The sequence below is a fragment of the Pseudopipra pipra genome, chromosome 2 (genome assembly GCF_036250125.1).
Source record: "Pseudopipra pipra isolate bDixPip1 chromosome 2, bDixPip1.hap1, whole genome shotgun sequence".
In the NCBI taxonomy this organism is placed as follows: Eukaryota; Metazoa; Chordata; class Aves; order Passeriformes; family Pipridae; genus Pseudopipra; species Pseudopipra pipra.
In genome coordinates this window covers 36,320,057-36,464,235 of record NC_087550.1, presented here as the reverse complement: position 1 = coordinate 36,464,235, position 144,179 = coordinate 36,320,057, and the positions used below count along the sequence as shown (strand labels likewise).

The window sequence follows — 144,179 nt, the reverse complement described above, 5'->3', positions numbered from 1 at the left end:
TTTTAGAGTGCAGGACAAATGTAAATATAGAAGGGGGTCTTTCTTAACTCTCCTTATTATCCAAAGTATGTGACAGATACACAGAAGACTAAAAGGATGTGTTCAGGGATACTGAACCCCAGCAGTGTGATCCAAAATGGAAATCTAGTAGCTTGCTTATGTATTCCAAACTTTAATTTGCCAAAACACATTTTATTTGTGAGTAATTTTTCAATTATTCTATTCTGTACCCAAATAATAGTTGCAAAAATATATTTGGACTTAAATGTATACAGATGTTTAAGGGGTTTGCTATATTAGGAGTTGCATAACTGACAGAAATATTTCATCTGATCCTGGTAATCCTTTGTGATATTCTTCATTTACAGAAGCTGTAACCTACACAGGGTTGCCTTAAAAGTGCTAAGGTAGCGAGCCAAACTAGCTTGGGACAATCTCAAAAATTTTATTTTCTGTCATCTTTGCTGTGGTTTTCTGATCTTACAGAGGAGTGCTGGTTTATATAAGGCATAAATAGACCCAGTTTTCCAAGAGATTTGCCAAATGTTTGACACATTGCAATTGTCATAAACCCACGCATTTGTTATTATTTTTATGACTAGGTCCCATAAAGGCAACAACTAAGTATGTTTCTACAAAGATCTGAATGTCAAGAAACGTGTGAGCCTTCGACACAGAAAGTCCTTGGGTGGCAAGGTGGGATAAATCCTTGAAGAACTGGACCTTCGAAATGGAGATGATCTTCTCTTTTTTACACACATTATATGCAGTGTATCTACATATACCTCTGCATCTTCCTTAAAATAAGAGCAATAAAAAGGAAGGATTCCAGCCTTTCCATTGAATCTGGTGAACTGCAGATCCATGACAAATATTTGTTTGGCATTAGATGTTGTGTAGTCCCTGCAGTTAATACAGCCACAAGAGCAGTGATGTAAACACAACACAAAATCATTGGCATGAAACATAAAAGAGACAAGTAATTTAAGAATATTACTTTTAAATCTATATTAATCACTCTCCACATCTACTGACCCTTACTTGCTTTGCACTTAAATTAAATTTAGGATAGGATAAAATGCTTCTTATCAATTGAATTCTCCTTTAGTCTTCACAGATTCAAAAGAAAAATAGGTATTAAATCCCAAAATAGAATCCTAAGTTTGCATAAACAACAGTACATGACAGCAAGACTCAACAGTGCAAGCAACAGGTTTGGACAAGGTCACCAGAAAGAGATTTATAGTGCAGAACAGTGCTGTCCCTTGTCCTGTCCCTGAAAGTGACAAACCAGGAGAAGCTGCTGGACGGCCTCTGAAATTAATGTCTTGAGTGCTTTGGGATTTCACAGCGCTGACACACATCTAAACCACAGTTAAAAACCAAAGAGCAAACTTCATTTTCAGATGTAGAACTCACATTCTACAGCTCATGCCACAGTGTTGTTCTGGAGGGTACTAAGCTGGATGCCTGCAGAAAGTTTATGCACCATGAAGGCAGACTCCTGTTTCTCCATGGGTCTGCTTTACTAGTGCTTGGCTGCTCAGAAGTGTTGAAAAGCAATAGTGAACATGGCATGCTGCTCTGAGTCTCCTTTCCTTTTGAATAATAATCCAAAACCCAGGAAAGCATATTCTGTTTTTCACTGATCAGCATATAACTTTGTTCAAAGTGGGTCAGACCATCACGCAAATATGAGAGGATCAGCCCATCACTGTGGAAAGAAAAGCCTGGGGAACAGAAACAGACTTAAGGATGACTTCATATTCCTTGAGGCTTTCATAGGGGCAAAGAAAAAGTAAAAAAGAAGCAGCGTTTGTAGTTTTGGGTCCTGCTTTGCATAGTGTCTGAGATCTCCATTCAACACCACTGATGTTCTAGAAATTAGGCCAGAAATCATGCTGTTCCTGCTGTGATGGGAGTGACAGGTGCCTACTTGGATGACAGCTGAAATGCTCTCTCTGTGCTGGCAGGGCAAAGCCCTCGGCTTTTCATCTTGAATATGTTCTTTACTGAAACAACAGATTTGGGTTTGGTTACATCTTTTATGAACACTTTTTCAATAAATTAATTAGAAGCTTCAGGGGATTTAAGGCTTTTAAAAGCAGATCAGGTCTTTTGCAATTCCCTTCTCAGAGCCTCAAAACTGGATTTCTTCCCATTCAAATTTTCATATTTCCATTTTGCAAAATTGAAGATTCCCAAGCCAATGCAAAGACAGCGTCTGTACTTTCCTTGATCGAAATTTGCCTCATAGCCACTGTCTGTGGCGTCCAGTGACTGCTCCATGCAACATTCCTGATTCAAAGAGCTGGGTCAAGGAATCACAGACATCATAATCACATATGTCTGAATCATCATTCCTCCAGCTCATGAAAAAGTTCTGAACACCATCATGTCTCTAATTGCCCCCTAAATTTGGACAAGGTGAATAATCAGCAGAGCTCAGTCAGTGCCTTCTGAGATACTCTCTGCACCTGGGGAGCTGCATACCTTTCTAAAGTCCTCTTTGGGCCAGTTTGGCTGCTCCCAATAGCTACAATAAATTGCGCCCGTTGTTTTGAAGCTTCTTGATATCGTTTGGTGAGCCAGTTCAGAGTTAGTAACTTCCTTATATTCAGAAAGAAAGAGCATTGAAATCACCAAATGAAATCCAAGCTTCTGCTATGGAGGACTTCAACAGACTGAATGTTGGATACAGAGAGTTCAGGTAGAGCCTGGAATTGCACTAGGAGTTTGCCCATTGTTATATTAAAATAAGAGTAATGGGTATATGCAGTTTGTTTCAAACACTTTCCTTGTTAGCCAATATGGTAGTACCCTTTCATAAAGAGAGACCCAAAGGGATGAACAAAAGTCCCTACAGCTCCACAAAAAACATCCCACACACCATATACTGCACCATTTTAAAGGATTCTCCATAAAACAGGTGCACAAAAGGCAGGTTATTTGTGGGCTTTTGCTGTTCACACAGTAAAAAATCAAGACAAAGGAGACATAAGGGCACAGTCATAGCTCATATAAGTTTTTACAACAAATACACAAACGTACCATTTCTAACCATATACTTTCAATCTCTCTCATCTTATTTCTGATTATTTCTATATATATATACTGCCATGTGCACCATTAGGGTCTCACAAGCACTTTGAAGTTCTCCTGAGGACATTACTGACATGGACACAAAAGAGATGTCAATATTTTTTCAGTGTGATCTTGATTCGAACAGATGTCTAGGCAGAGTCCTCACAGTAAGACATAGAGTTTAAAAACCTGAGAATCCCTGTTAATATTAATGAATGCACAAAAGACCTTGTAGAAATGTAGAAAACAATTGTAGTAGTAGAACAGTGTTTAGGCTGAAGAAAATAGGGTAAAGGAGAATTGAAAACTGAGCCTATTGGTTTGTCTGTTTCAAGTTTGCTTTCTCTTTTGACTTAAAAAAAAAAAAACCCAGGGGTTTTTTTTGGTTTAGGGGTTTTTTTTGTGGGTTTTTTGGGGTTTTTTGTGTGTGTGTGTGGTTTTTTGTTTGTTTGTTTGTTTGTTTCCTTTTCCAGCTAGCACAGACCTCCATAGTCTTTATTAGGAAATCTCTCAAGACTAAAAATCAAGAAAAGCTGAAAAGGGTAATCATGGCAGAGGCTTTTCTTTTGGAATCCCTTGGCCAGAGACAAACTTTGCATTTGTCAGGAATATATACTGTAAGTAAAAGCATGCATGTGCAGTAGGAAAAAGAGAAGGACAGTCCAACAGATGTGGACTGACAGCATATCTGTGGTTCTTCAGTCTGGCAGCCCACGGAAAATTTCTAAGGGATCTGTAAAGGATAACTAAGAAATAAAATGCTTTTGTTGGTAGGCTAGAATATGGTATATAGAGGTCTATACTTCCACAGAAAAAAATTGTAGGAGTTTGAAACTGAAAGAAGTTGAAAGCCACAGAATGGTTGATGATGTAAGTTATAAAATTGTTAATATCCAGAAGTCTTAGAGAAAAACTACTGTCTATACACACTTCCTGAAAGATGACTTCCAGCCTAAGAACCATAGAATCGTAGAAATATCCTGAGTTGGAAAGGACCCACAAGGATCATCAAGCTCGTAGACTAAGAAAAAAAAAAAAGGAGTAACAACTCATAGATTCACCTGAAACCTGTATTTTGCTGGCACTTCATGTCAAAACTTAATATAAACACAAAGTAAAATACAGACAGTCACCACACCTATATCTGCAAATATAGGATTATACTCAGAGGTGAAAAAATTTTGGAATTCATCTTGAAGGGAAAAGAAGTATTCCAGTGGGTTTTTGTGCTGCATACTGACAAAAAAAAATTGAATTAAGAATATTTTAATACATAACTTTTTTCTTTTGACATTGTCGTCTGGAATAAAATATTTTGATGAAATTCAGTTGAACAGCTTCACTGTCGACTACTGATACAATCTCACATGCTTTGGCTGGAATAGCTTAATAGACCCACAGGACTTTCTCATTATACCACCTCACCACACAGGCATTCTATCTCAGGAGAGTAATGACCATGTCCTTTTCACAAGTTGGATTGTTTTGTCATCTATTATGATACACTGGAGTCAGATGATTTCTACCTTGAAACATAGAGTATACTTGGAAAGAAATCCATTTTGCCTTGTGAAAGATGGAAACTATCCTTTGGAGGCCTCTAGACCATCAGAAGCAATAGCATTTCAAACTGACATCTCATGCACAAAGTGGAAATGCAGTATAAAAATTTACTAAACAGAGCAAGCTAAATCTTCTGAGGCTACTCAACAGAATAAAACACTTTTACCTGTGCTGAACCAACCCACATTAAAGTAATCCTACCAGACTCTAGCTAGGGAAAGAAAGTTTGTTTTCTAAAACGGATTTAAAAAAAAACCCATAATATTTTGATATTGTATAAACAGCATTTTTCATCTAAAAATACTTGCAATCTTCCTTACCTGCAAATTCTAATAGAAACAACATCAGTCTTGATTCACAGCTTCGTTTTCTTTTGCCGCCAATTTTAATGCATGTAATACTTTTGTGTGAGTGAGTGAGTGAGTGAGAGTGAATTTATACTATATTGCAGCTGCCATTTAACACAGCATTGCCTAAATATTGTTCTTTCAGCTACAGGGGAAGGAATTACATTATTTTATAGAAGAAGGTACCTGGTGGCTGCAGTAGCTGATGGTCAAGACAAGCTAGAGTGCACCTTGGCTGAACTGGTGTATGTAGGCTGAGTCTGTCTCCAAAGACAACAAGACAGTGTTTGCAAGGACAGAATCACAGAATCATGGAATCATAGAATGGGTAAGTGTGGAAGGGACCACTGGAGGTCATCTAGCTCAACCTCCCTGCTCAAGCAGGGTCCTTCAGAGCAGATTACTCAGAATTGCATCCAGGTGGCTTTTGAATGTCTCCAAGAAAGGAGACTCCACAGCCTCTCTGGGCAGCCTGTTCCAGTGCAAGGTCACCCACATAATGAAGAAGTTCTTCCTCTTGTTCAGGTGGAACAAGAAACACATCTTGATAATAGAGGAGCTAGACAAAAGAAGCTGGTGAACAAATGAAACGTTTTCATACTGGCAGCCCTGAAAAAGGGACAAAGTCAAAGGCACTTGTATTGGATTTTTAAACTGTGTTCAAAAGCTGCTTCTAGTGGTTTCTGCCAGGTTCAGGGAAGCATAACTTTGTGGATATTCATTGTAAATAAGCAGGATGACACAAAAAAACCCCTGTCTGATTTCTGTCATCAATTTCTTCTCTTAATGGAAACAACCTGGCCAGTCCCCAAATGCTAACGGTTGGGGTCAGGGGGACAACAGTATAAATGTTTGCAATAAAGGACTTCTGAGCTCAGAACAGATTTGTTTAATCAAAAAGATTTGTGTAGTGATCAAAGAAATTACTCTAGCAAAAGCCATATAGTTTGTAGAGATTAAGCAAGTGATCCAGGCCTTGCAGGAAAACCATCTTTAAAGTTCATTGCTGTAAATCCCACTGCTTTCAGCAGAAATTAGAAATGCACTTAACAGTCAAGTTCTACTGTAATTAATAGGATAGTCTTGCACAACGCTTTTTGACCTGAAAAAGCTGAAAATACATTTGTACAAAAAAGTCCTGAGAATTAGGGACAATTAACCATATTTTTAAAATCCAGATAACAGGCAACAAGCTAAAATATTAAAAGATGTGCAGTTCTCTGAATAAATAACTATTTTTTTTCAAATAATCAGTCTGCATCTGATTTACAGATAGATAAGTATGCAACATACAGTGATATCTAACAGATGGGAAGAGTGAATTCTTTATAGTGTGAATATTAATCACATCATTATTTTGCTTCTTTCTACCTCTCCTGCTTTTTGCTCATCTCTACTGGAGTGGTTAAGAGTAATTTCACTATTAAAAAACATCTTCCCAGGTTGAGATCCATGCTAGGGTTAATTGCAATGTGTTCTTTTTACCAGTAATAGTTTTCACTACAGGCATAACATACCTGTACACTCTAATGAGGCTGCTGGTGACCCAGATGGCCAGAACAGCCCTACAGAATTAGAGGTGCCGTACCATAAAGGAATGACATCTGAGTAAACAAAGCTCTGGCATGTCTACTTGAAATCCAATTATTTTTCTACTGTGTGTGAAAACCTACATAGCTTCATTTATTACAAAAGAATGACACAACAAAGCTAAATAAATGGAAAACTTCATACAAAGCTCTTTTTTCTCCTTTGCACACACACTTTCATGTTAGCTTTTACAGGTTCTCTGAGCAAACACAGCCCATTAAAAAAGCTCCCATTTCCAAGCAATACACTGTTTGGATAATCCTTGTAAAAGGACTTGAGGACTTGGAAACCAAACACTGAAGATGACAATGCCTGTCACTTCAGAAAGATTCCAACTAAATTTTCAGAACTGCAAAGTCTCAGAGCCACTCGAATGGTGTTGGCTATGAATAGAATCATTTAGGTTGGAAAAGACCTTTAATATCGAGTCCAACTGTTAACTCACCACTGCCAAGCTACCACTAAAGCATTTGCCCAGGTGTACACCTACACGTCTCTTAGATACTTCTAGGGATGGTGAGTCAACCATTTCCCTGGGCAGCCTGTTCCAATGCTTGACAACCCTTTCCATGAAAAAATATTTCCTAATATCCAGTCTAATAATGGAAAGCATCTCAGTGAGCACTTCTGCCAGCTCCCTCAGTTTGCAAATCTTGAGTTTCATGTACATTCACAAAGCAGAGAGTCTTTTCACCACATTAGAGAGAATACAAGAGAAGTGGAGGAGGAAATCAAACCCAAATCCAAATTTTTGGCATTGTAGATATTTTTTTTAATTTATAATGCTTAATAATAGTTAATAATGGGGATTAATAATAAAAGTGCTGCAAATAATGGACTTGCCATCCTATTTTCCTTCCCTTTGTGGATAAGGTCCTGTTCTTTTCATTCTCTTTGCTATTTCCCAAAGAAATGCCATACAGGGAGAGCTGAAAGAATCATCAAGTGGAATGATTAATGTTGCAACTTTTGGTCTGCATATGATGCAAAGGGACAGCTTTATCATGAGGAATATTAATAAAATCCTATGTCTGGTGATATTCAGGATATCTAATACAAACTGTATCCACTGCGGAAATATTAATGACTTAACTGATGTTCTGCATTTTGAATGTCTTTCAAAACTGTCTTTTCAGAACTGGAAAGTACTCAGTGTGATTTCCTAATTTACATGGCAAAGAGACTTTATTCATCTATGGTGTCAAAGGTAATTGTTGGGCTAATGAGATTTTATATCAGACATTTATCCAGTTAAATAAACAGACCAGACTCAGCTTTTGAGAATGGCAAAAAGATTAATTTGAAATATGCAAATGAAGGAGTGGAATTTGAGGAAAGTATTTCTTGCTGCAACATGTAGAGAAACTGCACAATCAAAAAAGTCAGAAGCTTTTCTGACATATGGTGTCAGTCACAGAGCTTCAGCCAGGCTGGATCCCTAAGTATACAAAAATAGCTTTCAACTAATTCAAACTAATGAAGTAATTGATAGCAAGCACTGATTGCCATCTTTTATATGTATCTGCATGGAGAGGGAGAATATGTTTCTCTCATAGGGGAGATGGAAGACTTCACGTGTGCAGATAACAAGGAAACATGGTATGGAAACCTCAACCTGTGCTCCTGCCTGGTGCGGGAAGGCAAGCAGTGAGTGAATGTGAAGTATCTGGCCTTCCCTTCACCTGCCCCAGCTTGACTCACTCAAACATTACCCTGCTCTCCATCCTACTCCGTATGGTTCATCCTCATTGCTTCTCCTCATCCTTGCCACAACAGTTTCCATTCAAGCTTCTCACCCCAACCCCAGCCATCAGTCATCAAACACAGCGAATTCTCAACTCCCTGCTTCTTCTCCTGCACCAGACTTCTTGGTTAGTCAGTCCCAGGTCCCTCTCAACTCGGATGCTTGGCCAAGACATCCCCAACTAACCTCCAGTGCACCAGTGACCTGCTGTTTGCCCTCTTATTCCAATTCATATCCTTTGGGTCATGTTTTCACTCATTCTCTGTAGTTTCCCTGCCCAGGATCAGTAATTCTGCTACCTCTTTGTTCACTCTCCTTATCACAGTGCAGATTTGCTGGAAGCTGCTGACCTGAGGGCTGCTAAGGTACAAGGTCATCAGAAAGAGTTCAGGAAGGACTCACAATTTTCATGCCTGGTACCCTGTGCACCCTGCCCCCAAGCAGACAGGCAAAGTCTTATTACAGAAGTATCAGATATTCTTAGTAAAGTAAAAACACGAAATAACAATAAATTGTGTATCCCATCTCCATTACTGAAATATTTGCACACTTGCTGGATGCTTTAGAGTCCCGATGCTTAGGCAGAAGAGGTTCACACAAATAAGGCCCTTTTGCTAAATTATTTAGACATAAAATGTCTTCTAAGTTTACTCACTGGAGCCTGGGGATAGAGCTATTAATGCAAGAGGCAGTCTTTTTGAGAAAAACAGACAAAGTAGACTGGGAAAACCCTCCAGAGATTCTCTGAAAGTAACAAAGGTTTTCCTGAAGAGAAACAGAAGTTGATTTCAAGGCTGAAGAGGAAGAATGTACTATACTGAATCATGAAAACACTAGGGAAAATGAAGGGACACTCACTGTATCCAAACCCTCAATAAATTTTAATCTACTGTTGACAGAAGAGATATCAGGAAGGAAGTTGGGAATAGCATTGAAGGGATAGTATGAAAGAAAAGGTGCTTGGTCTTGGCATGACAGAATGATTTTTTCTTTCTCAGAAGCCATTTTTCCAGCTCCCTTGCAATGATTCCTTTCTCCTTTCCTTGATTTGTATAATCTCTTTTTAGGGATTGCAATGGAGCCTGTATGCCCTTCTGGTTCTTAAGGAATAATTACTTTACTTCTTCTTTATAGAGTTTTCTTCCTTAAGGGGACTTTTTCCCTAAGCCAAACAATACAATAAACCCAGAAAAATCAATGCCAAGGCAACATGTTAAAGACATCACAATATACTATGTTATGGAAACCTATATTTAGGGAATGTGCAGAAACTTAGCTTTGCCTAGGGAGTGTGCAGAAACTTAGCTTTGCCTAGAGAAACGCTACAGAAAAAATGCTGTGGCATTTTAATGTTGGTGGTCTCAGCTTTGACTAAAGATAGAATTAATATGACTGTCTATCACTTCCCATATACAGATCTTTGGCTAAACAGAAATGTTTCAATAGGAGTTATGATTCAGAATAACTCCAGTTTCTACTTGTGGGGCCAAACATGGCCCCATTACCCCTGTCAATGGAAGACGTAGCTTTCATTTGGTAGTCAGTCCAATATGATACAAGGATTCTTCCAATTTCTTCATTATGGGAAAAGTTGTGCTTGTGTGAAAGTATGTACTTATTTAGGGAACGAACCAACATAATCCCTGTGAGTTTCCTGGTTTCTTGCACTATACCAGAGGACATTTAAACAAATATGACAACCAATGGAACAGTTGGCTTAAGACAGAAACTGCATGCTGCGTTTCTCAGTTCACCAAAGGTCATATCCTTTGTCAGGGATAAATCTCCTGATGCTTTTCCTCAAGAGCTCAGATTGCCAAACAATAGAAAATTAAAAAGGTAACTTTCCCCAGATGACAGGTGAATTTACATTCCTTAAGGCAGTTTCTGCTTTTCAAACTCATACATTAAATGTGCAAGCATGCTACGAAATAAACAGGATATGCAGTGTGGCTGAGAGAACATCCACACAGCAGTAAAATCAATGTTACATGAACTGATATTTTCTGCATTTGTTATAAAAATTGCTTGTATTTAGTCTTTTTGCCCTTGTTTGATAGAATTGCTCAGAAAGTATGCAGAACCAAAATAACAGACAAGCCAAAGGCCTGCAGTGACACAGAACAGAGCACGTGGATGTTAGCAATGCACCCTGGGTTTTCCTAACCTGTGATTAAAAGTCAGAGCCTGACATTCTATATTAGTCTCCCTGACAGTCTCCCAGAAAGTCCACATACCTCTCACAACTAGGGTTCAGCAAATCCCCACCAGGAAGAGCAAACTCCACCCTAAAGAAAGATAGGAGCTGCTGAGGGAAACTGAGGCACAGAAGGTAAAGTGACCTATAAAGGTGCACCAGATTAACAGTCTAACTTTAAAGATGAGTCTTGTAACTTTTAGCTTGGTGCTGCACGCAGGGCCCCATCTCTCTGCTGTGCTTATGCTACCAGATCCTGCTCAGTTCACTAAAAATTAATAAAAAAAACAACTATTGACTTAGTGGTCTTTGGACTTTGCTCTCTAGCTCCAGGAATAAGCAGCCCAGTTTATTCAAAAACACCTACTAAAGACAGCAAAAAAACCCCATCAACTTTATAGCCATTAACTGCTCATAACATGCTTGATTAATTTCTGTGTATCTGGAGAATGCTACCATTAATAAAGCCAACACCCTTTCCCTAGGATCAGAGTGATATGGATCTACTGGGGAACCAGCCAAGGCCTCACGGAGACCTGTGCCTTGTTAATATTTATTAACTGTGTTAGCAAATGTGTTTCTGAGAGCAGGAAAATATTGCTAGTGTGTTTTCCTTTTTTTCCTATTCCTTCCTTATGTTTACTTCCCTCTCCATATTTTTTTTTTGAGGTCATATAACACTCATAGATTCTGACGCTGTTCATTGCAGAGATGACAAAATCCCCTGTATCAGCAATTAAACTGCAGTGACAAAAACAAGCATAGATATTTCTCCTCCATTCTTTCAGGCAAGAGAAATTTCATGCCCACAGGTTTGCTGCAGAGAAGCTCAGCAAACTCATTAATACTCCAGAAGCAGGTAATCAATCCCTTCAGGTCAAAGAGGGGAGGTAATGGTGTCAAGGCTTAAACAGCAACCCTTCAGCAGTTCATCTGGTGTTGGCTTCGGATTATGGAGATTCACCCCTGAGGCTGAAGGCCAGGTTTTGTGTGTTCTCTCCCCCTTCGCATAATCCTAGACTGTGGTTGGGGCACTTTTTTTTTTTTAAGGGAAAAGCTTCATAAAATGCAAAGAGGCAGAATAATACTCCTTCAAGAAGTAATAGGATGTCCCACTACAAAAATACCTACCCTATGAAGCGCACAAAATACATAAAATGCCTACATAAAATGAGAGCATATGTTCAGGGCAGAAATCTCATGAAAGGTAAGAATGGTGCAAGACACTTTATGCCCTTTTCTGTACCTGTCAGCCCATGGCGATCTGATTTTCTGGAAGCAAAACATGTTATACTTGGAAACCTGAAAAAAGGGTAAACAGTGAAGGAAACTTCATTTTCTTTCAGCTTGCTGTTCTACCTGCCCTATTTCTGCCCTTCGCCTCCACAATAACCTCTCCAGCCTCAGCTTTATTCATCAGCTACGAGCATCCCCCAAAACCAAATACTTGCAGCTTAAATGAGAGAACTATTCTTTGTATACAAGGTACTATTTTTGGTAAAAGGGAAGATCACTTAAGAAATCTCTGGTTTCATAATGTGCATTGCTAGTAGATGTAATTTATTTTCAGCACTACCTGCATTCTTTAGTTAACAATGCCCCTAGATTAAGGCATTGCAATTACCGACTTGCAGTATTCTGGTTTTTGGTGGAAGAAATGACAGAATAAATTACTAGATGCCAAGAATTCAGGAAAAAATGTGTGGTGTAGAAGCCCATGATTTTTTCCAAATAGTGTGGGGCTTTCAGATGGTGCCAGAAAAATGAGAGCCCCCCCCCCATATTCAGAAAGGCAGAGCCTGGTGCAAACACTGCAGGAAGGAAGCAGGTCATGTACTGCCACGGGAGGACAGGAGAAGGGCTGTGGGTGAAGCAGAGGGCGGTGAGGGAAGAGCTCCTGGCAGATGCCCAGCGTGGCAGCCTTTCGTGCAGCAGTGTGGAGTGGGCACTGAGCGCTGCTGCAGCCCCAGGCCCTTGTGGTTCACTGTGGCAGGGCTGGATGGCTCCCCGTGATGGGCCTCTGCTTTTCCAGGGATGACCCTGCCTGCTGGAGTCCATGTAGCTCTGTCCCAGCTATCAGGCCAGAGGGTGCAACTGCTACCCCTGTTTAGTTGCTTTCCGCATAATGTCTTATCGTTTGTGCAGGGCAGCAAGAGGAACACCTAGATTGAAAAGACAATGCAGCTGAAATAAATATGATTTTTCAAATGAACTGAACTTGCTGGCCCCAGCCTGCTCCCGGGTGCAGAGAACTGCACGGCCAGGGCAGTGGCATCAATTTTGCTTTATTTTTGTCTTTTTAACCAAATCAGCAGCAAATAAATTAGTTTTTGTAGGAAATATCAACTCAAAAAAATCTCATATGCCCGTGGGCTCTGCGGCTGTAGTGGTAGTATCTGAGTAAATAAAGGGAGTAAAAAGGTTAAATTAATTCAACAATCAGATGCTCTAAGCAAAACTGAGGCCATCTGCTGTTATTGCTGAATTACACTGCTGTAGCACAAAGCACAGTCAGACTGGAAGATCAAGTATCTTCCAAATGACTTCAGATTATTTTTTTTTCTTTTTTTTTCTAAATATCTTTTTGATATCTATTGAAGATTTCACAACATAGAACTCAGGCAATAAACTGAATCTTAGATTAAAATATGCAATGGTATCAAGAACAGTGTTAATCTCAGTTTACTAGCTCACATGGAAACTAAATCCCATATCATCTCTTCCAAAAATGATTCAGGCAGATTAAATCTGACAGGACAGCATGGGGTAATTTGTGCTGTGGTAGCATGCAGTGTACTAGTTTTCACATAATTTCTCATTTCCAGGGCATTTGAACATTTAGCTTTGAAACTCTGACACTTAAAAGGGACAAAAGCATTTGAGAAAAACTGTTTTCTCCCTTTCCTTCTCTCTTTTTAATTTGCTTTTGAAGAAGCAACAGGATGTGAAGATGGATTGCCATCTATTGGTGTGATCCAGAAATTTCTGGCTGAATTCAACTCAAGTACCTGATTTCTAAAAATCTAGAGGCATACACTTCCTATATGTAGCACACACTTAAACATATTAGATGCTGTCTACCATATACCTACAACCTAATTTAATTAAAAGACTTATCTAGACGAAACCAGATTTCCATTTTTATCTCCTTTTTTCCCCCCAAGCACTATACCTGAACAGTCTGGTCAGATTTGAATGAAGTCAATAGGTATCAGGGACTGTCTTTGTATTCTGCTATTATTTATAGAGGCCTTACAAGCTATACCCTAGTTCTGAAAAACAAATTAGAAAGAATTAAAAAACAAATGTCTTGCCTATAGTAGTCAGAGGAGGTTTAGGTTGGATATTAGGAAAAGGTTCTTCACCCAGAGGGTGGTTGGGCACTGGAACAGGCTCCCCAGGGAAGTGGTCACAGCACCAAGCCTGACAGAGATCAAGAAGCATTTGGATGATACTCTGAGGCACATGGTGTGACTCTTGGTCTTGTGCAGGGCTAAGAGTTGGACTTGATGATCCTTGTAGGTCCCTTTCAAGTCAGCATATTCCATGATTCTTTGATTCTGTGATTTTGGCAGAGGAAGTTTAGGTATCTTGGGAAGACACAAGAGATTACCTTCTTTGCAGAAAAACTCAAAGAAAGGAAGAAGTGAAAAAAGAAAATTAATTTAAGGATTTCAAGGCATAAAGACATTTCTTGATAAGCAGGAAGAGGAGGGGCTATATCAGAGAGAGGGACCAGGAAAGAAGCACACAGAGAACATGGGAGAAGAGACAGGAGATCAAACAACATGAATATTTCACAGTTTTAGCCAGCTCTCCCCTCTACCAGCCTTTCCACACCGTAGTAATATTTCCTAGCTGATCTCTAAATTTCATTTACTCTCAAAGCCAAGAGCAGACAAGCTGCCTCACGGATGATGCTACCTCAGGTGCACATTGCCACACACCAGCTGAATGTTATTCTCTCCATCCACCACTCGGGAGGTTTACACAGTATTTTTCAATTTCATTCACAGTAGCACTGAGTATAGATATTACACTATTTATTATAATCCAGATACTTCTGCTTAAAGGCAATTATTTTCCTAAAGCAAAACTGCAGGAACAACAGCCATCAGCAAGGGGAATGATAGTGATCTCGCATCACAGATAGGTCATGAACAGGACACGTGCTCTAGTACTAAGGCTCTTTCCATCTGTGCCCCCACAGAAATAGTTCTTAGCACAGACTGGAATTTTAGTTCATGTTTCACTGAGGTCATGATTCTCCTTTTTTCTTGCTCCAAACATTCATTTTACAACATCTCAAAGAGGTTTTTTTCCTTTCTTCCCTCATAAAAGGGATGTGTCTGCATTGGTGTAGTCATCCAGCCTTATACTGATGATTTCTGTCCTTCTATCCATAAGCCTCCATCTGCCTTTAGATTAGGTTTCTGTCCTCCTCCTAACCACCCATGACACCTTGGCATAGTGTTCCCTTCTTCCCATGACGCAGAGCATTTTTCCACTCAACACTGCTAATGTGTGGGAGCTGGAGGCCTTCAGTTCCCTAATACCTTGGGAAATTCACTCTGGAACAAGGATTCACTCTGCAAACCCTATTATTCAAAGTAAGGCCTGAAAACCCTCTTTTTTTTCTCTGTGTGATCTTAGTAAGGAGAACATGAAATGAGAAGACCAGAGGTAGCTGTTTTCCTGAGAGTTACTGCCACCAGCACTGAGCTGAACACACAGGGGAAGGTGGGAGTGCTACAACTCAGCAGCACGTACCTGCTCCCTGAACTCTGGGCTATCACATTGTCTGCATACAAGCCAGGATAGCTCCTTTGCATCTGTTAGAGTTGCCACAGGTCAGACCTATTCAAGGGCCTTAGCTTCCAACATGACCAACTCTTCTGGGCATCAAACTACTCTCCAAAAGAAACTAAATGAAAACAGCATGTCCCTGTTGGAGAAAAGATAGTTTCCATGACTTATTCTCACTGTCAGTAGAAAGTTAAAAGTGGCTAGTGTTAGTACATAAGTAGACTACCAGGGAGCTGTGCAATAAAGCAACTCGGACCTATTTACCAAGCAGGTTGGTTGATGTTAATGCCTGTGAGATCAGCGTGGAAACAGCCTTTGGGATATATAATGAACAATATTGTCAGAGCTGGAGTGCAAGGAACACCAGATTGCACTGCTGACTGACAAAGAGAGAGACTGGCTTATCTACTATTAAGAAACAAATTTATAGTGTTATGAGGTTGCTATGTCTCTGTTTACCAGGAAATAATATATAGCTCATTTGTTGTGTAAACATTTCTTAGTCACTTGATCCTCCCCAAAAAAGCAGTTGGTGGTACTGCTATTGTATGTGAAGGCTTAGTTGCACAACAGTATTTGCTCGCTTTGGTACTGTGAAATGAAATGTTGAGCTAAACCACATTATGAGGAAAAGGAATAATAATTACTAACTAAACCATCAAATCGGTTTTCTAAAGTAAGGGAGTTTAATATTAAGAGGAAGAAACCTCCACCTCAGGGTTTTGTTACTGTCGATTGATTTTCAAGTGAAAAGGCACTCAGACCACTTTCAAACAACCTAATAGAGGTGCTGAACTTTGTCATCATAATTACTGAGGTGCCAAAGCTAAAAAAAAAAATCATGTAGCAGCCTAACAGGGGGTTAACCTATATTATTGTCTATAACTTCCAGAGCCTGGCTCCATATACAGTGAAGACAGAAAAATATTCACAGTGTCTTTGAGGCAAAGCACCCAATCCAAGACTTACCCTGTAACAGATCGCTTAGGCAACCTGGCAAGAGGCAAAGTACAACACCGAAACACTTTGTTAATATTTGGAGATAAGAAACTGTAATCACTACTGAGAAAATCCCTGTGAAAAGTGAAGTATGTGGTAAACACAGGCCCTGGTCCTTCCTATTACCACCAAGTTGTAAGAGGTACAAAATCACTGATTTGAATGAATGAGAACCACATCCATGCATTGGAGTTAGAGTGCCTCCTTCTTCTATCACCTAATGCCTTTGTGTAAATCACTCTAGTGTCAATTCACATATGGAAATTCCTTTTCTTTGGAGTGTCTACTTTCTTGAGCATTCAGAAGTCTTGACAATAACTTCAAATCATATCACATCTATCAGGAGTGAAAGTCTCCTCATTAACACTATGGAATAACTGTATTCAAGCACCCAAAAAAAATGCTTAAAAACCTCTTAAAGGGTGTGATAATAAGGTACTGGAAATATGTTGAGCAGGAGGTTGTAAACAGGTGACTTCTGAAACTTTGGAATCCTGGCAGCTAGTTTATAAGTATCTGTGCTAGCATGAGATGAATCACACCCTCACTATAGAAGGAGCCTGCAATTATTCATTCAGATTTGGTCTTCAAATTCATAGCTGCTTGAGTTAGGGCAAGGAAATTACCCCATTTCCAACCCTACCATTCAATTACTTCCATAGATTCAGGGTTTGGTGAAATGTTGCAGAGTAAGAGTTCCACTGCCATATTTTAAACGCCTGTTCATACTTTTAAACACTCATTTTAATGATGCTGGTAAAATTTGTTGTTCTATGAATACAACCAGGAGAGCACCTTCAGTTATTTAAGTCATGCTGGCAATATGTACGCAGCTTATATTGGCTTTTTGCAGAAAGAAGAAGTCCCCCTCCTCCATTCCTGCATATTTTCCCAGCATTTCTGACAGGAAATCTGCAGCACAACAGCATCTAGGCATTTTCTATCTACATAATGGATTGTGACAACACAAGAATGCGATGAAGGAACAGATCCAGAGAGGTCCTGATAAAGCACCACCATGTGGATATTTATTCTGTTCTCTATCAATATTCACTGCAATCTGATTAGGAATGATAGGTGTTTGGAAGGGAAACTGTAATACAACTTCTACAAGAGATGTCTTGAAGTCAAGGAAGGTTTGTCTTTAGCATCAATTACATGTTCTGCTTGAGACTACTGGATATTTTCTGCCATATTCATTCTGGGGCAGTATCCATCACATATAAAATTCATATTTCATTAAGTATTGCACTATTCCAAATGTGCACTTCAGAGTTCTGATAATAGATGGGAGGTACTATAGGTTTAATAACATTGATTTCATAGACTACAGATTTGGCAAAGGTTATTTCAAAATTCAGGGCTTGATCTCACAACCAGTTGCTGTTGAGCCATTGGCTCTATTGCATCATGCACATATGGAGAGCTAGGCTTCTCTCTCAAATACACTGTTCACACTGTCACCAGCATAGGTCATTGCACTTGAACACTGCTACTGCTGTCCATTGTCACTTCATATATGTTCATCCTGCAACAGAGTTCTGGGACTGAGCCTGCTTCCAGGAACTTTGTCTTATGAATAAGCTTAACTCTTCTTACACATTTTCTTTCCATTTCAAATGGCACATGGTACAATTGCTCCTTTTGCTGTCAACTCCTATTTTGAAGGAGTTTCTGATCCTCTTTCTTCTTTATCTGCTTTGAAAGAACCTATTATGAACAGAGGAAAGTCTCAAGGACTAATTGCAGTTCTGTGCAATGTTCTGATTTTTGTGTTGCTGTGCAACCAATTATTATTTAGCATCTGCAGTTTTAAGCTAGTAAATATTAACCACTGTGCCTGATCCTACACGCTTTTTCAAAGAATTCAAGCCTTTCCTGTAGGCAAGCTCTTTGAATATCACAAGTGCATGACTTGTTAAGGTCTTTTGTACAATTTAACATTAAAAAATAGAAAACAAAAAAAAGAAAGAATCAGGCTTAGTTTGTTAATGTGTTCTACAGCCAGAAATTGAATGATGCTTCAGCACTTGCAGTGCAGCATTGGATAGTATACATTTGTGACCATCTTCACTGCATTGTGCTGAAATGTTTCCACTGAGCTTTTAATAATAATTGCTATTTCTTAACATCTGGATCAGATGTAACAGTAAATACACAGGTTGAAAAGTCCCTGAGGTTTGTGACTTTAAGGGAGCGGGAAAGGTGGCTTTCAGTAGAGGAATGAGACTTGAGTCATTCAGAGGGAATCCCATTCAGGACAAATAATTTACTTTTACCTTACTGAAACAGGGCTCAAAAAACCCCTGTTCAATATTTCAGTCCAATAATTTCAAAACCAGATGGAGCAGGATTCAAATACCTAAACTTAAGCATAGAGCACTATTTTGGATCCACTGTGATATTGAAACATCAGTACTGAGCTGTCAGCCATGTCATCAGGAAGTCCCATGCCACTCTGGCTGAATGTGAGTATTCCAGAGTGAGCACTTAAATTTAGTAGTCACATTTGCAATCCTTTGCCATAATGATTAAACAGGAATTGCACAGAAATTACAGCTTATCAGCTGTGGTGACAGGTAGGAATTGGTCATCTGGAAAAGCTGAAATCTGAGACTTTAAACTAGCAAGAGCAGCAGTAGATCAAAACTACAGTAGTCACCACTGAAAACCAAAATACTCAAGATACAGCAGCTACAACACAATTGCCACTGATAGTTGCAGTGGGTACTGATCTCTACCTGCTGAAGGAGCTAAACAGTTATCAATTCAGTAATCAGTAAGAAGCAAATCAAATACAAAATGCTGTCATGTGAAGGAGACATTTGATTGACTTCTAGCATGTGCCAGGTGAAAAACATGGATCAAATTCTCCCCTTGTATAAAAATGGATTTTTTCTCCACTCACTAAATGGAAATACATTTACTTAGATCCCAAAGGAAGTCACTCCCTCAATCCCACACATATGGAAAGGACACTTCAATTCAAATTCCTTATATTCCAGAAATATTTCCATCACTGATGTGATTCTTCTAGGGGAGCAGGAAAATTTTATTTTGTTCACACTTGGTCACAATAATAGTTGTGGGGCCATTATTACACAACATAGACATTTGGGGTGATATTTACTAACTAAATGTAGATATATATATTTGAACTACTCTCTATAGCCTTTCTTTATAATCAGAGAGGAAAAATAAACATTTTTAGTTGTTGTTTTTCTTATGCTAGAGTAGGCATCTAAAATAGGCCAAAAAACCTGCACCTTCAAAGTGCTCATTTCTCTTCATCTGTAACATAGAACTTTGGGCAGCTCAGAAATAAATGTCAGCACTACAGATATTTAGTTAGATGAGATTAATTTGGTCCCAAGAATAAGAAGATATGCAGACAATGTTAACACTTCTTAACAGCAATTACCCATATTATAAGGTATACTCAGCTCTGGATTAAGCTTAATGTGCCTTTGTCCTCAAGTCCATAATTGTCCTGCTATTGCAACATTCCTTCTAATGGGAAGTAATACACCAGTGACGATAATACTGATACTTTAAATGATGATTTATGACAGGAGTTGGATATCAATTCTGTAATGCCCCTATTTTTCAGCATCATAGTTCATCATGAATGTCTACATTAAATATTAGAAGAACAGTATCTGTCTTGTGTTGAGAATTGTAGTAGAGGTGTTTAAATTGGTATAAATAAAAATATACGTGTGGAAGCAACACAACGAATCATGCAGCAGAAGGAAGGCAAGAAGAATGATGCTTTGATGTCACTTAGATCAGGAGCTCATCAAGATTCCAGGACATCTCTATGTTTCTTCTCAGGATACCCAGACTGGGAAAGAAAAGACAGTGAGTAACTCCCAGTTTATATGGGGAACAAAAAAAGTATATCCAAAATCACCAACCTAAGCTTAACTCAGAAGACACAAAGAGAAACTGGCCTGTTTCTCTCGTCCTCTGTGCTATAGAATTATAGAATCACGAAGGTTGGAAAAGACCTCTAAGATCATTGAGTCCGTCCATTAATCCAGCACTGCCAAGTCCACCACTAAACCACGTCTCTAATCACCACATCAACGCATTTTTTGAGCACTTCCAGAAACGGTGACTCTAGCGCTTCCCTGGGCAGCCTGTTCCTATGCTTGACCACTCTTTCAGTGAAGAAATTTTTCTAATATCGAATCTAAACCTCCCTTGTCACAATTCAGGCCATTTTCTCTTGTCCTATTGCTGGTTACCTGGAAGAGGAGAATAACACCACAGGAAATTTTGGTCTGCCTGCCTGAACATCAGCATCTTGGTGCTACAAGGGAAGACAGGCTATTTGAACATACACATTTTGGTATTTTATGCGCTTGTGGGAATGTGTGGATTACTGAATGCAATCAGCTCTGTTTTAAAATATAATCACCCTCCCCTTCCGAAAGTCTCCCACTGAGATCTATGCTGTAGCTACAATGCTGTGGCATTGTTTCTGACATCGTACTTCTCCGTCTTTGTCAAAAAACAGTTCCTTATTAGCCTAGATCCACTGTTTTCTTTCATGTCAGTAACTATATGAGGGCAGGAATTATTTGACAGTACAGGAACACTCAAGACTTCTTGAGTGTTACATCAGATTTTTGGAGGAATAGATAAGAAAATATTCCAGTCCTGTTTAACTTTGAATTTCAGACTAGCAGCATGACTAAACTCACAATTACATTATTTCACCTGGGTGCCACCCAAGAGAAAAATGGACGATGACAAAACCTATCCTAGAAAGCACTGAGTTATGGGAGACAGGGTGTTTTACAACTGATTATGTCCCACAGCTTTGTGAATGAACAGGTTGAAATCTGGCACTTATTATAAGAAAGAAAAATTAATGCTTGGGTATATTACTTATTCAAAAGAAAAAGAGCCGAGCCCTTTGCTGGCATAAATTGCCACAGCTCTATTGATCTCAAACAAGAGCTTATTTGCATCAGATGAACATCCAAGCCATATTTTACAACATGCTCAATTTTGATTAATTGTTATTGCAGTCCTAAAAAGGATTTTTCATTCCCCAATTATTTTCTACACTATACATGAAAAGAAAACAAAAAGACCTGACACTGGATATACCAATAAATATTCTTTAGCCACAAGACAGTTAATAATTCTTTCCATAATTTAAAGAACATTAGACTTGATGTTCGCAGTTGACTTATCTTGAACAGTGAGCAACTACATCTCCTACACTGATTTAGGTGGACTCAACAATGTTGTCTGCATTCAATTTTCTGTTGTTCCTTTCACTACTGTGTTAGGTTGCCAGGAATGCTTCCTGAACAGAAAACCCCAAATGGACACTCTAAATGTCTGGACAAAACTGGACACGGTTTTCCATATAACTGGTGTAGAGGTGGCTGTACAAGCCATCTGAAAAACCCTTACCTTCTTTGTTCAGAAGTACAGAAGTATTATTCATGCAGTAGTCTGGGTTTCCATTCTTCTGCCTTTAATTTACATATCATTACCACTCTTCCTTAGAAATAAAACCCTCCACATTATTCTGAGTACTGTGTTCCCATGTGATACATACCAGTTTTTTTCTTGATCTGCCAATGATTTTACAATTCATTCTCTTTCCTTCTGTATTAATATAGTAGTAACCTACTGGATGTTTGGGAAAGTCATGTCTGTAGGTCGTTAGTCTAGATGTGTGAGACAGGAAAAGGAAGGGGAAGGGAGAGAAAAAAGCAGGAAGGAAGTAAAAGAAAATTGAGAGGGAGAAGGGGGCAAGGGAGAGAGGAAAGAAAGGAAAATGGGCAGCTACCCTATGGCTAAAGGAATCAACATATCTGATAGTAGTGGGGAATTTTGTTGAGCAAATTGTAGGTCAAAGCACAAGTTAAGAGGTGTTTTCTTCACTCAGATGTCCTCTATGGAAGCAGTTGTGCATAACAAGCATGTTTACATCTAAAATTTATTCTGTGATAAATCTCCCTTATTTGCTTATACTTAAGTTAGTTTTTTTTCAGTGGCTTCATACTGAATACACTAACATCCTTAATCCCATTCAAACATGGTGTAATACACTTGAAATCCTCCTTCTTGATTTAAAGCGTGGCTAGGCTTCCATCAGTTAAAGCACATTTAAAATTATGTCATATGAGTGTGTTCTTGCTGTCTAGAGTCAAGATCTCTTCTGAATTCATAGGCCAAGCAGCCTTGGACTTAGATCTTCTGAAAAACATATCTATATAAAAAAAAAACACAGTAGTTTTGGTAGTTCAGAATGTAAGGTTCCGTGAGTAGGTAATCTGAACCTTTACTGAAAGGTGCTATAGAATTTGCTATAGGATTATAAAATGCTATACAATTTTAAAGTAGACTGGAAGATTCTTTATTAAGGAGTCTATACCATTTTACATTTTATGGCCATGACCCCTTTACAGTGATAAATCATGATTTGCTTCAGCAAGCTACTTATAAAATGTGCTGTGGCTCCACAATAAGACTCTATTGTCAACCACAAACATCTATGGATGTTTGTAAATTTGGTTCTGCCACCTTGAAAATATGACCAGTAAAATAGTCTATAGTGTGTATTATGGGAGCAATTGGTTGATCCCAGCTGTTAAAGAAATGAAAATTTGTTCTTTCTTGAGGTTGTTCAAACCTAGCAACTATGGAAGAAAGATCAGTAAACAGATTTACTCCTGTGGGTTATTAATATTTTCCCACACATCACCATGTCAATAGCCATTATTTTTCATAGGATCATTGGGAAATTCAGGTTGGAAGGAACCTCAGGAGGTCTCTAGTTCAACCTTCTGCCAAAAGCAGGGCCAGGTCTGAGGTCACACCAAGTTGTGTGGGGCTTTACCCAGTCCAATCCTGGAAACGTCCAGACACAGAAACTGCTCAACCTCTCCGTGCAGCCTGTGAATCTCTTGCTTCCACATATTCCCACTGTCCCTCATTCTCCAACCATGCATCATTTCCTTAGCTAAGGCTTTTCTTTTGGTTTGTGTGTTGTCATAGGTATGTCTTAATCCCTAAACTGGATTTATATTTGTGCACCTTGTAGAAAGTCCTGGTGATACTAATGAGATTATGCCCAAATGCAAAGACATCCATACCTGGGGCAGGACTGCAGACTCTGCAGACTTTGTAAGCAAAGGAGAAAAAGTATCAAGTTAAAAAAAAAAAATATTTCAGAGAATTTCAACTTGCCATTTAAATAAACACATTTTCTGTAGATCTCACTTGCTGAGCAAAACCAAACCAACCAACCAAACAAAACCCAACCAACAAACCATTAAATCTCCCTTCCTTAGATATATATAATTTAACTAAGCTGGGTATGTAAAAGAAACCGGAACAGTAGACATACTTAAAACAGTTCAAGTCAAATCCTGAGGAGTTTTATATGATGCAGTAATGATCTACCCAGAATTATAAGAAATTTTCTACTCAGCATGTCAACTTTTCCCACATATTTAAAGGCAGAAATAGGCAAATAAATGAAGGCAAGATTGGAGACTGTGACACAAAAAATAGAGAAAACAGGACTCCAATATACTGTCAGATAAAAGGACCCTGAAGGGAGACGATAACACAGTTCAAATACCCTGAAGGAAGCAATATCAAGAAATGAAGAGAATTATTTGCAATATGCAGGAGAGCTAAACCAACTTGTGTTTAACAGGACCTGTAAATTAAAAAAAAAAAAAAAACCCAACAAAAAAACCTATTTCAGCAAGACAATATGAAACTTTTAGGAAAACCCTTATGTATAACTGGGACTCCATCAGGGAGACTGCTACACTCTTCAAGTTTCTTAAGACCTTTGCTCCCTTGCTGGTCAGCCAGTTGGGCCCTGGCCCTGCAGTTGTCCCCTCTCTCAACGCAGTGCCCATCCACTACAGTCCCCTGCCACCCACGCTGATCACCTTGGTTGGCTGGAGCTCAGGTCAGCACAATGCTCTTCTTTCCCTGGCAATGACAGGGTCAGTTAGTGCCCACCCAGGTCTTGCCTGTAACAGAAACACTCGTGAGAACCTGCTTTGAAAGCATGAAGACTGTAAAGCACTTCCACATGAAGACTGGCCCAGAGACTCACCATGATGGAACCCCATTGCACACTACCTGCTATGCTGCACTGGCCTTAGCAGGTAGCAGTGACCACCAGGAGTGGATCAGCAGACCAAAAGCCCTGTCATCAAAGGCTTTCATATGATCATCATCATAGGATGCCTGCCCCACACAATTTCAAGGGAGCTCTTTCAGATGACATCTAGTCTAGTCCTGTCTCCTGCATGCTCACTACAAAGTAAAATGGACCAGGTGTGCTCCTGGAGTACCTCTTCCATTCCGCTTTCATTTGAAATATTTTTATTTTAGGTACTCTCAGACCACTTTGAACCAAAGCAGAGAAAATGTGGATGGTGGGAGTTTACTTCAAAAGTCCACTCTTGATCCAAATTAAAATTCTAATGGTGATTAATCCAATCGCTCAGAGTTTCCAGGCAATTGTCTGCTTAGCCCTCTTCAGCTGGGTCAGAAAAATCTGGGCTTTGTTCCCAGCATGAAGCTCTTCTGTTTCTGCATTTTTACTTTTGCATTCCTCACCCTCACACTTCCAGTTTCTCCAGGGAACATCATTTAGATCAATGATTTCAAAGTTTCTTACTTTGTAGAACCCTGATATATTTATTTTTTCATTGGAAATGGTAGTCCCTCTATATCACATTTAAATAATATGTTGCCTTTTTCTGATACCTTCTCCAAGACCAAGGACCCAAACAAAGTGGCCCAAATATCTCCAGAGATTCAGAGACCCCAGGAAGGCAACCATTGCTTTAGATTACACACAGAACAAAGGACCAGCCTACGACAGTAACACAGTACTTATGGTGCATGCCCTACTTCTGGAGAGGCAACGACTCTTCAAAAGCTCTACTGTTCCATTCCACTGCATCTCTCCCTTATGGTTCATGATTAAATCAGAGTAACCATACAAGGAAAAGAAAACTCCACATATGTTACAACTAGATGAAAAAAAATGCCCTTTTCAGAACTCCGCATCACAGATCATCTTTGATTTTAAAGACATTTTATTAGTCATGATGACTCCATGTAGGCCAGAATCTGTTGCAATAATATGGAAGATGACAGCATAACCAAAAAATAAAAGAAAATGAAGGCAGGCATTGTCTTCATTATTCTTTTATACTGCAATACCTTCTGCAGGATAAATCAAGTGGATTTTACAAGCTGTGTGTTACAGCACAGATTCATTTTTCATAGCTTTCATGCACATTTTTCTGCATTAAGCAAACAACTGCCAAATAAAGGCTAAACTGTGCTTTTGGAGTCAAGCCATCCCTCAAGCAGTTCTGCATGAATCACATTGTGTTTATTAGTAGTCTCAGACAAACAAGCAGTAGCCCTGACTAATGACAACAAACGTAATAAAATAGCTATGCCTCATTGCTTCTGGAAAAGAGGACAGAGGCAGCATAACCGCATTCCTGCTTGTTCTGATGTTACAAGTGATGTTTCCATCACTGCCAGACAGGACAGACATCCTTTCCCAAATTATTTCTTAAGGAAGGAGGACCTGACCAAGAGCAAGTAAATTAGGTATGACAGGTTACCTGGATTTAATTCCTTGCCTTGATAAAGACTTTCCACATGACTCAGACAAGTCATTCTTAATGTCTCTCTGTTCCCTAGTATTACGTATGAAAATAATTAGTTACTTCAGCGTGTATTAAGAGCACGTTCATTGCATACTACTAGAGACTATGGCAAGAAGAGTCAGATAGTCCACGATCTTTCTCATGTGGGATCAGTTTTGAGAGATGTTATATACAAGCACAATAATATTGTTATAATAAAAGATCCTGATTCATTATTGCAACTATCTTCCCAGAAATACATGGGAAAGATTATACCCCAGTAAAATTTCATAGTATTTTTCTCTAGAGGCCGAGAAATCACTGGAATTTTGAAATACAAGTGCCAGCATTTCGTTCTCAAATCAAGACTGAACACAGAAGATTTAGAGCGGCAGCACCACCTGTCGGTGAATTCATCAACAGATTACCTAAAAAGCAAACAGAAAATTATCAAAGCAGACCATGAAATGAAATGCAAGACATAACCTGCAAACCATATCCTCCACTGTATCATCCTACTGCCAAGACCCAAGTGAAACTAGGGCATCCATATTATTAGCACCACAGAACTATTCCACACAAACCGTTCTTTTACTATAGGCAATGTTTTCTTGAAGCAAGATTTCACATTTTTTTACCCTTGGTAATTTTGCAGCAGCAAAGGCTGCCTAATTTGTGCAGAAGACTCAGATTAAAATCAGGGTGGTTCTTCAAAATGAGTTTACACAGGAAAGAATGTTCCTGGAAGAGGCAAAGCCATAGTTAGTGGCAAACAGTTTATCAAGCTGTCAGCAATGTCAGTTCTGGCTGTGAAATCTGAAAGAGCAGCAAATGTAAGGTTAACAAGTGATTATTACTTCAGGAAGGATGGCATTCACATAACTGTGAAAACAGGGAAATCTCACAGTTCTTACTGATGAGATTGTTTTTCCAAGGTGAAATAGTAACACAAATTACTAGAAGATTGTAAGGAAAATACACATCTCATCACCTTAGGCTCAGAAACAGGCTGTAGCATGCAGATAAATATTTTGCTTGCTGCTATAGTTTTCTATGGGCATGTTAAGCAGGGATTATGGCACACTGTAATAAAGGCAAATGACATGAAAAGGAAACTGCCATCAACTGTAGATATCTGAGCAACAGTCTGGGGGAAAAGAAAACCAAAACAGACAATTTCAACAAATAAAATTAGGAAAATCTTTTGTCAATCTAGTATCACGTAATGTCACACTTTTTACATTAAGTGTGTCAGCCTTTCTAGACCAACAACCTTAAGGCAGACCTGGCAACCATATCACTTGTCGTCCAGCTGAGCATCCAATCATAAGACCTGTTCCAAAGCTTCTGTGGTCTGTTACGGACAGTATAAGTTCAGTCTGCAATGCACTTGCACCCACCGGGATCTGTTCTGCAATCACAAAAGTCTGAAGACAAGGATCTCCAGCTTCGCTTGCACAAAAATAATTGATTTTTTTTTTTTAGGCCTCTAATAACTAATTGCCTCCTCACATACTTTGTGAAATAATTCATTATTTTTATTATGGATTTAGGCTTAAACAGCTGGTCACAAGAATATTTGTATCCTGCTTTGGAGAATTCTGAGACCAGCCTGGCAGCTGGAATTACAAGTACCCTGGTTTTGCTGGTCCTACTTCTAATTACTCATACCTGACAACAAGATCAGTGTCAGCAGTTTCAGTGCTTAAGTTTCTCATACTGGTTACCTATGATCAATTGCAGAGTTTTCCTCTTTTTTAAAATTTCTCACTGACTGACACATGCATTTATTCAGAGTTTAATAGACACAGGCTGTGGATTTCAATTCCATCAGTGTGACAGGATAAAGGGAAATACAAGCAGCGTGGAGGACAAGTGCCAGTTGGATCTCCTCATTCTTTACTTGGTCTCTCATTGCCAGCTATGGAAAATTTCAAAGCGGTCAACACATGGCACTTTACAGAATGTGATCTTTTCTGCTTTTTACTACAATAAGGTTTTCACTTCAGTTCTAGGAGAGTAACTCTCCAGAAGGTTTGTGCAATCCAGACTCTTTGCAAATATGGCAGTGGTCATTGCTCTCTCGATGGAAGCATTACCTGCAAATAACTGCACTGACATTTTCTTCTTTGCCCTCTTCCTCTCCTGCCACAACCATATTAATAAGTCAGTAAGAGCAGGAAATAGAGACCAAGCTGTTTCAGATGACTAATAGAGTTCAGATAACCCAATTAATTTGGTGTCCAGCACAAGGTACCTTAAAAGAACCTAAATTTTTCAGCAGTCATTCGACATTACATGAAGATAAAATAATCTCAAAGGAGTTGTCAAGTACAAATTTAAAGTAAATTGGAAGATCTTTGGGTTTCATTAGGACTTCTCACAGGCTTGGAGATAAAGAAATCATATATTATTTCTAAAAGATTTGCTTGTGCTTATCTAGAATTACACTTTTGTACCCCGCACATTTGAAATTGCAGTCACTGTTCACGTCAGAACTGTGCTGAACTGAACTCCATATCTGAAAAGCATTTTTTAATAATGTGGTCCTTTCCCCCCCATTTTGCAACAAAACAGAAGGATAATGTATTTCTTTAACAGTACTGAAAAAATATCAGAGCACTCCACTAAGAGCACCTTTTCCTTCATCAGGTCTCTGATTTCATATAATTGTTTTGATTCCCCAAAATAAACATTTGTCTCCTTCTTTTCAGAAAAAACAGTTAAATACACATAGAGAACCGATAAGCATTATGGCAATGATCTCTAAATAGAATCTCAGAACATTTATTATTTATTACATAAGTATTTTTATTTTCACTGAATAAGCCCACTTTGGGTTAACCCTCTCCTAGCTTCTGTCTCAACAGAAAACAGGGCTGTTGGCAAAACTACTATGGGGCTTTTCAAATGCCCAGGTGTTGTAATATGATTTACAATGTTACCTCTGGCATCTTTGCAACACCTACATAAAAGAAACCTTTCCTGTGAATATGCTTTCCCTGTGTACGTGCAAAATGGATGTCTGAACGTTGTGATTATCTCAATATTTTGGCATGTTTTTCACATAGAACATATACATTGGATCTTTACCATATTTTGTATATCGGTATTTCTACATCTATATTATATATATATATATCAATATTGATATTTATATCTACTCCTAATTTATATTTCCTGCCATCTTTTGGTGTGTTCTAAATGAGCTTATTCAGTATCTTCATCACTGTGATTGTTGTGGCTCCACTAGAAATTCCATACATACTGCCCTATACACCCAAACAATTTTATATTTATACTGTAAAGAACCAAAAATGGTGAGAGGATCACATATGAAATAATAGTATGTTGCCGTAATCTTGGGTAAATGCTTTTCTCTGTCAGAACTTCAACAAGAGCAGACTGAAAACTGCAGTCACTGTAAAAAGGTAATTTAAAAAAGACTGTCAGGTGCAAAATTGTAAGAGAGGCAGAGCTTGCTCTGTGCCTTTTCTCTTCTTTTTTTGCTTTCCTACGTAGCTCCAGCAGCTCCAGTCTGCTTGCTTCTAAGTCAGGCAAGACTGATGCTCTCTTGAACTGCTGTTTCAGTTTACTGGTAGATAGATCAAGCACAGAATGCTTTATTTTTCAAGCTTATTTTATTGTAGTGACTCTTCCTAATATCATTCCAAAACCCTGCTCTCTCTGTTTCCAAACTATCTGCTAAGTTAAAAAAAAAAACAACAAACAAACAACAAAAACCGCAAAACAAAAATCACAATCATAGTTACCATAGAAACTATCTCTAAGATACAGAACAATTTCTTAAAGAAGTCTGCAGAGGAGTACTGAATATCATGAGAGCTGTGACATAATGGTTAAGAAAAAATGAAGGACAGACTGTGCTCCGGAGACCGAATTTCTCACAAGTTTCTTGCAGTGATGAAGAGTGTCTCTGCTGAAATAGGAATGGCTATGTGCACAGAGGGTCACACAAGTATCACAATTCCATCACAAAATAATAAAACAGAGTAATAAAACTTATCCCTTTTCATCTTCAAGTTGTTACACTTGTTAAAAGTATGACTGGGGTGCTGCATCAGTCCCAGCTGATGGATATCACTATATGCATTTGTGTTCATATCCGTGAAAGAGTGACAGAGTTCCTCTGGATGGAAATAATGTGTTATCTGGGCTTCTCATGGTACTGACATCTTCCAGTCTTGCGATACTATGAGAAAAATAAATCTCTTGTCATTTCAGCCCATAAATGACTTCCTTTGGCATTAAAAAGTCTGTAAAAAACATAATTACAATTGCAAAAAAACCAGAGACAAAACGCAAGTAACAGATCCCACATGCATTCCCAATGCATGACATCTCAGGCATAAGTGCAGACACTTTTCTACTCAAAGATGCTGCCAAATGAAAAAATGTCAATGCTATTTGTTCCTGCTACTAAAAAAAATATGTTTTCTGAACTGCATTCCCAAATCACTTTGTATTGAGAATGCCTTCTGGAACATAATTCAGAGCTGTTACAGGAGAATTCTGCTACCACCTTCTGGCTGACAGAAATTCTTAGCACTTATTCAACCAGCACACACAGAGTTCATAATGTGTTTGCTGTTTTTCAGTCTGCACTCTTCACATGTTATTGCTCCATTTTCTTTGGATTCTGTAATTCTTCTAAATTACGCACAAAAAATTACATCTTCATTTTGTAAACCTTTCTGATAAAAAGAAAAAAAAATTGCAAAGGCTAAATCTTTAATTTTATTTTTTTAAGGATTTGAAATTCATTGTTTTGCAATTAAGAAGATTTAAATTTATCATAATCAAAATTAAACTTTTTGACATAAAACTAAGTGGGCTTTTTCTACTTCATATTGCTCCCCAAAAAAGTGTTGTGATTCAATTCAATTTATTTCATTATCAACGAACAGAGAAATCCATTGTTTACATCACTATAACAATACTTCACAAAAGGTGCAGTCTTGTATATCCTTTTGCACATATCTCCCGTTGCACATGTAATTTAGTCCCAGTAACTTCACAGTATCAGAAACAAATATGACAGTATGCTGGATGGCTGCTTTTACTTGAAAACAGTTGCTTGAAGAAAACTGAATGACGAAAAGGGCATAACCGTATCATACTCTTGTTAGCCGTGTTATGACCTTTTCTACCGTTACCACAATTTATTCTTAAAACTTCTATAGTTACCTAACAAAATCAGCACTTTCTTTTTTTGCTCTTAAGTAAGTAGCCAGATGACAGCTCCAGAAAAGCCCGAAGCTGTTAGATTCAAGTTTCAGAACCATTATGAAAACAAATGCGTATTTGTACATTTCAAATGCCCTTATTTTAAAAACAAATGAGAGATACAAAAGCACCTTGAATAAATTTGGCAATACGGACCAAGTGAGAGTAATCACATGGGCAAAGTGTAGAGGAGGAAAGTAAAGATCATCATTATTTCCCCGAAATAATAACTAGGCCACTTCTAATGTAAGCCCTTTTTGTTGCTGAAACAGGTGCTCAGAACTTCCCCTCACCATGCACAAAACCAGATTTAGTTGTGTTAGTCACCTCCAAGAGAAAAGAGGGAAAATAGACAAAAGGCTGGAGATAGAAGCTCAAACACTCCATGAAAACATCCACTAAGTTAAAGTGAACATGCTACTATACTGTAACTTTTAAGTATCTGATCTATATTTACAGATTCATAGAACCATTTAGGTTGGAAGGGACCTTAAAGATCACCTCATTCCAACTCCCCTGCCACAGGCAAGGATGCTATCCACTAGAGGTTGCTCAAACCCCCATCCAACCTGGACTTGAACACTTCCAGGAACGGGGCATCCACCCCTTCTCTGAGCAATCTGTTACAATGCCTCAGCACCCTCATAGTAAAGAATTTCTTCCTAATTTCTAATCTCAACCTGCCCTCTTTCAGTTTAAAGCCATTATTTCTTATCCTATCGCTACATGCTCTTGAGAAAAGTCCTTTTCCAGCTCTCTTGTAGCCTGCTCTAAGGTCTCCCTGGAACCTTCTCCCGGCTGAACAACCCCAGCTCCCTCAGCCTGTCTTCATAGGAGAGGTGTTCCAGCCCTCCGATTGTCTCCATGGCCTCCTCTGGACTTGCTCTAACAGGTCCACGTCTTTTCTGTGTTGGGGACCCCAGACCAGGGGGACAACTGGACACAGTGCTCCAGGTGGGGTCTCATGAGAGCAGAGGGGCAGAATCACCTCCCTTGACCTGCTGGCCATGCTGCTTTGGATGCAGTCCGGGACATGGTTGGCCTTCTGGGCTGCAAGCGCACATTGACAGGTCATGTTGAGCTTCTCATCCATCAACACCCCCGAGTTCTTCTCCTCAGGACTGCTCTCAATCAATTCTTTATCCAGCATGTACTTGTGCTTGGGATTGCCCTGATCCATGTGCAGGACCTTGCACTTGGTCTTGCTGAATTTCATGAGGTCCACACAGGTCTACCTCTCAAGGCTGTCAAGGTCCCTCTGGATGGCATATTTAGTTTTTGTTCTTCTCCAACTATTATTCCTGTAATCCCTCGACTTTGCTTGCAAATTGCTCTGGGTCGCAGCATTACTGTACTATATGTAGCCACATGAATTATCTGAGTGGTTTTTGTCATCTAAGGAGCTGTTTAAATTTTTTGAAATGTCTTAGATTTCATCATAGCATTTATGTTTAATTATTCACAGATTGTGTTGTATTTCAATCCTGTCTCAGCTGAAGGAAGGATGAAAAAGGTCATAATAATACATGCATCACTGCAAGTTATGACAAAGCAGCACTCTACAGAATGGCTTACAGATTGCATGAAAGAAGTTTTACTCTCTGCAGCTAGGTGAAAGGCATAGAAGAATTTAAATGGGGAAGCATCAATGTATTATTTGGATTTAACCTGTATCTTATTGAGCTCAGTAACAAAATTTCCAGTCTCCTTAGCAGGATCTGAAAGCAGACTTTTGACAACTGCTTAAAAAATTTGTAACATTTTCTAGATATTGCAGGCACCTAGGTTACTTATAAAACCACACTTAAAAATTCTGCCTTAAATGAATTCCAACAATCATACAGTAAGCCTATACTAAAGCCTGATATCAAAGGAGGTGGTGAGCCTTAATGAAGCATCTACTCAAATTCAGGCTGTGCTTTAGCAGCAAGCACTCAGGTGGATTATTAGAAGCGGGTGCTGTTTAATCTCTCTTACGTCCTGGGAAAACCCAGCATTCAAAAAATGTTAGCAACAGCAGTCACAGATGGGGAGAAAAGTGTTCTCTCTCAAAAAGCCAGTTGTTCTGCTGCTCCCTGAGATGGGACATTTTAAGATGTTCTGCCCATCAAATCTGAGCATATTCAGTTGAACAGGACAGTTTCTCGCAAACTCTGCAGGCTTTCAACTCTTAGCTTTACAGGGATTTACATTTGTATTTTAAACCTCTGCTAAGCCTCCTAAAGAAAGGATTTGCTTAATTATTTCACATTTTGATATTTCCAGATCTGAAACAGAGCGACCTGCCTTAACTCTCAGTGAGTCCTCAGAATTCATTTAAATTTCAAGGACTCCCTGCCTATTCCAACAAAGTTGAGTGAGCCCAAAATACCATTTACCTCTGACAAGAAGCCAAAACATTCTGGTGCAACAGGTGCCACCCACACAACAGCCCTAGCCTGGAGCTTGAGTTTTGAAAATCTTCTCCCCAGTCTCCATCAGATTTATTAAGAACTGGTTTAGTTTGGGGCTTTTTTGCAACCCTGCATTTAGCAATTCTGCATGAACAGTGTCCTGATTTGCAGAGAGACGAATGAAAAGCTCCTCACCAAACAAATTGGCAAACAAATCAGCAGATTCTGCATTTTGAGAAGTGAATTGAAACATGCTTTTTTTTGCAGTTTCCAGTTTTAGAAGGAAACTCTTCCATTTCAAATGCTTGGAGATATGCGTAAGTCCAGTTAACCCTGAGAGAGATAAGGCGACTTTTACTGGTTGAAACTCAGAGTGGCTTTTGGCAGAGGAAATCTTTGCACAGAATCTAGCTCCATGCAAAAAAAAAGAAAGAAAAAACCAACCAAACAAGAAAAGAAAAAGATAATATAAATCCCTCTGCTATCAACCAAAAAATACATCCATCATGTCAGAACACATGTACATATAAAGTCCACAGCAGCAGTACACTCTCCTGTATGTCCGTTCACTGTAGAACACTGCTTCCAAAATTGTTTGTGTAGAATCTCTGATGTGAGAAAAATAGAGCACATGTAAACAAAATAAAAGGTGTATGCTCACAAATCATTCACTATTTCTCAGATAAGATGTCTGAGAATACCTAATACAAGATCCAGTTGCTAAAGACACCGTAAGAGCTTCTCTAACACTCCGGAAGACTAACAACTGAAAATAAAGGACAAAACAAATGAAAAATTATCTAAGTATTTTTGATGTTTTAAGTTCTAGGGAACCAAAATTCAGTGATCAACTATTAGACAATTATTCCTTATCACTCTGAATCTCAAATGAGAGGTTTCTGCAACACAATATACAGGAAAAAATGAGACAAGTCTATTATGCCCACAAGATGATTATCTAAATCTTATTTTAACAAGTTACTTTCCACATTTCCGAGACTGAGTTGAAAATCTTATGCCTTCCTATCAAGCACAGAAACTGCCGTTTTGAAGCTATGCAGACCTCTGCGAGGTGACTATTATGTACTGTCAATTTGTAGTGTTTTGTGCATATATGGGATTTCAAAAGAGTTTTCAACTCAAAAGAGTTGATTACAAACCACTATCTTCTTGTATACTGTTCTGAGAAACAAAAAACTGATTTTATTTAACATTACACACAAAGACAACAGATACAGTCAGTAGCTTTCAGAGGTCTGATTATGTGTGTCTTAGATTAATAACAAACTGAGTTGTCAGATTAGTTTTAAATTTTCTTTAATCCAATATGCTGTAGAATTTTGAACTATGAAGCAAATACATTCTTGATGGATTTGAGTCTGCATGATCTAAAAGCATGTCTCCATATCAGTGAGATAGTAATTAGGTGTGGAATAGCACCATATCATACTTTTGGAAACTACTTTTGGATTTTATTTTTCTTCCCACAAGTCTTCTCCGAGTGTTTGAATCAAACTAAGATCATAGGAATGCTACTGTTTAATCCAGTAAATACCATCCTGCCAAAATAATACTTTCTGAATTTTTCACAAATACTCTCAGAACAGAAATTAATGCTGCCTCTGCAGAAGCGTTACGTTTTTGCATTGCACAAAGACAAAAAATGTTGGCTCCTTCTGAAACAGATGTAGGCTTGCTCAGTAGGGATGAAATGCAACCACAGTCAGAGAAACAGCACAAAACTTATTTTATGGATATAGATCACACTTTTATTCTCATGTGGTACTTTCACTTTTGGGGAACCAAAGAAAGTTCATGTTTTAAGAACATTTCCTGACCTTATGGTAATGATGCACACACACCTGCTTCAATTATGGAACATTTCATCAATCTTCTACTTATAATGTAAGGTATCTAACAAACAGAAATAACTTAAATGCTTTTTACATAGAAAGGGAAGCATTCTTACGTCTCCTCGTTCTTTCCAAACTCATATTACCACTTGAATTTATACACTAAAATGCTTCTGCTAACTAGCAAGAGAGGTGTGGGTTGTTTTTTTTCTGCTTGAAACTAAGCAGTTTATCCTCCCAGTCTTACAACAGACCTCAGTGGGAGCTGCAGATCAGAAGTGAACACTTGGTATTGAATGGCTCAAATGAATGTATATCTTCTGTGAGACATTGATAAAGAAGCACGTGGAGGGTATCACACAAAAACAAGTTTCCAGAAGTTCATGGCTACATTGGAAGCAGTCTCCTGATTACCCTTTTTGCATCCTTAAACGCCAAATAAAAAAGCACTTTCTTGGAATCAATTCGCTCATTTTTTGAGCATGTGCTTCAGGATTTGTTGTATGTACAGCTACACAATTCTATTTTAAAAGCTGTGCAGTTGACATCTAATTAGGAAAAATCAATTGTATTTGCATGTAGAAATGTAGCTAGCTACAATTATTCTATGCACAAGAGCATGTAGTGACAGGACAAGGGGGAAGGGCTTCAAACTGAAAGGTTTAGATTCCATATTAGGAAAAAAAAAATTTACTGTAAGGGTGGTGAGGCAATGGAACAGGTTGTCCAGAGAAGCTGTGGATGTTCCATCCCTGGAAGTGTTTAAGGCCAGGCTGGATGGTGCTCTGAGCAACCCGGTCGAGGGGCAGGTGTCCCTCCCCATAGCAGGGCATTGGAACTGGATGATCTTTAAGCTCCCTTCCAGCCCAAAGCATTCACTGTTTTTATAAACAACCTATGTTAATACTCCAGGTAAGCTGGCACACTATAGAGAATACATAAATTCGTCAGCAGCACCCAGGAAGACCTAGGCTAACTTTCAGGGAACGAAGAGAACATAACATAGTATTTTTCATAGTAGTTTCTGACTATTCTGTGCTTCTGTGCCAATGAGGCAATCATTCAATACACACACACACACACACAAGTACGTATTTTAAATCAATCTCACACGCATCACAGGCATTTAAGAAGTAAGCATTCGTCATTTCCTAAAGAAAAAGAAAAAGCCCGAGGCCGAGCACCCCCGCACCAACCCAGCCCAGCCCCGGTCCCAGGCTCAGGTGCTCGGCCGGCGGGCCCGGGGGTTCCGGCAGCAGCGCCTGCGCAGCCGAGCCCGCCCGCCCCCTGCTTCCCCCGAAGCTTCGTGAAGATTCCGGAAGGCTCCGGCCGGCTCTTTCCTCCGAGGGAGCCGCCCCGCCCCCGGCACTGCTCCTTCCTTCCTTCCGTCCGGCGCCCCACCGCGCTCCGCGCTCCCGAGCCGCGGGGCAGCGCTGCCGCCATGTCGCTGCTCTGCTACAACCGGGGCTGCGGGCAGCGCTTCGACCCCGAGAGCAACACGGAGGGTGAGAGCGGGGGGCGCGGGGCGCCTCCCTCGCTGACACTCGCTCAGCGCGGGGGTGCGAGGGGCGGCCTCTCGGAGGGGTCTGCGGGCGGGTCCGAGCGGTGCCCGCCCGCTCGGTGTCCTGGCCGGCGGCGGGAGCGCCGTGGCGGTGCGGGGCTGTCACCGCGCCCGCGGGGCAGGGCAGGGCAGGGCAGGGCAGGGAGAGCCGCGGCCGGCGGGGTGCGCGTCCCTCCTCCCCGCCCGCCTGGGCACGCTCGTGTTGTCATATGGGGCTTGCTGCCGCTTCAGGGGTCGGGGCTGGCCCGGCTCTGTACATCGCTGTCATATGGTCTAAAGGGAAAAGCTGGAGGCCCTGAGCAACAGAGGCTTTTCTGCTGAGGACCTCTGTGGGTGTTGTATGCATAGCAGCTACCAGCGGCTTTTTTTTTTTTTTTTTTTTATTATTATTATTATTTTTAGTTCTAATGTGTGGACTTGCATCAGGTAATTAAATGTATCTTAATATGTATCTTAATGACACATGTGTCTGCTTTGCCAAGTGCCCTGAGCGCCTGAGGTGCTTCCCTTGTGTATATTGGGAATGCAGTACCTGGTGAAACATCTTTAAAGCTCAGTCGTTTGACGTTTCGTAATTCCGCAGAGGCAGCAAAAGGGTGATCTGAATTTTCAGTAGGCTTGCCCTAACCTGATTTGTAGAGTAACTCTGTTGACTGAATTTCTAGAATGCCCTCTTTGCATTAGTTTAATTTTTAGTGATCAACAGGATTAGAAGTAGGCTAACGTGTTCTAGACTGTGCATTTTCTATGATTTAGAACCCTCAATAAAGTGTGTTTATTTTTCTGAGCTAAGTATTTCCAAAGAGTAGGGCAGCATACTGAGCAGGACTTGCTAATGTTAGTAACAACAAAAGCAGGCACAGTTATGGAATGCTTCCATTTAGTGATCTCTTCCACCACCATCCCTACACCCTTTGCCCTAAAAGACAAAGCAGATAGGGGTATTTATAATAAAAAATCTTTTTGGGGTTTCATCACATGTACTCGTTGTAAAAAGAACAGTTTTTTATGACGTATTCTTGTGTTTGTGATCAAGTGCTAACTGTGGTGCTTGGATTGGGGGAAACAGTTTCTTGAGATGAAGTTTGTTTTGATAAGTGACTAGAACAGTTACTGTGTCCTAGACTAAGCAATTCTAAAGGTAAACATAGTTATTCTCAGATCACTTCAGAAAACCAAGCTTTATGTTTTCTGTAGCAGTAGAGTGATTATAACTTCTGTCATCCCTAAACTGCACCAAGGTCAATGGGATGATAGCTACTTAGACATCTAAATCCACATTTAACTGTGTAATGCAGTCAAGTTCAAATGTTTGGTTTTATTTCAGAACTGTGCTTGGCTTTACCTTTAAAGTTTTGTGGGGTTCAAAGTTAGTACATGTGTTAAACTAAAATACAGATCCCTTTAATGAGTTTTGCATTGACGTGTTTAGGAAAAAAAAATATATTATTAGGAAGTTTTCTTAAGTGAATAGGTAGAAACTGTGGGTCCAGAAGACTCCAAAGGTGTTTTGGATCTTTCAGGGGGTTATGTCAATATTTGGCCTGTAGTACAGACATTCCCTTAGTGATGATTGATGTAAGAGGCCATTAATCTTCTCTTCAGAATCTGATGGCTGAAATAATACATTGATGTATTCTCTGTAGAAACTCTCATTGTTACCAAAAAGTGAGCAAGTGGCAACGGGCTGGCATGAAGGACTGTATGCCTCTTAAAGAGAGGCAGAAAAAACAGCCTGAGGGAAAGGATTGAAGGTATGTCTGTGCAGTTGTGACTGAGCACATAATTATGAATTTGTCTGTGATGTGCCTAGCAAGGTACAAATTTCATGTGTTTTAGATACATTAACAGTATGGATTAACTAGTAGTAAAAGACTTGCACAGTATCTGACATAGAAGTTATGTTCTAACTTCAAAAGAGATAGTAGTTTTTTGATTTATTTTTTTTTAACCTATGAATGACCATATGAACATTTTTAATCTGTTTCAAGGGCAGATCATATTTTGTCATTAAAACAGTGGTATGAGGTAATACATGCACACTTTAACATAGGTTTGAAAGCAATGCTACTTTATGACAGTTGAAGATGGTATGCAAAACCAGACTGAAATAGTATATGTCACATGTGCTTGACTCGATTTCTTCACTGCAGTGTAACTTTTTTTGGTATAGGCTGTAATTTTGATTTTTCTTAATGCAGTTTAATTTGGTCCATTGCCAGACCAGAAGCACATGCTCCTTGCAAACTGTGTGTAGATAGATACATCATTTCATCCTCAAGAATTCAACAGCCTTTTATTGTAAATACCTCTTAAGTTTGGATGACCCATACAAATTTCTACTTTGACATTTAATAAAAGGACTAATAAAGTGCTTAAAGAAATAAGCAAGGTTGTAGTGGTAAGATGATTGCAGTGCTTGCACAGTGGGATCAGTTTGGGTATGAAATAAGCATTAAAAAAGCCTCAAACAGGCAACAACAAAAACCTGAAAAGCTGTGGTACTTAGGTGTCCAAAAATTATCTGAAGGTGAGAGAAAATGGCTTGCTTTGAAATAGTTTTGTTTTTCCTAGTTAAGGAAAGTTATTAATAACAGTGGAGAGGCAACTTGATTTATTTTTTAGGTTTTTTTCAGTGAAAAATGTAAAATAGAACATGCTTTTAACTGTGTGGGTGACCATCGATGTATATCCTAATTTTCCAGTTTTCGCCACAGTCTGAGATGGGATCCTTCTATGAATGTACACTTCACTCAGATAAGAGTTGTTGGACTCGCTGTGAGAGAAAATTAGTTGATGTTTTACTGTTATTCAATTACTGTATTGCTCCCTCTAGGACGGAAAATGGTCAGAATGCTTAGCGGAAAAATCCCAGTGCCTTTGTGTGAGGCATTGCAGAGCTCCTCGTCTTGGCATCTTCTGTTGTGGAGCATGCCTGGCCCTCATGAAATAGCAGCCAAGGGGGCTTTCATTTACTCCATGATGTACCTCCTGCAGAGCAGGCTCCAGGGAGCAAGGAAGAAGGATTGGCGTTGGTCATATGGACAAACAGACACTTGTCTGCATCTGACTTGTGAGCTGAAGAAGAGCTGTCTCTGAGTTAATCGACCATAAAATGGTTTTAGTCTCTAAAACGGTTACAAGTGATTAACAGCAGCTCCGTCATTGAAACCCACATGCTTGTGAGGAGTTGGAAATAGTCATTTAAGTCTTCTAAATCAGAAATAATCTTTGCTACAAACATAGCTCATTTTTACTCTCATGATGTTTCTGATGACATACTGTCATACTCTTGGAAAAGAATAGCGCTCTTTATACAAAACAACCACATTTTTTTTAAATTTTCATGTGAGGTTAACCAGCATTAGCTTTTCACCCTGAAGCTGAAGGAATTGATAAAAGTTCATGGATGTATTTGTAAGTCTGACTGAAGGACTGATGTCCAAAGTATGTGTCTTTTGAGTTAAGGTGGGAACTGCTATCTGTCAGACAGTATTACTGCCTTAGACTTAGGCACTGAATATAAAATCAAAGAAAATTATACTAAACAAGATTTCTTTAAAATCTACATATTTATAAAAAAGATGAAAACAATGAAGTTTGGGTTTTGTTTTTTTTTCCTTTTTAATATCTGCAGGCTGGTAATTAATAATTTATAATAATTATAATTTAATAATAATTATTTATCACTTTTCTCTTTTACTTCCTACTAAGTGCAATTGCGATATTTTTCACTCTGGTACTTTATGGAGGCTTATCATAAAATTGTTTGTTTCACTTTTAATTTTAGCTGTTTCTAACAAATACAAAAAATTTTGGTTTAAGGGCTAGAAAACAGCTAGTGTTTCCCATTGCTTTTAGAGTCAGGTCAATAAAATACTATGCATGCAATAAATGTCAAAGAGAAGTTACATGATCAGAGCAATTATATTACACCTAAAAGAAATACATAAGTAAAAAGGAACAGCTGTGTAATGTTGATAAACATCTACGAAGATCAACACTTTCATTAATGACGGTTGTGTTTCAGTGTAGTGTTTGTACAGAATCCATTAATAATTAATAGTATTGATGTGTCAAAATTGTGTACGTGGAAGGCTAGCCTTTGGGTTTAAGTCCTTAGGTGACCTAGGATACTAAAAACATTGAAAAAAGAACAAGCTAATCATCATGGATAAAATCATGAACTTAAGATTTGTGTTAAAAGAGAATTTTTGACAGAGTGCTTCTACATAGAAAGCTCCGATCGGGTGCAAGTAGATGTATTCGATGCTGTAAATCAGTATTTTCTGTCTGTTGGGTGGCCATAAGGTCACCTTTTTACTTCTGCTGAATTACCCGTAAAGACTGATTATTGGTGAAGGCCAGGGGTGGTCCACAGAAGGTTTTCTTGTTCCATAGGGAACTAAAAGTTTGTCTTAGATGCCTGCTTTCTAGTTGGTGATGTATAATACAGAAGAAACAAAGTCCTGATTATTTAAGTTTGCTTCATGCACTCAGAAAACTTGTTCTCTGGAGTCTGCATTTTCCTTAGTAATTACGTGCACTTGGGGAAGTTGGGCAGCTGATAGCATACACGAATTACAAGTGTGAAATTTTTGCTGGGTTTGTAATCAGATGAATAGAGATTCTTAGTATGCCTGAATATTAATAATAGTCTTTTTCTTGTAGATTCATGCACCTACCATCCAGGTGTGCCAGTCTTTCATGATGCTCTCAAAGTAAGTATGTAACTGTCCTTTTAAGTGTTACATTTATTTCTGTACCTCTAAAACAGTGTGCTGCTTTTCCTTTTTAACTCCAGATCTTTCTGTGTTGAGAAACTGATGTTCAGCCTATCATGTTTGAGCAACCCCATGAAATTGGGAAAGCACACTTAAACCTGAAGAAGAAATTAAAAACTCTACTCGTGGTCTAAATGTCATGCAAGTCTGTATGACATGTTTCCTGTTGATTAAGTTTAGGTCTCTCAACAGTTTAATTAGGTCCTCTGAATAGGTCTGTGGAGCCATTGAGAGGTGTCATACTCTCAGTTAATTAACCTGCTTGGAATTCAGACCAGCTGCTTGTGGTCTAATGTGGCTAAAGCTCTAATGTGTGCATGACATTTGTCTACCTTAAAAAACCATCGTGTTCATTTAATCAGCCAGATGAGAATGTTGGTTGAGAATGGTTACCCATGCCTCTGATGCAGCTGTCTAGGGTTCTTGGGCTACCTCTTCAATGCTGAAGGTACCTGTTACTGGTGTCCAGCGCTTAGGCCAGCTGGACAGCCCATATTTGGTTTTGTGCTAAACTGTTTTCCTACTTCAGGATCTACTGATTGCATCCAAAGTGAGACACAACTTCCAAAACAGTACCGGAAATCATTCTAAGAATTTAATTGTGTATAGTCAGAAATCTGGTGTCCAGAAATGGATCCTGGCACTTTTTACTGTGTTAATACAGAGGTAGCCTAAGTGACCTTTCTTAGAACACTGAACTGCTGTTTAACTGAGCTTTGGAGCAAGGTTTTTTTTTCTTGGTATTTAGGAACTGCTTCTACTGGCAGTGCATCTCAGACCACAATGTGATGTGTTTTGGCCTCATGAAAGCTTCTGCATATATGCTGGGCAGCGTGTTTTCTGCGAGCTATTGCTTATATTGCAGTACACGACTGCGGAATTGGCCACTGTGTGTCACTGGCAAATTGGGACAAATGCTTTGAGATTAAATATGATCCAATTACTTAGACTATGGCAATTTCTTTTTATAAAATTATAGTTGTGCTCATAGCACAGTACATAAATGTTCTACATAATTATAAAGACAGAAATTATACAGTTGCCTCAAAAGCTTATGTTTAGTCCCTCTTTCTCTTACAGATGCACTGTTTATAAAACACTTTCCCCCTTCTCCTTATCCTATTTCTTGTCCTAATTAAAAATTTATCATAATTTCACGTGAGCATTTTTCCTCCTGCTATGAATTCTAGATAATCTAAGAGGGCAAGGTGAACCTTTTGTCTCCTCGGCTGTGGAAATGGTTAATATTTTGAGGATATTTTAGAACCACCTACCTGAAACCCATCATGCCATACCACTTAAGCTTTCAAACTGCTGCCTTTAATAAGGTTTTTTGAGTTCTAAGATACATTATACACAGTGGCAAGACAATTTTCTCTAAAATTGGATTTCTGGTTTATGTAATAAAAAGTGCTCTTGATTGATGTAGTTAGATGACAGTGCAATGCACATATCCAGCTTTGTTGGAAAATAAGCAATTGAAAGATTTGACTAGGGCTCAAGGAAAGAAAAAAATCCCTGTCATTTTAGGAAGAGGGCCTTTACTTGTGCCACAGGTGAGCTTAGTCTCAGGTATAGTATTTCTTTGCTTACATGTTACTTTATGAGATAAGTAACGTTTCTGTTTTCTGTTGTACAGGGTTAACACCTAACTTGTCATGGAAGTGTTGCCTCATGTTTACTGAACTTGATTAAGGCAACACAAGTGAACTAGAAGTTCCAGCTGTAACAGACTTTTCTGGCTTTTAAAAATGCAGATAATATTGTCCATTGAAGGGAAAAAAATAATCTCTGGTCGTGATGTGCCATATCTTGTAAAGTAATATAATTAATATTTTTCTTTTTATAAGCTGTTATCAAGTATGGTAGTCATGCTTGTTTTGTTTTTATTCCAAAATGTTTGTAGGGTTGGTCATGTTGTAAGAGAAGAACAACAGACTTTTCTGACTTCTTAAGCATTGTGGTATGTACTCATGATTATTTACAGTTTGTATATGTGAAATGACAGTGATTAATATTAAATGGTACGTGTGCTTACATGTTTTAACTTTGCTTACTTTTGTTAAAGCTGTCTTAGCTCTTACATGCACTATTTTTTTTTTCATGTAATGCTGAAGTCGTCTCATTTTCAAGCTTTAGTGGTTATAATTATCTAAATAGGTTTTAATAGAACTACTTGCCAATAATGAAGGAGGGTCAGTATTGTTGGTTGCTTTGCTTGATTACAGAAAGTATGCATTTTTCTTTTAACTTATGTCCAAATGAGGATATTTTCCACTTTGGCTCCAAGGGAAATCCCACAGCTAATGTTTGGAGTGGGCTAGAGGAGAAGATGGAGCTGAAGAAATAAGTCAAGAAAACTTGTTGCAGTTTTCATTAATTTTTAATTGTGCACACTACATCTATATAATCATATACTTTCCACAATAGGGCTGTACAAAGGGTCTCCATAACAGTGAGAAACCTCCTGAACCTGTTAAACCAGAAGTCAAAACTACCTCTGAACGGAAGGAGCTATCTGAACTGAAACCCAGATTTCAAGAACACATAATTCAGGCACCAAAACCATTGGAAACAATTAAAAGGCCAAGGTACAGTGTATGAAACTAAGTTTTTCAAATTTGTGGTTAGTTGGGCAAGTTAAAACTCGCTTGGTTATAGAGTGTTGCACGTTTCGTGTAGTGTAAAAATCCCCAAATTAACCTTAAAAGAGCTTGTGTGGTAGCAGTGATGATGTTATCTCAGACTTCAAAATGAGATAAAAGAATTCTGGTTATGACAAGGATCTCTCAGTGCTTATCTCCACAGGAATCAAAAACTGAAGTCTATAGCCTCATAGCTTAGAAAGTCATTGGTAGTTGTGTTTAGTGTTTTTAATAGTCATAAAAATAATTTTAGGGTGCTTGTATATAGATTCCTTAATATCTCTGATTTATTTCTATTATTGTAGAGTATTTAGGATTTCCTGATGAAAGCCAAGACTGCCTTCTAAATTTCTAGTCTGTTTTTCCATAAACAGTAAGGATGGTATTTACAAATTATGTTTGTTTGTTGTTGTAAGGGAGGTATGAAAGGAAGAGCCTTGTAGTGAGATTAAAAGTTACTACTTTGTCTTTTGTAAATTCTTTTTTCATGAAGCTGACATAAATACATGGCCTTTTTTTTTTTAGCCCAGATGAACCAATGACAAATTTGCAGCTGAAAGTGTCAGCTTCCTTGAAGCAAGCTCTTGATAAACTGAAACTGTCATCAGAAAATGAAGGGAAAAAAGGTAAGGATAGAGGGAGGTTAAGGAGGTACATGATGCTAATTGTCACACAAATAAAGGAAATGCTGTTTTATGTTGTTTCTGAAGTGATAGTTTCATGTAATTATATTCTAGTTCTTAATAATGTGGAAAATAGCTTCCAGTCCAGGAAATGATGATCAAAATTTAAATATGAATGATGTGAGAGTTAGATGTCAGGAGCAGTATGTTGTCCTTAACGTTATTTAAACTGTGTGTTTTCTGAGATTTCCTGGTTAAAATAGACATACTGGGAACATCCATTTCTGAATAGATGACTGCCAGAGTTTCCAAAAAGTGAACTTTACTCCTACTATTGCAAACACAGTGTCGTATAAAGTCTTTCATAAACTGGTGAAATTTGTCTGAAGACTAGTTGGTTCTCCCTTGTCTCTTTTTCCTCCTTTCTCTGCCCACAGTTTGTTTGGAATTTGGTTCCAGAACTATACTGCTGCTTAAGAAAAACTTTCTAATTTCAACCTACGTTAATGGTTATTTTATGCTCTTTTGTTCTTGTGCCAAGCTAATATAGCTCTTTTTTCTCCATGGTATCCCAATTATTTCCTTGTGTGTATTTATAGACAGTAGTGGAAGACTTTTAGGTTCTTCATTTTACAAAACTGAAAGAGATGAATGATTGTTTTCTTCCCCTGTGATTGTAATAATCCTCTTCATCATTTTTTTTTTGCCCCACTTAAAATGTGTAAAGGTATAGAACCTAGAATTATATGCATAGGTAATAGTGCTTTTGGAATGTTTGCATAACTTCTGTTTCTTTGTACCTCTCTGGCAGACTTCAGGGCCAGGCAGAAAATAGCTTGAGAGGGAGTTTTTTTCTAATATGCTCCTTGGCTCATTTTAGTTCTTAATAAAAGCAAAGTGTTTAGAAGATTATACGATTCAGTTGCTATTTTCTGTATTATTCTGTTTACAGAGGAAGATAGTGATGAAATCAAGATTGGGACGGCATGTAAAAATGCAGGCTGTTCAAAAGTAAGTGGTTCAGTTCTACTCTTAAACCAAGCTGCTAAACTATTAAACAACCAGTTTTATTTTTTTGTGTTCTACAAGTTGATTTGGAAAAGGCACAAGGTCCATTGGGCTTAAAAAGTGAACATTGATAACATGCTTCAGTATGGACAAATGTGTGTTGTTTGCATTAAGTCAAAGGTAATATTTTTTAAGCCTGTCCCGAACTTTTAATTAGTAAACTTGCCAAATCCGTGGTACTAATGTGTTTCAACTTAAATATGATGTCAGTGAGAGGTAGCATACTGATAACGCTTGAGGGTCTGTGAGGATCTGTAGAAACATCTACAGATCTTATCAGTTAATGCTTCCTGCCAGAAGAATCAAAAAGTCAGCGTTTTAACACTTTAGCGCCACTATTAGTTGTTATATTACATAGTCATTTGAAGTGAAAGTGTCAAGTGTTTTTTACACTTGACACCCTTTTGTTGTACAAAAACGGGACAGTAGGGTTTAAATAGGTATTTCATTGATCACCTGACAGATCTTGGATTATCTGCTGAAGATCTGGTGGGAGGAGAATTTACAGCAGTCTTTGGGTTAGGAAGAACTGATCTGATACTCAGTGGCAAAGTTGTATGTTGTTTATTTTACTTCATTTTGAGAATCCGTGTGTTTTATGAATGATAAATTTATTTACCAGTTAAGTTCTTGTTTGCTCTGAATATTCAGAGTATTTTTAACATGGGTATCTCTGAAGATCTAAAGTGACCTTTATGAGCATAAATGGTGTCACCATTGATGTCAATGCAATTGCACTAATACAAAGTACAACTTCCTAGCAGTGCCAGGGAACCTTCTGTGAATGAAAGTCAAATGGCTACTTTGAAAATCTAGGACAGGCAATTAGATTTAGATTATTTACCGAAAAGCTTTGTAGTGCTTTGTTCAGTGTTTCTTTTGTATGTTGGTTTGTTTTTTTTCCTTTGGTCCAAATCCTGTAACAGTAACACACTTTAACTTACTTGTTTTACTAGACATACGAAGGACCACACAGCACAGAAGAAGTATGTATATACCATTCTGGTGTACCTATATTCCATGAAGGGTTAGTATTCAGTTAACTTCAATTTTTTTAACTAGTGCTTTATGTCTCCATGCTTTCTTTGTAGATGTTGCCTTGATTTATTTTGTATTGCCTGTTCAGTCAAAAATGGCCGTGCCTGAAGAGAGTATACTAAATTAACAGTAATATCATGCAAAGGAAAGGTCTTAAGTATTCGTGGTAAATAAAGTCCTAAATATTGTTTATTAATTACTTTGCAAACTCTCAAGGATGAAGTATTGGAGCTGTTGTAAAAGAAAAACTTCTGACTTCAATACATTTTTAGCTCAAGAAGGCTGTGCAAGAGGAGCACACGTATGGACTAAAAAGGATGCGGTAAGAAGCACTGAGATTGCTCTCTGTAGCTGACTGTTCTGAATTTTGAATACTGAAACGTAGTGTGTAGCTTGCTTGAGTTATTACTGTAGTTGAGCTGTTACAAATTACTACCTCTGAAATATTGTGGACAGCAGGATAACTGAGAAATGGAGTAGAAAGTAATCTGTGGGACAGGTATATTTGTAATAGCTACAACCTTTCTTTTTAGTGATGTGTAGTATTACTATTTCATGGTAAAAGTTTTTGGCAACCTCAGAAAAAAAGAGCAGTCTTTTCCATTCTGTTAGTTAAGTGAGTCTGTAGTATTCTATATAGAATACATTCCATATGTATTATTTTTAAGATTGTTAAGATGTCTTTCCTCTCCCAGAGAGCATGAAGAGAGCAACCGTACATGTTGTGAGTAAAATAATTGTACTTCCAGTTCCATTCAGGGGTCGAGTTGTTGTTTAGGTAGGGATGGCAGGGCAGATAAAGTCAGTGAGATTCCATGGGTAAGGGGCATGGATGGAAGCGTCTCTTTCCATCTAATTTGGATTCTGTTTACACATCTGAAGATTTTTCTGGTCTTCATCTAATTAAGTGTCTTGATTTGACTACTAGTATAACAAATACAGAGAGAGCATCTGTTTAGTTTGTAGGTATTTCATTGCAATGTTGGGAGCAAACTGAAGAATTACAAGATGAAAAATATTTCCATTCAAAGGTTAAAAAGATGTATTTATTGGCTACTAAAAAAGAACTGGGCTTTTTTCCTGATTAGTATTTTAAAAAATATTCCTGAATATAATGGTAAGTCTTTTTTTCTCTACCTTTTTCCTTATATAGGGTAAGAAAGTAGTTCCATGCAGGCATGATTGGCACCAGACTGGAGGAGAAGTGACTATTTCTGTGTATGCTAAAAACTCTGTTCCTGATCTGAGCTACGTAGAAGCAAATAGCACAATGGTGAGGATCTACCTTAAGATGAGCGACTTTAGGATAGGAAAATCTGCTCAGACTTTATTTTCAAGGCAGAGGTAGCACAAGAGTCTTTTTTGAGTAATGACTTTTTCTTGGCATTTTTGTTTGTTCAAGTATGTATAACTTGCTTTTTTTTTCCCCTTCTGTTTGGACATTTGCATTTTAATATGTGGCTTTTTAAAAGCTGCAATACAGTATGCCAAAAATGAAAAAACTCTTTAATTTTACTTCTGCAGTTAAAACCCAAACATGATGGATTTGCATCACTGTATGTGTAAATAATTATGGATTAGTAGTTTAATTCTATTTGACTTAACATAGTTTAATATCATTCTTCATTGTATCCTGTTTCACAGCTAGTCATACTAAACAAGTGTTAAAATGCTTCTCTGATTTGTAAATCATGCACTGGGAGAAAATTACACAGCTACCAGTGGCCACTATTGACTATGTTAACGTATCAGAATCTTTTAAAATAAATACTTACTTCAGTTTCTGAGGGACAGTTCGATCACTTTGGTCATAGTGAGATCCAAGTCTTGACATGGTATATTTTGATTCAACATGCTTGAGTTGTCAAATGTTTTATTAACCTGATAAAATTTTCTAATTTTCTGTTGTTTTTCCTGTTAAGGTAAATATGCATATTGTATTCGAAGGAGAAAAGGAATTTCATCGCAGTGTGAAGTTATGGGGAGTAAGTATAGGAATAATTTATCTATTAAAAAAACAAACAATAAAGCACACACACACAAACAAACAAAACAGAAAAAACGAAAGACAAGCCTATAGCTTCTTCTCTATCAAAATGATTTGGCTTTCCTTATTACTCTGTTTATTGAAAGAAATTCAGTTGCATGTCATTCAGTAATTACATTTAAATCTGAATGTAATGCCCCAGGTGTGGCATCATAATTGATGCTGGCACAGAAGGTGACCTTCCGAGGTCCTTTCTGATTGCAACACCGTTGCAGAAAACCTTTGACACTGTATAGTTGTGTGCTTACATGTATGTTAGCCAGTGTTAGATATGCAGGGGCAAGTGATTGTGCCATTAACATTCCATAGCTTGGGATTGGGGAAGACCTGACTTTTCAAGATACCAGAGGGATCTCCATCTACCTAAGTGCTACTGAAATTTAGTGATGAGGTACTCCCTAACTTAATTCCCAGATATCTAGCAGTTTGTTTCTTAAATTGAAGAGTGAAATATATTTTCTGTTCTAGGTAATTGATGTAAAGAGGAGTTATGTGAACATGACAGCTACAAAGATTGAGCTCACTATGAGGAAAGCAGAGCCCCTGTTATGGGCAAGTCTTGAATTACCAGTATCTGACGCACAACCAAAACAAGAGAGTTCGGATCAATAACGATTCCAAGAGACAAGTTATTTCCCATTATGAAGTGGTGACTTGCTACTGTAATCAAATATTTAACTTTTATATAGATTTTTTTTTTAAATGCTAGATCATATGTTCCCTTCTACAGAGAACTTTGACGCACAGTAAATGGGGGTGTAAACTTGAAGCGTAATAGCTATTTCTCCTCTTGCTCCCGTGAGTATATTTATGCTAGATGAAGTGTCTCCATGGGAATTTAGAGTAAAAGAGCTATTGCCCTTTGCTTGCAACCTTACCTACCATGCACTGACTCTCCCAGTAGATATCCCACTGACTATCCCAGTTCTCAGTTCACAGTGTGTGTGTTAGTTTTTCGGCTGATTGGTTTAGACTTGATGTACTCGGTAGCCCATGTTAACTTCAACACTGTTCATTCTGAAGCATACAGTAAGGCAGATACAAAAATCTGAGTTTGGATAGCTTGCAGTTCTACATCTAGAATAAAAGGTTACAGAAACATAATATGAAATAACACTTATAGACTTGTGCTTTTGTCTTCTGAAACGAACATTTGTTTCAATGCCTGTTGGCTATGGAGGGATGGAATAAATGATATTTGCTAAGGATTTCAGTCCTTACTGACTCTTGCTGTCTTTGATGTATAAAAGCAGGAGATCAGGTTAAAATGAAAAAAAAAAGTTGGTCAGAAGGGATTTTTTTTTTTTTAACTCCTTTGTTATTTGAAGGGTTAAATATAAAAGCGAATGGACAGTGAAACGGCTGGATAAATTAGCATTTCAGCTGTGAAGAGTACACAAACAGCAGACTATTGTAAAATTACCAAAGTGCTGTATATGTTTGATGATCTTTAGGATGTCTATTCTGTCCTATTCTACAATTTTCAAAATCTCAAGAGTTTCTTCAGAGTAGGTGGGTATGTGTAGTATGAAAAGCCAGGACACACTGTAGGTTTCTTGAGAAAATTATTTCCATATAGATAGATTTTAACTTTGAGTATGGTAATCTAAGAATTTCACTTATCTACAGGATATATCTTAGGAGAAACAACAAGCTTTAAAATGTCTGTCTCAAATTTTAATTGTACCTTTGAATTGAAATATTTTTAAAAAATATTATTTCCTTGAACAGACTGTAATTACAAATCAAGACCTTATTTTTGTTTTCAGTTCTTCATCAATAAAGATATGTGGCTGAAAACAGGATAGTTGTAAAGATGAGATTTTTATCCAAACAGCAACACACACAGTAATATTGCTTTCTCTTTCTGCTTGGAATATTTTCTTAATTTCGGCTTGCAGCTGAAATAAAAATAACGTTTTCCTATGTAAGTCATACCAAATGCAGATCATTATTTACTGTGCCAAATCTTATATATATATATATATATAAACAAGCAGTCCTGTGGACTGTTAAAATGCATGGATGCTCATCTATCAGCCTTGGCATAATGCCAATAGAAACACAGAACATAGTAAAGGCATTCTGAAGTGAAATATGGGTTTCTAAGAATCTTGTTGTTTTGCAACGAGTACAATTTGACTTGAGCTCAGAGTTCTGTCTCTAACAATACTTGAAGTCCTACTTCATGATTAAAGTAGTAGGAAATACATTACCAAAGAAACCATCCCCAAACACCAAGAAAGTAACACCAGTGATGTATATATGAAATTTGTTTTGGTGCTTCTTTACCTTCATTTCAAGATACTTTTTCCTCATTTGCTTGAAGGGAGTGTGTTACATACTCTCTTGGACTCCTATTAAAAATTCCAGCTCTAAGTTCTGCTGAATAGATTCTGTTAACCTCTGATAATAGTTTTTTTCCCCCCTCTCTTTTTGTTTTCTTTTAATAAATTTTAAAATGTCAGGTACCATGAAGTGTTAGGGTACAAGCTTACAAAAATGTGTGCCTGCCAAGTGATCCTCTGAAGATTAAACAGATATTCCCTGAGGTGTTCTGAACCAACAATTGAAGCACTTATTAGTATAATACTGAGAACAATCACTTGAGTGGATGAAAAATTCTAGTTAGCTGCAGCTACTAGCATGCCATATGTGTTTGTATGTGCAGAACTCTGAACTTGGAAAACAAAATAAGTAGTGTTTAATTGCCAGGATAAAGTTCTTATTTAAGAAGCAAGTTCAAACGTGTCTATCCATATGGGTATATAAATACCCTAAATATGTTGAAAAAATGTGGAAGACTTATTTTCACTTTATTTTCATCCTTACATGCAGTAGGTTTACATGTAGTTTTTAAAAAACTACAAGGGAAATGGAATTCCTTGGGAAAACAGAATTTCTGTTTTTGAATAAGTCATATTCTGCCCTAGTATACTAAAACCTAAATGGAGAGAAATGTGGATGAATGGACTATCAGCTGTTAATACTGCAGGCTCTGGGACCCCAGTAACTGTTATACCCTTTCAAACTACATTGTGCTGATAGATGAGTCACCTTGTCCATAAGTAGGAGAAAGCTCCTGTAAACATGGTTCCTCAATTTTGCTTTTGCTTTTTATTCATTTCTTCTACTCTTCTCCTGTTGTTCGTACGTTCAGCGCAAAACTCAAGATACTTCAAAAGTTTTATAATGACTTTTCCCATCAGTGGCAGTAAAACCACTTTTAAAATTTACCTGTTTAAAAAAGTAAGAAAACAAACAACCTGTAAAAACCGCAGCAGCTTTGATCGGGCAAGAAGGTATAGGTTTTACAATAATTACTTAGCTTTCTGTGGCCTGTGATGCTTTTCAGAATAAGAAGATAAACTTTCAGATGGTCTAGACTGCCATAAGTCTGTTTAACTGCAGTAATTCTTAGCAGTTTTTTAGAACCGTATGTCTGCATCCATCATCAAGCTGCAAGAGCTGTTTTCACTGAATTTGGATGTTTTGAACAGTTGCTCACAATAGGCTTGAACATACCAGTGGCTGATCTTGGTATTTCGTGCAATGACATCTTGACATGAATAGTGGTAGCTGACACTTAGATGGAATATTGTCTTGCCTGTAAATTTTATTAAAAAATGCAGAAAGAAGGTGAGGACAAATGTGGTGTACTAAACCAGTCATGATACTTTCTCAGAAGCAAGATTTGCAAAGTAAGCAAAGTGATTTTTGATTGTAGGCTTTCACCTAATAATAATGAAACTAAATGGCAAACAAGTATGAACAGGAATACTTGGTGTTAAATTTATCCTTTTTTTACGTTTTTGATTGTGCTGTATTTATCAAGTTGATTAACTTGATACAGTCTAGCTGTATTTTTATAATTAACAAGTCTTTGAAAGCTGTGTTTCAGTATGGGTTTACATGTTACACATTTACACAGCACATTACATGTGTCAGAACTGACTGTCCAGGTGCATATAAAACTTTACCTTCACAATCCCTTTTTAATATGAAAAATTGCATAGATGTACAAGTTTGTGACAGGAATCTTAATCATATCCCTCATGTATAAGCCCATTTTCCTACCTAACATTACACATTTCCTACCTAACATTACATCCCAGGTAACAACTGATGGGATGAGAGGAAACGACCTCAAGTTGCATCAGGGAAAGTTTAGATTAGATATTAGGAAAAACACTTTTCATGGAAAGGGTTGTCAAGCATTGGACAGGCTGCCCAGGGAAGCAATGTAGTCACCATCCCTACAGCTGTTCAAAAAACATGTGGATATGGCATTTAAGGACGTGATTTTAGTGGTGAACATGGTGGTGGTGCTACCTTGACAGTAGGTGATCTTAGAGGTTTTTCCAACCTTAACAATCCTATGATTCTGTGTTCTTGTATCTGTAACAATATTTCTTGCAGGAACTGGAATTTATGATGTTAATATACTGTTAAGCACTGGGCTGTTCAGCTACTCTGACTCTTAGGTCATATGTGGCACTGATATAACTTGACCAAAAAATCTTCAATTGGATGGTATTCTGGATCATGTACGTTATCAAGTCACCATTTCAGTAGTTTAGGAATTAGTTTTACTAGGAATTTTGCCTTGGAAAAAAAAAAATCTATGTATTCTACATAATGATGCATTTTTGGCTTGCATTCTTTAAACATGGCATGAGTACTGATTAAATACTGTACCTCTTAATCATTGATCTTTCCCAATTTGCTACTAAATTTTTTTATCTCTGTTCAGGAAGGAGATCCTTTTTAAAGTAATGAGTTATGTGTCTGGAACACTCTTTTAATGTGGTAATAATTTTACCATTATAAGAATCTTGAATTACGGTTGAAGGGAGGGAGATGGCTTTTTGCATGGCTGATTCTGCACATTAATAGAAATTATATGCAGAAATTAATCTCATGTCTTCATGCTCTATTTTTTTTCTAAATGTATTCAATAAAATTCTTATTACATGCTGGTTGCATCTGGGGTGTTTTTCTGACTTCTTTTATTATGGGAGAGAACTTCCCTTTGAATTTGCAACGTGGTTGTTGAAATAAAATGCAAGTGGGCATTTCCACATGTGAGTCTGTATAGGAGGGAAACTTCATGTCCAAGGGTTTTTCCCCACCCTGTAGTTTCTTTCTTTGCCCGTTGCTTTCTAACGCAACAGCCCAGTCAGGAAACGTGAGTTTTGCAGAAATTTGAGTGTGGCTACTCGGGTAGGGGCCTGTCTCGTTCACGGTAATAGTTCAAGAATTTTGAGCTGTCATAAGCTTAGTGGAAGTGGAATAATTCCAAATACGATATTTGGGCTGTTTCTAACGTTGCTGAAGATATTCTCTCTTTGCTCTTTTTTTTTTTTCCTGGTTTCTTGGAAAAAGAAAGAAGATACATGTCAAAACCTCTGGCACTCCCACTGTGTAGAGAAGTGTTGACTTCTTGAGGCCTGAAATTTTCTGTGGTAATAAATACTCAAGTTTTCTCAAAGTTTGGGTAGGTATTTTAAACAGAGTTAACCAAGGTGCTGTCACAGACATTGTAAGCTAATCCATGGTTATGGTGACAAATGAGTGTTCATCAAGCAAATTCGGTTTCTTTGAGATTGTGTGCAAAACGAAGGGTAGGTGTTGGGGAGGTAACAGTAAGGAGGAGAGGTGGGCAGTGTGTGGTCCTTCTCTGTTGACAGCACAGATTGCAAATCATGTTCCTAAAGTTACCATGTTTCTGTTAACTTCTCAACATTTCGTTTTCCTGACAGAATTACTGTGCATGCCCACTGTGTGTTTGTAGTTAGTCCTGTGAGCCCAAGAACGGTGGGGCTGTAGGAACAGGTAATCCTAATGTTTGTGAAATGGATCAGTCTGTTCAGCTTCACTGATCTACCTGTATGGTGACTGATTCTGGCTATCCAGAAAGGGATCAGGTGTTTTTGCAGACAGTGCGCTTGTGCATTAGAAGGAAGCATCGTCTTAAGATATTTTGGTTACCTACTGGAAACAAGTATTTCATAAATTAGTTCCTTCTTAAATTTTAATGGAAGCTGCGTTGCAACAAAAACCATTCAAAGCTCTCTGGAGTCAGAGCTGTTGCCTTACAACCATCTATGAAATTTTTTTAATACAGAAACTTTGTTCTCTGAAATGTGTTTTAAACTTAAGATAAATATTGATACTACAATATTACTGCTGAATGCCATGCTTGGGAGAAAACTAACCTAATGTGCTTCTGGCCTAATGTGCTTAACCTAATTTGTTCTTCCTTAACTGGAAATAAGACTTGTGTTTAAGGAGCAGAGTTGATACTGTGTGCTTATCTGCCCCAAGGGACTTATTTCATTTTTTTCAAGGACATGCCTTGTAAGCAAGTTATATCATTGTATACATAAACATTAAACCAAATTTTAAATGTTCTGCCCATAGTGAAAGCAGTTAACATTTGGAATGTCTACTCATGAACAAAACCTACAACAAAGAATCATTCTTTTAAGAGTAGCTCTGTGAATTGGAAGCTTGTCAGTGCTACTGTTACAAGTTTTACTTCAATGGATTTTATAAATTAAATGGGATACTTGTGCTTTCCAAGAGCAGGTAACAACTGTGAAGAAAAGAAATCTGGTAAACTGACAGTTATTGAAATGTTGTTGAAAATAAGCTTTTAAGAGAAGTGTTTTCACATGTTTATAGAAAAATGAAATAATTAATAGAAAATATGTTAAGATTAATACAAAGCAATAACTCCAATTGCAGAACTCCAGTGTTTCACAGTTTTCTCACATCTATTTGTAAGGATTCACCTCCTTGTTGTGTGAGCAGAGTGGCATTGGTCAGCATTTTTTCTTTTGCTGTTATTTCTCCTCAGTGTTTCACTTTACAACACAGCCAATTAAAGTTGTTGCATTTAATATTAAACTGGTGTATAGATGCATGTTGCTTGGAAACTCTGGTGTGGTTGAGACTTGTGCAATACAAAGTGGCCAAAAACTTCAACATGGTTGAGTGGCAGTACCCAAATGCTGAGTACATAATTCTTAAACTAAAGCATGTGTAATTTTAATGAGCTTTTGCATTTCAGAGTTTTATTATATATTGAATATATGTTTTATCTTAAACTGTCCCGTGGGGTACTTAAGTCAGCATAACTTTCCAGGGTTATATTGCAACCTGCGGTGTTGTACATCCTCCTTTTCCGTTCATATATTGCAGGTGTTCTTCACTGAAATTTTAAGTATAGTTGTCTGCAAAATGAGCAGTAGCCATGAGAAAGCTGATAGATTTTGCCAGTGCTTCTCCATATTCTAGTAATTGTGTTTTAGTACAAAACTGAGTGTCATGCTGCCTAAAAGGCAGGTGCCGAGTCTTGCATTTACACTTTGAATCCCGTATGAATACCTAGTCCTTGGGCAAGTTACTTTTTATCAGACTGCAGATGACAAGAATATTTGAAAATCCAAAGTCCAGACAAGCTGAATTAGGTGAGCAGGGGTGGTTTGAAAATGTAGGAAGAAAAGCTGGATCCATTTCATCCATTTCTCAGATTTGCCAGGACTAGACACCAAGTGTAAATATGACTATGGATAAGTAGCTTTCCTTAATGATTGTTCTTTCAAAAACTTGGGATTCCCCTTTTAGTAGTCCCTGAATACTGATCTCTGCTTGGCAGCTCAGTGAATACAGGATTCCCATGGCTGTTGTCAGAGCACGAGTTTTGTTCCAGGTCTGCAGAGTCTGTCTCAGGAATGCCAGGCTTGCCCTGTCTGAACTTCTCTTCACCTGCCCAGAGCTTTGTTGTGGCTTGTTTGGCTGTTAAAAGTTTTCTCGTGACCAGGTGGCTATTGACTGACTTGTTTTGCTTTGTTTCTCAATCTATAGCTGCATGGTGTACATAGATACTATAGATCCTATAACAAGCAGGTTTTCTGTGTAGAGCAACATATTTATGATTTTAGTGCCATCTAGCAGATGAATACCAGTCTGATACAAGCAGGGCCTTGAAAACAGGCATGGGATGTGGTGTAGAGGACCAGAGACATGAGATGTTTAGAGAAGGGACACATGATACTGGAGATCCTGAGAAGAAAAACAGCCTGTAAATATTCAAACTGCTTTGTTACTGAACTACTTTGTTACTTTGTTCTTTTATTAATAATAGAGACTAATCATTCTTTGATCACTGTTAAGATTTCAAGCATACTAACAATGAACCTGGCTTTACTTATGAAGTGTGTTTCGTTCTGCCCATAAGATGACTTGCAGGATGCTTGTGTTTGATTCCTCTGCCGTGCCAGTGGGTGATGCTATCACTGCTGTCAGTGCTCACACTCCTGCAACTGGAGGTGCCAGGATAATTTGGTATGTGTTGCAGGCTGACGGTAGCTTTAGTGCAGGTGTCTGGGCATGCAGGCTCAGGTGGAAAGAGTATGGAAACATGGCTTTGGAGACAGCGCTGAGGAAACAAAAGCAGTGCTTTAGTAGGTGAGGGGGGAGGGTGTTAGTTCCGGGAATATCTGAAGGGATGAGTGATCTCAGAGAGAGCTAAATCCTCCAGTGCTCGGTGTTCGCAGCTGGCAATGTTTCCTCAGCCTGAAGTCCTGCTTCTTATGGGTTACATAAGAGTGTGGTGTCACAACAGTCACTGTGTCCAGCAGCTGTGACTTGGGTATCCTTCTAAAAATAAAGCCAAGTTTAGAAGTAATGTGGATGGCAGCATCAGGAATACGCCAGCTGCACTCTCAGCAAGCTAGCAAAGCACATCTGGGGAAGGTGCCATATAAACATAGCAAGTCTGTTCTTATCCAATACTCTCCTGTGAAATGTTTTTCTATTATTGCCTCTCCTGTTCTTTCCCTTAATAGCAGGTTGTAACATGTTTGCAGTTTATTTGAACTAGGTTCAGCCCCTCCTCCATGAGGTGCCTGACAAAGCACTCTTCCTCCTCCTCCTCTTCCTCCTCCTTGATTCTTTGAGCTTCCCAAGCTGAAGAAGATGTTTAAAGGTGTAGGATCCATTCGGAGAAGCACTGTGTTGACAATGACAGGAGCTTCCTTGACTTCACAGATTCTAACTGGCACAAGCTACTTTTAGTCTCAGTGGTGTAATGGGAACAATCTTTTACCTTAAAAAAAGACTGCTTCCTGAATTCAGCTCCTACTGATTTCTCTAGGGGCACTTTCTGTGTAGCAGGTGTTGCTCAGTGAGGAATACAGCACTTTGGCTCAGAATAGTGTAGCAGAAACAAGAATTATGTATTTCATTTAATTAGTGTTGTCTTCTCTGCTGTGCTGTAGGGAAGTCCATGACATTCACCGTCATTCAGCTTTTTTAATAGCACTCTTAACTGTACACTAAAATCTCATGAATGAAAATAGAGGAATTTAGAAGAAAAAAAAAACAGGTCATGCTGAGTATATCCTATTCCTACCAACTGCAGAGAGATCTCCAGCTCCGTTTGACACAGTGTCACCTGGAGATTCCAGCACCAAGTGTTATGGATTTCTTTCCAAAGGTAAACCAAAGGCATTTCAACCATAAGAGAATCTGAATCATTGGATCAAAGAAAGGTTTGGGTTGGAAGGGACCTTTAAAGGCCATCTAGTCCAACCCCACTGCCATGGGTAGGGACATCTTCAGCTAGATCAGATTCCTCAGAACCCTGTCCAACCTCACCCTGAATCTTTCTAGCGATGAGGCATCTACCATCAGTCTGGGCAACTTGTTCCAGTGTTTCTCCACCTGTGTGGTAAAAATATTCTTATTTACATCTAATCTAAATTGACCCTCCTCCAGTTTAAAACCATTACCTCCTTTACTATCACAACATGTCCTGCTGAAAAGTTTGTCTCCGAGATGAAATAAGCTTCCTGGCACTGTGCTTTTGAAACTGATTTTCTAAAGAGACGACTGACAGCCCAAATACCCAAGTGATATTTGGTTCATCCAAGTTTAATTTTGCCAAATTGTTTTACAGCCTCAGTCACTTTGCAGGCTGAAGGGTCTGTTTCTCCCAACTGTAGGATCGACTGATTGCTTCACTCAGCAAGGCTGAGTGAAGGAACTGTGTAAATGGAATTAGGAAAGGACAGAGTAGGTGATCCAGTGTTATCCATTTTTAAGGAGAATCTAAAAAATCCCGTTCCCACACTTTGAAATTATGGGCAGGCAAAGCTACATGAATACAGCAGCCTTTGGGCTGAGGAACATCAGCAGTTGCTTTTTTGCTCATCTGTAGAACAGAAGATTCTGATCACTGAGGAAGGAAAGGCAGTCGCAGTTCTGAGAAACACTTGATACTGAGAATATGGGATTTTCCTGGAAATCAATTAGTATAAGCCATTTATAAGTGCTTTGGTTTCCTTATTTGTGAGGGTTTGGATATCACTCTCCTTCAGTAGAACTTTATAGACACTAATGGAAATAGATTTAAGCTGATTTGTATACTTAGGATGTAGCAGGTTGGGATGAATTGTACGTTCATACAGAGTTATCAGTTAAGTTGACAAGAGGAACAAAGCGATCGATGCCAGCTGTGCATTCAGCCTGTTGTGAGCTGTAATTTATTCTTACAGCTTCCAACTGCACAGGGAAACAAGAGGAGATTATATATTCTTTTGCAGCAGCAAGGTAACGGTACAGAACTTCGAAGGCTAGCTGCCACTGAAAGAGTATGTTTACTGGTGAAACATTTGTTCACTAGTTTATACTGTTAAAGGTATTTCCATAAATGAAGGAGGAGGCACACTTCATCAGATATTTCCTTTTTGTGTGGAAATTCCTTGTTTGCCTTATCGTCTGATGATCCTAAAGCAGCAAGCACTGACAGTTCCAAAGTTGCCTGCTGCTCACAAGGAAGGGGCACTAAAGGCTTTTTTCAACTATCTAGATATTCTAACCCTCTCTTGGGAGCACATTCTATTACTGCCCATTGCAGTTAAGGTAAAGTTATGATGGAGCAGGAAGAGTGCACGATTTGAAAAAAGGGGAAAAAAACCCAGTGCAATTATTACCAGTCACCATTTGCAAGATATCACATCCTTAAGCAATAACTTCAGCTACAGATGTGGAGATGAACTTAGTAACTATGAGTATCCCCAGTTAGGTAGAAGTAAAGAGAACAACAAAAATGTAGTCACTGTTCATAGAATCATAGAATAGTTTGGCTTGAAAGGGACTTTAAATATCATCTAGTTCCAACCCCACTGCCATAGGGAAGGACACCTAGACCAGGTTGCTGAAAGCCCCATCCAACCTGGCCTTGAACATTTCCAACTTCTCTGGGTAACCTGTTCCAATGACTCACTACACTCACAATAATTTCTTCTACTCTAAACCTACCCTGTTCTAGTTTGAAGCCATTCCTCCTTTTCCTATCACTACACGCCCCTGTAAACAGTCCCTCTCCAGCTTTCTTGTAGACCCTTTATATACTGTATATATATACTGTATATACTGTAAGGCCGTAATAAGGTCTCTCCAGAGCCTTTCCTTCCCCAAGCTGATCATAGGAGAGGTGCTCCAGCCCTCTGATCATCTTTGTGGCCTCCCCTGGACTTGCTCCAACAGGCTGACATCCCTATTATGTTGGAGACCCCAGAGCTGAATGCAGTTCTCCAGGTGAGGCCTCACCAGAGTAGAGAAGAGGGGGAGGATTGTCTCCTTGTTCTGGTGTCCCCAGCATCGACTACTCATTCTCTTAGGTGTGTGCTGACAAGGTCAGTTAAGCACTCTGTTTTTGAACAGAAGAGGTAAAGCATGGACTGTGGAAGTGTAATTTCCTCCTCATGTGCCTGAGGCTTGATTTGTGAAAAGCAGTTGAACAGTACATTATGAGAACAACATCCAAAGTACACAATCCCATGTCTTTTAGAGAGGCTTACTGGAAGTGATGCCAGTGAAAGCCTCTCTTCTTGATGGCATATATCCTGCAAAACAACTTCCCAAAGGACTGAAGTATAGTAATTTCTGGTTCCCTTGTTTGAATTCAAGACATCTGACATGAGAACAACTCCTCTGTCCGGTTTCTCTAATTCTGTCCCTTTTAGTACCACATCTGTTCTATTCTCCATAAAACGAAAAGGATTTTATTCCCACAACCCGGTACAATTTATGGTCGTGAGAAAAACTGTAGTATATTTTACATTAAAGAAGAAATTGGTTAGTGTCAGCTCCCACAAACTGGAATGTGATCAAATAAAATTGTAGCATTTTTATTAGTTGTAAAGCATGTAGATGAGAATTATATCAAAGGGCAAATGAAGCAAGAATCCTTTTTTTTTTTACAAATTTAACAGTTTTGTACAATTACCATCCTCATGCATTTCAGTTTATCTTTGAATGTAAAATCTTTCTTCTAGTCTTATTTGAACACAGAATAATCTCAAACCCCGTGCCAATCGTGACAATTTCTTCCAGCTCTTTCAGCTGGACAAAGATATCTGCATGAAAAAGATCTCCTGGGAAAAAGTAGGAACAAAAGCTGCCATGAGTTTGGGACTAGTGAAAGTGCCAAAAAGAGCAGGGATGACAGTTTTTGATTATCCCCCAAAATCTTTATTTTCCAGAGTGCAAATAAAGGAGGAAGATACATAGTGGCTTTCAGAGGGATGGACATTTACGCCCCTGAGAAGATGCTTTGGATTTCATCAGAGGGAAGGCCACTATTTTATTTTTTTCAGGAAAAGAGAGAGCAAAACAGTGCAAGGAGCATTCACCAGTCCTGCACAATATATTCTAAAACACAGGAATGCCTTTAATGTCTTATATTATAAAAGTAATTATCAGAACAGGAAAGATACACAGGCTGAAAAGCGTTATATTTTTTCTCTCAAAATGTGTGCTGTTGATCACTGCTATGGACAAAAGTTACAGGTAGCTTGGCAAATAACTGGTTGTGTAATTATACTTCCAAAACAACAGGTTCTCAGAATTGGCAGATCTTTCAGAAAACTCTAATTGGGAACTGATTGTTCCTGCTCCCCACCCTCCCCACTCTCCCCCCATCCAAATTTGCTTCCATCTGGGGCTGTTCATAAAGCTGCAGTTCTGTCAGTGTCAGAGATGCAGTAATTTCTAGCTCAGGAGTTTTTTGACACACAAAGCTCCTGCTTACCCTGCCAGCACATTTGCATGCATTTGGAAGGTTGGAAACTCAGATATGGCAGGCATTCAGAGGAGACTGGGTCACTGCAGTAGCCTGACTACTCTGCATGTCAGACTTTTATGTGTGAGTTTTCAAAGCCATCATCCTATGCTACTTCCTTCAGTGTTTCTGCTGCTGCCTGTACAGTGAAGGCTGCAATGGAAATTTGCCTCTTCACTTCTTCCCAGGCTTCACGTTGATCAGCTTTGCTTTGAATATCAAACATGGCATCATAGATCCCTGGGAAGGATTCTCCTGCATACTTGTTGTGACTGCTTGGAGCAAAAATGACATGTCTGTGGGGAAAGAAGAAAAATATAAGTATACTTAATAAGACTGACTATTAATGGGGGGGGGGTGTTCATTGTAGGGAACATCTATGAATCCCAGGAAGATCCGAGCTTACTAAATACACAGGAAAGCTAGCTGGGCATATCTTTAAAAGGACAGGAGCCAGCCCCAAGGGCAACATCTATGTGAAAGGGCACAGATTTAGGTCAGGTAGCCTTCTTGGGAAGAAATGACGCATTTGTCTAATTAGAAACAAAACCATGTTACACTTTTTGAAAATGGGAGCTCAACAAACCTGTTGAACTAATTTGGCAGTCTGAAAAAGGGAATAAAACTAGTTGTAGGCGTATCATAAGAAATGGAACAGAAACCTCAAAAGTAACTAAGTAGCTGCATGATGGTCAGCAGATCTGGGAAAGGAATGTAAAAAGGGGGTAAAAATACCTATGGGTGAATTAGGAATCTTCAGAGATCAGAAGTGACCATATTGGATCAGAACTGCACAAAAAGTATTAATTTTATTTGTTCATGCAGGATTTTTTTCCTAAATAATGGATAGCTGTGTATCTTCTCTTAGATTGGTTTGATTTTAAATAGGAAATATCAAAGCACATTTGCAGCATGTGAAGGAGTCCTCCCAAATCAAAATAAACATTAAAACTATATTAATAAAGGCAAGAAAGTAAAAAAGTAAAAAAAAAAAAAATCCAGACAGCTCTAAATGATACCTAACACCCAACAAGAAGAACTGTAGAAAGCAGCAATTTGATTCTTCCCAAAGTGTGAATGACAGTTTATCCTGGGAGGATGGAAGTGTGATTCTCAATTCTACCTGCCTCAGGGACTTCTGGCTTGACATGAAAGACATCAATCAGTGAGTCAGATATATCCTGTCATTAGGTAAAGGGGGATACTGAGAGCAAAGTGAGGTAGTCACACACCTGACACTGGAAGCTGGCTTCTTGTCAGGTATTACTAATAAAAGCACTGAGTTTCTAGAAAGAATATAGTAGTTAATGATTTAAGCTATTCCACCTATAGAAGCAGCTAAACCTGGGGCAGAAGGGACTCTGCAGCACAGCTCATGGGCCTTTATCCATCCTGTGCTGAAAGGTCCCTCCCTCTTCAAGCTCTCTCTTCTCTGCTTCTCTCTTCAACTGACCCTCACTACTCATCTGTTCTCACCCTTATCTCCCTTTTACTCTACCCTCATTTCTCTTTTTTGATTCTCCACTCAATCCTCATTTTGTGCAGGTTCAAAAGAGCAAGCGCTAACAGCAGTAGTACTTCACACCTACTAGTGGAAGTCACAGAGTGTGATGGTGGTGTGGTTTCACCACAGCTAATAAAAGCAGAGGGCCAGACCCAAGGAGAGGAATTTGGCACCACAAGACCGGTGCAGCCAAGGAATTCTCCTCGGGGATTATAAGCAAAATCTACTGCTCACTGGATTGTACCTAAAGCAATGTGTTGAGCTGTGATTCCTATATGAGACCTATACAGAAATTTAACTGGTGGGGGGTTCACCTGCAAAAATACAGTGCCTTAGACAGTGGGTTGAGAAATTACTTGCCTCACCTGTAAAACCTCCTTCCTGGCAAGCCCAGAGGATCAATGAAAGCTCTTTCTATCAACATCAGCTGATCATTCATGATTCTCACTGCGACTGGACTGTGGAAGATGGAGACAGAGACATTTCACACAGTGGGGAAACATGACTTCCCAGTTTCATTTAAACACTTTTCTTCTTTTTTGGATGGAAATAAAAAAGACAAATATGGTCTACAGTTTTCAAAAAAAGATGAGGTTTTGCAAATGAAGATATTCAATACATGTTTTATTAATGCATTGAAATTTCTATGTTAGAAAACAACAAGATTTCACACTACGCAAAATAAAATGGGAAAGTTTCGGGTGTCAGATACTTGCTTAGTGTTAAATGGCATGAGAAAGATCTCAACAGAGAGCAGAGGAAGGCTGAGATTTAGGTCAAGGTGAAGATAGCTAGATTTTGATGCCCACCCATAAGTCAAGTGTCCATACTCCTAGTAACATAGTAAGGATGGGATTCAGTTGCCTAAACACAACTAACTGGTATCATACTAGGTGCCTAGGAGCACCTGGCCTCCACTCTCAGAAAGCACAGGAGTCCCGTAGGGCCCTTAGGTTTGCAAGCATCCTACAGATATCTCTGAAGCATCATCCTCTCTCCTTGAAGTGTGCTGAATGTACAAATTCTGGCATCACCTACAACACTCAAGTGTAGGTGTCTAAATACAGAGCTCAGCAGTGAAAGTTAAAGGTGGACTATCTGCCTTTCCATGTATTACAACAATTTTGATGTCAATCTGACACCTGTAATAAGCTCTACAGCTGATACTATTCATCACTGCTAATTTATCTTAGCCTGTCTCAGAGTTCAAGGGCTCTGTAGAGAGACTCCTTGTGTTGTCACTTGAAAGAAAGAACAGCCACCCTTGGTACCTAAGACAGATTTACATATATGCATACACACACAAACACACACACATATATATATAAAACTTTTTTTCATACTTACTCTTTCTTGTCCACTTGTTCAAGTCTCCTGTGAAATTCATCAGCAGCCTTTGAGAAGTTCACCACAGAAGAAAAAAGAGGATCTAGAAAAGGAAGGACTTCGTGAACAACTTTAGAATATTTACTGAGCCCAATCTACCTTTGAGTTGCCCAATGGGAGAAACTGGGCAATTTGTCTTGCTGATATAATAGCATTAATTTTTTTGTCTTTCCATAAATGATTAGTTTCCCTAGTGCAGACTTTAAAGAGCTGCAAATAGAGCAGTAATAGACAAATATCTTGTGCAATGAGACCAACAGTAAAGCAGAATGCATGGTAAAGTTTTCACAAGTTTTCACATATTCCCTCTACCTGGCAAGGAAAAACTGGCTGGCATTGCAAACTGGGAGATCTGCAGTCTCCTTTTTAACAAAAGGATGCACTGTAGTGTTTAGGTATAAAATGCCTGACTTTTATGAAAAATATCAGCTGTTCCAGAAGGCTGTGAAGAACAGCGGGATTTCGCTCTAGGAGCATGATGTCCTATTCATAGCATAACAGAAGAGTGTGGTATGTGTATTGAACAGCATTAGGTGAGGCACAAAAGACACAGCTGTCTTGGAAGACAGTGATACACACAGTAGATTAAAGTAGCCGAGTCCTGTGGTTGCTCCATGCTGGAATTACAGCGTAGGAGGTGTCTCTGCCACAACCCCACGTGCTGTCCTGCAGTGCTGCCGCGGGATTTTACTTGCTGTGCCTGGCTACGTGCAGTCATAGCTGCAGCTATGGCAGTTGTTTTTTCCTGCCCTGTCCCTGGCAGTATGTCCAAACCATGTGGAGTAACTTAGCCAAAGAAACAGAGGTCTTCCTGTTAATGGCAGTAGCAGCTGTGATGATTTTCTTGTGGTAGGCTCTGTTTAATACAGGTCTGTGAAAATTATCAATTTATACAAGTAATTTTTTTAGAATAAGTAACAGGGGGATGTTATGAGGAGAACTTCTGGCCCCACCAAAACTCAACTCAATTACAAAGAAGGAAATTTTATACCTTGTACATTTTGCCCACAAGTTTTAGAAAATTAGATAAACCAGAGCATCCTCTCTTTGATTGTACAGGAAAATAGGACATAAGATTAGATCATCTCCTAAATTCAGTCCTCTGTTGGTAACTATTATCCCTTCACCGTTTATAAATTCATCACCCAATTTCATGTGACATGCTTTCTGTTCCCAGGACTCCTATTGAAAGCTTTTCTTCAGTCTCATTTGCTCTTCTGTTTCTAGCAAACTTATTTATTCATCATGAGCCTACACTTTCTTCTTCTTGTATTAATATTGTTGTTTAGTTTATGCAATTAGAGACACAGATTTTATGTATGCAATTTGTTTGTGGACTGCAGCATGGAGAGACCCATGTCACCTTGAGAGGGTGGGAATTCACACTTGTCCACAACTGTGACAATAGCTGTGAGTTTGCCAGAGGACAGAGTTCTGCCCTGCTGACATCATGGTTATATCGCAGCAACAGATTATATTTCAGAAGCAGTAGGAGGGGATTTAAGAGGGGGAAAAAAAAAAAGAAAGGTCATCTGAGAATATGTAAGAAACTTTGTGTTCATGTTCGTTAGCTATTCAGTGTTGTCAGTACTGGTTATTTTAGAAAATATCACATTTCTTTTTTCCCCAAACTTTATTTCCTGATACCATATTACTACAAGCCTGTATTTTATGAGAAAAGTTTCTAGCCTTCATTGTTGCAGAGGAACAGCTGAAATGTGAATCCAAAGGCAAAAAAAGCCCTTAATCTATTATTTTAAAGGACAATTAAAGCCCTTAATCTATTATTTGGAAGGACAATTATGTGATTTATTCTGGTTTAATTAACAATTTTCTGACATTCAGTGTTGTCAATAAGCAATTCTATGAAAATGTTGAGTGAAATGAATTTTAATTTTCATAGTACTGTAAAAGCTACCTATGCATTTTAATGCACTCTGATGCAATAGAACAAACAAAAAAAGTTAGAAATTATAGTTTCATTCAAGAAATAAATTAAAACAACAAGCATGAGAGAAGAGACATGAAAATAATGAAAATACTGAAAAACATGCCTTGCAAAGAAATGGTCAAAATTACACATTGATAAAGCTGTTAAGGAGATGTTTAGTGGTATTTGTGTAAAAAAAAAAAAAAAAAAAGCTAAAAAAATATTGCCTCTACATTCTAGGAACAAGAGTAGATGCATTGGTTAGAAGGTAGTTTGGTCAACTTCTAATATGAAATAGAGAAAAAAACAATGAAAATAAATTATTTCACATAAATTTTAGTAGATGTTCTGTTACTACAAAAAAAATTTTCAGATATGCTGAAATATGCTGCAGTGAACACTAGACAATATTGAAATAAATCCCTGTGTTATGCAGAATCTCAGACTAGATGATCCATCACACAAGGCTTTCTCTGTATCCAGAGGCCTTTTTACAAAAAGGAGTGTCTTTTAAAAACAGTCAAGAATTTTTCACCTAAACCATTACATCAAGTTTTAAATGTCATTTTTAATTATCCCCAAAGGTGGATTCAATTTGAGTTACTTCTAATGCATAGTCCAAAAGAGGACTGCATCTCCAAAAAGCTAATTTATGTCTCTAAATTATTGGTCCATCAGATGGCAAGTGAATTAGGACTGACTGAAAAATCTCCTTAGTACAGAAACACAAGAAGTTAACAAGGCAAGAAGGAGAAAAGAAGAAAGAGAGAGAGAGAGAGAGACAGAAAACTACTGTGGAAGCCATCATAGCCTGGGACCCAGAGCACTCTGCTGCTTCAGACCTGTTTTATATGCTACAGAGAAATGTGTTCAAGTGCTTAGCAAATGGATGTATTAATGCAGGAGAGCTAGCAAAATGCTTCTGTGGCCTAAAACTGGTAGCCATGCACTGAGGCAGATGGTAAACAAGTTCCCTGGAGGTCAGATGAAGTCTTTGACGCAGGAGGAGCAGGCGCCTGTGTCTCTCAACTTCCAAGAAATCACCATAAGCATTTGATTTGTCTTCTTTTTTAAGCAAGAAAGTGAAAAGCAGGCTGAGATATCTCTCTATTCTGCATCTGAGGTCCCTGACTGCCCATGAGCACCTTAATAATACCTATATTTAATAATATGCATGAAATTAGAGGTTCTTTCTTATGATAGCAAAATTCAAACAGGAAAATAAGGAATTCAGTTGCAGAGCTGTAACAGATATGACATGCCCCTGCATGATTCTAATTAACATACATAAGAGACAGTCTTGTGGCTATTACTCACCAAATGACACTTTGTAAAGTTTCAGCTTTTCTTCATGCTTCTTGGCCAATTTATAAATTCTATTGCTATATCCTTTTAAGGCTTCTCCATAATCTCTACAGTCGAATGGAATGACCTGGGAATCTGCCAGTTCATAAACCAGTTTTCCTCGTAGCTGGGCAATTGTTAGCTGTTTCTTGAAAGTGGGGTCGTAAAATTTTTCCACTAGTTCAAATGTCTCATACCCAGTGTGATAAACAGGATAATTGCTGAATTTGTCTGCTTTCTGGAAAAGATCAAGGAAATTTGTCAGTGCTCTGTATTCTGACTGCAGTTAAGAGATGTATTGATCACTTAATGACTATGATGTTTCATACAGTTTCCAAAACAAAAACCCTATTTGCTACACAATACAATTTTCTATTCTTCATTTTTATTTGGTCATCTTAAGAAACTAAACCAGTCTGAATCCATGGACTGTTGCACAGGATTAAGTGAAATGGCTTCCTTCTCTCTACCTACACAGACCTGTCTTCAGTTCTGTTGCACAGAGATTGCCTTCACCAAGAGTGAAAACAGTTTTGGGTTTTGGATAGCAAAAGTCCTCAATCACAGCCCCTTTTTATCTTGCATAGCTATTTCTGAACACAATCATGGAAGACTTGTATATTAAAAAGCTTACTAATAGCATGGTGAAATGAACTGTATACCTTCAATCAAATTCTATAAATACCTTTCTGTGAACTTGACATCCTATAGAATATACAACAACACTGTAACATGTTTTCTTCTGTAGACATTTAGGTTTCTTGCTAAATTAAGAAATGGCACTGATATACAGTCCAGTCAAAGATGCTTTGAAGCTTGTTTATTAATTCTGAATAAATGCTTGTTACAGGATGACTGCTCAGCACTATCAAAATTTTTCAAGCAATCTGGCAGACTTACCCTATTCTTGGTGTAACGAGCTCTGCCTGATGCAATTCCCAGTCGCTGAAAATAAGCTTCAAAATCACTGCCTGACCCCAGTTTATTTATTCTACATGTAGAAAAGACAACATCTTAGTGAAAGCATTTACTGAACAGTAGTAGTAATTTATGCAAAATGCAGATTTTTCAGAGAAATTGAGGTCTGTTCTTCTGGAGGGCACATAAGGGACACTGGTAAGATCAGAGACTAGATGAGTGGCAAGCTTAATTACTTAACTGATTTTATTCCAACATGCTGATTCAGTATTCAATACTGCTAAGAGGATCTTTTGAAGGTAGCAATCCTGATTATGACACTGACCACATTTCAAAAAACAAACAAACAAACAAACAAACAAACAAAAAACTCCCTCACACATTATGCACAGGAGACATAAAATTGTATCAGACGTGTCTCTGCCATCTTAAAACATCAATCAACTATTTCCAAACTAATATGAATTGGGCAGAAATATATGTAAAGACAGATGTGTTTATGTACTTGGCACATTCCGCAGGAGACTCCAAGACTGATAAATAATTTCCACTGCAGAAAGTGATCGGCATTGGTACCTACGGGTCACTACTGCCATCTGGTGGGGAGATGTGGCATGACAGGGACAGAAAATGGCAGTAAAGACGCCTAATATTCCAAGTATCTTCACATATTTACGTTTGATATTAAGTTTTAGGTTTATATGTCTAGCCTGGTGAATAATTTGTGTTTCTCAGCTAAAAAAAAAGAAGTTTCTTCTGCTCCAAATGGAGTTCTTCTGTTAGTATAAGTTTCTGCAAGGAACTAACTGTATCAACTGAGAAAGATCAGATCTGGTAGCTTTTTCAAAAGGAAGAAATCTCAATGAGTCTCATGAATCCAGAAACTCATCTTAGCAGGGCCAGAAACATGCAGGACATTTTGGTCAGACAGAGGGGCAATTCTGTTTACCTTATGCGAGTAATGCTGCACTGTGAACAAGATTCAGCTCTCTGAGTCACAGGCTGAAAGACTGATGAGGACTTTTAGTACTTTCAAATATGAAGTTTTAACACCCTCATATATAGATTTGTAATTTAATACATTTATATCCCTTGTGTAAACAAAGAGTAATTATCAGAAGTTTTTTAATGGCCGCTTTTCAATTACTGCTCTAGGCAGCTTCTTTCAACTGAGCATTTGCTTATCCTAACAATTTTATCTCATCTAGTTGGTGACTAAACTATTTTTGAACTCTTTCCCCACCCCGCTTTTTTTGATTGCTTTCCAAATTGCTTTTCTACTAATTAAAAGTATGAGATTTCATAATGTTATCATAATTTTTTTAAAAAAATTATTTTACTATAAAAGATATTGCTAAAAAGTCACCTTACGCTAAAAGGTTTTGTACTGCTGTCATAAATAGCACATCTCAAAAAATTCTGAAGAGTAGACATGCTATGATATGATAAAATATTGGGAGAAAAAAACCCCAACAAATTAAAATCTTACCTTGGATAGCTGTTATTTTCAGTTCCAGGGTCTTTCTCAAGCCAGCTCTCATAAAGAGACTTATTTGCATAACCCTCATCAGGGCTTAAAATCTGGAGAGGAAAATATTGTAGTCTCATTGGAAGTACCTCTAACTCAATTCATTGTCAAAGGAGCCCTTTACAGCCACCTGCATCATTCTTTACCAACAGTATTACTGCATGCAGGGAAGTACACATACACTGTTTACATTTGTGACACATATTTATGGATCCCAACCACAAAAAGCATCTCACAGGCACTTGGAACCAACCACAGACAGTAGGGAAAAGCAGGTTAAAGGATACTAGCTAGAGCTTATCTGCTACTGGAAGACGTGGATTCTAGGACTTCTTACCACCTTATAGCACTGTGTATGTACACACACAACAGCATATCTAATACTGTGAGACTCTTCCAGCAGCCAGGATGCCCCAGCTGCTCTCCTTTCTGCAGGCAAGGGGAGATGACAGCCATAGCCCCGTGGAGGTTTGCCCTGCACAGCAGCAATATTCTCTCAACAAGGCTAAAACTAAAATTTGATTGATTTTTCTATAGGAAAGTTACAAAAGAATTGTGCTAGAAGGAAGGGTTCAAACCAGTCATCCTACAGCAGTGCCAAGGGGACTCAACCAAGACTGGAGAATCATTGTGTAAAACATTGTATGTACAAATGCAGGTCTCACCCTTACCTTCAAAAAACCAAAAAGCTCTGTAACCAGGATGGAAAAGGTAAATATTAGTGCAGTCATCATGCTGCCAGGAGAACTATGAAAGTGTGTAAAATTAGTTGACCAAAGCTCTTACAAAATCTGAGGCAGAGGTAAAAATAAACCAAGACTCCAGCCTTGGTCTCCATGTACACTTAAACAACCTTTAATAGACATGGTCCTTTAAATATAAGGTTGCTTGTGATGTATAGAAGATTGGGATTTTTTTTCCAAAATCCAAAGCATAAATGTTCATGGCTAGATACATGGCCCCACCATATTATTGAGACTTAAATTCTGCATTGAAAAACATACAGACTCCAACTTGAAAATCCAAACAGTTCTGACCTCTGAGATGTTGTCAGCAGCTAGCAGAAAAATAACAACTTTGTGAAATAACTGCTTGGCTGCCATCATTTTCAGGGCACTTTGATTAAGTCCTAGGGCTAAAATGAAAACAACACATTAATAAGTGCAAGCTGAACTCTGACATATGGGAGCAAAAGCACTCCATGCTCTGTCAAAGATATTGTTCTGACACATCTGGTCATGTAAAAACCTTTGCCCAGCTTCTTCGTACAACACTGAGAGTATAGTAAAACATACTATTTGCCCTAACTTAGATCCAAATCTAGAATCAGCATAAGCTTCCTGCTACCTCAAGGAAGATGCAGAGTTCTTTAAGTATAACTGAAGCAGTGATGATCAGAACAGGGGAATTGAAATTGAGCTATTGCAGACACTGTCTGGTGATGACCAAATGTCTAAACCCTAGCAGTGGAGCAAGGCCAAAAAAGACAGTCAATGGCTAAATGTACTATCTGTATGCAGAGGACCACAGTTAAATGCAGAACTCCTTGAAAGAGAACACTTCATGTGTACACTACATTTCTTTTTGGTGAGAATTGGCTCACTGAAAAATAAGAAGATTAAAGAGATCTTTGGATTTTGGACTGTTTAATATGAACAGAAATAACCTTCCTTTGGACATGCATAATCAGATGTCAGGTTGTCAGGTTTTGTATTGTTTACATCATGCTTCTACAGTTAAAAGTTAACATAACACGGAATAGGAATTCTTTTTAAGTCAATCTTAAGTACTTTGCATGGTACTTTAATGGAAATTTTCTACTCAAACCAGCAATAGTTGAATAGCTGACTTAAGATCAAGAATGAGGTACTATTTTTAGTCCAGAGCACCTTTTTTAACTTTGTTTATCTTTTGCTGGAAAATGTCTTCCTGGGTAAGTGGCTTGCTGCAGACAGAAAGTAAATTATTTTATCCAGGGCCTGCAGCACTAAGGACATGAAAGTTTTTATATACAAAAGAGAATGCCCTTCAGTGTGCAAAGTGTCAGAGCTAACATCTGAATAAACACAGCTTCTTCCCCTGCAAGGATGAAAGAAAAGGTTAAGATAGAAAGAATTTATAAGAAAATAAAATGTAGAAAAGAAAATCATAGAATGGCATAGATAAACCTCCCCTGATCCAAACCATGCCATTTCAGGTTTTAAAAGAGTAACGCTTTTGCAAATAACTCAGGATGAATGCATCTAGTGGGATGGGAGACTGGTAGCTGGAATCATCCTACCAAATGCAATCACAGTGCAGATTTTTATACTGGACCAAGCCACCTGAGTTCCCTTCATATCAGGGGAAAAAATAGTTTGAGTTCTGTACATCCAAAGGTGGAAAACCACATTTGGTCAAATGAATCTCATCCTAAGGGCACTTTTTTCTACCCTGTGCCTTTAAAGGGAGCTTAAGTCAGTCAGAGATGTGTTCTGTTAACTGAGAAGAATGTAGATCTGAGGATAGTGGCAATGAATCATGCTAGGTGCCTAATCTGGTTAACTCCTCATACGGACAAGGAAGTTCCATACTTTAAAGGATCACAACCTTTCATCCTGATGAGAATTTATTCTGAGAGCTGAAAGTAAAGAAGACATGGTTAGACTACTTGTAATCATGCAAATATACACGTCTGGCCTGTTACAAAACGTTCTCAATCCCTCAATTTTTATTACATATTTCAAAGGCTCAGTGAGATATGAAGGAGATTTGGGGGAACAGACACAGAGAGAAAATGGTAGCTAGCCAATATGAAAATTATTTCCTTCAATGCTTATCACTTTAGAGAACTGATCTTGCCCAATGTTTTATCATCTTGTTTTTATTATGATTGTTTTTACTATATATTGAAATTAAGATTCCACTTATGTCAGTGACACATTTCAACCTTTAAGAATACTGAGGAACTGTGAGCATGGACTGTGTACTGCTGATGGGATGTTTTGCTATTGATTTTGGTGGGATCAAGATTCTTCCGGCACAGCAATAAAATAAATCCAATATTATTCAATAATTCTATTTTATCCAATAAACTTACAGTTTTACATTCTTAGAAAGTCAGAAATAGTAGACACTGATTCTGTACCTCTTTTGTCAGATTATACACCAGTTTGTAGAGAAGAGGGGTGCAGTCAACTCTTAATGTGTAGTTCCCTGAAAATAAAACAAAGACATGGAAGTTTTCCCTTCAGGTACCAGTGGCATTATCTTCTTAATTGGTTAAACCCTGCAGTCCTTTCTTAGATAAACTTCTGGATTCCAGGGCAAGAATTTAGATCTTGCCTCAGAATATATACAGAAATAGATTACTTGGTCACACAGTATGAGCTCCTGCCACTGCACAACAATGATGGATTGGTTATAGTACATACACAGGAACATAATTAAGCCTTCCTATAGTTCTAAAATATGCCTAACTCTCCCTCATTAGCTACAAGCCCTTGTCACTCATACGCTTCCTGAAGCTTGTGTTAAACAGAAGGCAAAAAATAAGATGTTAGAAATAAAGCTAGTGCTTTCAGGAAGTGTGCAAGAGGAAAGACATTTGCTACAAGACATTTTAAGAAATCTTTCAATTCAGCTACTTTTCTTACCACAGACAGTACTTTTTCAATGCTTTTGCAGACTCTATCTACAAGACAGGTCATCTTCTAAGAGAGTTGCAAGATATCTGGCATTTTATATTTCAGAACTAAGTCTAGCCCAAATAGTAGGCAAAAAAGATGCAGAGCAATGTTTTCTTTTGTCTCCTAAACCTCCCCTTTTACCATCACGTGGTGGCATCTACCCTTTAGATGCCACCCATCAGATTTCCATGCTGCTGGCAGATTGTATTGAGCTTGGTAAGTATCGCATAGCAAAGTTCTCAGCTACAGCAGCAACAGTCTCATCAAAAGAACTATGACCATTTTTGGGATAGGCAGAAGTCTAAAGCAGTCTTCTCTATAGACTGCAGCCACCCAAGAGTAGTGAACAAACACCTCTGCCCTCAAATACAGACAACAAAGAAGGGAACAGGGATGAAAAGGCTGCAACATAAAAAAACCCACAAGCTCTCAGACAACAGTTATTAAGTTATTGTTATTGTTAGTAATTAGTTGACATTTATTAGGTTTTAATATGGCTTTAGATCTTGGGTCACACTTTGCGCAGTGTGTACTTACATATCATATTCTAGGACCAGACTGACAGTTACAAAAAAAGTCCATGATGATAGAAAAAATACAAGATAATGTTAATGATGTTTCCAAAAGGAGTCTGTATTTGAGAGTTGTAAATTCAAGTCATGAAACTGTTCAAAATGATGAACCCCTCTCCTTCTTTTTATTGCTATAAGACAATAAAGAGAAATAATTTGCTGTCCAAAATGTGGTATAAGTGCTGTGGAAAACATTTGATGATAAACAAAATAATCATCAGAGTACATGAATGCTATGACTTTACAGTAGATTTTACTGCTTGGTCAGGTGAAAGATATCCAAGATACTTAAACCAGTGTACTTAACATGGTGTTCTTTTCCTTATTACATATTTCTTTTCCAGTTGTTTTACTTTCATATTTTCTTTAATGCATAAAGCAAGAGACATGTTTGAATAATCAAGATTTAGAAGAAAATTGTTAAGGCAGCAGTATGTTGGCTGCAAACCAACTAAAAAAATATGTGTTACAATCCATGCTGAGAATCTGAAGCAGTTGTAAAGCTATTATTTCATTTGTGAGATCTTCTAGGCGTGAAATTATGCTCTACTTTTTACACAGCCTGTAGGCTGCAAAAATGAAGGAACAGCTCTAACCCTCCTTATTCCTCAGCTCCAACTGAGCCTTTAGAAACTGCATTTGGCTTTTCTTTCTTTCCAATCCTTTTGTGATGGACAAAATTTTCAGCTGACAGAAATAAAAAGAGTTCTTAAATGTGCCTGTTGATAACCATTTTAGTCACACACAGGAAGCCCAAATAAGTTGGGTTTGACATGAGAACATTAATGCCTTGAATAACTTGATGTTATGATGCAGAGCAGCTTCACAGGACTCTTCTAACTATCCTTTCAGCACAGACAACAGTAAAAGAGGTCCTTCGGTAATAAAGCCCAGTATATTTTAAGAAGGATTTTGTCATTTAGGTTGTAGTGTAGAGCTCCCCAAAAAGGCCAGTAGTAGCATTCCTGAATGACAGATTCTTGCAGTCTGAAGATCATAGTAAATGGGATAATTGTGGATAAGGTTTTTTGTGAAACACTGTTCAGTGCCTATTTTGGAAGAAGAGCTCTGCTATAATATATATGTAACTCCCTGATCACAGCAATGAACAAAGATAACCACACTGGCCCGAAGCACTAAATCATCTCCCACCTCCATCAAGCATAAACCTAAGGTCTTGATACAAATTGTCTTATAAACATAATAAATTAGTGTCTGAAAATATTATGATTCCACAGGGAAAGGAGTTGGAGCTGTGACCAGAACAAGGAGCAGACTGTCATATATCAAACCCATGATTGTAAATTAAAGCTAATGCAGTTAAGAGAGAGTTTAACATACAGAACACTCAGTTAGCACAGAACACAACACTCTGCCAGAGGAGGCATTCTGGACACATGGGCTGCAGCTCAAGGATGGTACTATTTGCAAAAGAAAGCAACACGAGAATTTAAATTGTTCTCTCTTCTCTCCACTAAATTCTGTATTTACTACACTTATTCTGAACATTGCTATACCTATCTTTTGTTTTCCAGCTCTGAATGCAATAAATAATACAGAGAAAACCAGTAAAAATTATACTTTGGAAGTAAGGTAAATTTAAAAATAAAAGACCCACCTTCTATAGAAGAATCTGTGTTGATGTAAGCAACTGCCCGTTCCTGAAGGACTTTGGCATTTTCCTGGGGTTGTAAATGTGTAATCGTTACTTTCGATTAGTGACATTTAGTGAAGAGCATGTTAAGTGCACTGTTTCTTAAAGCATTGCCTTTAGAACTCAGTCAGGATAAATACTACTATGTACCTTACTAATTGTATTGTTTGAAGATGGGTAAATGATCTTGGCATATGAAATTCACTCGTGCTTTCTGTGACTTCATTTGTTGTGGAAAATATCCACAAAATGAAGGTTCTGCCTGCTGCATCACACAGGAGCAAGATGGAACAAGAAAATTATTGAACAGAATTGTAACACGATAAAATAAGGCTGTACATGCTTTTTAACTCTGCACTTCGGGACTTTTTGAACATGCAACATGTCACTGTGAGATCAGCCAGAATTCTTCCATGTTTTTAATTCCTAGTTATTCATGTGTGCTCCCAGCACTAAATGCAATTTTAACAATGATGAACTGAGCACTGCTGTTATTTCTACACTATTCCATTTCAAAAAGGGATGAGTCAAAGCACTAAAATACCTTATTAAAATGAAGATGACTATTTTGAGTCCACGAAGAATTGCTTTCATGCTAAATATATACACACATCTTGTTTAATTTTTTGCAAACTGGTAATTATGTTTGAATTGATATTCTAATCAGTAAGCAGTATTTTATTAAGTGTTGGCTTTGTGACAGATATTTTAATTAGGTTAGTAATTGTTACTCGATTCATTCAATTTGTAAGTCACGTGAACTAAAAATTGAATTGGTAATTGATAAATAGATAATGACATTAATATCTTTAAAAAAACATAGAGGAGATCCCACAAAAGAATACGAAGGGAGGGAGTGAGCCTGTACATGCATACATGAGGTCTTGCAAAGTCATATTAGCAGCATAAAGAAATTCCTTCATTTATGAGCAGTGGAGATTGTCTGTATAACAAAAGGATGTTGCCACAGTTGCAATTTTTCTCTTACACAGAATGCAGTGAATACCATGGGTTAATTTTCCTCAAGATTTAATACATGACAGATCTGGCAGCTGCAGACAATTAAAATGTAAGCTGTGAGGAATGTCTCTAGAGAAACTGAATCTAATTTAGTTGTAAAAAACTAGTAATGCACATCACCAAGATAAAGCAAGGAAACAGTAACATCAAAACACTGAGGTTCAAATATGAACTGTGCTTATGGTTTTCTAACCTTGTACAGCTGTTGTTTCATGAAATAATGAGTGATACATTACTAGACACCAAATTATTAAGCAAAAAAATTACAGAACAGTAGTAGCAATATTTAACAAATTGAACATAACTCCTAATTTATTCATTACTTACTCAAGAGAAATTGATCTTTTAAGTACCATTTTTTTCATATTTCTCAGAGTTAAAACAATTATGTGGGGGTTTTTCTTGACAACATCTAAATATGCATATAGACATGTAGACAAAGAAATAATAAATACAGTTTCATATGCAGGTGGGATAATACTTCAATGCCAACTCTTTAAAATCTCTCAGTAAATGATTTAAAATAGCTGAAATTATTCTTTCTTCATCTAATGTCCCATAAACCAACAGTAAGATGCAGAGACTGTTACAGCTGGAAATCAAACAGTTCATGGGAGAAAGAATTAGTTCAAATTCATAGGAATAGAAAACTTAGCTTTGCTCACAGTATGATGGAATCTCTTTGCTGTTTGAAAGCATATTTCTGGGTTTGTTCCCTCCTCTGATGCATGCCATTTTGCTGTATAATTTTGTGGTTTACTGAAATACATGACAATAAACTAAACTAAAAAGATTTAAATGTTTTATTTTATAGATTTTGAAAGCTCTATCCACATATACAATTATTACCTTGTAAATAAATTTCTAATAGAAGAAAAAAACACATTTCTCTTAAACTGTTCAGTACTAATAAATGGAAATAGTTCAGCAGAAATATGTTTTATTAAGCAATTTTCTGCCTGCTCTATTTCCAACTTGGATTTTACAGACAAAGCAATGACAACTCTTGTAAGACCTGTATTTCTTATTGGGTTTTAACAAATCCACTTACAAGGTTAAGAATTTAACATGCCCAACAGGAAAAAGAAGAGAAAAATAGTCTGAACCTCACTTCTGAATTTCCCAACATCCTTCTATGAGGCAGCAATATAGCCAGGGATCCACCTACAGAATTAATAAACTGTTCTGCTCCTGAGACTCTACAATGCTGGAATTAACAGGAATTTTGAAATATTCACTTATAGATTACCTATCCTTTCATTTGCCCAGGAGGACTGATTTTCATACAAAGGGCTTGGGGTGCTTATGGATCACAAGTTCATGATCTGGACTTAATTTTATAAAAACTAAGGAATTTCTCAAATAGAGAGTTAGAGAACAGACCAATTTGGGTTATATAAAATGCTGTAATTCTGTTAAATGAAGGGATAGATTTCCACATAGAGACCACTGAGGGACATTAACTTTGAATCAAAGTAGATTTTTAAGTCTTAGAAGAGTTAGTACACATACATTGTAAGAAGGTAAGTAAGTAATTGATATAAATACATGAGTGCCTTACAGCACCCAAAGAAGCCTGCTGTGCTCCAATTTTACCATGAAGCACTTGACTGCAGTCTAGGAATAGATGCTGGGTGCTGCAGCTGCCTGCAATACCCTTTCAAGTTTTACTTTACTTTACACTATTTTTTATTTACCTCAGCCCACTCTGTGGAACCCAATAATCCAAATTCTTCTGCATCCCAGCTTGCAAAAATAATAGTTCGCTTAGGTCTCCAACCTGCAATCACATAGTTAAACTTGAAAATTCAAGTTAAAATTTGAAAGTCTAGTAAAAGATCACCACAGCTAATTGAAATTCTTTTTAAAAATATCACTTAACTGATATTACAGTAAAAAAAAATCCTCTCTTAGTTCCTTAGAGGAACATATTATTGCAGAGGCATTTCTTCTTAATGCAATATTTTTATTCTACACAACTAAGAGGGGACTATTACATTGATGAGGAAATAAATTCAGCCAACTAAGATGCAATGCTACATATGCACCTCTTCAACAAATTTCCATATTTCATAATTAGAAATAAAACTTTCTGTAGAAGTGAAAAGTTAAATAACTACAACAATTTACAGGAACAGTGTTCCTCAAAGCTTCTGTTTTCTATATCCATCATTTTATGTCTGTAATAATTGTTACCTTCCATCTTCATTTTACCAAAACTTCGTACAATTTCTTGCAGAACAGCTGCACCCGTAGTTGGATCAATACCACCAAATACCCAAGAGTCTCTGTGACCACCTAAAATAATATATCTGTCTGGAAACAAGCACATAATATCAATTCATAATTAAAAATGCACTTGGGTTATCTTTAGTGTTTCCTTTGATTGCATCCCTACTTGTATCAAACAAAATATGAAGTTCAATACCAGTGTTACAATTTTATTTCTTAGGTTATCTGCAGTCCCTTACTCTACTGAAATATACAGCTGAAGACAAGAAATATTTAATAGATATTTTTCCACCTAAAGGTCTTTCATGTATATGACATATGATATATAGTAGAATCTTAAGGTCCCAAATCATCACTAGTTTTCTGTACTTTGCATTGTGTTTATTTTTGCAAAGGCAAAATGTATGAACGATGTAAGGAGAAGCCTACTGTAAAATGACAGGCATTATAAAAAAATTCTCTGACATCTATCTTTCTGGTACTCCCATTCAAATATATTCTTGGAAATGCCAGTGATAAACAGTGTAATGGGAGGGAGAGAGCAACTATGAAGGATTACTTAGATTCCATATTATCTAGCTATCTAAAAAACTTTCTTACAACAAAAAGTTTCTTACAACATGAGAACAATTTCATCAAACACAAAATAAAGAAAGAATTAAAATCATGAAGCACCCAATGCTCACCTGGTTCCATGGCTCCTCTGAGGATGCCAATGACATTGTAAATTCGTGTTATTTTATTGCTTGTATGAACATGCATTCTGACTTTTCTGAAATGAAAGGCAGTATGGAGTAACCATTTCTGACTGAGAAGCCAATAAAAATTCAATGCTAATAACATATAAGCCAAAGAGTTTGTGCTTCTGTTCTGCTTTGTGTATTCAGCACTAGTCTGATGTGTGTTCATCTCACTGTGCCATTTTTTATTTCAGCTAAACCTGCTCTGCTGACAGCAGAAACAACCCTATGAAGTGGGTCAATCTATAAATTTGCAAATATTTACGGAATTTATTGAATTTTTATTTGTGAGAATCAATTAGACAATTCGGTACTAGAGGAGTAAACTAAAAAACATGCACAGTAATTAAAAATACATTTATTTTATATTTTGATCAAAATTATAGTTGTGGATATACATATTTTTATAAAGAATACACTTTGGTTTTCTAGCACAATTCCATTAATAAGATAGAATGTGGGGAAAAGGTCATTAGGAATATTCATCCAGGAATAAATTGAAATCTCTGTTTAGGACAGCAGATCTAAGTGATGAAGATTTGTCAATAGTAGAATTGTAGAATCGTTTGGGTTTGCAGGGACCTTAAAGATCATCTAGTTCCAGCCTCCTAGCTGTGGACAGAGAACCTTCCAACTAGAGACAGGGAACCTACTAGAAGTACAGTTTACTTTTTCCCTGCCCCCTCAGTAAAAACTCTTCATCTCTGCCCCCTCCTCCCCAGTAAATTCCACCTGCGAAATTTTATAAAAGCAAAAGAAATCTATGTTTTAGAAGAGATAAAAATAATGTAGTATTCAGCCCTCTTAATCCATAGAAGAAACAAAGCACCAAACAATGCTTTTTTTGGGTCTGGCAAAGCCTCCAGAGTTTCACATTTGAAGTTATCTTTTCAGCAGCAAATCTGCATAGCTGTCAAAATCAAAACGTACTTCAGGACAGCCACTGGATCTTTGCCCGGGAAATAACTGACACTAGTGCTTTGAACATGCATATACTTGCACACTTTCCATGTGCAAGTGACTTTTCCCAGACTCAAAAGGTTCATTTTGATATGGAGCTACTCTGAGAAAGGACTATGTAGGATTAGACCATATTTACTAAAAATGTGACCCTCACAAGTAGGATGATGTTAAGAAGTGCATTCAAAAATATTTCACGTGTATGAGTTTTGTGGATGAATCAGATTGTTTTCTCATTGTTGCTCTTCAAGATATTCCAAACAGCACATAATTATGTCAAATATGCTTTCTTATTTATTTATTCCTATTGTATTCATTTTCAACTAGTATTAAAGCAGAGCAGGAAAGAATAATGGTAAATGCAGTCTACAAAATTATATATTCAGACATACTCTTGTTTTTAGGAGATTTGGTAGTGATAATGACTGTTCAGTGTGATCCACTACCAATCCTAATAGAATGATACTTCATGTAAACTGAAATTATTTTTTGTGTGGAAAAGTATAGAAAAGTGATCTTTTGCTTTATTACAAATTATTGCCAAATGCCACCGTCATGTGTCTTGGTCTGCTAACTTATCATCATTTATTATCTAATTTTTTCAAATTCTAAAAATTATCATCAAGTGCAGCCCACTCTGAAGGAAGTAAATTTCTCCAGAATATCTCTAGATGTATTGTTTCACAGCTTTTCTCTTTAGGGATTTTTTTTCAATATTGTATAAACAGGTAAGTGTTCAAATAGACCTTGTAGAAGAGTTGCCTGTGAATCCTGGCCCTATGTTATAAGACACATTGAGACTTCCCTTCCAGCTGCTGTCTGGAGCTGCAGGTCCTCCCATTGCACTGTAAAATGAAAACCAAGACAAATGCAGTTGAACAGTAGGGTAAAATCTTAAATTCCCTTATTAATTATTGCAGTAAACCCAAGGTGGGTTTACAAAATTCTGAAAAGCATTATTGCAGAAACAGGTTGCTTTGAATTTTCCACATTTCCTGAAAAACACATTTACTAAAAAAAGTAGTATGAATGCAAATAACAGCAGAGATTTTACCAGAGTGAGGAGAACTGATGTACACTCACCTCAATAATAGTTCTGCATCATGATATCCAATGGGGTGAACCGGGATTCTGGGAATCCCTACACCTTCATTAACTTTATACCTGAAAGTGTACTCTGAGAAACCAGAACAAAATGTCAAGTTTATAGTGTTCTTAGCAATTTTAACCAAACTGTAAACACTTTTGAACAGTGCAGCCACACAGCAGCCACGAGCATTCATCATTCTTTTCAGTTCTTACATAATTTCTCAGACATTACTTCTAGGAAACCAAACTGCAAGGACAGAACCACAAACCCAGTGATGCATCTGCACAATTGTGCAAAAAAATCTCCACATTTAGATTTGTTGTCCATCCATATTATTACATCTCCTCAAAGCTGGCTAAGGGAAAACCAAGCTGGTGTGTGAGGTGAAGATGGCACTTGTGCAACTGTTTGGCAAGCTGCAGAAGACATCCCCAGATACACTTGCCTATGGTGAAGACAGGCAATGTCTCTCTGAGTCTGGTGGGAGAGGCATACACAATCTATCCTGTTTTTTCAGCAGGTTGTCTTATGCACCCAACAGTGTTCACACAAGCTTTACAGAAGCCCCCCTGTATACCCATCCCATCAGCAGACCGCACTGGTAGGCATCTCAGTTCAGAAGAAGTTTTGGGATGCCAACAAGGAAAAGACAAGCATATGGTGCCAATATTTGAAAGACTCCAGGCAACTGTTACTTTTACTATTAGAATTTTACTCCCTGTAAGGAGGATTTTAAACTGCTTTTCTGCTTGGAATTTATGATCAGCAAGAAAACATACCTCCAAGCAAAGCTATTAGTCCTCTTTGATGGTAGAGTATAATCTAGTTTAAACTGGTCATCCTGAGAAACACAGATATTTAAAAATGACTAGAAATTCTTAGTCGTTTCCTGTTGCTTCATAGTCTGTAAACCTGCACATCCTGCCTTTCTAAGATAATTGTAAGCCTGGGATAAACAAAGAGATTTTCCTGAAGTTTTTTCCTAAAAGCTTTCCTTCCCCACCTAGGTCAAAAGCAACCAATTAGAATGGCACACAGGCAGAATTTAGTCTGCAATAGGAAAATTAAATACTGCTAAAAATAATTTCTAGCAGCTTTTTTCTCTTCATCTCTATTAAAAATAAATGAATTTCTAGTGCCATACTTTCGACACCAGTTTATAAAGTACTTGATGGCCCAGGTTACAGAAGTTTCACTCACCTTTGGCAGGATAACCTGGTGTCAGAGGGTCCCCAGCTCCATTCAGGTTTAATACATTCCCACGCTGGACTCCCCCACCTGGAAGGTTCCAGCCACCTGGATAAGCATCTGTTCCTGGGGCACAGTAGTCAGCAGGGTCTGAATAAAGTATGATCCCTTGGGCTCCTGCTAATATGGCATTTTTAACCTGTGAAATTATTTACTTTTAAGAAATGTCTCCTTTATTTTTTTTTCTTTTTGGTCAATGCAGTGATAAATCTGAATGTTGCAATTTGCTTCCATGCAGACATAGTTTTAGAAGTTGTGTGTGTAGTAGAGTGAAAATGACCCTAGATTCAGCAGAAGGACAAACCACAGTGAAACACACTGTTCATTATTTGTGTTATACATTTAGTCATAGCTCAAGGATATGAAATAAAGTACAGGATGTAAAACTGAGGCACAAAAACTGACCACTGTCCTTACTGCCCCACTGTCACCCGTTTTGTCAGAGTTGTTCTCTAAAGTCAGAAGATATAATTATTCAGTCTCTGTGCATCAGACTCCTTGTCAAATAATTGCTATTTCAAAATACTACAATTCTACGGATGAAAAGTATCAAAAGTCTTGGCTCTACAAACTACTCAGTTCCTTAAACTAATCTTTTGCAAGAACTGCCTAGGCAGTTTGCAGTCATCTCAGTCTCAGGAGTTTAATACATTCACACGGCTTTACTGTTTTGGAAGTTAGACTGCAGTCACAATGGGTGCATTGCAGGCTTCCTTCTGCTCATATATTCCAACTAAGAGCCCTCACTAACTCCCTCCAGCTCTGTCATGAACAGTGTCTGACCCACAGAGGAAAAATTAAAACACAACACTTACTTTGTTTCCTCTGAAGATCTTCCCGTATCTGGCAATGACAATCTTTCCTGTACAGTTAATTCCCATTTCACGCTCCAGCTTAAAAAAATCTTCCGTACGGCCATAATTCACATAGACCAGATCTGCCTGCACAGAAAAGAAAAGCAGTGTCATGGCAACTGGTCAATCAACAGACAAACTACCCACTACCAGAAATACACTGTTTCATTCACTATGTATGATATAGTGTTGGGGTTTTTTTTGCATTTCTGCAAATTAGATCCAGTGCCCATAAAAACAATAGCAAAAGTTATCTATAATATTCTATAGGAAACTTTGGCTTAAATGGCTGACTTTTGTATATTATCCTGCCCTTAACAACAGTCTTAAAATCTGAGGCTGGAAATTGTTAAACTGACAAACTTGTTATACTTTGTTAAACAAAATTGTTATACTTTGTTAAACTGACAAACTTCTCTGGCCATGACAAATACTGGTATACCTTGCATACATAAACACACACAATTACATAATTTCATTCATTTATGCAATGCAATGTTGTCCCTGACTGTTCCATAATGGATTAGCAGATTAAGTGAGGGGCTTTTGTGGCCTTTAAAGGCATTCATTTAATTCAAAGTGTCTTCCAACTTGATTTATATATTGCCAATTCTACTTGTGCCTTAAGCAGGTTCTCTCCATATGATTGAATAATGTGGAGCAATCTGAGATATATCCAAAATTTTTCATCAAGATAAAAACTTTTATTATTTGATTCAAAGTTCTAGCAATTTGAGAAAGCTTTGGTTTTTTGGTTATAAAAGACTTCTAACCTTTGCACAATATGTGGCCTAGCCGTGCTTAAGTGCTCCCTAATTAACACAAATGATTAATTATAACTACTACAACAAATATTTTGAGAAATTGGAGCAATTTGTCCCAGTAAGGCAGGGATAAGGATATTCACAAAATATGACTTCAGCTAATAGCATTCTTACATAATTTTTTTCTTACCTCTGGCACTCCTTGTGCTGAAAAAGCATTATATGGTGGTAGTATACCAGTAACATTTTCATACCCCTGAGCAGGTGGTTCAAACAATGACGTATTGAAAACCTACCAATAAATAACAGAAGTCTTTGGTCAAATACTCCAGGCAAAAATTTGCCCACTAAGGAAATGCTAAGTGTGTAAACTATACGCTGGTTTCCATAAATCACTAGCAAAAAATACAATTCTAACTAGCATACATACATTCAAACAAAAACACAGCTAGAGATCCAGAGCTGAACTTTTATAACAGAATGCAGATATGAATAGCAAAGAGACAGATCACTTGTCAGAAGATGCCCATCAGTCACTGCCTGAACCGAAGCAAAGAAGTAGCTGGAAACTGCCAAGAGGTTGTGACAGTAAAAAGGCACCCAGTTCATCCATGCCATCCCAGGTAATTTTTGTGATTACTCCACTTTTATTATTATTATTCTCTTCAGCTCTTTGCTAGTTATGCTCCAGTTAAATGTGCTGCTTTTTATCACTATCTATTGTAACACTCGTGTTAAGGTTCACGTCCACTTTTTGTCATCTTATGAGATTATAAATGAGATACTGTTACAGAGTTTCTTGAAAAAGTTCTTCATTCTTTCACCTCTAAGCTCATGTCATCCTGAGCAAGTATTCCTTAGTTTCCACCATGTCTCTTCATCCCCACCTTTGTGCTATGATGCTTCTCTAGCAGTCCCATCTCCCCTCCCTACTCAGGCTCCTTGTCAGATTTTACATCTGCTTCTTTATTTCTCTGGGTGTTCAAAAGGGAGATGTCTACAGACTGACTAGTTCATTAGTACTTCTTCTAACACTAACTTAGAAGACACCATAGGGAGACAGTGGGATCAGGTTCAGAGCAAGGAAAACTAGGTAGCACTTCATACAATCAATAGTATCTCTGATTCCTTACCTCAGCATGTTGTGGAAGCAAAAACTGTGCAGGGTTTGGACAGGTACTTGGAAAAGAGATCTAACAAGGGTCACTGACTGGATAAATACTTGGAAAAGAGGCCTAATGAGGATTCTTCAGGAGACTAATTACAGCACATTCAGAGAACGCCTGAGCTGAAAACATCTAGACACTGGAAGAATTGCGTGCCTGAAATACATTTCTTTATTTTAAGCAGCTTCATGCATCTACTTAAGCCTGTTTATGGAAACAGGATATTGGTCTAGATGTATCCTCAAGCTGAACCCTTCTAACACCGTATGGTCTGCTGGTGTTAATCGCAGCCTCTCCACAGGTCCTCTCTCCTCTGTACGAGGCACTGAGATTACAGCCACTCTGCCGTGTTACTGCACAGCCTGGAAAACCATTTCTAAATATGAGTAGCCTTTGCACTGGACTTTTTATTGTAATATAAAGCACAAGCTGAGCTGAATGGGTGGGCAAAGAGAGAAAGAACTGTTTTTTAAAGGAGTCTTACATAAATACGGTTTTGTCATTAAAAAGATCACCTCATTCCCTTGATCATCAATTACTGAGACGTAGTTTGGCTGCTTTTCATTTGGGTATGAAAGAAGCACGTCATAATGAACAAGTTCAGCTGAATCCAATCCAAATTCCTTCCACTGGCCTTGAATTTGTTCGGCAAGAATAAGATTCTGTTCAGTTCCTGCGAGATGAGGCAACCTAGTAAATGAGCTAGAACAAAACAGAAAACTGCTAGTAAGCAGGAAATTCAGAGAGACACAATAGTGAACTAGGATCAGTGCATATAAAGCTAATCCTCAAGCCACATTGGACTGTAAGGTCTCAAGGTTAGAGCTAAAAACATGATTGTTTTTCAGAGTTTGCATCAGGACAAGTACAAAATGTAGTCAGAGCAGAGGATCTCTCCTGAGGCCTTAAGTTAAGTCAGTTGAACTTCTCTTTGCATAACAGAATTAGCCACATGTACACACAAGCAATGAAAATCAGTATCGAAGACATTCAGCAAAAGAATATGAGCAGTATACGAGGAGCAGAAATAAATATAGCAAAACTATACATTCAGAAAGAAGCCTTCCAGATAATTTTGGTATCTGATGATCTATTTGTACACTATTGGCATAATGTGTCCTGATGTCCTAATAAGTTTAACTTGAAAATCATTATATCAAATTATCTGCACAGATTTGCTTTTTTTATTTTTAATCAAAAGCCTGAATAATAAAATCCTTCTTAATAACACTTACTTTCATGTCAGATATAATTCATAACAGTGATAAACAGTCAGAAATAGTATCCAGCCCCTCTGGGCTACCCTACAGAAATCTGTCTGTAATTTGTTTGGTCCACTGTACAAGTAAGTTGTGATGAAAGCTCATCAGTGAGCCAGGTACTCAGCATGAGCTTCCAATTCCTAACACACTACTTGTCAATGGCTGCCCCACAGATGTCAGATACCATCAATTACCATTAACTCATGGTAGCAAATACCATGATTAGTATCACTTCAACTTGTCATTTCAGACTGTTTTCAACCCATGTAGGAGCGTGTTCTTCGGCGTGTACTTCCTCAGCTTCCCAAGGAGAATGGTGTGGGAGATGATGTTCAAAACCTTCCTTACAGAAGGCAATCATGCTGATGATACATACAAAAGGTAAATAAATGCTGACTGTTTCTAACCATCTTTCTGTCCCCCACATGTTTGGAAATTCCAGAAGGATGTTCAGTCACCCTTCCAGGGATTGAAGCTAACCAGCCCACAGTCTCTCCATGTTGTCCTCACTTAAAGATGGGCACAACATCAGCCATTTTCAGCCACCTGGGACCTCTTTCAATCATCAGAACTTCTCACCTACAGCAACATAACATCAAGGTCTTTCACATGAATCCCACCTGGCCCCTAGATTTGAATACATCTAGATTCTCTAAGTAGACCACAGCTCTCTGCTGTTGTCTTTCCCTCTCTTTAAACTGGATGTGTATGCACCAAGGTTTGTAAGCAACCTTTGACAAAACTTGTTGCCTGTTTTCTTCTTGCACTTTAATTCTCTCAAGTATTTTAGGCACCATTTAAACCCATAAGTAGTCTAAATTCTATATATGGTATCACGGAAAATATACTGAACAACACATGATGGTTTTGTTTCAATTTTTCTAAACAGTTTAATCCTTTTCAGAGCTATGATACAATGCTAAGACTAAAGTGTACGTTTTATGAGATTCATAGTTTATTTTCCTCACTTTATAAAAGCAGATTTAGTAGTCTGAAAAAATAAGAATATGGATCAAAATTCCCAAGTTCACTTTTTTTAATACTTTTTGGCAAAATTTTTGGATAGTGCATTAATACAATTTTTCTGCAGTTCCTTATTTTTATTTGAATTTAGGCAAAAAACCTCAACCCAACCAGTATGAAGCACTTGGCCCATCATCAAAGCAAGCAGACACATGAGATACCATTAATATCCTGTGGCCAAGAGACTTCAGCATAATTGCAGAACTATTTCATGCTGTCATCAATCTCTATGTTGCCTAGACTCTCACTCAAACATAATTTTCAGGAACTCTCCAGTCTACTGAAAGCAATGAATACAAAATAAGATAAGGCCTATAGACTTAAAAAGCTAATTGATGTTAGAAATTAAACCTTTTGGGTTTAGGATCAAACTTGTCAGTAATCCTTTCATGTTCATGATGCAGCTGCTGACCTACATGCTGAATACCAACATTTTACTAACCAGAGTTATTTACTTTTCATGTGAATATATTTGTTCCTCTTTAGAAGATATAAATATACACAATAATGATTTTTTTAAAATTTTCAGTGGAATGCACAGCAAAACAAAAGGATAGTTTTATATCCTTAGCATTTTAGATGCTTTGAAAGAACTGCATGGATGCACTAGGATGCAAAAAAAAGTATATTTACTAACAATTACATCATACAAGACTTAACCAACCATACACACACACACTGACCATGGATAGAAGATAGGGGATAATGGGGTGTCCAAGCACCTAGCTAAGAGCATGCTATCTAATATGGCCACACTAAAGGAATTATCAGTTGTAAGTATACATGCAACTCAGTGCCATGCAAATTTGTACCATTAACTTTTAATATAATAATTTTCTACTTAGACTAGCTGCTCAAAGTGAAAGTTTTAGGAGACACTGAACAGATGATGAATCAAACGTAATTCATAGTAATCAACATATCCCAAATAGAGTAAAATCGTCTCGCTCTGAGAGAAAGCAAAGTTATCTGATGTAAAAGCTTCAGTCACTTGCAAGGAAAAAACAGACACACTCCATTAAATCAAGAAGACGAAAAATCATAATAAGAAAGACTGGTAAGCACTGGCAGTAACACAGCTTGGGTGAAGCAGACTTGACAGTACAAGCACTCCAAAAACTTAACTTCAAAAATGGGGAGAAGAGGAACAGCAGAGTTGTGAGCCTCTCCCTTCTCCTTCCCTCAGACATTCTGTATAAACTAAATATTTCCAAAGCATTTTAACAGCTCTGCTTCCATTGGCCCTTCCTTGGAGCTTATGTTATCACTTTTTTGTGACTGATAAAATTGTTCAAAAAACAAGATACACATAGCTTACCAAAGGAAGTGCTTGATATTCTCTGCTTTCATTTCAGCCGCAAGTTTCTGTCTCACATTTTGGTAGACAACCGAAGAGTTGAGGGTTTTTCCACACAGTTTTGTCAACCATCCTGAAACACATTTGAAAAGCTTCCTACTTAGAAAGAACGCCAGTCCTCACATGTATGAGCCTTTGAGCAACACGAAGTATTGAACTGTTAAAACCACATGGATGAACAGGGCTTAGAGTACCCTCTATCAGTGTCTGCCAGCTCAGAGAAGTAAAGCAGAAAAGTAAAATATATTTCATTTTTTGAATTGCCTAAAACATTACAAAAGACTACAGCCTAAATCGCTGGTAAATCCCCTTTACTTGCCTTTTTAAGACAGACTCATCTCTCATAAATTTTAACCATAGTTTAAATTCTCAATTAACTGTTTGCAGTGTGAGGTTTGAACCCCTGATACTCGTGATGAAATTCTCTTATTTAATTTATTCACATATCTTAAAATACATGTGTAGGCATATTTAAAGTGAAGATCTAGGACTCAACAGACACACTGCTAGCATTATAATAGTTACAGACTTGGGGTCAGACTATTTATTAACTAAAGGAATAAAGTTAACTGTGATCCAGTCAGTTTAAGAATGTTAAATATTTATTCAGTAGCCATAAATGGTTGTAAGAGAAGGTACATAAACTGTATTAATTTGTCTTAAGAAGAAAACCACAAAACAAAACAAAATCCTTTTATTATTATAGGTAGACAATCCAAAAATGGGAAAATTTTCATAAGAAAGGCAAATACATGTGATGTCACATGCACAATATATGTGACCTCTTAGACTTAAATGCAATTGAAGTAACACTCTGAACATAACAGTGATACTGGATTAAACCAAAGGTCCATCTTGCCCAGTATCCTGTTTTGGAGCATGGTCAAAATATTATGTTCAGGGAAATGTAGAAGAGTAGCACAAGCACCAGAAATTTGCAGCTCAGGGATCTCCTAAATCAAACTAATGTTTTGTATATTTAATAGCCCTCATGGATTTTTCTTTCATGCTTCAACCTTAAGTGTGTGCTACAATACAAGTTTAAAAAGGACATGCAATTTTATATTTAAAATCAAATGCTGAAAGTGACTTCAGAAAAAAATCTCATGTTCTAGTAAAGTTCATTGTGCACAATGAAAAACTTCAGTAACTCCATTCTTGGCTGTCAGTCAAACTCCTCCTCCTCTACATTCTACCCTTAGTTTCTAAAATAGCAACTGAATCAGAGCATTTAAATAGATCTTCAGTAAAAAATCAGGAAATACAATTAAAAAGAAATGGAGGTCTGACAATCACTGAAGTCTCGAACTCTTCTATTACTCTTTCCTCTTTCAATGCCTGGCTGCCCATTTCGTAAGCTGTCAGTTCACCAGGGCTCGCCGTGAGCTGAAGCACGCAGCCATTCTATTCCTCACTCCCTAAAGACCAAAACTGCTAGAGCGAGCAACTTCTTAGAAAAGCAGTGGGATGAGTACTTTATAATGTACCTAAAAAGCAGTATAATCTCCCTGATGATAAGTTAATCACAACAGGGGTTGCACTTAAGTATGTGCAGGGGGCAAAAGCTGGTTCAAAAGCTGGGGCAAAAGCCCCTGGTTCTCCGTACTCACCTGTAAGAAAGCCCAGCAAGAAACAGCCAAGCAGCCCAGGGCAGAGGAGCCATGTGCAGAGGGTGGTCTTGCTCCTGCTCCTGGCCATAGGGGCATCACTGGCCGGCAGCTTGGCAGGCTGTGAGGAGGGCAGGCAAGCAGCTGCCTTCCTCCTCCTCTGTCCCCTCCTCCTCTTTCCGTCTGCAGCCCCAGGGCTGTCCCTGGCTTCTGTGTTTCTCAGCTCTCATGCTGCCTAATCAGCCTTAACCCAGGACGATGATGATATGATTTTCTGAGAGCAATAAAACACTTCCATTTCTGAGTCTCACCCCACTAAACAGCTCCAGTCTATTTCTGTGACAGATATGCATCTAGGCTGTGCACCAAGCAGTTTACAAGTACTATTTAAAAGGCTAATTTCTATTAATTATCAGTAGTTCCTAGTTTTGAAAGTTCTTGGTTTAGGCTTGATCACAATCTGTTCCAGTGGAATTGGCCAAGAGATGAAAATAAGGGAAAACTTGTTTCTTCTTTACCAATGAAGCGCTGAATTGCTTCCTTTAGTAATCCATAGTAACATTAATCCTTGGCAAGTGATGAATACTTAGAGCAGCTAAGAAAACAATTTAGATTAGCCAGTGAGGACACTTCCAGGCATCATCCAATTTGGAAATGTGAAAAGTTGCAAAATTATTCTCTATATTCTCTAGCTTTTTACACTTAAGACTTCAGGGTTCTTAAGATCAAGTTTTCTTAGTCTAATTCAGTCAAATCCACCAGTATATCATGGGAAAGGTCACAACTTCAGCCCAGGGAATAGTCAAAAAAATATGTTCATAGACTCGTCATATTTTTGCACAAACTTACTCTGACCCTGCACATCACTACCTGCTGGTGAGTTCCTGCATGGCTATATGGAAGCCAAGACTGATCTTTCTGGAACTGAGGACCTGCCCATTTGAGACCAGTTATATGGCTGAAGGTAGGAAAGCTTTTCTGGGAGCCTGGAATGCTTCAAGTTCCTACTACTCACTCCCAAAGTCCAAAGTAGGTACATTTTGTGAAAGAAATATCAGTACTCTGAGTATAAAAACTCTCTTAAACACATAAGGTTGAGCTGAAAATATTCAGAAAAAGCTGAAAAGGCTAGTTAATATCCTAATTGCTTCACTACGGCTTTCCAGAAAATAAGGACTTGGGTATTCTGCACCAGTGATAGCCACCATTTCAAACACAGGGCACGTCCAGTTTTGTGATTTTTTTTCCCTGTCATTTCCCAACTGCTCATAAGCCATCACAAATTCTGAACAGCAATGACATTTCACACCAGCATCTCAGTTGGCATATACAAACCAGATGGAATTCCACCTACAGAACTCATAAAGAATGAGCATAATGATGTATTATTAGCATTTATATAGCGCCGCAGGTGTAGGACTGGCACATAATAGACAGTAAAATGACAAGGGCTTTTGGAAATTGATAAAAAACTTAGACCTCACATGATAACATCAGTAGAGGAAGAAGGTAAGAATAGCAACAGTGAGAATGTTTGAAATGTATTTATTTCTATGCCTACATCTTTTTAAAGTGACAAGGGCATTAGCAATGCTGAGGTTGAATAACAGCAGCAACAAGGTGGCTCCTACCACTTAAAATACAGTCCTAATATTAGTTATTAGTTGTGATATGTTCTTACATGCCATGGATTGGCCACAGGTGGAGTATATTATGTTACAATTAAATGCAATATAACATACAGTGTAAATCTGTCTTCAACCACATACCCTCCACAAAGGACAGGGACAGGACATAAGATGACAAAGGTTATGGGTTGAAATAAAGACAAGGACATTGCTTGTCAATTACCATTATAAGCAAACCAGATTCCATTTAGGGATAAATAATTTCATTTACTACAAATTAAAATAGACTTGGATAGTGAGAAACAAAGATAAAAATTAAAACAACATCTCCCCCACTGCATCCATTTTTTTAACTTAACTTTCACTCACAACTCCTCTATGCCAGAGTTGCCATATATGACTGTCATGTGAAAAGGGGAGATTTCCTTGTCCCTTGCTGTGGGGAGTTTTCCTTGACTCTCAGTGTTTTATTCGTCTGTCAGTTCCCCAGGAAAGCTGAGACCCTTGTGCTCAACTAGTCTGTCAGCATCCCATCATGGGGCCCCTTCACTGAACAGTCCTGCTGGATTGGAGGGCAGTTTGACTGACTTATTCAGGGAAATACACCAACAGCATAAGGGAGACTCCTCAGCAGGTCTTCCCACCTTATTCAAGTGTGTTACCCACTGCTGGCAGCTGCCAGCACCCGTGAAGGACTCACGCTGATGGGTTACGGAATTACGCTCTTTATTAATACAAAATTGTGACAGGTTATGGTTCGAAGACTGACGGTGATATTATCTGAGTGCAAGAATGTATTCAAAGCAATACACAGACAAGGCTTAATCCCAAATAAAAGTATTCAGTGCACATAGAGTGTGGTTCTTACCCAATAGGCAGAGAAAATAGGTTCGCACATCGACTGATCCCAGCAGTTACAATGGAGTCTTCCCTAACTTTTTGCTCACACTGAGTGAAAACAAGCCTCACGTTCAGCTGAAGCTATCAGAACTTGCAGGTAGCTACACGTGTTCTACTTAGTCAAAATATATAAATCCCTAGTAAAATAGAAAAGCTCAAAGAATGGCAAGGATACACATGCCAGATGCAAAACTACCATGCATGTGTGTGTTGAATACATAATTATGCTATGCAGCCAATTACTAAAGCCAGTAATACTGCATAAAAACACAGAACACACAGGAAAAATGCCAGGGCTTGTAAACTGTAGGTTGTAGCTGCTCAGCAACTGTGCCCTAAAGCTTAACATTTGCAGCAAGAAAGACGTGCTACTTGATTGCGTTGCCTGACCTATTGTTTGACTAAAGGTTGAACTTGTGGCTTGAGAATTCAAAGGGCCCTGGTTTGTGGGAAAGGCAGCCCTGGCAGGAAAAATGGCAACAGGGGAATGCTCAACTGCTATTTCAAATCAGTAGTTTCCTTCTGACTCTGCCAGTTGCACAGACCCCTGAACTCTCTCACGGCCTCTGCAGTCTTCCTATCAGTTTAAAATGGCAGTAGATGTTGATGCTTTGAGTCAGAGTCTTTGTTATCTTGAACTTCATGAGTCCATTATCAGATTCCAGCTAAAATAAAATTTACATTGCTGGCAGCTGACAAGTCCAGATTGCAAACTTTGACTCTTTCGTCTAGAGGAATTCAGAAATCATTCAGTGAGATCAACAGACTTACCAGCCAAAGTAACATTGACATTGCTGGTTTCATGAAAGCAAGGATTCATTTTAATACAGGTATAATTTCTCCCTTTTACACACATGAGTATGTTTTAATTTCATTTGATTTACATACTTAGTGCACAGGATGATCATTGTATGGAGTTATTTGGAAAACCTGAACAGTATCCAATTTGTGATCATATGATAGCAATACTTTCTTAAAAAAAAACACTGCTCCTTTTTCACTTCACTTCTTCCAGATTCTTTAATTTAATTGATCTCACACTCAGGGATCGAGTTAGGTAACAGCTATGCCCCTGAGATATCTTGGCAGATCTAACAAAAAATACATTGGCTTAAAAAGGAGCTATTCCTGTATCTGGCCTGTCCTTACTAAACTCCTTCAAAGCATACACTTCCATGCTCATATGGCTAGTTCAGATGGTTTTTTTGAGCTCCAAGAATCAAAGTGCAGCTAAAAAGTTTGCAAGAACTTATTAACACTGCTTTTAATGCATATTACTTATTATTTAACCATTATTCTCCACTTGTCTGCTTTGAATGCATATTATTTATTTAACCATTGTTCTTCACTTGTCTGGCAGGAACTAGATGTCTCTATTTGTCGACAAATGTCAGTTGGTCTGATTTTGTTCATAAATGTGAAATATGACCCTTACTTCTTTGTATTATCCTAGTAACTGAGTCATGTGAAATTACATTTCTCAGTGCATATGTAACTACTCTTTCATTTTATGCTTTCTGCTTAGAAGTCATAATCCTAGTGACATACATAGGAAAAGGACAGCTGCATATGCAACCATGCATATATTTTGACATATGGCTTGCATAGCTGACTAAAAATCAGGTAGCTTCAGTAATTAGCTACATAGGCTTTGGCATTTGCTGTGCAGTTATGACACCAAATATTTTTGCCTTGAATAGCCTTTGACGAATGGAGCTCCAGTGGCTATATCTAGACTCCATAGAAGACTGACAGCAAGAAATTATTTAGGGAGTAGAATGTTTTTATCACACAAAATATTAGCTGAGCAAGAGGTTAATAATTCTCCAGGGCAGAATGTCGGATGAAGGGATTTGATTTTCTGAGTCTTCTCTATCTGATCTCAGTTGCCTCACTGTGATCTTTCAAGCAGTCCATCATAAGAGTAAGTAGCACACCAAAATCAGAAATAGAGACTTTACAAAATGGCAATAATTTTGTATCCTTTCAAACTAAGGACATGATGAATTTTTTTTTGCTTCTAATTGTCTTCATATAAAAAACAACTTTATATGGACAAGGCATAGCAAAGGTAGATTTTGGATAAAAGAAGGTCGTCTTCTCAAAAGACATTTTGTAAGATGACTATATGTCTGCCTTGTTTTTACTCCAGTGACTAGAAAGCTTCTTGCTTAAATTTATTTGCAAACAGCTTCAAGGTTCAGCATGTGAGAAGAAGAATGTCATGGATGAGTATTCTGGGCTGGCTGCCCAAAACTTGTTATGATCGTTATACATCCCGCAAATGGTATGTCACAGTTTTCCCATTTTCATACATGAGTCTTTGTGTAAAAGGAGGGCTGAAATGTCTGTCTTGGAGTAGAATGATACAATCTCAAGGTAAATAATAAAAAGTCAACAACAAAATTATAAACTGATAGAAACATGAAATTAATTCTGTTTTCCTGATGCACTATGAAGACTGTTATAATAATCAAGCTAGCAAAATTCAAAGCTCTGAAAATAAATCCAGTGGTTAGCAATTCTTAAAATACAAAGCTGAGAGAAAACCTGAAACTTTTTCACTCTCACTTCAGAAGATATCTAAATCCTGAGCTCTCGGAATGGAGTACGTTACCTTGTTAACATTGCTAAATGTATTTCACTTGGGTATATTATTTGCAAAGAACTAGATTTTTTTTATTTTGTGTTCTTTGTAATAATCCTCCTAGTGTTTTTCAATGATCCATTTTTAAAACTTCTTGCAAAATTCTGTATTTTGTCTTCACTGATGATTATGCTGTTGATATTTAAGCTACTTCTTTCAGTGTTTCTGCTGCTGCCTGTACAGTGAAGGCTGCAATGGAAATTTGCCTCTTCACTTCTTCCCAGGCTTCATGTTGATCAGCTTTGTTTTCGATATCAAACATGGCATCATAGATCCCTGGGAAAGATTCTCCTGCATACTTGTTATGGCTGCTTGGAGCAAAGATAACATGTCTGCAGGGAAGATGACGGGAAAAATAGCAATATTCTGCATTAGAAAAATAAAACATACAATTTTCTGGATAAAACTAGTCTGTTTCTATACCATCTGTTAAACTCTTGACACTTAGGATGTAAATAAATAAGATTATTGCAGCAATAGTAGCTATAGTCTATGAAGCAAGAAACTAACATAAGCTACATTATGCCATGTGAATTCCAGAACTTAATAGCTACTTGAGATAAAATTGAGTCAAATATTTTCCTTTCCCTCATTTTAGATGAAATTAAAAGATTAAAAAAAAGCCAGCTAATTTTCTCAAAGATATACACAGTCTCCAACAGATACAGGTATGCTTTGAGATAGGAAAGCCAATGCTTTGACTGTTCTCAACATATTTTTAATCATAAGCTATGAGAGGTACAAGGATTGTAGATCTTAATTTCTCCTTCTGCAATTAGTTTTTAGTGGAATTTTTTAGTGGAAAGATTACTGTTCTGAATTATGCAGACTGGTAAAAGGATCAAAAACCTAGACTTGATTTGACTGCCTCTCAGATAAGATTTACTTCTTGAACTGGATGAGAGGACCACTGAATTCCCTTCACTGCTGTTGTAGTGCTGCCCTCCACACTGCATTTGCTAGCATGACTGTTCTCTTATAACTGATCAAATTGCAGTACTTGAATTATACAGTATTTCACTTTCAAATAATAACAACTTCCTATAGACTCTTTACCACTAAAATTACTTGAAATGAGTCCAGGGCTTAACTTTAGATCTGTTTAGAAGCCAGTGAAATCAATAGAAATGATCTGAATAGGTTTCCAACAAGACTCTTCCTCATTCTGTATAATGTATCTCACTGAAGTTTTCCCCAGTATTGTTTTCCCTTTTTAACCTTATTTGTTCTGTTTAATCTACTTTTACTGTGTTGAATAAAATCATTATAACTCTATTTAGAGACCTGTGAATCTTAACAGAATTCTTATAGGGTATTCCAGGAGGAAAGTGAAAAGTAACCATTCCTCACCTATAAAACGGCCTTCCAGGTAATCCAAGGGGATCGATAAAAGCCCTTTCCAGAAACATGAGCTGATCATTTAGTGATCTGACAGCAAGTAGGCTAAAAATAAAAAAGGAATATGTTAGCTACAGACTGTTTGACTTGCTCTTAGTCCTGTGCCCCAGCATTCACATCTCTGGATTTATGAAGGGCAGTGTTCTATACTAACAGTGTTTCTACACTAACACTGTCCAGAGAATTATGTCTTCGATTTTAGGCAACAGATCCACAATGTTGAACTTAAAGAGTAGCCCAAAAAAGCCCATGTCAGCTAACCTGCAAAGAAGAATTATGCTGATCTATTGTGAGACAGTTTGGTTCACAACCTGAAAGTCTCTTAAAGTTGTTTTTAAAGACCAAGTAATAATGTCAAAGAAGACAATTTCAGGTATTTTCTCTCATGTTGCATCTTACTCCTTTATCTCCTTTCCATGAGGATACTTAAGCAGACCGTTCTCTTCTTTTGTACAAAAGTTTTCTAAAGACCCTATTTCCCACAAAGCCAGCCAGTCATAAATTACTTCAATAAAATCTCATTTGTTGTAAAATCACAACATCTGAAAAAAAGTAACCTTGTGATGTTAGAACCAACTCTTGAGTCATCCAAGAATTGTGGTTTTTTGATGGTAGATTTTAAATTCCCTGGAGCAGAGACCATCTGTGTGTGTGTACTTTGAATAGCTCTAAGCATACTACTGATGCTTAACAAATAAAAGAATCATGAAGAAGATTATACCGAAAATATGTGGGCTCGGTAGTTTACATCGAACTTATTGTAGAGCTTTGAAGGCATTCATCAATAAAAAATGGTAAAATTTATACCACCATAAGCCTGGAGTAACTCTACTACCATCAATAAATTTTTTTCAAGTTTACAGTGGTGCAAACAGAAACTAAAACTGGTTAGTTGAATTAAAACTTAGATTTAGGCCATCCACCAATAAAACCATTTTGAAAATGTCACATACATGTCACATGTCATAAATGTCATCTTTTACATAAGAAATTATTGTTAACTCATCTTGAAAGGTGCTGCCATTAAAAAGATGGCTTTTATTCTCAGTTAGTGTTCCATAAGGGTAAGCATATGGCTAGATTAGATTCTTCCCAAGAATTGTAACATACACATATGTATATACAAAATGAAGCTTGGTTTGTCATTCTGGGCATGGCCTACAAGGAATAAATTACAAATTAAGTCAAATGCAAATTAAGCCTTTTGGCATAGGTGGTACATAAAACTTCTTGATAGCTCATCAAAAAGCTTGCCCCAAATACAGCTTCTTTTTTATCTTTTTTCCATTAAGTGGTACCAAGCGACTGTGCCTCTGAGCTCAGAGAACTACATGCAGCATTTGACTGGAAAAAAAAAGGAGTTAAACTTACTTATTGATATCTGTTTGTTGCAGTCTCTCATGAAAGCTAGCAGCAACTTCTGTAAAATTCTTCACAGCTGAAAAGAGAGCATCTGGAGGGAGCAGGAAGGAAGCAATTACCTTCATATTCTAAAGACATAATTTAACAAATAACATTCTACAAATTAAAGGTTTATCTTTCACTGTAATCATGATCTATTAAGTGTCGGTGAAGGAAAATCAGATGACCCCATATTCCTACATTAAAAAATATGTAATTCTGTGTTAAAACCTGCCTTAGAGACAGTAGAAATTAGCACTTTTGTGACTATTGTTTATTATTTACAACTTGAAGAATATAAAGAAATATCAAAAACTGGATTGTGGACTGCCAAAACCAGACTGTTCATAAGTCTGAGATTTTATAAACCCCAACAACCTATGTTTTACTGTTATGTCCCTCCATACAGGCAGAGTATATGTGTGGGTGTGTGTGCATGTGCATGCACGTAGCTGATATTGGTCATTAGCAGCTAAATCCTAAAGTGAATACAATATAATGTTGTCAATAAAACAGAGGCTTCTGAGGCAGAGAATTATCCAGCACTAGAAGCTGCAAAGCAGTATGATTATTTTTAAGGAACCAAGACAATGATACATTGTTGTCAACATTGGTGGATCATACACAGGTCAAAGTACATGCAACTGCAAGTGTCAGCTCTATTGGGCAGTGGCATATTCTCTACACAGGCATACTAGTGACAAAATATTCACATTTCAAATTCTTGGAGGGTGTGGCTCGTTTTATTTACTGTTCATACAGCACAAAGTAAATACCAGGCCATGACTAAGACATACATTACTATACTAGCATTAATGGAGGAGGAGCGTGATGAAAGACTGTACGTACCGAAGGATACGTTGTATGTTGCCAGTTCATCTTCATGATTCCTTGACAAATTATAGATGATGTGAGCGTAGTTGCTCACAGCTGATGCATAATCTCTGCAGTCAAAAGGAAGCACAACAGAGTTGGCCAATTCAAACACCAGCCCTCCCCGTACCTGAGCTACTGTCAGATGATTTTTGAAAGTGGGATCATAGAACTGCTCCACAATTTCATAGGTTTCATAGACACTGTGGTAAACTGGATAGCTGCTATATTTTTCTGTGTTCTGAAACAAAAATACCAAAACAAAACAAAACTATTATTCAGCTATGGATACTTCAGCGTGGCTTGTAAACATTTGCTGTGGGATTCAAGGCACAGTAAAGTTAAATTCTTAAAGTCAAGTTTGTCTGACTGATACCAAGTTGAACATTCTTATTTATTACATATTTTTATTGAGGTAGCACATAGAGTTCTAGTAATTAGATACCATTCTGACACACTAAACTGAACTAGCCCAAAAAGCTGGCAGTTTAAATGGTTCCACTACAGGTGATGTTATTGAGGTAGTTACTGGGGAGACTAAATTACAAAGACACAGACTTACCCAATTTTTACTGTAACGTGCTCTGCCTGAAGCGATGCCAAGACGTTGAAAAAAGACTTCAAAGTCATTGCCAGAACCCAGTTTATTTATTCTTTTAACATGAAAGAGGAAAATAACTTGAGTGACAATACTTAAAGTATAATTTTCATTTGCTTCCAAGTACCGTGTCAATTATTTATTCAGCAGTCAGTCACTATACACTACACAGTCTTCTCCTAGTATGCTCCTTTTGTCACTACACATGAATTGCTTCTGACCCCCACATTACATGCATCACATCAGTTGCATTCTTGGAATAGCAAAGTAATCATTCTCAGGGTCAGAAATATCCAGCTCTCAGGAGGAGAATTTCACTCACTGTCTTTTATCACTGACAAGAATCAATGACCTTCCTCCTGCTGAACTTCCACTATCCCAAGCTCTCAACTGAGAAATCACAGAAGTATCAGCATGGCTTCATAGAATAAAATCAGTCATTGAGATTCCATAGACACCCCCTGGTGAATTTGAAGGACGGTGTTGTAAAATCCTGCCTGACGTGCCCCCCAGACTCCCAAATTCAGAGGCCTTCCAGCAGACTGGAAGCAAATGCAAGGGAAAGCTGCTGAGTTAGCATCTTGTGTGCCTGCCACTGGCTTGTGCATACTGCTCTTATTTGTCTAAATTTCTATAAACTACAAGAACACTTTTCATATATAAAGCCTTCTGTTCATCGACAAAGGCAGGTTCGCAACACTATTGTACAATAGCATACCTAGCAATAGCAATCAATAAAACTCTGAAATTCATACCAGCTCAGAAACACACCATTTCTTTTAAGCACTCAGCTTTTCAAATGGGTATTTCTTTAAAACCCACATTATACAAGTTATAATAACGTTTGGTATATAATTTATGTTCTTTTGTCACTGACCTGGGGACCTCTTTATATTCTCTTGATGGATTTTTTTTATACCAGCTCTCATAAAGAGATTTTCCTTCAAAACCCTCATCAGGACTTGGTATCTAGAAAAAGACAAAGGGTACAATTTTAAATGTTACCAAGCAACAAATCAACAACCTGTCCTCACACGAAAGACTCTGGGCAATGACTAAGTCACAGTCTCAAGTCCCTCAGCCTTTCTTCATTTCCATTTTAACACTTCAGATGCATAGCATTTTCCAGAGGAATGATTTATTTTCTAAAACATAAGTAATTTTAGATGAAAGAAAACACAAGGAAAGGAAAACATTTCAGGTGAATATTTACATTCTGATGTTTCTTTATGAGATTTTCAGCTATTTAATTTAAATATTCAACAAAACAATCCCTCACAGAACAAAACTTCTGGCTTTACTTGGGAAAGAAATTTCAATTTTGTCTTACTTTAATTCAAAACTGTTTCTACCTCGTTTTAGTTCACAAAAGTTATGTTTATGAATCCAGAAGCAACTTTAGATGGGTAAAGTGCACAGTACCTGGTGTTTATGTCATCATAGCTGCTAGAGAGGTATATAAATCACAATTATCCTAAAGCTCATTCCTATCACTCTGACTACTTTGAAGGTAACTGAGCATCATCTTTCCTTTATATCAGTGGAATGCTGAGGTTTTATTATCTTGAATCTATTATTAATATCTCTTCTACTATTAATATATATATAACTACCTAGGAATAGGAACCGAATTAAAACTAATATATTTGGAGTTGTGTCCATTAAGCTAATTGTTTGTACAACAGTTATAAGACTTTTTACCAGATTAACTTTGGATGGGATCACATGGGACATGCTTCCTGATCAGCATTCTCTTCAGATATCAGCTACCAACAGGCTGTGGTTATATGCATTCATCAGCCTCTGTTGTCGCTTCCCAGCTTGAGGAAGGGTTATGCAATGCAACCACTTTCACTGGTATTTAGGTCAACATTCTAATGATGGCTCTTGCTGTCCAAACTGAGACCCAACTGACCTGATTTTCTGACAGTTCTGAAGACTTGCATTTAGCACAGGTTACCATGGGAACGGCAGGTGATCAGCTCTTCTGCAGTTTATGACAGAAATACCTTTATCTGGGCACTTGATTTTTACAGTTACATTTTAGTCGTTGTACTTTAATTGCCAGAAAATTATTATAATGATTTACTACCTTTTATTTACTTTTGCACCAGTCTAATGCCAGTTTCAAAAGACAATAAATTATCAACACTAGAAAAGCCAGATGGTTAAATATATACAGCAGACAAAGACAGATAAAGTAGATTTATAGAATATATATAGTAGATGAATGTATATTATATATGCATTTAAACACACAAAAAGACCAATTAAATGTTCATTGTTTAATATAGTTGAACAGGAAAAACACCCCAGAAACAAAATGACAGCTTCTAAAGACCCACTCCCAAAGCAAGGAACATCTTACATGTAAGATGGTGAGGCTATTTCCTAGAGAGAAAGGTCCCTACCTATTAAGAGAAAGGTCCCTACCTCTTAATTTTATATGCCACACAAATATGTGTGAGACCATCATGGTCAGTGCCAATGAATAACTAACAGGGTACACTGAAGCTGAGCACACTGACCAAACCTGGCATGTCATATCAAAAACAATACAGTAGTAGGACTAATTTCTTCCCCTGCCTAAAGGGAGTCAGAGTCTCCCATTACCATGAGCACTCTAGTAGTTGATCTGGGCAGCCAGGTTTGTGCTTATTTCTGTCCTCTGGTTCACAGCATTCTTTCATTCTTTTGTTCATAGAAGGAATGCTTTCACAGAAGTGGCAAAATCCCTTAATCCCAAATAGCTAATAATTTAAAGATATAAGCTTGAAATCCCCTTGGCCCTTCTGGGAAAAAGCTCCAATTACTTATTGACCTAAAGGGGATACTGCAGCCAGAAAAGAAATATCTGACACCACATTTCATAGACAGAGCTCCATCAACTGAGTGAGCACTGAACATACTGGCTAAAAATTTCAAGTGATATTACCTCTTTAGTCAGACTGTACACCAGACTGTACATCAGTGGTGTGCAATCCACTCGCAGTGTGTAGTTTCCTGAAAAACAGGAAAAACTATTTGAAGAAGGAACTTCCACTCAGTTGAAACCTCATGCCATTATTTGTTAATAATTAAGGGACTGGAGAGCTACACTATTAATGAGGAGCAAGCTGAGAATCATAGAATCATAGAATCAACTAGGTTGGAAAAGACCTCCGAGATCATTAAGTTCAACCCTTGATCCAACACCACCATGGTTACTAGACCATGACATTAAGTGCCACATGCAGTCGCATCTTAAAAACCTCCAGGGATGGTGAATCCACCACTTCCCTGGGCAGCCCATTCCAATGTCTGATTACTCTCTCTGTAAAAATTTTTTTCCTAATATTCAATCTAAACCTCCCCTGGCCCAGCTTAAGACCATGCTCTCTTGTCCTACTGCTGGTTGCCTGGGAGAAGAGTCTTCCTGTGATCTTGTCAGTGCATTTGTATTGGTTATGATGAATTTCAGCCCAGCTTTTGAAGAAATTCTTCAGAGCTTTTCTTATGTCCCTGTGATTATTATGCATGTTATAAGAGGAGAAGCTGACTCTGAAGAGTTCCCATAGAACTCAGGGCCATAACACTTTTTGTCCCTCCGTATGACTTCCCAAATAGTGTAGCTACTGTAAGGGAAAAAACAGGAATATTTGAAGGATACTTTATGATCCCAGGTGACAGTTTCTCTGTAGCACTAAACCTGCATTATATGAGAAAACTGTTGTTTAAACATGTTTCAAAATGGCTTTTTGTGGTCTCCTTTCAAACACATGTTTCTTCTTCCCAACACCCCCCACAGCAACTGTTATCTCCCATGCAGGAATGTCCTGGGAAGATGTCCTAAGGTGTTCTCATTGGACCTTGTTAACCCCTTCCTGTGATTGGGTGTTCCTGTAAGCCCCTTGAGACTTTTAATTGGTTACTCTGTAAATCCTCCTAAACCCTATAAATGTAACATCCCCAACAACAAACGCTCTCTTGCCTCCTCTCCACGCTGGTGTGCTGTCTCTGTGCCAGCCATGAGACCACGTGGGTGGAAGGAGGGGAGGGCACCTCTCCCCTCCAGGCTCAGGGCCTGAAGAAACCCCTGATGCTGGAGTTCCCTTTCCCTATCCTTCAAGACGTCAGAACGGTTCCTCAGATGGAAATGGAACTAGAACTGGGCCGCCCCACACCATGGGGGGAAAGGGATCCAGATTTCTCCCCATATCCACTTCTGAATTAATGCAACAAAATGATCACATTGAAGGTCTAATGAATTTCCAGGCAAAATCCCTCCCGGTCATACCATCACCATTTCTGTAAAACACAAGTCTAAACCATGTACCTTCAACTGAAGAATCTGCATTGATATAAGCCACTCCTCGTGCTTGCAATACTTTGGCATTTTCCTATGAGAAAGAAAAAAGGAAGAAAATGCTAACAAACTTTTTTCCCCCAGAACTCTTTTCCCACTCACAAAACAAACAGCTGTTTCATAGAAAGACATCATATACTACATGGAGCAGTACATATACATTCAAAAGGAAACTAAAGAAAGAAAGAAAGAGAGAATGTGTGTGCAAGGAAAAGAGGGAGAAGGAGGAAAGAAGTGCTGCTTTCTAGTACAGATTTCTCAAAGAGCAGACATATGCACATTTCTTTTTGAACACTGCTGTTTTACCTCAGCCCACTCTGTTGATCCTAACAAGCCAAATTCCTCTGCATCCCAGCTTGCAAATATCACTGTTCTCCTTGGTCTCCATCCTGCACAATGAAAGACCATGAAAACTATATTACCAAACCAAAGGCTGTTTTTCGCATGATAACTAATGTGAAAACAAATGCCAGTTTGGGAGGGTCTCATCTTGTATCACGATCTGTGGGGAAAGAGACATGTTTAAGGAATTTTAACACCAACTTCAGTAACCTAACATAATAATGATTTGTTATTGTAGCAATCTCACCTCTACTTCAATATTGTGCCAAATGATGTATTCTTTCTTGTCTCTCAGTTTAATTTCAAGAAAATTTTCTAAAATTTAAAACTCTGACCAAGGAAAAATAATGTGCAGTGCACAAATTCTTGAAAGAAAGATTTTCTACTCTTTTTGCTCTGTTCAGTTTAGTATACATTGTATACCAGTGTCTACTTTGACAGAAAAGTGGCATGTTTTCATATCTATTATTGAATTTCTTTGACTTGTCTTCCAAATGCCAAATTTTAAAACCTAAGGAATTCCCTGTAACTTTGAAAGATCACCTTCAAAAGAAAGATCTTTCACTTGAAGTTCTGCATCTGATTTAAACTCAGGACAAATAGAATAGGCTCTATTGCCCCGCCTCTGTATCTCAGCCCAAAGTTTTCTTTGAAGCTACTGGAAATTTTTGATCTTTTATTTCCTTTCTTTTTTAATTTTTAATTTTTTTTCCAGTTTGAATTCCAAAGACAGCTTCCCCTGATATCCAATAACCAGGAGAAATGGAACGAAAACTAAATGTCAATAAGCTTTAAGTGTAATGTGTAGGCAATGAATGCTTCTCTAACACGGCATTTGCATTGTCAGAGTTTCTTTCCATGGAATGTCAGATAAGGAGACAGCATTTGCTCTGACAGGAGCAGAAACTTGGTGCAGTTGACATTTGTTCCTATTCTAACGCAACTGAGCATGAGGTATTTTTAACCATTACCTCCTACTACATTTGCACAGCTCATTCTCTGTATTAGACAGACATCCTTTATTTATTCTTGGGTCTGTCTGCAAGCCACAGTTAAGCGCTGAGAAAGCTCTCAGTGTTGCCTTCACGAAGCCTTTATCAGTCCATGACTGTATCAGTTTTATAAGACCATTGAAACATCCAGTCTGACCATCCCCAAATACACAGTAATCAATTGTACCTGAACATCATGTTTATTTCAGCATTTCCCATTTTTTGTTTTGTTTCCCTCTGGGTGTACTTTCTCTTGAGCAGAAGTACCTCTCATATAACAAAGTTGTAACTGGAATTAGATAACATCTACAGAGCAGCATGGTTTATTCTAGACATTGGTGAGATAGATGTATTTAATTTTAAGCATATGTTTAAATCTCCGTGAAATCAATAGGCACTGCTGAGAGCAGTTACTTTGATGAGCTTTATTACCTTCCTTTTTCAGTTTTCCAAAGCTCCTCACAATCTCATGAACCACAGCTGCCCCACTCTGAGGATCAATGCCACCAAATACCCATGAGTCACGGTGGCCTCCCAGGATGACATATCTGTCTGGAGAAATTATTTTGGAGGTTTACTTAAGAAAACTTTTTTCTTGCCATAGAGCTGCTAATTTGAAGTAATTCTTTTCCATATATGTATCAGGCAACAGAGATTAATAATTTGTAATATACATGACAGAAAGGCAAAACACATTTTAAATCTCTAAAGACATTTTTCTGTATTTGTCAGTCAATGCTAGAGAATTTGTCAAGCAGAATAACTGAATCCCACAAGACTAAAACCTCTTAAATTCCATAGCATTACTTCTATTATTAGATGTACTGCAGCTTTTCTCTAAAGATAGAAGCATCTTTCCGCATTTTACAGTAGCATGTTTCATGGTGAAGCTGATCCACTAATTATATCTGTACAGCACACAAATTCACAACATTAGGGTGTGCTGAATGCAGTATTTCTCTGAATTTATATAATCAATCATAAAAAGTGTTGTTCAAATCATGACAGAGATGTGATTATTAAGATCAAAGTCAGAATAGATCTCTGTGCAGCTATAATATGGTTAACAGTTGTGTTTCAGGCACAAGGTGAATGCTGCAGTTACAAGATAAATGCTGTTATCATCATCCTAGGGAGATCTATCTATCTGGGGGGTTTTTTTGAGTATAAAATCACACTGGTTACAAGAGACTATAGGACAGACAAAAAGTCAATAGTGGTGGATATAGTCTCTTCAGATGGAATGCAAAATCCATTCCTGTGTTTAGTAGGGAAGAATATCCACCTAAGAATATTCTTCCAATTGCAAAGTTATTTGCCTGAAGACAAATATTTTCCATATTGGACTCTCCCTTGAAAATCAGCATTCACAGTGAAAGTGCTGACATACCTTGAACCATATGAAAGCTGATGCAATAAACATTTCAACACCAATGACCATATAGTGCAATATTTCAGAGAAAACTATATTCTTCACATCCCCCTTGTAACTGTGAAGTGTATCTAGAGGTCACTTCTCATTCACATTATGCTGAAGACAAATGATTTTACCTGGTTCCACTGTGCCTCTGATAGTACCAATCACATTGTAAATCCTTCTTACTTCGTTGTTGTTATGAATGTGCATTTTCACCTTTCTAGTGTATTGGAAAGAAAATACAAAGAGAAAAATCCACCAGATTAGACAATAAAACATCTTGACACCTTTCAAAAGTATAAATACGAATGATAAGGAAAGCATTTTGACCAACTTTAACCTCTATTAAACTAAGGTAGGTCTGAAAATATTTCAGTGGAGTTTTTTTTCTGGATTTATACCTGTGGAAATGAGAAGAGCATTCAGCCCTTGATAACTATGTAATATTTCTGATGTCAATAAGATTTATACAGACAAACAGGATCAGAACTCCAAATTCAAAGATTTTTTGCTAGCAGTTAATTTTTAAATTTAGAAGAGTGAAAGAAAAATGAAAACCATCTAATGTTGAAAAGGTAAATAGTTCTAGTATTCTAGAGATTGGTGCAAATCAGAACTGACTGACTCCATGGCTGGGTTTAACCCCAGCCAGCAACCAAGCCCCACATAGCTGCTTGTTGCCACCAGCAGGATCAGGGAGAGAATTGGAAGGGTAAAAGCCAGAAAACTCGGGGGTTGAGATAAAGACAGTTTAATAGGGAAAGCAAAAGCCATGCACACAAGCAAAGCAAAACAAGAAATCAATTCACTGCTTCCCAGAGGCAGGCAGGTGTTCAGCCATCTCCATGACAGCTGGGCCCCATCGTGTGTAGCAGTTACTTGTGAAGACAAATGCCATCACTCCAAATGTCCCTCCCCCTTCCTCCTTCTTCCCCCCACTTTATATACTGAGCATGATGTCATACGGTGTTGTCATGGTTTGAGATGGCCTCCCTGGGAGTCAGGGGCTCAGAGGTGACTGGGTGCCAGGGCAGTGTTCCCTGGAGAGCCATCACCACTCGTCTTGTTCGCTTCTGCGAATCATATATACACAGCAAGGGAAGCTGTTGGCATATCTCTCTGTTGGTGTCTGCTGCATGTAGGTGTAGAAGGCCAGGGGGTGGCTGGGCTCCTTATTCCCCACTCTGGGGGGAGAGGGGAGCCCTGCAGCCCCCCAACTGTGCCTAGGCCAGAGTTAGAGACAGCATTGGAGTGAGTGAGTGTTTGTGAGGGACGTGACTCACAAAACAACTGGTAAGCGAGGAGAGAGAGGCAGGTCTTGCAGCCAGGCCCTCTTCTTCCCCCCCTTTGCAGCCAGGCTGCAGAAGGGGGGTGTTTTTCTCTCTCACTGTTTAAGTGAGAGTGGATGCAAGGCTTAGTATTGAAGCTGAGCCAAGAGACCGGCCCGAGGAGGCTCGATTGCCAGAAGAAAGAGTTGTGATTCATTGTAACATGTTGGAAGAACTTCAGGCAAGAATTGGAGATGGGCCAAAGAGCTCAGGAGTTGCCCTGCCGAGGTTTTGACTGGGGGCAGCCGAAAACTGACTCAGAGGACGCTTGATAAGCTGAACTACACTGCAGCAGCCTACGATCCAAGGTATGAGACTGAGAGAGATCACACAACAGAAATGACACAGGACCGAGGAGAAAGGACTCAGAGCTACCTTCTTGAACTTCGTAAGAAGAAGGGACTTCGGCAAACAGATGAAGGTTGGTTGGGGGGGAGTGTTCAGGGGCCCCGAACACTCCCACGAGAGAGAGACTGCGTTACATATCAGCCTTGGAAGGCTTTTCCTGGACTAGAGTAAAAGGGAGAAGCTTCGAAGGGACTGAAAAAAGTGTAATATATATATATATATATATAGTTGCCTTTAGTTTGTATAGTATTTATTTGTGTAAAATAAATATATATACTTCTCCCTTCCCCTATAAAAGCCTCTGGCCTGAAAGTTTTCGGTGTTGGGATAAATTGTGGGAAGAGGTGGGGGGAAGCCTGGAAATTGGATTCTGGATTTCTAATGTGGCTCAAACTGCCACAGGTGTGGAATATCCCTTTGGTCAGTTGGGGTCACTTGTTCCGGCTGTGTCTCCTCTCAATTTCCCCTGCACCCCCAATCTCTTCAACGGTGTGGCAGTACAGAAAGCAGAAGAGGTCTTGGTTCTGTGCAAGCACTACTCGGCAATGACAAAAACATCTCTATTATCAACCTTGTGTTCATAACAAATCCAAAACACAGCCTCATACCAACCACTGTGAAGAAAATTAACTCTACCCCAGTCAAAACCACCACACTTCAGCACAGTCAATATTGCTGTGGCACCTCAGGCAGCAGAAAATCAGATAACCAGAGTTGCATCAAGAGACTTAATCTAAAATATCAAGAGCTGTTTACCTGTAACACAGCTGGAGGTGCAACAACTCAGCCTAAAGAGTTCATATGAAGTTCAGTATGAACAATAGTCATATGAAGTTCATATGGAGTCAAACACTTTATAACAAGTCAGTACATTGTACTCAGACAGTATGGAAACACCTGGACAGTCCTAAACTGTAATTACTAATTTAGTTTAAAAACAATCTGAAGCAATAAAAATGACGTTACAATTTAAGCTCTTCTTCTGGAAAACCTAACTTGTAGGTTAATACTGTTTTATATAAGTCAATAAGTAAGAGCAGAAGCTAGACTCATGTGAATTTAAAAAAGACAACAAAAGTTCTCAAAAAAAAAAAAAATCAGTCTTAACAAATAGTTTGTCAAAGGCTAGATGCTTTTCAAAGGAAACTGATTCAAGACTAGCTGGAAACCAAAGCAAGTAGGTCATATCCATCCAGTCAAGATGTAAATGTACTGAAGGTTTGCACTGACAGTATTTCAGCCAAAGAAATTGTCAAAATCAAGGGAATGATGCAAATAAACCCAATACTCCATCTTTGGTCAAATTCTATTGCTCTACCCGTCTTTTCTCTGATCCCAAGCATACTTTACTTAGGAAACAAAACTGACCTTGTAGAATAACTTGTTGTGAAACCAGGACCAACATTGTAAGATACATTCAAATTTCCTTTCCAGCTACTATCAGGTGGTGCATGTCCTCCCATATTACTATTATGAAAAAAAAATAATCATTATTAGTTACAGAAATCTTACAACAGCACCAAACACAAATGAAGAAACATAAATCACACTTTGTTAGGTCCCATTCACACAAAAACCACAGTGCATACAAACTGCGTCTTTGGTCCCTGGAACATTCTAGTATCTTGAACTGCATTTGCATTTGAATTAGCAGAGAGCAACTTGGGCCATTCTAACAATTTAACAGCATAGACAGTTGTCTTCCAGTGCCTGCCCCTGGACACTGCTTAATCCGGTAGCATAGACAGAGTTGATGTGTGTCAAAGATGGCTAACATCGAAGAAATGTGATCTTGTTCCATTGTCAAAGGCAATGTTTTCCCTGTTAACACAACTGGGAATGCAGTAATTCAGTGGATCGCAATCACCCAGACTTATTCACTTAAAGGACTTATATTTTTGACATGAACTTGTGAGAAACAAAGAAAATATTAAAAAGTATGATGGATGTTCTGTTCTTAGAAAGTAAAATACATTTATCGTAAATGAAAGCATATCTTTTACTGTAAATGCATGCTTCAGTCAAGCTTTATTCCATAGAACACTACGGCATGTCTTCAAGTCCTCAGTAAATTTTTTATATAAAAATATGATAGTAGAAATAACAAGAAGTTATGATGTCTCAAGACAAATGTGAAAAAAAGTATTTTAAAAGATTTAGATTTCATTCATAATTATTAAAAACAAGTTCCAGAATTATTTACAATTTATTGAAGAGAAATATCTAGCTACATCATATTTATACATATTAATCTGCTCTACCACTACTAGTTGGCAGTGGATAAAAGAGGTTTTTTAACCTATGCCTTTCTCATTATGAGCAGTTATCTTAATAACAGTGATAACAGGAATGTTTTAAAGAAAAGAGCATTTGGAGATATATTAGTCCCTAGAAGTTTGGAAGGAAACAGGAAAAACATTCGGACAGTGTTAATGAACATCAGGAATCCAAAACCACCAAAGACAGTAAAATTCTGCCTCCTATAAAAATAAATAGCTTCAATACTTCAGGAGACATCTGCATAGAGAACCAAGACAGATACTTTTTTTTCTGACTCGGTACTCAAACAGGCATCAAACTGAGCAGAATGACTGCTCATGTGATGTAAAACTCCTATGCAAACACATACCCAAGATTATATTCACTTATTGCCCTAAACACTTATCCATCATACTGTTGCCAACCCTGACATTTCCTGCTTTGCAACTCTACAGTTGACATAGATGATTACTGCTACATTTTCTAGGGGAATGATACACTTTCCAACTCAATCACATCTTAGGGTTTTTTTACTGAACTTACTTGGTTTGTTGAAATAATTATGGATTTTAATGCTGTCCACCAGCAAGCTGGTAGCCTGTCTCCATGCCACTTGCCCACTTAGTAAGTAAACTTACATGCAGATGTCTATTAAATCCCCTATGAAACTCCTGAGTTTCCTCAGTGTGCTTATATTAGTTCACCACCATCATATTTAAACAACATAACACACCTGATGAGAGAAAGCATACACTTTCGTTTAATAGAGGACAGTACAGTTACTGTCCCATCAAACATTCATGGCAAGTACTTCCCTGGACAAATGAATTACTTAATTTCTGATCTTTTTCACATGACAGGTCAGCCTCGAAAATTTTTACCTTTATTCAAACTGAGAGGCACTTTATAACTCCAGTATACTTGACTGACCACAATATATTACAAATGGTCCTTTCCAGATCACTGCATATATCTGATATGTAGCAATAAATAACACATTTACCTCCTACAGAGAACTTAATAAGAAACAAAACATATTTCAACAGCTACAGGAGGAGCACAGTACAAAAGTCTTTCTTCTCTTTTCAAATACTCCCATAACTTTCAAAATACAGGCTTCTTTAAATTGTTCATGTCACCCATGCACTTACCGCAGTAATGACTCTGCATCGTAATAGCCAATAGGATGAACTGGAATTTTTGGGAGACCTACACAACTGATTTTGTCTAATCGGTAGGTGTATTCTGAAAGCAAAGGACAAATATTTTCATATTTACAACTCTCAGACGGAATCTGTACAGTTCATAGCACCATCCTAACACTGGAGTCGGGGATAATCTTTTCACTTTCCTGGATATAGGACTGCCATTAATTGCATGTTTTCAGAGAGATACTAATGAAGGTTTTCCCATAGTGTTAATTTTTTGTGTTGAAACCCTTTTGCACAGAAGTTCAGACTAAGCTAAAGAAAAAGAGCAAAGAGGGAGTCCTTAGTCTGATGCTTGGAACATTCTGCTGGAAACTAAAACAAATTTGCCAGTTGATAACAAGATGCAGATAAAATCATATACACTGGACTACTGAATATTCTGGTTTGCTGTTTTTGTGAACAAAATGAAATCTAGGTTTTATTCTGACAAAGCTCAAATAGAAATCATAGTATTTTACAAATGAGAAACTTAATTTTTACAATGTGGACAAAAGCATATACGGAAAAGAATACTTTCCTCTTTAATACAACATTCACAGGGACCCTTTTTGAGGGAAGAAAACAGGGATTCATCTACGAGATCACTGACTCTAGCATGAGGAACGAGGAATCTTCTCCATGGTCTACTCTGCTGTGCTGCTCTTTTGAACATGTATCCCCTTCCAGTTCAAGTTCTGCTGGCTAGAGGCAACATTGCCCATCATTTAAGGACCCCTTTTCCTGAGGTGACTACCTCTCTTAGATATGCTGTCTCAAGTGCTGGCATGAATGGCTCTTAATGAATTTTAGTCAAAATGGTCTGGTTTAGGTGATAAATGAAAAAACTTAGGCACAGCTCAAGCAGCTAAGGAGGCACAAGATGAAGGTAATGAATATAGGTGAGCACTCTATGGTTTCGCTTAACGTTCCCTCACTTCCTCTCATGCACCACTTACACAGATGGCTTACTGACATGTAACCCAAACAAAGCAACAAAGACTAAGAAAAAGAGTGTTTTGTTACAAGGGAAAGAACATCCCCACCCCCTGCCCTTTCCTGATATCAGACCCTCAGAGCATGCCTTCTCTAGAGTCACTCACCTTTTGCAGGATAACCTGGTGTCAGAGGATCCCCTGCCCCATTCAGGTTTAATACATTGCCACGCTGGGCTCCTCCACCTGGAAGATTCCAGCCATTTGGATAGGGGTCTACTCCTGGGGCACAGTAATCAGCCGGGTCAGAGTACAGAATAATTCCCATGGCACCTGCCAATTCAGCATTCTTCACCTGCAAAGCACATCTCTGCTCCCTATCCAGTCCTTTACAGCTTGACCACAGAGTTCAAGGGGTAAAAGAAAGTATTATAAATTACAGTGATTTTTCCTCAGGGCCTTTTACAGTGCTTGGCTTAAGTAAAGTCTCATGCCATAAAATTTCCTGAAAAATATATATGCAGATATCAGGTTCCATATGAAAGTAAGAGGTTTGCTGTTGCTTTGACTTTTAGTTAGGAGATAACATCAGTGACATAGAAAACATCCTTTACAGTATTGCTACATAACCTGAGTTTGCATTCTGTCATCCAGGCCAATACAATCGACTGACTATTGAAATGGGAAAAACTGTATCACATCTATACAACCATATCTTTCAGTTAGGCTTCTATTTATCTTATTTACCTAAATGATCTTCTGAATGTATCTCAGGCTTCAGACTATAGAGGAAGATTGTTATTGGAGAGCTTAAAACTGTCTTTGGCTGTGAACAAGACTAACTCCAGAGTGCATAGTTTATTATGGAAAAAGGACTGACCTGCATGCTGTTTTAAAAGAGTTCTCGTGTGACTTTATTATTGTATAATATATGTCATTCTGACATCCCAATCTGGTTTGCTACTAGATATGACAGTGATGGATAGTGACTGAGTGACAACTAATCTTCAACAGTTTTAAATTTGGGTATTTAATTCAGAAACACCACAGCTCTCTTTTTTTCCCTTTTTTTATTTTAAGGAAATACAGTACTTGCCTTCATCATCTATCTTATTCTTGCACACCATTAGGAAGTAGAGAAATGACAGTATAGTTCTCCAGATTTTATACAGGCTATCAAATTCTCCAGTATATAAACAATCATAAGAAATACTACTGTAAGAATGAACATATCTGTTTGTGTCAGTGAGGGCATATAATTTCCAAACCACAGGAAAACTGCCTCTCTAGATATTAGTAACTCTGAGGTATTTGTGTTTCATTTTAAGAAAAGATTCATAGACAGTAATATCTTCAATTTTTAGGTGTTTTTCATTCAGATATTACTTTTAGGTATGGTAAACAATTTAGTGAAAATATTATCTGACCCAGAATATGAGTTATATGTCACTTTTCACTGGTGAAAATGGTATGTACGTAAACCAGTGAGTTATCTACTTAGAAGCTTCACACAAGATTAGTCAACAGCATATAATAAGAAGTGGCATTCCAGTGAGGAGATTCAGTGTTTGATATCCTTAGGTAACTGACAAATACAAACTATAGTCCTGCTCAAATTAGGGTCAAACTAATTGTTGTACAAGAAACAAATACACATAAAATAGACTCTCTTCTTACATCCCTGTTGAGGAAAAAACTTGAGTGTATGCCTGAAGTATGCAAAGGATTATGTCCTTTACTATCAGGTCATGGAAATCTGCAGAAAACTGTAGTTTAAAAATATTTCTATGACAGGGATATTGAATAACCAAATACACAATTTAAAATAGCCTCCATATAGTTATAGTCTCTGCCCAGTGTACAGGAACCATTATAAAGAAATACAATATAGACATTTTAGAGGACAGCTGAACCAATAGGGAAGAACAGCCTGTTTCAGAATTCAAGTGTATTACAATGTATACAACGTATAACAATGTTAGTGATATTTTGGAACAATTTATAGAATGCAAAGCCATATAAAAATATGAAACACTTTTCAACTTATTTACTTTTATCCTAGAAATGTATTACACACATATGAAATACATATTTGCTATCTTTGACTAAAATATCATCTTTGAACACAGCTCTATGAAAACTCAGTTACACTAAAATCTACAGAACTCTTTAGGTAAGTGCTTCAGTCTCTTGAAAACAAGCGAAGGGCAGCACAAGTAACACTTTTATATACAGGGATTACCTTGTTTCCTCTGAAGATCTTCCCATATCTGGCAATAACAATCTTTCCTGTACAGTTAATTCCCATTACACGTTCTAACTTAAAGAAGTCCTCGGTGCGGCCATAATTCACGTACACTAACTCACCCTGAAAGAAAAAGGCAGAATTTGAAATAATACTGTCAAAGAGCATGTCAAAAGGAGGATGTGATCTTGTAAGATTATAAACTTGGAACAATGATCTCCAGGACTGGCTCTAGCATGAATTCTTTGATCGTGAGGCAACTAGGTAGGCAAGTGACTTTTAATAGACTCCTACCATCCAAAGCTGCCAGACTTTGTGCACAACTGAGAATGTTCACATATGACTTCTGCTTAAACGCTCAAAGTGAGGCATTTACTTCTCTTCACAGTCTGTTTAAAACTGGAGTCAGTCTTGGATAGCTGGAGGTACTTTGGACACAGACACCACAGTAAAGATCAATTTTATTTTATGCAATAGAGTTCACAGATTAGTTTTAGTTTTTAGTAGAATGGGTTTTATCATAAAATAGAGAAACCAGCCTGGAAAAACTCAGAAGAGTCATGGATCTGCCAAGTGTTCCCACTGCAGAGCTATACACATGCTCCCTCCTGTGCTGTTCGTAGTACAGATGCAGACAACAGCTCACTGGAGAATGCTATTCCTAACAGATTCAGCTAAGTACCTGAACCTTTGTCAAACTATTACGTAATAAAGTGAACATAAGCATCATATTTTGAAAAGACAACCTGCCTTTAGGCATTGTTTTCATCAGAAACAAAGTTCATATATTTAATTCCAATAAAATCATTTTCTAAAGAAGGAAGCTGAAGCTTTCTAAATTTTTTTTTTAGCATTTCCCATATCTAATCACTTACTAGCTCTCCACAAACTAAATAAAGCAGTGAGGTTATTCTATCTTTCTTCAGGGATATGTTATGATAAAAGGTCAAAACCTATGAATTTTATCTTACATTATGTTCCGAAATTCCCATTGCAATTCTTGAAACACTCATTGCTCCTATATCCTAGGGTACAGATTATCTGCCTGGTTCTCCAGCATCCTTTGAGTATCTGAGGCAAACGAATACAGGATACTTTTTGTTTTCTGAACTTGGACAGCTTATTAACAAACTTCAGAAAGTACACGACTGATATATACTGGGTTGTGTGAGTAGAAGCATTAGCAGGTTTCCAAGTCAGATCGAACTTTAAAGCAGAAACTGGAGCGGATGACCTCAGAGAGCCCTGCCAACCTAAATTATTCTATTTTCAGGCAGGAAAAATATTAAGAACAACAACAAAAAATTCTAATCTTACAAAATATTAATTGAAATACCCTAATGATCATAGGCCAGAAAATTCCTATTACACAGGCCAGCTTTATGAAAGAAAGTCCATCAGCTGGTACCACCGGTACAAGAAAATAGGATTAGCATTAAATTCAGATCACAGCAACACTTTTATAGCCAGAAAAGCTAGCAAAAGCCTTTCTCAAGCATTCTCAACACTGTGCAGCTATATCTGTCAGTGTAAGTCTTGGGCAAGCAGCATTTTGAAATGGAGGTTTGGCTCATTGCCTGTGTAAATATAACAGTCTATTTGTTTGCCGAGATGGAAAATAATGCATAGTTACAGAAATGCTTGGGGAAGCTTATAGCAGCTAATATTAAATATTTATTATCATATTTTTAAGGAAAAAGAAAAATAAAATTCAGTTCTGATACAAACTAGAGAAAAAAATTAAACATATGTATGACCGCCTAATTTGAACATTGCTCCATTGCAATAATCCCAAAAACATCAGAGCTAGGTCATATTTCCTACTGGTGATAAGTCAGATTTTGAACTAAAGCCTAAGGAATTTCACACTATTCTGTGTTGCTCTCTGCTATTCTGTGCTATGTTACTCTTTTCTATTTCCATTATTTCTAATTCTGTCTCTGATTCTTTTTCTATTTCTCTTCCTACTTCTATTTCTCTTTCCGCTTCTACTTTTGTTTCTTTCACTCTTCTACTGTTACCTCAGGCATTCCTTGGGCTGAAAACGCACTGTAGGGTGGCACCACATCTCTAACAGCTTCATATCCTGGAGGAGGAGGCTCAGATAATGATGTGTTGAAAATCTAATGGGAAAGAAGAAAAGGAATAACATAAACCAGGTGATATAGAAAAAAAAGAAAAATTCAGACACATTTCATGAGTACTTGCAGTTTAAAGGACTCTGATTTTAGAGCTCTACATGAGGAGTGGCCAAAACTTTAGCAAGCACTGGGCAGCCTTTTCAGTAGGCAAGTTCAAGGTGTGATCTTACAAATCCCATCCGCATTCTTCACACAGAGTCCTGCGTAAATGAACACAGGGTCCCTTAAAGCTCATCCCTGGAGGTTCTACATGCACTCGAGTTGTTCTGTAATGAACTCATGTCTCTTGTGATAGTACATTTTGAGGCCTAAACGCTAATCTTCCAGAAACTGAATTTAGCACAATCGTCAATACTGTATAATGAATCAATGCAAAGAACGGTGCTGACCATGGTTTCTCTCCTCTTTCCTAAATAACAGAGAAATTTTAAAATGATTGACTCACATGAAGTAATTCTCTTACATAATTCACTTTTAATCAATATATGTCAGTGTGCTATATGAATCAGAGTAAATATTAGTATTCCTAGCACATACATTATGAAACAAAGATGCTAACTATAAAAGCAAACTGGAACCCCCAGTTTCCGTGTGCTTTGTATCAGGCCCAACATTAACTGAACAGAGGACAGCTTTCCCTCACAGTCTTCCCAGGTGTATGATGGTGATTTTGTTCCCTGGTTGGAAAAACTGGTGTTTTCTGTACCTCATTTCCATGCTCATCAATTATTGAGATGTAGTTGGGCTTAGTGTCATCAGGATAAGAGAGTAAGACATCATAATGAACTAACTGAACAGAATCCAAACCAAACGTCTTCCACTCAGCTTGGACTTGCTGTGCCAGATGCATATTCTCCTTCGTTCCTGCTAGGTGAGGAAGCTGTGTAAAATTGCTAGAGAAAAAGAAATAAAGGATCAGGTCAGGCATTGCAGCTTATAATCAGAACTCCTCTTAGCCTAGCTGGAAATAAACCCTCTAGAGATGATCAGATATACTCAGGCTAAATAAGGACCAAGGCTTCTCTGTATCTACACTTTTGCCTTTATAATACATAAATTGAGGTAAAGGGTTTCAGGCTGTCCAAAGCTAGCACAGATATTTGTATCTTCCTTGCAGCATGGTTTAGCAAGAATGGTGTGATGGCAACAGATACAGGGTCTTGTCCTTTCTTTACTCCTTGTCTTCTGAGTAACATTAGGCCTGTGCACTCCTATACACAGTAAGACTTTCATCGTGAAGTGATAAAAGAAATAAGTATAATTATCTTTGTGAATTCAACCTAGAAATGTGCATAATTACTCTGATCTTTACCTGAAATTAACTGGATATTCTCCTTGGATACCATTATTTTAATTAATTTTGGAACAAATACTGATTTGTCTGAAAGTTCACTCTGAGTTTGCCATGTTGGCAAGTAAGAGAGACTGACTTCTGATTGCTGTAAACAACTATAAACAAGGAACAGAAAAACTCAACAGTTTGTGATTTAAAAGTCAGGCAGCATGAATAACAAACAGTGAAAGAGACATAAATAGTGAACAGCCCATTGTCTGAAAAAAAAAAAAAATTGTTCAGACCACTGAGAAGGCCCAGTGGTGAAGTGAGCTGAAAAAACCATCAGCTGAATGAGGCTGACATCATGATTTCCTCCTTCTGTCATATGACCATGCCATTAACACACCATAGATGCTTGTGTGGCACCAGCTGGTGCTGGGGTATGAGATTAGGAAAACCTTAAATTCTTGAGTTCCACTGAGAACAAAGCCATCAAAGAAAGCACTTTGAAAGAACAATACACAGAGCAATAGAATAGCATAGCATAGCATAGAATAGCATAGGCTAGAATAGAATAGACTAGAATAGAATAGACTAGACTAGAATAGAATAGAATAGAATAGAATAGGTTTGGTTGTAAGGAATCTACAACAATTATTTAATCCAATTGCCTGATCAATTCAGAGCTGATCAAGTTAATGCATGTATTAAGGTCAAACAGGCTTGGAGCATCTCTAGGAAGCTTCTTTAAAGATTTGACCACCCTCTCAGTAAAGAAATCTTCCTCATGTCAAGTCTCAACCTCCTCTCGTGCAGCTTTGAATGATTCCTTTATGTCCTATCACTGGATACCAGGGAAAAGAGACCAGCACCTCTCGCTCCACTTCCCCTCCTCAGGAAGCTGTAAGGAGCAATGAGGTTGCCACTCAGCCTGTTTTTCCCCAAACTAGACAAACTCAAAGTCCTCAGCAGCCAAATGCTGCTAGATAAAACCATGTTCGTCTGATAATGTCAACATCTAGTACTAACACTGTCCTAAAAGTTACTGTTAGAGTGACAGCACCATTTTCTGGATGACATACTGAACCAAGACCATGGTTAAGTGTTATTTTTAGTGCCAATGGCAGTTTTCTGTAAGAGTTACAAATGCTTAAGTCTCACATTTTCATGAAAATTTGAAAATATCCTCCTGTATTACACTCCCATTTAACTGAATATTGTGTTTTTCTTCATTTCCTCTTCTAAGCTGTTAAATACCTGTACTGGTAGTTCTGAGCAGTGACTAAACATCTGCCATATATTACTGCAGAACTGGCCACATGACAGTAAATGAGGCACAATGTTTTCTGTTTGCATAGAGGCAGGGAGTTTAGAGGGCAGAAAGAGGTCCTTTCACAGAGCTGTTTAACAACACCTACTTTGCAGGAGCCAAAACACAGATTAAGACTCTTAAAACTCCTAAGTCTTCAATTTTAAATGTTTATGTTATAGTCATGGCATGACTGTTATGTAGTAAAGAGAACATACTTTCCAGCTAATTTATTTGCAATAGTTCATGACAAATGCACTTCAAATTAAATCAGTGGGATTGCCACAATCGTACCAATCAAAAATGGGGTTTTAGTAATTTAGTTTTGTACAACTCTAAGCTATGTAATCAGGATGGGAATTTGAGGCAAATCCAAATGTATTGATTACTCATACAATAATTGATGCTCTTTCTTTACACAGAAAGTAAATTTCTATCAAGAAACTATGACTTCTGGTCTATTACTGACTGGAATAAATACAAGCTTTTAACAAATACTACACTCTTCTAAGAGAAAAATAACCCATTTACTAGATTTCTAAAAGTACATCAGCTTACTTGCAGTTAAAGCTTCCAAGTCACTGAAATTGAGAAATTAATTACAGTAACTAAATTTTAATAGATTTTAAAGTATCTAATTTGTCATGTTCCATTGTTTTGAATTGTTTGAAGCATGACCAGCAGGTCGAGAGAGAGGAGATTCTGTCCCTCCATTCCACTCTCACGAGACCCCCCCCCCCCCCCGAAGTGTTGTGCTTGGCTCTGAGGCCCCAACATAAGGACATGGATCTGTTGGAGCAAGTCCAGAGGAGGCCACAAAGATGATCAGAGGGGTGTAGCACCTCTCCTAAAGAGATGGGCTTAAAGACTTGGGGTCGTTCAGCCTGGAGAAGAGGAGGCTCTGGGAAGACCTTAAAGCACCTTCCAGTACCTAAAGGGGGCTTACAGGAAGGCTGGAGAGGGATATTTTAAAAGGGCATGGAGTGATAAGACAAGGGAGAATGGCTTTAGACTGAAAGAGAGGAGATTTAGATTAGATGTTAGGAAGAAATTCACTACTGTGAAGGGGGTGAGGCACTGGCAGAGGTTGTCCAGAGAAACTGTGGACTCACAATCCTTGGAAGTGTTCAAGGCCAGGTTGAACGGGGCTTTGAGCAATCTGCTCTAGTGGAAGGTGTCCCTGCCTATGGCAGGGGGGTTGGAACTAGATGGTCGTTAAGGTCCCTTCCAACACAACCCAATCTGTGATTCTATGACCCTTGGGCTGTTTCCAGCTTGAATTTTTTCCTTGTCTGAACTGACTAGTCTAAAACTGCTTACTGAAGAAATTGCTTGATGTTTTCAGCTTTCATTTCAGCCATAAATGCTGTCTTCATGTCCTCATGAGTACTCAGAGATGTCTTCTTTTCTATAGGCTTTGCAAACCAGCCTGTACAACACAGCAAAATACAAGAGTAAAAACATGAGAGCAATATTCCCATGACACACACCATTTCTCTTTGGTCTCCCCATAAGCTTTTCACTGTGCATTTTCCAACTGTTTTTACTTCAGCACATACAAGCAGCCACAACCTAATGCAGGCTGCACAGCGATGGCAGTGTCAGTCCCACAAATGGTAAGAGAACTTATTTCCATGGGTAGATATTGAGGGATATAAAATACTATACTATATTTACTCATCACAGCTATTTTCCTGTAGGTGTTAAGGACACTTACCTATCTTCCTTGAGTACCAGAACATCATGCTGTCAGTCATACCAGTTACCTCAGTAATAAGGCGGCAGCTTTACAAAAATGCATAGAAACACAGACACTCTTTGTAAGGAACAGATGTCTCGTAACTCCTTTCTCACTCTCTGGTCTGTCTGGCTCTTATTTTGGAATCTTTCCCTTACCGTGCAGGCATTAGCAGAGTAAGTGATGAGAAGAACACCTGGCTAGGAAGATAAGTGTTTCTGATATCTGTTTTTAAGTCAGACTGGACATGTTCAGTGTAAATGCAGCAGCAGCTATATGGGTAGTGTGAATGAGAGAGCTGATGTGTTCAAGCAGGTAACAAGCTGGTACCAGTGAGGCACTGGTCACTGGCACAGTGAAGGGCTCCTTCTACGTGAAAGAGCAATTCAGTCAATTCAAGCTTCCCAATGGCACCAACGCCAAGTACATACCAATGGCAGTGCAAAATACAAGTGGCTCTTTTGTTTTCCTTCCTCCCTCAAGCTGATCCTGATTCATCTGTGAAACTAAAAGGAAGGTAGGGAGGGGAAATCTCTTGCGGCAGCAACCCACAGGCATGCCTGTTTAGGACGAGGAGGTGGTGGGACATCAAATTAAAGACTCTTTCTCCCCTCCTGTCAGCCACCTCCAGCCCCGTGTTTATCTTCCTGCCGTTCTAGCTGGGGCTGCTGCGGTTTCAGGGCAGCGGGGTCGAGGGGTCTGTCTTTTGTGCTCTCCTCACAAACCCAGTGCCTCCTCTCTTGCCACAGCATGACTACTTTAATAAAAAGTAAACAGAAAACCAAAGTGAAAGAGACAAAGACCCTGCTGGGGCAGAGCTGGAAATCCCAGAGGGGTTCGGTGACTGCACCTGGCCAGTCTGAAGAGAGGATGGGAGAGAGGCAGGGAAGTAGGCAGAGAGAAAGGATGGTGCCGGCCGGCTGAGCACGGACTCACCTCAGGCACCCTTGGCACAAATTCCCGGGCGCTGGCAACCCACCCGCTCCTCCCCGCCCCCGGCCCTTCCTCGGCCCGTCTCCGAGTCACCTCCCCCGGCTGGACGGGCCGGGGCCGGCCGGAAGAGCCCTCAACGCTAGGGAGGGTTAGTCTGCACTGTACCGATGAGGAACCCGAGGAGGAAGAGCCCCGCTGCTGCTCCCAGGATGGCAGCCCAGAAGCGGCCGCTGGCTGCCCTGGGGCCGGCCGGCTCCGAGACGGCGCCGAGCGATGTCCACATCGCTGCCGGCCCGGCCCGTCCACGCCGCCCCGGCAGCGCCGCCGCCGCCGCCCGCAGTGCCCTCCGCGGCTCCTGCCTCCGCCCGGCCCCCGCACACACCCCCGGAGGGCTCCACTCTCCCCGCCCCGCCCGGGGACAAGGCCCTCCCGCCATCCTGCCCGGGCTCCGGCGGCCGGAGCTGCTGATGGGGCACTGGGCTGCGCGCTTGCTGAGGTCTGCCGGTCGGTCCAGGCGTGCCCATCTCTGCCAGTCTCCTCACATATCCTGCCAGCCCGTATTTCACAGAATCCGTTAGGTTGGAAAAGACCTCTGAGATCATCAAGTCCAACCTATGACCAAACACCACCTTGCCAACTAGACCATGGCACTAAGCACCACGTCCAGTCCAGTCTTTCCTTAAACGCCTTCATGGATGGTGACTTCTCCTCCTCCCTGGGCAGCCCATTCCAATATCTAGTCACCATTTTCGTGAAAGACATTTTTCTTAATGTCCAACTGAATCTCCCCTGGCACAGTTTGAGACTCTGTCCTCTTGTCCTGTCGCTAGCTCCCTGGGAGAAGAGGCCACCCCTCACCTGGGTACAACCTCCCTTCAGGTAGTTTTAGAGTGATAAAGTCACTCATGACTCTTCTCTTCTCCAGGCAAAACACCCCCAGCTCCTTCAGCTGCTTTTAATGGTACTTGCATTCCAGACCCTTCACCAGTTTTGTTGTCCTTCTCTGGACCCACTCCAGCACCTCAATGTCCTTCCTGAATTGAGGGGCCCAGAACTGGACACAGGACTTGAGATGTGGCCTCACCAGTGCCGAGTACAAGGGAAGAATCATTTCCCTAGTCCTGCTGGCCGCCCTGTTTCTGACACAGGCCAGGATGCCATTGGCCTTCTTGGCCACCTGGGCACACAGTTCTTTTGACTTGCTACAAAGTGCAGCAAGGACATAGAGGGATGACTTCCACACCTGGTTTGCCATGGATTTCTCACTGTGCTGTGCCATGCCATCCTCCACAGGCCACACACTGGACAACACACCAGGCAACACCAACAGGGCAAACCTGAGGGCAAAAAAAAGTAAAAGCCATTATTTTAATAGATATATTTTAAGAAATATTGTACTCCAGTACCCAACACACTTTCAGGCTATAAAGACTCTTCAGAGAGATGTGTGCCCCTGTGGAGATAGGTTGATTATCGTACATCTTCATGCTCTGTGTTTCCTTCCATTTTATGGAAACACAGCCCCAAGGAGAGTGTGTGCACTCAGTTGCCAGTTTGAGGACAAGCCTGAAACTTTGTACACACTTGACTGTTTTTCCACCTCTTAAAATCTCTTCTGTATGATTTTGGAAAAAATCCCTATTCAATTCAGTTATCGCATTTGGGATAAGACTGTACCTTTAGGGCCATGAACAGAGAGGAACTTTGCTGGTAGAGGTGACCTCACAGGCTCTGCATGAATTTTCATCCTCAGAACCTTTACTCAGGTGCCAGCTGTAGTTATATTGTGCTCATGTCCACATATAGTACAGGCAAACCTGTTCTCAACAGCTGATGCAGGGATTGTGCACTCTATAGGACTGCTCCTATTGAGCCACACTATGTGCTGACGCAGGTAAAAACTGAACCTAGGATGGATTACAGACCTTGAACTTTATCTGGGCCCATTTGCAGAGCCTATTGCACTGGGAAATCTTGGTACAAGAACACTAGATAGACCCTGTGGATAGCAGAAGTGTTGGTTTCAAAGAGCAATACACTAATGACATAGCAGTAGTGTGCTTTGAAAATTTATGAGAAAAAAAATGACCAAAGAGAAAGTAAAGAAAAAAAACCTGTGTTTGTGTTATTAGTCCTGTCTCCTACTTTATACTATTCTACACAGTCTGGCGTTATTGTGCAACAGCCCTGCTTATAATGATCCTTACCCCACCGTCTGCTTTCCTTTCCTATCCGATACCTAAAGGTGCATAATGTGCCTGTGTTTGCTTCTCCTCCACTACTCACTGATGGATGCTGAAAACAAGGCAGTGTTAAGTAGGATGAAGAATGGACATGTCTTCTGGTATTCTTAAAAAGATTCATATGGCCAGGCACCTTTGGGCATGAGGAACTTGGAAGAGCTTGTGGAATAGTTAATTTCTGTTTGGTGCACTTGGAAATTAGGTTAATGAAGCACCATGGGACTAGGCACTGAGCAAAAATATATCCCTCAAATAATATTCCAGAGGGATTTAATTGATCCCAGTGGTTTATGACCACAGTTACTCAAGTAGAAGAAGAAGGGAGCAGTGAGTAAAATGAGGTGGGAATATCGTCAAAAGTTTGGTGCTGTTCAGTACTTTAAAACTAATTGACCTGCCCACACCACTTAGAAGCTCTGAGTTACTGCTTTTACATCTTCTAGTGTGCCTGCAGCTTGGGCAGCACATTATGAACCTTAAGTATACAATAGCAGCATCCAAAGGGCATAGAAAAGATTTATTCAAGAACAAATTGCAGTTATGATAAATGCATAAAATATTATACTTGTTCCTGTACAGAATCATGTAAATAACTTTCCAAGCAAAGCCTTTCACTAAACCAAAAGTAGAAAAAATTAATGCTTCTCCTGTTTCTGTGTCTCAGTGAAAAATCTACTAATCAAAGTACTAAAAATTATTTTTTCTTATCTCTGAGATGCAAGAAATGTATGATAAAGAATTCAATTAATTCACCTGAAGAAACAAACTTGCTGGGTTTTGTGATGCAAATTCTAGGAAATGTTTTGGTTAAGATTATCACGTATATATATCATTTATCATTACACTGTTTTCCTTTGGTCCAACTGCAATCAGTGGTAGGATCTGTGTTTACAAAGTGTTGAGGAACCTATTTGTATGTTAAGGTGCTGTTCAAACACAGATACAATAATTTCAACTTTTCTGCTACTTTCTTTCTATATACCTGGAGGATAACTGTTTTATTCTTTGCTAACCCTTCAGCATGTCAAAATATTGTCACATTAATTTACTGAAAATAAGACTTGAAAATATTTGTGGGGAGGCTTCTTGTTATAACTACTAAATGCATGCTGTGAGTTTACTTAGGTTTGGGACTTGGAAAAAGGTGAGGCAAAATTGTCTCAGTGATGGTTTTTGCAGTAGCCTTTCATTCCCCTGAGTCACAAAGCTAGTTTGACAGATAATTGGGACAGAAGCTCCCAGATTCTTTTGTTTAGGGCATAAAGTGAAGAAGGTGGAACTGGTTATGTCACTTAAAACCTACTGGAGGAACAGCCAATTTAGCATGGAGATAACTCTACTGTAGTGTCTGAGGATAGATTTTATCATGTGTAAAATAAAGGTGTGTTTTCATATAGCTGCCAACCTTTGTTACAGTTCTAACTGTGAGAGAGTGGATGAAAGGGAGATGCATAAATATGTGGAGTTCTGCTGTGGAATTATGTGTCAGTGTTCAAGGGGAGGTAGGCAAGGGACAGCATGGGGGTCATCTGCTACTGACTGCTTCATCAAGATAAGAAAATGGATCAAGCCTTCTTTGAACAACTAGAAGTTGTTTCATAATTACAGGTCCTTCAGCATGGGAGTGCTAAAACAGGCTGCCATAAGATGTGGCATAAAAATTCTCCAAACACCCGAACGAAGCCCTCTGCAATCTGATCTAACTTGGGTGTTAGATCTGTTGGGAGCAGGATTTGGTCTGAATTGACCTCCTAGGGTCCATTCTAATGTTTTCCTATGACTCTGTGATTTTTATAGAGAGCTGCTTGTGGATTAGTATGTACTCTGCTTTGTAAATATTAAAGTCTGTGGTTCTCTCTTAAAAATTTGAGATACAGATAGTAAAATAAAAAGACTTGCCTAGCTCCCAAGTGTTCTTCTGTAGGATTAAATAATTTATTTTAAAAAAAGTAAAGAAATTAATGAGTTCCAAGTATCTATTATGCTATAGAAATACTCGCTAATGAATTTCTAGGTGTTTTGGATAGAAGTTATTTTTATATACTTCATGAGCAAATTAGATTAGGTATATTGTTGAAAAATGTCAATAGAAGAGCATGAAATGAAACCTAGTAGACTTTTCACCTAGAAAACTTTTCATACACTTTACTCTAGCTTCATATTTTCAAACAATTCAAAATACCAGCTTCACACTTTTTATTCATATAAGGCATGCAAATAATAACTAGGTTTATAACTCATGTCTTCCTCTCCCCTTTACATTGTATTTGCATTAAAAATTAAATAAATAAAACTTTTACAGTGCCTAGAAACCATGATGCTTTTGATTTCCACAAGTCGCTACAGTGCTTCTGAAACATCCCATTCTGCAAGGTGCTACATAGGGCTATGTACCAGAAACAAAACGTGAGTTTTCTTAATATTTTTCTCATCATAAATGTCTGTATGAAGAAGTCAGAATGCTGTCGCTGTGCCTACTTGAAGCACTAACCAACAATAGAATCATGGGATGATAAAATCACTGAATATTCTGAGTTGAAAGGGGCGCAGAAGAATCATTGAGTCCAGCTCCTGGCACTGCACAGGACCATCCCCAAGAGTCCCACCATATACCTGAGAGTATCATCCAAATGCCTCTTGAACTCTGGCAGGCTTGGTGCTGTGATCACTTCCCTGGGAAGCCTGTTCCAGTGCCCAACCACTCTCTGGGTGAGAAACCTCTTTCTAGTATCCAACCTAAACCTCTCCTAATACAACTTCAGCCCGTTTCTTCAGATTCTGTCACTGTTCACCACAGAAAAGAGATCAGTGCCTCTTCCCCTCACAAAGAAGTTGTAGACTGCAATGAGGTCTCCCTTCAGTCTCCTCCAGGCTGAACAGACCAAGTGACCTCAGCCACTCCTCATACGGCTTCCCCTCAAGCCCCTTCACTATCTTTGTTACCCTTCTTTGGACACTCTTCAATAGCTTGATATCTTTCTTACATTATGGTACTGCATGTTTGTGTGCCAAAACTGCACACAATATTCAAGGTGAGGCCGCACCAGTGCAGAGCAGAGTGGGACAATCCCCTCCCTTAACCAGCTGGCAATGCTATGCCTGATGCCCCCCAGGACATGGTTGGCCCTCCTGGCTGCCAGGGCACTGCTGACTCATATTCAACTTGCCATCGAGCAGGACCCTCAAGTCCCTTTCTGTGGCACTGCTTTCCAGCATCTCATTCCCCAGTTTGTATGTACATCCAGGGTTGCCTCATCCCAGGTGCAGAATCCTGCACTTTGCCTTGTTGAATTTTATATGGCTGGTGATTTCCCAGTCCTCTAATTTGTCGAAGTTTCTCTACAGGGCCTCCCTGCCTTTGAAGGAGTCAACAGGTCCAGTTTGTGTTGTCTGCAAACTTGCTCAGTAACCCTTCCCATCTTGTATCCAGGTCATTTATGAAGATGTTGAAGAGCACAGGGCCTAAGATGGAGCCCTGTGGAACCCCACTAGTGACAGGTAGCCAGTCTGATGTCACACCATTCACTATCACTCTCTGTGCTCAACCTGTGAGCCAACTGCTCACCCCCCACGCAATGTGTTTATCCAGCTGTGTGCTGGACATTTTGTCCAGGAGGATCCTGTGAGAGACAGTATCAAAAGCTTTACTGAAATCCAAAAATATTACATCATCTGGTTTCCCTTGCTTAACTAGTTAGGTTACTCTGTCATAAAAGGAAACCAGGTTTGATAAGCAGGATTTTCCTCTCATGAAGCCGTGCTGGCTGTGACCGATGACTGCATTGTCTTTCAGGTGTTTTTCAATACTTCCCAGAATAATCTCCATAATTTTACCAGGCACTGAAGTGAGACTGACAGGCCTCTAGTTTCTGGGGTTCTCCTTCTTGCTCTTCCTGAAAACTGGGACAACGTTCACCAGCTCCAGTCAGCTGGGGCCTCTCCGGATTCCCAAGACTGCTCAAAAATCATTGAAAGAGATTGTGCGATGACATCAGCCAGCTCCTTGAGGATTCTAGGATGAATCCCATCAGGCCCCATAGACTTGCAGGGATCCAGCTGGAGCAGCAGATCCTGCACAATTTCAGGGTTAACTGGGAGTTGATAACTCTTGCAGTTATTGTCCTCCAGTCATCTGTGTTGAAGATAGAGGCAAAGACAGTGCCTTGTCTCTGTCCCTGTTTGTGAGGTGACCACCATCATCCAATGACATTTCTATACTGCCTATTGCCATTAATGTAGTCGAAAAAACCTGTTTTTATTTGCCCTCACATTATAGAATATTTTGGGTGGGAAGGGATCTTTAAAGGCCAGTTAGACCTATCCCCCTGCCATGGGCAGGGACATCTTCAACTAGATCAGGTTGCTCAGAGCCCCATCCAGCCTGGCCTCGAATGTTTCCAGGGATGGGGCATCCACCACATCTCTGGGTAACCTGTGCCTGTATTTACCGCCCTCATTGTAAAAGAATTCTTCCTGATGTCTAGTCTGAATCTACTCTAGTTTCAAATCCTTACCTCTTGTCCTATCAGAATAGACCCTACTAAAAAAGTCTGTCCTTATCTTTCCTATAAGGCTCCTTTAAGTACTGAAGTACATATGGAAATTCCCTCAAATGTTAGAGCATAATTGATATCAAAATATGTGCCTCCCTGAGTAAGCAATAAACTGCAGTTTAGCCATGTTGCAGCTGTCTTAAGATGAACATCCTGACCATTTTTGCTTTCCTCAAACCTGCATTGGAGTGATCTGAAGGCTACCAATATTTTAGCTTTTGCATGTTGCAGAAGCAAAGGATAAGAGGGGGTTTTTTTGTGCTTGCTTGCACAGACTTAAATTGTATTGGCTGTTAAATACCCCTCTTTATTTACAGTGAATCACAGTTAGCCAATATATATTCTTGGAATTTTATAGAATAGTGGTATTGCTGTAATTATTACTGTTGTATGAGTTTTGGCAATTTGTCTGCTCCTAGCTGCTTATTCTTTAAGATCTTCTATTGCAGCTGGAAGAGATTTAGTATGTGTAGTCAGAAGCAGGGAACCATTTCAATTCTGTTGGTGAACATAGTGGATTTAACTTGTACAAACAAGTTAAAAATAGGCACCACTGTAATGGACATTTGTGTTTGTTGTGTGATTGCGTGGTAATGTAAAATATGAAGCTTATTTTTTTAATAGTTTCCTGTTGTGAATTTCATTTTCTCAGAAATGAGAGGCTAATAATTCCCAGTGGGATTTTTGTGGTCAGATGTAAGATATAAGTATTTGCTCAAGAAATTTACAATGTCTATTTCAATTTTTGTCCTATTCAGGATAATTCTGTGGTGGAAGATTTCATGTTCTTTTATTTCTTTTTATTTCTTTTACTATACAGAGAATTTGGAATATTTGGCCTTGGACAGCTGCATTTCTCCTGGATAGTTTGAAACACTTTATGCATGGTATTTCTTCTAATCCTCAGAGGGTCTGAAGTGCAGAGTCTTTCTGACTTATCTGAGGTCATTGTAGTAGACAGGAAGTTCTCTGACTTCTCAACCCTGTGTCCTGGCCACAGGACAACACTATTCCAGAGGCAACCTGTAGTATTCCTTAAGTCTACACTCACGTTTCAGATGATGAGTTAACTAGTTCTTAGTATTTACAACTGCTGCTACTGCAAAGGCAAGTTGTTTTGACAAAGATAGTTATGCACTGTGTGCATGTAGAAAAATTAAAGACTGTCAGGGAAAGTTCCACTTACTGTACCATAATTTCCACTGTCAGTAAAAATTGAGGAGGATTTCCCCGCCCCCCTCTGTACATTTCAAGCATTTTCTTTCCTTGAAGAATATCCCAGTGGCCTGGGAACTGTCCCCCAAACAGACACCTAAATACTTAGCTGATTTTCAGTACTGCATGCAAATCATTAGTGTTGGCCTGAAGCACAACAGTCTTACTCTCTAGTCTCTTTAAAAAGAGACCGCACTGGCGTGAAATTGGAATGATACACCAATAAATCAGACTCCTGAACTTTGTGTGATCACCATGCAGAGGACAAATTGAAGTGCACTCAACCTCCTGATAAAAAAAGCAATTGGAAGAGCAATAAAAGGATATACAGCTGTAGTAAAAAATTGTGAGCAAAGGACAGAGTTCAGATTAAAGACAGAAGCTGAAGAAAGGCAAGGCAAGAAATAAACAACTCTTTAAAATAACTCTTGTGAAACTCCTGCAGTGTAAGGGGAAAAATGCTTTCGATTGCCCTGACCTCTGAAGAGAAATCATCAGTTCTCTGAAACTCTGTGTGAAAAGGAAGTGCTAACATCTGTTTTTCCATGTTCAGTCAGTGAATTTGATATTGTTTGAAGAAAGAAATTCACTTCAAGAATTCAGTCACGTTGGCTGTCCTATACAGCAATGTAAGGAAACTCTTCTTCCACTGAGCCTTTTTATGTTGAAAATGCATCATTCTAGTGGAGCTTGAAGCAAACACTAAATTAAATTGACTGAGAGTCTGGCAGCTTGCAGGATGAAGGAAATTGGTTCTGTGAGGTATACTTCTTCCCTCAGTTACTACAAGATTACTTACTTCAGCTATAAATGTCTTTTCTTCTTCTCTTGTTAGGAGATAACTTAATAATTCCAATGTTTTGGTGGTTCAGCTAAAACTACATCTACCTCTCAATCTTCAAGTATGAGGTAAATGAAAATAGTGACTCTGAGGAGACCTGCCGTGCCTACCTTTTTGTTTCTTTGTGTGTGAATGACAGACCCAAGAGGGCAGCTCCCATTCATGTCTTGGTCCATTTTCATTGCTGAATATCATTATCATGAAGAAAGATCTCTTCATGCATGTGAAAAGTACAAACCAAGCACATTCCCTGCAACTCCATAGAGGAAGACTGAAGTGAAAAGATACATGGCAGTAGGTACGTGGGGGGATCAGTTCAGTATGTCCTGTTTGAAGCATGCTGGTGACATAGGATAACTGTCAAAGTTTTTAGTGTTACAGAATTAAACACATACCTTCTTGCCCTTCAGCAGCTGCTGATGGTCAGTGAACTTGATACAGACTTTAGAGTTTTTTTGCTAAAAGACTACTAAAACACACAAGCTGATAAGAACTTACTAGATCTTTCTTGGATGCTCTGAAGACACTGCTAAGGTTGGGTGCATTGAGCATCCAAATCTATAAATGTGATCGTCTGAATAAAATTACATTAGTTTTCTGTAGAACATACGTGAGATTTCATATGCTATATTATTAATTTGTGTTAGAGGGGCACCTACAGACTCAGATGGGACTGTTGCTACACATATGTAGGGATGCCTGTGAAATACGGCACTTCAACCATGCATGTTTGACTGAAGGTTTTACATGAGTATTTTACCAAAATGTGTAATCATTTCTCCCTCACCTGAAGAGTTTCAATAAAGGCAGTCTGACTTAATATAGTATTTCATTGAGTCCTTGGAGAAATTGTGTTCTACATTCTGAACACCAGGGTGAATTGTTTAGACAGTCCTATAGAAGGAGGGGTCAAAAATGAAATATTGCAAATAGCAACTTTTTCTCCTTTTGGAGCAACCCAAAGTAATTTGAAAAGACAGCACGGAAATAGGGAAGCTGGAGACAATAAATGGTATTTTGAAAAAGTAAAGGGAACAGCCTTAAATTGCAAGGGTTTTGATGGGAAAATAAAAGTGAACAATCTATCCTACATAAACTTTGTAGAATTGCATCCCGACTAGCATCAAACCTCAGTCATTAGCCTTCCTCACAATGTGCATACCATCAGTCCCTCTTCTGGTGGTCTTGACCTTCTCAGTATCAGGCTCCTGGACATCACAAGCAATCAACACCATCTGTTATTTGCTGACAATATTGTCTAGATTCCTTAGGATCTGGTGATGTGCTGGTAGAGGGGTGGTGGGGGTGGCAATGCCTGAAGGATTGGTGTTCTGCTATACAAATTATAAGGACCACATGAGAATCTCTTGCTCTTCTACATGAAACTGCTTTTCAGAGCTTTTGAGAGCAAGTCTGCAGAGCATAAGTTGAGGAAAAGTGAGAGAAAACACAATAATTGATGATTTCTGGAAGCAAAAGGTAAAAGAGAGGAATCAAATTTCTGAGAATTTACACATATAAGTAATGAATCTTGGAATATCTTCTACGTGTTATCAACTCTGAAATAAAAGGAACTGTGATAATACATGCACATTCTTTTACAATGCTGTTAAAAAAGCAGGATTGAGAGATGGAAATATTCCTTTAATCTCCTGTACTTTTTACATTTACCCACCAGATGGCAACCCCAGACTGCCCACTGATTGGAGCATACTCGCCTCCTATTTATATAACTTCTATGACCTGAGACCATAGTCTGACAGAGCTGCTTTGCTTTCAAGGAAAACAGCAAAAAGAAATGTAACTGTAAATTGAACATCGCAGGGTTGGTTCTTCTGATTTCCACTTATAATTGATTTGTATAAGTGCAGCCACAGCATTTACACTTTGGGAAAGCGAGGAATCTGGTCTACTGAATTCATGTGTGCAAAGATGTGCCTATGTAATGCACTTAAATTCTCAGAATAAATTCATTCTTTGAGGGTTACATTATCCTCACAGCTCTTTTTCTGATCTGATTAGGTATGGTAAGGTCCTCAACTTGTGGAAAGGGACAATGATACACATTCAATCAAGTTATACTAGCCTAAGCTAGTGAAAATAATAGCCCTGGTTTGACAGCATCTGGTGTCATGCAGCCTACTGACTGCACTGACACTTGATAAATCTCATACATTCAGTGAGAGACTGTTCAACTTTTTTCACCCCCATTCATTCTTTCCTTCCTTCTTATGCCTTCTTTCATGCCCTGTCATGCCTACTGTGCTGGAGACATGGAAGTACTGTAGCTTACTTGGAGTATTCCTCCTGTGAGGAACCTGCTATGATGCCATTTCCTTCTTTCAGCACGGTCTTACACTCCTGCATACCAGTGCTAAGAAATATCTTAGTTCTTCCACTCTGACATCACCAGTAACATGGAAGTTGAAGTCTGACTAAGGTACTTTGAAAACAGATGCTTAAATTTTTCAGTCAGAGATGATTGTCAGCATGTTGCAGAGATGGAGTTCTGCTAGACTGGACCATGTGCAAATTTGTCACGAGATGGGACCTTGGTAGAAGTTTTACAGTCTAAATAGCGTGGGAGAGTTATCACCACAATGTGTAGGGAAATGACCAAGATCACAGAGTTTACCAAAACAGAAGCAAGAGAGATCCTAGGTATTCTGGGTTGCTAGCACCATAGCATTCACTGAACAAGCGATATCACTTAAGCCTATTTTTTTCCTGATCTCTTAGAACTGCTTTCAATTTTGGTGTAGTGGCTACTTAATTTAGAAATTACCGCCCAAAGAGGACAAAATAATAGCAACAGAGGAAACTGATTTTTCCTGTGAGCTGACAGATGTGTTCTTTGTATTTGGCTTTTATTTGCCTATGTGGTGAGAGTTTTTCTGAGTTGGTAAGGTTTGGGGAACACAGAAAACCCAAGCATTTTACTACTCTTGCTGATAACTGGAATGGGCGGCCTGGGAGGGACCATGCGTAACAGAGATGAGCACTAAACAAAGAGGCCCAGTAAAAAAATGACATTTGCTTATTTTCAGAGAAAATCTTGTTGTATTAGTGTAGTTTCTCTGGATATCCTGGATGCAAGGAAGGGTAGCAAATGGTTCTCTCTACCTAATTATACTTTGACCAACCTTAACGATATCAATCTAAAAGGTTTCTGGGATTTTTATTTGTTTTTTTGAACACCTTTTTTCCTTAAAAACAAAAGAAGAGGTCAGGCCTCAAATGATATTTAAATCCAAAAGAAAGTGTTGCATGGCTGAGTGGATGACAAGAAATTATGCTAGAACTTTCCCCAAACTGCTTTTTAGTCTAGAATGGTACAGGGTAGGAGGTGTGTTTTTCATCTGTAGAAAATAAAAAATGAAACTCTTTGCATGGTTAGGATGTGATTATGACTGGGGAATCTTGCACTTGTGTAGACTGCGAAAGTAAGAAGCCAAGTAACATAATTTTCCTTTCTTCAATCACCATGTGATGTGAATGAACAAAGGGAGGGTTTCCACCCTGCTGCGGAACTATTTTTCTATAGATAAACCTAATCACTCTCCAGCATGACATCCTCGTCACCAGCAAGCTCCTGGCTGAGCAGGCTCTAGTACAACTCTGAGGTTACTCCAGGCTGATAGAAATCAAGGCATGTACAAGCTCAAATGGAAAATTTTATTAGAGTACTGAGATCAAAATGTTTCATAGCAGGACAGTGTGCTGTTTAACAGGATCCTGTTGGATTGTAAATCTGTAGCTGAAGTGCAGTGCTACAGGCTCTTTTCTTGGTCTATTGACCTGAAAGAAAGTTGTAGCATGGTGGTGGAATGCAATTCAAGTCAGCTAGTTGCAGCCAGCATATTAAATCAGTTAGCAGGAAGGAAGCTATGATGATCTAAATTGATGCACTTCAATGTACCTAGGAAGGAGCACAAAGTGAGAGCCACTTGTGTGGGTCCCTTGTGCTTATGCCCTCTCTCTTTCACACTGGCTGAAGGAGGAGGCAAGAGGCTGAAGCAGGCTACACTCTTGGTTCTGTGAGCAGCTATTCCAGTTTTCTTATCCTTGGTTTTGATCTCAGGACTGGTCTTCAAAAGGAAGATGGCTATGAAGTGGATTTCCAAGTAGCTGTTTGTCTCAGTTCTATCTTAAACAGTATCCTACACATTTGGAAGGCTGAACAGATGAGAAATCACAGGCCCACTTCTTTACTTCCCACATATATCATTTGCTGGTACCTTTTCTGAAAGGCTTTATCATTGCTTCCTGACCTACTTTCACATGTGTAGACTGGGAAGGATTTCAGCAGTTACCGTTCATTCTCTTCTGGAAAGTAAAGCTGGCATTACTATTTTTATTTTCATCTTAGGAAAAAAAGAATGTTACTCATGTCCTAAGTCAATGTCATAATTTGTCTTCTGTTTAGGTAATATGAAAGAACATGGCTGTTAGAGCTTTTGTTTGACTATTAACTGCCAGTTTTTCACTAAAACGAAAAGTGCTGCAACCTTATATCTTCAGGATGTTTTGTGTCTAACATGGATACCCCAAACTGTTGGTGCTTTTCTGTTTCCATTTTCGAAGATCAGGTGATGGGTCTTGAATAGGTAAGCTACTGTTCATTTCTGTTAGAGCTTTGGAGACTTCCCAATGTCTTAATCAACCAACCAAACAAAAAACCCCAACAAACCAACAAACAAAAAGGCAATTTCACACAGCTGAAAGTATAAAACTGATCCTTGCTGCTGTGAAATAATATCATGATTCATAATAAAACAATTGGTTTTATTCAACTTAGTATTGCACTACAATAGTGATAAAATCTACCCTCCTAGAATATAACTTGTATAATATATAGAACTCTAATAGCTGCTATATTATAAACTTCTTCACTTTCAGTACACAGATACACAGGAAAGAACAAACATATTATATTGCTATTACTTAAGAACAACACAGACTACAGGGCAGTGCAGGAACTGTAAATTACTTGTCAGAGTCCTCTTTGCTAAAAATTCAGAGTTGTATTATTTTTTAAAAATGCATTTGAAATTGTGCTGTCTATGGAATATTTACATTATGAAAGATCCTTGAAATTTCCAAATGCTTTGGCTGGGGGGGGGGAGATATGTTTTTTCTGTTAGATAAAGTGCCCTTGCAAACTTCTTTATCTGGTATTGTACTGGGCTGTTGGGATGCTTCATCATTTTGTGAATTGAGTCATCAGTAAGGATGATGTTATGGTGCTTCACCAGCCAGTCGCTTTAAACAGGAAAAATGTTTTTGAAGCTCAATGTGACTATTAGTTCTTGTCTTGATCCTACAGTTTCAGGAACTGATTGTGCAAGAGACTCTACTCTTGGACCTTTTTGACATGTTCATGCTGCATGGCAACAAAAGAGCTTGGTTGTTATTTTTACCAGATGTCATACATGAGGAAATTCCATCTTGCATATTTGGTTTTTTTTTAGAATAGAAACATCTTGAACTTTTGTTATTATTACAGAAGTTATCTGCTTATATTCCAGTGAGCAATGCTGGTACTGCTCCTGAGATCACAGGAAAATACCTCTGCCTTTACAGCCCCGTCAACTGTATCTGTTACAATATAGATGTTATGTCTTTGCCTGCTTCTCATATGACACACTGGAATGCATGTTGGAGGAGAGTGTTATCTAACAACTGCAATAGAAACTAGCGTTAAGACTTTGAAAAAATCCAGTTACTGCAGTATTTCAATTTGAGGGAAAGCAAAAGACCTTATCTTGCTGTTGTTCCTTTGATTTTGCAGACAGGCATTTGAATCTGCTTTTGGAAAATCATTCTCTCTGAGGTGTGTGAAGGTTTGCATCTGAAAACCTGAGATCTGTGGTTCTGACTTGTTATGTCAACTGAAAAATAGTTATTTTCAGGACTGTTATTTTCAGGACTCATTCTTCTTTAAAATAAAACACACTCAATTTTATTCATGTTTCATTTTCATTCACATAAACATATAAAACAGTCTTCAAATAAAAAATATTATAATGAAACAGGTCTTGTTTTCTCCCTCATTTGTACTCTTACTACTATGTAGAAGACAGTAGAGCAAAGAGAAAAAGTGATCAAGCTAGAAAAGAAAGACTGCTTGGAAAAAAGGGAGGAGGCAGAAAATGAGATGGACATAGCTGAAAGGGTTGAAAGCTTTTGAACAGACTAGATCAACAAGAGATTGGCTATTCCACTGTCTTAAATTTCATCCCAAAACAATTTGAAGGGTAGTTTTGTTAAAGGACTGTAGCATTTTCTTCATGTAATATCTCAAAGAAAGCACTGAAATGTTTGTGACCTATTCTGTATGTCCCTGTTGAGTACCTGACATAGATCTAAGTACTCATGATGCTCCGAAGCCCTCAACAGACCAAAGGTCTGGAGGATGTGAATAGTGCTATGAAGTTAAGAGATCAGCACTGTCATGACATTAAATCAAGGAATGCTGGGCTGATGTGAGTATCTGTTTTCTAGCTAATGCATGTGCTTGCTTGCTAACATACCGCAGGGTACTGTGACCCGTAGACTCCTCTGTGTATGAAATAAAAGACAATTAAACAGAAGGCAAAGGAGTCTCAAACAAGAACATCACCCACTATGCTGTGATGTTTCATCTTTTCCTTCTACTACACAGGCCACTCTATCCCATCTCCATCACTGCCTCAGACAAAAAAGCTTCCCCTAGCTGCATCGTATTTACTCACTTTCTACCCATCATTCAGCAATATACATCAATATGACTTGTCTCTGCGGGTTGTTGACAGCTACTCAGACATTGCTTTATTTTATAAATGAGGTCCCATTCTCTTTTAGGTCAGCAAATCTACTTAGGTTGTTGCAATTGCTTTCCATTGCTCTGTGATCCTGTAAACATCACTATCATAAAACTTTATATCACGAGGATGAGAAATCAATCCCTTTCTAGCCAAAAATTTGTGCCATAATATTTATAAGCTTTGAATAGCCTTACTAATTTTTCAAATTATTCAGGGAAAAAAACAGCAGTATTTGACTTTTAATTCTCTATATACTCATGTGCTTTCCTTGTCCTCATAGTGTGACCTCTTTTTAGTTAAAAATAAGACTAAAGCCATGAGACTCTTTGCTTTTTCTCCTTAGAGGAATTTAGTTTTGTATCCTATTCACTGGACCATTAGGGCAGCAATACTACTCCTGAATGTAATCTTTCTTCACACAATGTCTAGCAGTAATGTAGCATTGTTTCATTAAAACATTTTTCTTTCCTTTTTTTTTTTTTTACTTGCATTCTTATCTGTATCTGGTCCTTTATGTTTAATAGAAAACTATTAAATGATAAGCCTCTCCTCAAAACTGCTGCTCAGTATGTCTCCATAGAAAATTTCTGCTGATCTTTGGACGTATATTCTGATGTCATGCTTTCAGAAGACCTTTTGTGATTATTTCCAGAGTAGTGATATTTGGACAAAACCCTTTCGAATTGAAATATTTTCAAGTAATGATGTGAAGACAGATGATGATTAGTTTCAAAATCATATACCATTTATTTGAGATGAGTTAGTTGCATGGTTAGATGTCTTTCTTGTTTCATTTTGTTTAAATAATGTTTACAGACTTGAGTCCTGCTTTTATTAAAGTCAGTGACAAATCTCAAACTGTATTGAAAATAAAGCTGCACCTCTTTGTTTAGCACTTATTTTAAGGTAGCCGCAAAAACCCTCAGAAAATACGAAGAAATCTTAAGATGGTGTGGTTTCATGTCACAGTATTAATTCAAGTTTTAAATTTGTTAATATACATCACATGCATATGTTTTCCTGGATGATTTTTAAATAATAATGGCAAAGCTGTTTGTTTCATTTAGAATGCAACTTCCTGAACAGTTCTTGTATCCTGCAATTTGCAGTTCTGTGTTAGGATGAGAGCCAAAAAGTGAAACTACTAAGGAACAAATGAGCAATTCATTTGTAACAGCAGTACTGCTTCAAATGTAGAAATGCATAATATGAGTGAAATCACTGCTCTCAACAGAGAAACTGGAATTTTTTTTGTGGGATTAGAGTTCTATATTAGGAAATTCATGTTTTCCTGTAAATCATGGTCTGGGTTATCCTTCTCATTATTAGGGTTCACTAGGATTTTTTTTTCAAGTTAGATAAAAGTTTGGTCAGATTTGAAAGCCTTTTTGAAAAGCAGGACTAATGGCCTTTATTCTCCAAGATTAATGTGTGTGCCTCATGAGTAGTTTAAATTTGAAGACTCTGTCACAAAGCCTCCATTATGATTAAAGCTGCCACTAACTGAAAGCCAGGTCAGTCTGAAAAAGATTTTCAAATATAGTATTTCATGCTGCCAACAGCCTTTACCCTCAGGACATTTATACTTGTCATTACAGTAGCTGTCTGAAATGAATAGCAGTAGCGATATCAGTCCCTTGTGAACTTTGAAAAGATGTGGTATATCCCTCTCTTTAGAGAGGGTAGCAGAAGTGGAAAGAAATTATTATTGGACTGAGTTAGTTTTTTAATTAACATTTTTTCTTCTCTGGGCAGTCAGGCACACTGACTGGTAAGAAATTAGGGACAGTAAAGTGCCAATGTTGTCCTGCATAATGAAAAACCCTTTTTCTTGCCAAAAGAGGGGTGAAAAACACCCATGAGCTTCTCTAAGAGGGCTAGCCTCTGGATTTACCTGTTGTTTATATTTCTGCTTTCTTCTGTTATTTTCCTTTTTTCTTTTGTCTTGGGTGTCACACTAAGCAGCTGCCTTTTTATGCCTCTCTCAAAGTAATTTCTCTTCACTATTCTGCCCAATTTCCTTAAAAATTAAAGAGAAATGAAGGGTTGACTCAGTGCTTGAATCTTAGGCTGTTTCAACCAGCATCTTCATTCTGTAGGTTTTCACTTTGAGTGGTCTAATTAAATGTATTATTTTTTGTTTGCAGCTTTTTAAAGCCTGCCTCGGTATCAGGTGGTTGGGTTACATTTCTGTGACCTTAATCAACTACCATCATCTGTCCTCATGCATCGCAAGGGTTCAGCTATGCACATTGACTCAACAGTGCCAAGAGACAATAAATGATGATGATTTTGTTCATGAGAGACCAAGCATCTGAAATCTGTTTTCACTCACAGTTTGAAACGGGCACAGTCCTTTCTGCAGCAATGTCTGTCGCTGAAGGGCATGTCCAGAACTTTACTGCCAGCTTATTTGAAGTAAACTGCATAATTTGAAGCAGGAATCCTGAGGCCTGGCCATCTCTTCCTGAGCTTAAAATGAGTGTAAGGGAAAGACTTCAAAATAAGAAGAGTCTCTGTTGCACGTTTGACGGATGGCATCAGGCAGAGTGGATGCAAAAACAGTGCCAATATGAAGCAATAAGCTTATAGAAGTGCAGAGAGCAGAATTGATGATGAACTTCAATAAACCCAAGACGGAGACGCTTATTGGACTTGAGTGTCAGTGTGTGATACGCTGTGTACTCTTTCTGTTTCCAGAATGCCAAGGATGCTATCTCGGTCTGTCTGCTTGTGGGAAAGATAATCCATCATTGACACAGCCCTTTCCTTCCTCTCAACATGGTAAAAGCAGCAGGTATCATACACTTAATGCATATATATCCAGGTGAATCTGTTGCTGCAACAACAAACTGGTGGTGGGGCCAACATTGTCAGAGAGGATTATGGGGCTTTAGGAGCCTCATGCAGAAATCTTGCTTCCACAGAAAGTCACCAGACTTGCTGCACGTTCACTGTCCCCTTAGATCTTTCATAGCTGCTCTTAGGGCACTGGATCCCTTTCATATGATGGGTCTAAGACTGACATGATCTGCAATTGAAAACAGCACTGACAAACTTCCTAATTCTTATAATCCAAAGCATCCAGGCTGACTGAAAAAGATCACTCAAGCTTCACCTAAACATCAAGAAACAGTATCAAAGTAAGTTGAGAATAGGAGGAAAATCTGGGAAGTCTCCATCAAAACTGCTGGGATCAGTCAAATGGGCTGAACCTGTCTTCTTGCCCTATAGGGACACCTACCGAGTAAGAACCATACTCTACATACACTAAATTTTGCCATTAGGATTAGAGCTTGCTGGTTGCTTTAAATAAGGTTTTGCAGTCAGATACAATCACCAGCAACCCTTCAACCTCATTAACCTGTCACAATTTGTATTAATAAAGAGTGTTATTCCATAAACTGTTAGAGTGAGTCCTTTACAGATACTAGCAGCTGCCAGCAGAGAATAGCACATTCAAATAAAGTGAGAAGACCCGCTGACGGGTCTCCCTTATGCTGTTGGCTTCCCCCTCCCCCCAAAAGGGTAGTCAAATCACTCCCTGATCCAGTGGGACTGTTTGGTGAAGGGTCCCCATAACGGGATGCTGATAGACTGGTCGGACACAAGGGTTTCAGCTTTCCCAGGCCACTGACAGACAAATAAATCACTGAGGGTCTAGGAAATCTCCCCCTTTTCACATGACAGCTGTCTTTATCTTAACCCATGAGCTTTCTCACTTTGACTCTTCTTATTTTCTCCTCCATGTCACTGAAGGCAAGTGAGTGAGCAGCTGTGTGGGTCTGAGTTTCTGGTTGGGGTTTAACCACAACAGTGGCTGATTGTACTTTACAGCCATAATTCAAGGGTCTAGAGCAAATTGTCATGTTAATGAAATAAATCACCAAGTGAACTAGAAAAATATAATATTGCAGCCTTGCTCTTTTCCCAGAACTGATTCTGATGAATCTTGGCAGCTTGAGATTTCCATATCAGAATAGTCCATAAACAGTTATTTAGTTTTCTATCAGTATTCTCTCTCTTAAGACTTTCAGTAGAGATATATTTGAATCTTGTGCA

The 144,179-nt window shown here is 38.4% G+C and overlaps 3 protein-coding genes across 7 annotated transcripts; 1 reads left to right on the top strand and 2 right to left on the bottom strand.

Annotated features, from left to right (window-relative positions):
• The first annotated feature begins 36,788 nt into the window (after positions 1–36,788).
• On the top strand, positions 36,789–54,242 carry CHORDC1 (cysteine and histidine rich domain containing 1). The gene is made up of 11 exons (XM_064645028.1): positions 36,789–36,996; positions 41,724–41,773; positions 43,743–43,799; positions 44,267–44,427; positions 45,007–45,107; positions 46,057–46,115; positions 47,129–47,199; positions 47,427–47,532; positions 48,364–48,483; positions 49,133–49,195; positions 49,726–54,242. Exons 1-11 carry the CDS (start codon positions 36,933–36,935, stop codon positions 49,867–49,869), a joined length of 996 nt encoding a protein of 331 aa, XP_064501098.1. The 5' UTR covers positions 36,789–36,932; the 3' UTR covers positions 49,870–54,242.
• A 7,202-nt stretch (positions 54,243–61,444) lies between these two features.
• On the bottom strand, positions 61,445–93,424 carry LOC135409460 (N-acetylated-alpha-linked acidic dipeptidase 2-like). The gene is given in 20 exon segments (XM_064645027.1): positions 61,445–62,688; positions 64,262–64,354; positions 65,244–65,325; positions 68,530–68,794; positions 69,457–69,547; positions 70,964–71,055; positions 74,130–74,197; positions 76,861–76,924; positions 79,614–79,696; positions 80,113–80,232; positions 80,835–80,920; positions 82,595–82,693; positions 82,932–83,025; positions 84,139–84,325; positions 85,002–85,127; positions 85,995–86,096; positions 87,486–87,672; positions 90,574–90,685; positions 92,223–92,326; positions 92,328–93,424. Coding segments are annotated over 20 exon segments (2,367 nt in total). The 5' UTR covers positions 92,450–93,424; the 3' UTR covers positions 61,445–62,498.
• Positions 93,425–93,748: 324 nt separating this feature from the next.
• LOC135409459 (glutamate carboxypeptidase 2-like) lies at positions 93,749–125,076 on the bottom strand. Of its 5 annotated transcripts, none has more exons than XM_064645021.1 (19): positions 124,625–124,806; positions 123,109–123,217; positions 119,910–120,096; positions 119,084–119,185; positions 117,060–117,185; positions 114,986–115,172; positions 113,847–113,940; positions 111,805–111,903; positions 108,895–108,980; positions 107,776–107,895; positions 106,316–106,398; positions 105,980–106,043; positions 104,600–104,667; positions 102,542–102,633; positions 101,629–101,719; positions 101,043–101,307; positions 100,164–100,245; positions 98,745–98,837; positions 93,749–97,726 (listed from the first exon to the last, which is right to left on the bottom strand). In XM_064645021.1, exons 1-19 carry the CDS (start codon positions 124,740–124,742, stop codon positions 97,537–97,539), a joined length of 2,256 nt encoding a protein of 751 aa, XP_064501091.1. In that variant the 5' UTR covers positions 124,743–124,806; the 3' UTR covers positions 93,749–97,536. The 5 variants fall into 5 exon arrangements, 4 of the variants coding, with proteins under 4 accessions (XP_064501091.1, XP_064501095.1, XP_064501096.1 ...); XM_064645025.1 differs by lacking the exon at positions 124,625–124,806 and adding an exon at positions 124,463–124,607; XR_010428220.1 differs by having other exon boundaries at positions 97,703–97,726; positions 101,043–101,137.
• Positions 125,077–144,179: the final 19,103 nt, after the last annotated feature.

What these genes read in the sequence shown, in the direction of transcription:
- CHORDC1 (XM_064645028.1), top strand. Translation starts at nt 36,933, where the DNA reads ATGTCGCTGCTCTGCTACAACCGGGGCTGCGGGCAGCGCTTCGACCCC. An exon ending in GAAACAATTAAAAGGCCAAG is followed by an intron (nt 44,428 to 45,006) that starts GTACAGTGTATG and finishes TTTTTTTTTTAG; the next exon opens with CCCAGATGAACCAATGACAA. An exon ending in GTACCTATATTCCATGAAGG is followed by an intron (nt 47,200 to 47,426) that starts GTTAGTATTCAG and finishes CAAACTCTCAAG; the next exon opens with GATGAAGTATTGGAGCTGTT.
- LOC135409459 (XM_064645026.1), bottom strand. Translation starts at nt 125,061, where the DNA reads ATGATCTCAGAGGTCTTTTCCAACCTAACGGATTCTGTGAAATACGGG. An exon ending in GATGCAGAGTCATTACTGCG is followed by an intron (nt 111,904 to 113,846) that starts GTAAGTGCATGG and finishes TTTTCATAATAG; the next exon opens with TAATATGGGAGGACATGCAC. An exon ending in TGTACAGTCTGACTAAAGAG is followed by an intron (nt 102,634 to 104,599) that starts GTAATATCACTT and finishes GTCTTTTTCTAG; the next exon opens with ATACCAAGTCCTGATGAGGG.